Source organism: Miscanthus floridulus, chromosome 10 (genome assembly GCF_019320115.1).
Source record: "Miscanthus floridulus cultivar M001 chromosome 10, ASM1932011v1, whole genome shotgun sequence".
NCBI classification, from domain to species: Eukaryota; Viridiplantae; Streptophyta; class Magnoliopsida; order Poales; family Poaceae; genus Miscanthus; species Miscanthus floridulus.
Window position 1 is genome coordinate 45,102,354 of NC_089589.1, and position 141,757 is coordinate 45,244,110.

At 44.4% G+C, this 141,757-nt stretch overlaps 5 protein-coding genes and 1 long non-coding RNA gene across 6 annotated transcripts; 4 read left to right on the plus strand and 2 right to left on the minus strand.

Annotated features, from left to right (window-relative positions):
• The first annotated feature begins 8,891 nt into the window (after nt 1–8,891).
• Nucleotides 8,892–9,428, plus strand: LOC136488534 (vegetative cell wall protein gp1-like). Its single transcript, XM_066485439.1, has one exon. The coding sequence runs from the start codon at nt 8,892–8,894 to the stop codon at nt 9,426–9,428; it is 537 nt and encodes a 178-aa protein (XP_066341536.1).
• Nucleotides 9,429–43,388: 33,960 nt separating this feature from the next.
• Nucleotides 43,389–44,282, plus strand: LOC136485999 (uncharacterized). Its single transcript, XR_010766634.1, has 3 exons — nt 43,389–43,554; nt 43,694–43,742; nt 44,190–44,282. It is a non-coding gene; the product is annotated as an uncharacterized lncRNA (long non-coding RNA).
• Nucleotides 44,283–49,172: 4,890 nt separating this feature from the next.
• On the plus strand, nt 49,173–50,749 carry LOC136485623 (uncharacterized). The gene is made up of 2 exons (XM_066482469.1): nt 49,173–49,256; nt 49,386–50,749. Exons 1-2 carry the CDS (start codon nt 49,184–49,186, stop codon nt 50,651–50,653), a joined length of 1,341 nt encoding a protein of 446 aa, XP_066338566.1. The 5' UTR covers nt 49,173–49,183; the 3' UTR covers nt 50,654–50,749.
• Nucleotides 50,750–82,592: 31,843 nt separating this feature from the next.
• On the plus strand, nt 82,593–84,299 carry LOC136485150 (uncharacterized). The gene is made up of 2 exons (XM_066482092.1): nt 82,593–82,721; nt 82,851–84,299. Exons 1-2 carry the CDS (start codon nt 82,649–82,651, stop codon nt 84,116–84,118), a joined length of 1,341 nt encoding a protein of 446 aa, XP_066338189.1. The 5' UTR covers nt 82,593–82,648; the 3' UTR covers nt 84,119–84,299.
• A 14,236-nt stretch (nt 84,300–98,535) lies between these two features.
• Nucleotides 98,536–100,579, minus strand: LOC136490141 (uncharacterized). Its single transcript, XM_066486623.1, has 2 exons — nt 100,457–100,579; nt 98,536–100,353 (listed from the first exon to the last, which is right to left on the minus strand). Exon 2 carries the CDS (start codon nt 100,315–100,317, stop codon nt 98,635–98,637), a length of 1,683 nt encoding a protein of 560 aa, XP_066342720.1. The 5' UTR covers nt 100,318–100,353; nt 100,457–100,579; the 3' UTR covers nt 98,536–98,634.
• A 17,030-nt stretch (nt 100,580–117,609) lies between these two features.
• LOC136490142 (uncharacterized) lies at nt 117,610–119,695 on the minus strand. The gene is made up of 3 exons (XM_066486624.1): nt 119,557–119,695; nt 118,636–119,436; nt 117,610–118,509 (listed from the first exon to the last, which is right to left on the minus strand). The coding sequence occupies exons 2-3, from the start codon at nt 119,398–119,400 to the stop codon at nt 117,760–117,762; spliced, it is 1,515 nt and encodes a 504-aa protein (XP_066342721.1). The 5' UTR covers nt 119,401–119,436; nt 119,557–119,695; the 3' UTR covers nt 117,610–117,759.
• Nucleotides 119,696–141,757: the final 22,062 nt, after the last annotated feature.

Consider the following 141,757-nt stretch of genomic DNA (forward strand, 5'->3'; position numbering starts at 1 on the left):
CTCTCTCTCTCTCTCTCTCTCTCTCTCTCCTCACCGCCCCTTCCCTTCCCTACCTTCTCTTCGCCTCCTTCGTGCTGTGGATCTAGAGGAGGCTTGGCTAAAGGCGAGCCATGGCGGTGCGTCTCATGCCCGGCCAAGGGTGAGGTGTGGGAGGTGGGTTGGCAAAGGGCGAACTGCAGCGGCACAGATTAGGAGGTGGCTCGGCCAAGGACGTGACGAGGTAGGGCGCATGTGGCAGGGATCTAGAGATGGCCTATATATATTGAGGGCGAGTTAAGGCGCGGTGGTGTGGCACGTATCTGTAGAAGGCCCGGCCGAGGACTTGTCGAGGTGCGACAGTGAGGCGTGGCCTAGGGAGAGGTGACGGGTGGCACCCGTGCTGGTAGGTCAATCTTTTTTTCTATTTACAGAGGTGGACATTCACGCCTGCCTTTGTTATGTCTCCTTAGCAATGACCATTGTCTAGAGACGGGGTACCATAAACCTGCAACGGCCTCCTCTAAAAACCAATAATGTAGCAGACTAGCAGTGTTCACTACGCCAGATTTGCTCAGTACTGTCAGGGCCTCATGTAGTAGTGTTCACTAGGCCCCTTCTAAAAACCAATAATGTTGTAGTGTTCAATATGCTAGGTTTGCCAATTATAGTCATGACCTCATGTAGTAGTGTTCACTACACCAGATTTGCCCATCACTACTGGGGCTCAACCTAGTATCATTGTCGGTTCTAGACCAAACAATGATAAATGATAACAAATCATAAAATATATTGTTGGCATATCAAGAGTTTGTTAGTATATCAAGAGTTTTGGTCTCTTTATTTTCTACCTCTTTGTATCCCACCATGTACTCTCTATATAAACCCACATGAGATTAATGAAAATTGAGGGACCATGGACGCTCCAGGCCCGGAATTTCCGGCCTCTATTCACGGGGCGCTCACAACAGCGATGGGCTCTCATGCGGGCACTGGGCCTGCGGGCGCTGGCGCTAATTCTTCAGCTGCCGCTGGCCCATCTGCTCATACCGCCCCACTTCCACACGGTGCGGTACCCATCTTGCCCATGGTGAATGACCATGTCATGGTCACTTGCGGCAAGCAAGGTTTTCACCAACCCAGAAACATATTATAAATCTACAAGCAACAATGTTGTCTCCAATTCCGAGAACCTACTGTAGTGCTTTGGCAGATCCAAATTTGCGTGATGCTATGCAAGAAGAATTCACCACCCTTCAAGCCAACCACACTTAGGATCTTGTTCCTACCCCACATGGCACCAATATTGTTATAGGGAAGTGGGTTTACAGGCACAAGTTACATCTTGATGGTACGCTTGATCATTACAAAGCTCGTTGGGTACTTCGAGGCTTTACTCAGCATCCTGGTATTAATTCTGGTGCGACATTTAGTTTTGTTGTGAAGCTGAAAGGTCCTAATATAGCTAGAGGGGGTGAATAGCCTATTTAAAACTCTACAAAACCACTAGATCAATCGATTAGTATGACAAACGGCGTAATGCAATTTGCTCTAGCTCTACAAGGGTTGCAAGCCACATATCCCAACAATTCTAGTTGCTATGATCACTAGGCACACTGAAGAGCTAAGTCACTACTCACTAAGAGCTCTCAATAAGGCTACACTAAAGAGCTCCACTAGATGAAACTAAGCTACAAAGCAAGCTCTCAAAACTAGGTACACTAAAGAGCTTACTACAACTAGTTTACTAGAAAGTAATGGAGTGAGTAGGGTGATTATACCGCCGTGTCGAGGAATGAACCAATCACAAGATGAAGCCAAACAATCACCGGGAGAAATCCAAATACAAAGGAGACACAAGAATTTTCTCTCGAGGTTCACGTGCTTGCTGGCATGCTAGTCCCCGTTGTATCGACCAACACTTGGTGGTTCGACGTCTAAGAGGTGTTGCACGAACCTCATCCAACAAATGGACACTGCAAGAACCTACCCTCAAGTGAGGTAACTCAATGACACGAGCAATTTACTAGAGCTACCTTGCAGCTCTTCGCTGAGGAAGGTGCAAGACCCTTCACAATCACCGGAGCCAGCCACGAACAATCACCAACACACGCCGAAGCTCCTCCGCTGCTCCAAGCCGTCTAGGTGACCGCAACCACCAAGAGAAACAAGAAATCCACAGCCACAACAATCCCCAAGTGCCACTAGATGCAATCACTCAAGTAAATACACTTGGAATCACTCCCAATCTCACTATGATGATAAATCAATGATGGCGATGAGTGGGAGGTGTTTGCTTAGGCTCACAAGGATGTCAAGTATGTCAAAGTGCCAGGAGAGTAAGCCCCAAGCTGGCCAAACACTATTTATAGACCTCCTCAAACAAATAGAGCCGTTAGGATCAGAGGAGGGGGTTCTGTGTGCTGACCAGACACGCGTGCCAGCGTTCGGTCGCGCATCTGCCGCCACATGGCCCCCTGCGTTCAAGCGTAACCACCCGATCTCAACGGTCAAGTCCCGATTGCTCGCATCTTAAGTAATGACCGGACTCATAGTTAGAAACAATCGGACTCACCATAACGTGGCGTCCGATCGAGTATAGAGAGGTTCTAGAGCCATTTTTTACTAACCCGACGTGTCCAATCATCGTTGACATAATGCGCCTAGCATTTGGTCCTCACTGGCGCTCACACAACGCGCTGGCATCAGCGTGCGTCAGCCTTGAACTGACGCAGGCCCTGCGCATCCGATTTCACTCTGCTACCAGCGTTCGGTCGCAAAGGCCACGCCACTCCTTCTCTAGATCGCGTGACCAGACTCTGTCCCAGAGTCAGGTCGCAACGTCTGGTCTGACCTCGGCACTCTCGGCCAACTTCACACCATCGACTATAATTGACCAGATGCACAGGTCCACCTCGACTACAGCATCCGGTCAAGGACTTTCTCCTCCTTTTCTTTTTCTAAGTCCTCAACCTCTTCACCCTTGCTTCCAAGTTGCTAACCACAGTGTGTAGAACTTGTGTGCTCGTGTATTAGCATTTTTCAAAGCATTTTACAAGGGTCAAAGTTAGCACACTAGGTTCCTAAATGTATATGCAAGAATCATATCACCTAGTGGCACTCGATAAACCATTTAGCCAAAGATTTCCCCTCTTTATAGTACGGCTATCAATCTTAAATGTGATCATACTCTCTATAGTGTCTTGATCCGACATAGTGGTAGTAACATTATTCACAAATCTTATATATTCATCTTCTACTTTCATGAAACTAATATGAGACATGAGAGAGATGTAGATTTTATGAACAACATTATTGTCGTTTTGTCAAATGAAGAAATAACCAAAATAAACTTTGTAGATCTTGAGAAGTTATGCAACTTTGTAGTTGAAAAGTTTTCATTTGAATTCATTTCGGGCCTCAAAAATTGCTCTGAAAAAATAATTTGACGAGGGAAAAAAAATGCACATGGCAAAATACCTCTTTGCCGAGTGCCAAAAAAAGGCACTCGGCAAAGACGTATTTTGCCGAGTGCCAAGAAAATGGCACTCGGCAAAATGCCTCTTTGTCGAGTGCCAAAAAAAAGACACTCGGCAAAGACGTATTTTGCTGAGTGCCAAAAAATGGCACTCGGCAAAATACATCTTTGCCGAGTGCCAGAAAAAAGGCACTGGGCAAAGACGCATTTTGCCGAGTGCCGAAAAATGGCACTCGGCAAAATACATCTTTGCCGAGTGCAAAAAAAAACACTCGGCAAAGCCATCTTTACCGAGTGCCGAAAAAAACACTCGGCAAAGCCATCTTTGCCGAGTGCCCGATAAAATACACTCGGCAAAGCTTCCGGCACTCGACAAAGTGCCGGTTTCCGGTAGTGCAAGGGCGGCTTCTAGCTTGATGTGTGCCATCTCCATCCTCTCTATGTGCTCCTTTGCATCTAACTTTTCCTCATAAACATCCTTGATTCTCGATAAGACTTGGTTAACAGCCTCCTGGGCTAGTGCAGAACTGACCATCTCTGCTACCATTAGGACTGATCAAAGCAACCTGTAGAATCGGATGTCCTGCATGCAGAAAAAAGAAAGCAAAATAGTCCATACATATATGAGCCAGATTTTGTCCCTGTTCATCATCAGTTTAAAATCAATGATTAATCTTGTCAGGAGCAAGTGCAGAGAGGAAATCAAATCAAAACCTAGGGTGGCTGTCTTGTTGAACACTTGAACTAGGCGTAAGGTTCCAGAAAGTCGACACCACGGCAACATAGACTCAAGATAAGTTTGGGAATCTGTCCTGCCCAGCTGGCCAGTTGTGAACATGCATATAGAGTGGTGTGAATTTTGAGAGGGACATTGTGGAAATTTATCAGGAGTGATACGCACGCACAAGGACTTTGAGTAGAGACAAAAGCAGTTAAGTGATGTAGAGGAAAAGCAGTAGTGAGGTTGACGTATAAGATTCAAATCGCAGAGACCGCCAGAGTGAAGCTTGGAACGCGTCAAGTGTGAGCCGTCTAATCGACGGTGGACTAATAAAAGTAAAATATATAGATGATCTAGAGGGACACCGAAAGCAATGGGCCGATGATGATATATACTATATACTAGCTAGGGGAGGGCAATGGCGACTTTTCTCGCTTCAAGGCGATCATTATGAACCAGACGAGTCAAGTCCAGCTTCAAATTCCCCAAACTGCAGAAGCTAAGATGAGAGATTGCCAATTTGTTCCTCAAGTAGGACAAGTCGGTACCAGGAGAAGCGGCCGAACTACCCACCGGAGTTCTTCCATTTCGTCACACCTGCGAAAGACCTCCCACCGTGAGACGTTGGGATGGGCAACGTCCAGGAAGCAGCATCAGTCAACTCGATCATCCCCATGGGCACAACCAATGTCCAAATTTAAATTGCCTTTTTTCTTGTCAATATAAATTTGATCAAACAAAGTTTCTTATGCCGACGACCCGCTAAAATTTTGCAGTTGGCGAACGAATGTGTACATGGCCGTCATGGGCATGGACATGATGCCTCAGACTATGCAAGGCACCTCCTATACATCCGCAATATGATGATACAATGACTAGAAGAACAAGAAAATGTCACTAACATATGATTACCTCGAAATCCCGAATAAAATCAAACTCCTGTGATGAAAACTTACTTTTCTTCAGGCTTTTCTTGATGCAAAATCATTAAGGACGGTGTCGAGATCTATAGTGTACAAGACATTTCTCAATGCTGTATATAGCCAAGTCATCATTCAATCTTTCTTGTGACATAGTTGGCCTCATCCCTATCGCTCAATTATGTGTTGCAACTTGCAACAGGTCACTTAGTGTGAAAGCTAGGATTTCAACCTTGAGTACTCCCACATTAAAAAAAATCTAGACTGCTACTCAGATGCCGCCTGCCTGCCTACCTCTAGCCTCCTGGCCACCGCCTACCCCTGCCATCGACTGTCGTGCAGCTAGGGCTGCCACCACACAATTTTGGTCGGACTAGGGTTAGAGATTTAGGAATGGGAATTGTCTTGCACTCATGACTAGCTTCCTCACATGGTCAGGGACGGAGAGTCGGGGTCAGGCCGTCGAGGGCAAGGCGTGAGGGCGTTAGGGCCACGGCGAAAGGGGTGGATAGGCTTCACGGGCTGGGTAGGGTGACATGTGCAACACTCTCATTCACCTGTTGTATTCCCGAGTTCTTGGCCCCCACCACACTTCGCACAATGCAGCTAACCCACTATATTGAATGTAATCATAAATGCTATGTGCCACCATATAGACCAAAGAAATATGCATAAATCATGTTAAATATTTATTTTAATAGTTTATCAACCATGGAAAAATGATCACATAGCAAACTACATATCAATAACATTAACAATTTACTTTAAATTATATTAATACTCCATAAAAATAATTTATGTAAGTTTGTGTAAGCTGGTATGTTAGGTGGGTTTATATATTCAACTAAAACATTGTGACATATTAGTTCTAGTAGTTTAGCTTTAAACATTCTATAACTTTGTAAACAAGATTACTGCACAAATAATTCTTTTATATAGCAAATAAGTTCAACATCATGTGAGTCATGGTGGAGGCAGAAAAGATGGTTTACATCATTAGCTAACTAAGAGTATAGTCTACTAAGGCCAAGAATATTTTAATAACATACAAAAAGAAAATTTTGAATACAAGATATAATAAACACTAGAACTTCAATTTAACATATGGATGTTAATTAATATCACACCCCGTTTTAACAATAAACCAAATGCTAACTATTTTTGTGACCCGGACAATGCTTATTAATTAAGCAAGTAATATATATTAAAAATCCAATAGGTATACTGGAGCATGATGAACCTAAATAAAATATTTCAAGCTCAAAAAAAAGACTATTAGGAGCTTCAGATAAAAAAAATTAACTGAGAGATAGAGAAACTAAATTATTGAAAAGTCTAGAAGAACTTACAGAAAAATTAAGATACTCATCTTCTAAAGGTATTTTAAAACCTTCACATCAATACACACCAAATACATTTGACATGCGAGCAACACATAAAACAAAAACCTATCAAATGAATTTAGAAAAACATATTTTCTACCACTAAATTGATAACAATTTAAGGAAATCCTATAAAATTTTAAAAGAGCAATGAAATCATAAATTTTATTTAGTGTTTTCTATTCATATCCGAAAATTATAATTTCAGGGTTTGACGGTTAGAGCGATGGCTAAAATAGAGCAATGATTTAGCCAACCGTTGGAAGGATGCTTTTACCCTCAGACGCCTAAAATCAGTCTTTGGCTGCGATGTTTGAGAACTCTTGGAGATTCTTGCTATAAAACAAACGGAAATGTTGTGGGTAGGGCATCCGTTCGTCCGGACCCTTGCATTGGTGGGTCTCAATATGACCGTCCGAACGGCCCAACACTATCATTCGCATGGTCACACCCATCTCACGTTTTGCCTAAAAAAACAAAAATCTCCACTCTCACTTTCCTCTCGACCGCTGCATCGTGACCACGCCGCTGCGCTCGCACTGCCGCAGCGTCCTCCACCATGGCGCTCTACACCACGCCCGGCCAGCCACCATCCTTCCTCTTCACCGCGCCTGAGCGCCGCCACCCACCTTCCTCCCTCTCCACCGTGCTCACTGTCTCTCGCACATCTTCTGTTCTACATCACATTTGCACGGTCGCTTCTGTCCCTTTTCGGGGACAGCTCGTGCCAGGAGCAGCGACCAGTCGGCCTTCCTCCCTCTCCCCACCGCGCTCGGTCCGCTTCCTCCCTCGACAGCATCCAGCAATGTGGACGAGATTGGGCAGGGAAGTTTGCTCTGAAACAGCATGTTGCAAACAAATGTTTCAAATGTTTCAGGTGTTTCAGAGTTATGTTGCAAGTGTTTTATATTAATGTTGCAAAAGTTGATCGGGATGTTGCATATGTTGTAATGGTTATATACGTATGTTGCAAACGTCTGTTTCCAATGTTTCATCTATTTTTAGACGTATGTTGCAAGTGTTTTTATCTTGATGTTGCATATATTTCATGCATATGTTGTAAGTGTTTTATCTGGATGTTGTGTATGTTTGCGATGGTTTTCAAGTGTTTTCAGGTGTTTTGACACATGTTTTATGTTTGCAATGGTTTTCAAGTGTTTTCAGATGTTTTTGACATATGGAGTGTTTCATCTATCTTCAAACGTATATCACAAGTGTTGTATCTGGATGTTTCAAATGTAGATCGGGTCTTGCACAAGTTGCAATGTGACCCGCCTGCTGTAGCTGCTAGAGTGGGTGCGAGGGGATGGGCAGGGCACAGACGTCGCTTGGTGTGAAGCTGGGGCGCAGATGCCACGTGGGTAGGGCGGTATGCAGAGTGCATGCGCGGGAACGGCGGGCGTCCGTAAAACAAAGTCAGAAATAGCTAATTTTTGGAACTACAAAACAATTAAATAACTAACAAAGCCAGAAAACGAAAATGAAATCCCATGGATCTTGGGCTCTCGCATCCCACAAACGGACGCACAACCACATTGTTATTTATTCCAACCTCGATTCGGAGATTAGCACACTATCACATTATTTATTTTTGTCTTCTGTGTTGATCTTGAGGATCTGGCTTCTTCCGTCTACTTCGTCCTTCGTTACAGCGAGCAACATGATATGTCCTCATTGACAATTTGATCAGAATGGAGGCGTTTGTTAGGATCTGGCTGCAACAATTTGATCTTGCTACCTTTAAAATGGAGGCGTCACAATCAGCACAACCATCTTCTGTTCAGCTTGTTTCAGCTTATTCTCTCTCACAGAACACTATTGAATCAGCCAAAATCAACGAAATCAGTTCAGTTCTGGATCAGCCGAACTACCCAATTATTCTCATCAACAATATGCTCAGAATGGTGGCGTTTGTTAGGATCTGGCTGCAGCAATTTGACCTCGCTATCTCGAAACAGAGGCGTGAACTAGTCAGCACACTTGTTTCGCCACTTTGATTGTTGCACTACCAGAATGCCCAGGTTTGCCGTGTGTCTACGGCACACGGCGAGGCCTAAAAAAACTCAGCAAAGGCTTTACCGAGTGTTACACTCGGTAAACGGCACTCGGCGTACACAGTGACGGCAAAAGTTTATTTGCCAAGTGTTTTTTATCAGACCCTCGGCAAAGACATTGCCGAGTGCTGAAACCAACGCTCGGCAAAAAAAGTAACGTGACGGTCACAGCGTGTTTGCCGAGTGTCTAACGGGCTCGGCACTCGGCAAACATGCCCTTATTTGCCGAGTGCCCCGGCCCTGACACTCGGCAAATATGCCTATCTTTGCCGAGTGTCCAAGCCCTGACACTTGGCAGATATTTTTGTGAAAATAAAAAAAATGCTTGGCCCGAAGCGTCACCGCCGGCCGCCCACCGCCATGGCCGGCTGTCCTGCCCCGCCCACCACGGCCGTCGGAGTGCCGCGCCGCGCCGCCCGTCACCCGCGTGCCCCAGTCGACCCGCGCCGCCCCACCCGCCACGGCCGCCGGTGTGCGGCGCCGCCCGCGCTGCCCCGCCCGCCATGGCCGCCAGAGTGCCGCGCCGCCCCACCCGTCGCCCACGTGCCCCGGCCAACCCACGCTGCCCCGCCCGCCTCGGCCGCCGGAGTGTCGTGCCGCCCCGCCCGCCACGGCCGCTGGAGTGCCGCGCCGCCCGGCCGAGCCACGCCGCCATGCCTGCCACAGCCGCCGGAGTGCCATGCCGCCCCGCGCCACCTCGCCTGCCATGGCCGCCGGAGTGCCGCGCCGCCCCGCCCGTCGCCCGCGTGCCCTGGCCGACCCACGCCGCCCCGCCCGCCATGGCTGTCGGAATGGATAAGGAGAGAGGCGGGAGAGCAAAGGAATAAGAGGGGAGGGATCCCAGGAGAGGAGTTTGGGCCAATGGGAGAGCACCATTTTGGAGACACAGATCGCTGACGTGGTTAGGGGGTTTGCCGAGTGATAAGGGGCACTCGCAAACCTTTTTTTCATTTTCCTTCTTCTCCTTTTTTTCCATAACATGTTTTTCTAAATTTGTTCTGATGTACTTTGAAAATACCTTGTCAAATTCACTCAACAATATATATTTGATTTTTCTAGGAATATTATTCCATTATTTTATGCAGTTATAGCTCAAAATTTAATTTATATCAATTAAAATTCAATAATTGCACTTAATAAATTAAAATTATCAAACGGATCAAACAATTTACCAAACTTTCACATGTAACAATCTATGTTCTCTATTACCTATACAAAAAGTTTTGAAGTCAAACCCCGATTCGACCATCACTTTGACTCCAAATCTTACCGAATCCTTCTCAACGCTATAATTCTTCTTCAGAGATGCTTCAGTTTGTAAGCATCGTACGTGAAAAATTGTGCGAAACCTTCTCAATTTTTTACCACAGCCTCCACGTATGATATCATGAGATCTTACAAATCTCATGATTTTTAGACTTTGTTTGCTTTTTTAAGAATTTAAAAATCATTCGACACGTTTGTGGTCTTGTTTGTTGAACAAGATGTTCGATTTTTTTTTCATTTCCCGGGTAAGGACTCACACTGGACTCAATAACATGAATATCATTTTTCTACTCATTTTATTCTATTATTTGAATTACTTGTGGTTCAAATTTGACTTATACCAAAAATTTCATTGAAATGCAATAAATTAATTAAATATAGCAAACAGATCGAGAAATATACCAAATATTAACATGGAGTACCACATGTTGTATGTGGAGAGTAGAAAAAGTTTCAACGTCAGAAGAGACACTACGGGGTACAGTAGCTTTGCCGAGTGCCAGGGGCACTCGGCAAAGGCCAAAGACACTCGGCAAACGCTTTACCGAGTGTAACAGTCGGCATACAACACACGGCATTATTTTATCGGCAAACAATAGTTTGCCGAGTGTTATTTATCGCGCACTCGGCAAATAGTTTGCCGAGTGTCAATAAACACTCAGCAATAATAAACTCTCGGCACAAAAATGATAACGGGATGGCACGGTGATGGTGATTTTGCCGAGTGCACGACGGAAAAACACTCGGTAAAGTTTTTCCAGTTTGCCGAGTGTCCCGATTAAAACACTCAGCAAAGTTTGTAAACTTTGCCAAGTGTCATCTCCAAAACACTCGGTAAAGTGCTAAAGTTTACCGAGTGTCAAGGACAAAACACTCGGCAAAGTTTACACATTTTGCCGAGTGTCACGCCCAATACACTCGGCAAACAAGCGCGCAACGGGCAGATTTTATTGTCACTTTGCCGAGTGTCCATTTGAATACACTCGGCAAAGACAAAACACTCGGCCAAAATGGTTCCCAGAATAATAGAAATTGGTTTCTTCGTCGAGTGTTTTGGCTCGACACTCGGTAAAGCGTCTCTTTGCCGAGTGTTACACTCGGCAAAGCGACCAAAACCCCCCTTTTTTTACTAATCTGTCCCGTATAACGGACCCTTCTCAATTCACAACAAACCATCACAATTCACAATAAAGGTCACAAGCATAATTATATGTCACAGACATAATTGTATTTCACAGGCATAATAAACCATCATCACAATTTACGAACCATCATCACAATTCACAGTAAACCATCATCACAAGTCACAACTAAGTCACAATAAGCCACAAAGGTAAATGCAATCACTGCGAAGGCCCTTGGTACCACTGCGACAAATCCGGGTCTTGAGACTGATTATTTGACGCCACCGATTGATTCTGCACAAAAAAGAAGAGATTGCATGTGTAAGCTGCAGATATAAAAACTCACTGCAATCAGAAAGTATAAGTAGTGTCTTCAAAAAATACTTGCACGTAAGTATATATAGTACTAACTTGTATTTGTGCACGGCAAGCTAATGAGGAAGCTTCTAGTCTATTTGATTAAATTTTGGGAGAATTTATATTAAATTTTGTGTGTTGTGCTGCTGCCAGGAAATAACTATATATATTATTAAACTAATAAAGTGGGAGTACGTATAGAACTTAACAAACGGATTTGAGACTGTAGCAAGGCCTTGTTTAGTTGGGTGAAATTTGGGAATTTAACTACTGTAGCACTTTCGTTTTTATTTGGCAATTAGTATTCAATCATGGACTAATTAGGCTCAAAACATTCGTCTCGCGATTTCCAACCAAACTGTGCAATTAGTTTTTTTTCTTCTACATTTAATGCTCCATGCACGTATCATAAGATTCGATGTAATGGCTATTGTAGCACTCTTTGGGAAAACTTTTTGGAACTAAACAAGGCCTAAGGTGTTATATGCACCTAAGGACTAGCACACCAAGTTGTCACTATAGGCACTTTTTTATGCTTTTTTTATGTGTTTCTTCTTGTTATGAACCGTTGAGCCGTACTGTATGAGAGCACCAACATGCTAGCAGATCTTAAAAACAAATGTTGAGATCCAATATATTTTGTATTTTGTTTATGCAAGTTGAAGCCTTGTTTTTTTTTCAATTAAGCTGTATTTAAGTGACCAATAGGCACGCCCTGCTTGCTAGCTAGTGTTAAACAAGCTGATGGTATTTAGGTATAGATTAGAACATGGGTACATATATCCCGTAACTGTAAAAGTGCAAAATTTGACATGTTCTGTACACAGACAAGTCAGCAGGCGAGAGGTCTTAGTGGTTGATCTTGTAATCTGCATTCTGAGCAGGGTGTTCGGTTCTAGCTGTCTTAATCTAGTACTTTGGTTTTTGTTCGGTTCAGCGTCGACGTGTCAAGACAAGTGAAAAGCTGGTTGAAGGTCTTCTGGGAACAAACTAATCAAATGGAAGTGTATAGAGATGGGTGCTTTTTCTGTATTGCTTCTATGAGATAAGAGATGATAGTGTCTCACAGCCTGTTCAAATTGGGGCACTAGCCACTGCACTTGCTAATGACCCACCTGATCAGTTTATGGAGATGGACCAGACGGAGGTTCTCCACCTGCTAGAGTTCACAGATGCTCTCAAGGCAATGGTTGCTGAAACCATGGAGGTCCTACGTTCTAGCCAGCATCTCCAGCAAAGCAATGCCTCCCCCGAGCAGCAGCTGGTTAATCTGTCACTGAAGGGCTTGGGTTGAAAATTGGAAATTGCAAGTTTTGATTGCAATTTGAAGAGACATGTACTTATATAATTTGAAGAGGCATGTAGGTATATAATGTGTCAACTACAACAAGAAAGTCTAATGCACGCTCCTAATCTCTCTCTCTCTGAGGTCAGCACAGAGAAATTAGAGAGGGAGTTAGAGAGAGGTAGGGACTTAGAGAGAGAGAGAGAGAGAGAGAGAGAGAGAGAGAGAGAGAGTCAGAGAGAGGAAGCTGCGGCATCTCCTGCACACAAGCAAAGACTTGCTTTTGGCTGGCCGGCTCCACATCCACCTACGCAGTGGTAGCTTCCTTGCTCAGCAGCCATGCATGCTTCTATCCTATCATGTGTGTATACAGGCACTTCTACCACTAGTACTATGCCATCTAAAGTTCTCACATCTAAAGTTCTCTAAGTCAAAGTATTCAATCTGCAGTATAAGGTGTCAAGTGACTCACAGGAGTAGTGGGTGGCTGAGGTGGATGGAATAGCACCAGTGGCGGTGGCAAAGTTTGACCCATACTCGATGCAAAATTCTACATGTATTGGAACATTTGGTCCATCCTCAACCGATTTTCTTCCTCTATCCTCTGCATCGTCCGCCGTTGTTCTTCCTCCATGTTCTGCCGCTCGGCCGCCATCTTCGCCTCCATCTCCGCCATCCTCGCCTCCATCTCCTCCCGTTGCTTCATTTCTGCTTCCACCCAGGCCTATAACATTTCATCCCAATGTTACAATGCAAAGTTAAAGTACGTAACAATCAACGAATGATGAATAAATAAGAAATAACCTGGAGAGCCTCCATCTGGTACTGTGTAGCGGTTGGCCAAGGGCGTATGGCCGGGCTCACGCTCGTGCTTCTTGCTCGGATCTGGGAGAGAGTGGGAGTAGAGGCCGTGTCAATTGTACTGTTGCCAATCCAGTACCGGCCATGCTTCTTGCCTCCTCCCACCCTTATCACGATTTCTCCATCAAGATCCTGGGTGCTCGGATCGAACTGTGTCCCATGAACCTGCCTTACCATCATTGTGTACTCACTAACGCGGCTGTGGATGCTGGGATCGCTGTACGCCTCGGGCAGGTCCTCCGGGCTGAAGTCGATGTTTGCCGTCGCCTTGCCCTTTTTGGACAGAACCCATGCCTTGAACTGGGAGCAAGGCTGGCCATCATGTGACGACGACTGCGGCAAAAATGCAAAATTATTAGAAATTATGCAGAATTGAGTGTTAGAATAAAAAAATGAATTCGCGTACCCATTTTTCCCTGTATTCGTCGAGGCTCAGGCTTCCTTGATGGTGTGATGCCCGTGGCATCAGCAAACGCCGGTCTCAGCAAGCGGTGCGCGTCTCCACCCACCCGGGCTCCAACCACTTGTCCACCATGTATTCCCAGCACTGGGTATGCTGGGCGCACCAGTACGGAGGCACCTACGTGATCAAGTGTATGACATATGAAAAAATAAAATTAAACGTAATTAATCTCATAAAAAGTAAGTATTAATGTTCTATATGTACCTGCAAGAATTGTTCCCGGGTCAGGTTCATTGTTCTTGCCTCTTCTTTTTTAACCTTCATCCGTCTGTGTTGAGCATAGTAGTCGATGATGGCCTGGATGCACGCCTCGTAGTGCATGTCCTTCACGAGCTTCTTGGCGGCTTCTTCAGTGACGGAGGCCGCCTTGGCCTCGTACCCCTCCTGGCATCTATAGAAGTCCTGCATATAGACGCGATGTATACAGTCATTACTTCAAGAATGTCCAGTGAATGTGATGTATTGAGCAATGTAGTACGAGGAATACTTACCCACAGCTCGCCCTTCACCCACTCCACCTTGTTGGGGAATACCCAGCCATCACGATCAGCGGCGTCGAGGGCAGCGACATAGTGGTCCCACGTGTAGGCCGGTTGCATCTCTTCGCGGAACTGCACTAAGCCAGGGAAGTTTAGCCTGCACAAAAGGCCAAGGATGTCGTTGACCTTGCGGTTGTGATCACCCCCACTGACCTGAATCCAACCCCTGCCCAAGTGATTAAGATAAATTATTAGTTTTCATTGTAATTTTCAACATATCAAACGAAAAATTATTGAGAACATCTAAAGTTACTTACTTTTTCCTAGAGGGTCGAACCATCAGGCGTCTCTCAAGAGGTATCGGTCGCCTCGGGAGGGTCGAGGGACCTCGCAACCAGACCTCGGGACCCACTGCCTCCTCCTCCCCCTGCTCCTACTCCTCCTGTACCTCCTCCTCGTCACTAGAGGCGTGCACGGAAGGTACCTCCTCATCACCAGAGGCGTGTGCGGAAGGTACCTCCTCCTCGTCACCAGAGGCGTGCACGGAAGGTAGCTCCTCAGACGATGACGACGAGGGAGCTACAGGCGACGGGGGCCTCGCCCCTTTACCCTTCCCTTTACCCTTCTGCTTACCCTTCCCTCCACCCTTGCCTCGACCCCTCCCTGAAGCTGACCCTGAAGCTCCGCTCTTTCCGTAAAGCGCTGCGATCTTCCTCGTACCGCCCACCATTGTTCAATCACCTGCAATTAAAAAGAGTAAACCAATCAGCACAGATAAACAAAACATACTTAGAAAGTTATGACAAATAATAAATAAATTAGTATAGCTCATACATGTATTAGAAATAATCATCATGATCGGGACTAGCTGGATCATAAGTCTCATCATCACTATCACGCGTGTCGATATAATCATCATGATCGGGAATGTCGTCATCACTGTCATTGCCTAAATGTAATCGCTGAAGTAATTCTAAGTCCTTCACATTCTGAACCTCGTCTCCAGCGTCCTCGTCAGTAACCCTTTCATTTTCTACTTCCATTCCGATCGCTTCGGTTAAGTCTATCTCAAAACTCCCTTCGAGCCCATCTTCTTGGAAGAACTCTCCGTCATATGTGTTGGGGTCTATGTTGTAATCCTCATTGTTTGGTACAGGTAGTTTACCATGTGGCGATACCTTGTACACAACATCCCAACCCTTAAGACGGTCGTCGGTTTGGCACGGGTATGAGAGATAATAAATTTGCGTGGCCTATTGAGCCACAATATAGACATCGTCTCCTGGTAAGACGGATGATTGTTGAATTTCGACTAGCCCAAGATTAGGGGTCCGTCTCACTACTGATGGATCAAACCAATGGCATTTGAATATGACGGGATTAAGAGGTTTGCAACCATGAAACGTGAGTTCGTATATTTCTTCAAGTCTTCCATAGTACTCGACCCCATCAATGCCCGGCGTAAAAACTCCCCTATTTGTGGTTCGTTATATTATTCGCATGTATGAGCAACTTGTAATGTCAAACTAAGTACGAGCTAAATTGGACTGTACCTTCTGTTTGAACCAAGAAATGAAATCGGGCATTCCATTTCCCGCACCCTCTCTGACAAGGGTCTCAGCTTCCTGCGGGGTAGGCTCCCTTGATTCACGCCAGAATTGACGATGAAATTCCCTGTACCAACGAGAAACATGGGAGTTGGACAGAGAATAGTGACTACTTGAGAACAAGTTTGTTGAGAACTTACAGCATGTACGGCTCCACTTCGGATAGGTTGATCAACACATACAGCATGATAGTGCGCCACTCTTCATGTTTCAAGGTCTTGTTGGTCGCACCACTTGCACTTCCGAGTTGCCCTCGAAAAAGGCTAAGGCTCGATTCATCTTCGCCGGCATTGTAACGAGAGGGTGGATTATGCACGCTAGGAAGGTTGTCAGCATAGTATTTTGTTGTGAAGTTTGACACCTCCTCCAGAATGTATGCCTCTGCAATGGATGCTTCAATTTTGCATTTATTTTTACATTTAGTTTGAAGAACCTTTTGACATCTCTCAATTGAATAGCACCAACGGCCCTGCACAGGCCCCCCATTCGTGCTTCATACGGGAGGTGTAGAATCATATGCTGCATCAGATTGAAGAAGCCGGGTGGAAAAATCTTCTCCAACTTACAGAGCAACATAGGTGCCATTCTTTCCATTTATGCAACCACGGTACAAGATAACTCCTTGGCACAAAGCTAACGGAAGAAATTGCTCAACTCTTCTAGCACCTGCCAGACATGCTCAGGGACATAGCCTCGAACCATCACCGGAAGTAGGCGCTCAAGCCATATGTGGTAAGCATGACTCTTGAGCCCGTTGATTCGCATAGTAGCTAAGTTCACTCCCCTCTTCAGATTCGCTGCATACCCATCAGGAAACATTAATGTTTGGAACCATTCTAGTACCTCCCTCCTTTGGGCCCTCATCAGGATGAAATCAGCCTTAGGCTTTCTCCACGACTTGCCGGTTCTGGGAGGTGCCATGTTCAGCTTTGGTCTGTCGCATAACCTCGCTTGATCCACTCTAGCCTTAATGTTCTCCTTTGTCTTATCAGGAATGTCCATGATTGTACCAAAAATTGCCTCGGCGATGTTCTTTTCAGTGTGCATTACATCAATGTTATGTGGAAGAAGAAGATCATCAAAATAGGGGAGGTTCCACAAGCACGACTTCTGAGTCCAGGCATGTTGCTCGCCGTATCCCACAAAACCACCTTCTTGTTTATTGACCTCGAGAACATCTAACTGAGCATGAACCGTGGCTCTTGTCATCATCTGTGGTGCAGGGTCTTTAACTACGACACCTTTCATAAAGTTCTTGATGTCTAGTCTGAATGGATGGTCAGGAGGGAGAAATTGTCGATGTTTGTCGAATGAACAATACTTGCCACCCTTCATCAACCAAATGAACATCAAAGAAGCCTTGCATACCGGGCATGGGAACCTCCCGTGAACACACCAGCAGCAGAAAATCCCATATGCCGGCAAGTCATGCAGGGAGTACTGGTACCAAACATGCATCTTGAAGTTTGTCTTTGTAGCTTGATCGTATGTCCATACCCCTTCCTCCCAAGCACGAACCAAATCATCAATCAGAGGCTCCATGTACACACTCATATTATTCCCCGGGTGTTCTGGAATTATCAACGACAAGAATATGTTCTGTCGTTGAAAGAGGACGCCAGGGGGGAGATTGTGGGGGATAACAAACATGGGCCAATAGGTGTACGGGGCAGCCGCCATTCCGTAAGGATTGAACCCATCTGTTGCCAGCGCAACACGTACATTACGAGCCTCTAGAGCTTGCTCACGATGAATCTCATCAAACCTTGTCCAGGCTTCACCATCGGATGGGTGTACCATCTTCTCAGGATTGTATCGATGTCCGTTTTTGTGTCATGTCATCTGTTTTGCGGATTCCTCAGTCATGTAAAGCCGTTGGATCCTCGGTATGAAAGGAAGGTACCATAGGATCTTCACGGGGATTGCGAGCTGCCTCTTCTGACCATCACCAGAGTCTACCACTACTACAGAATGGACTTGTTGTCCCGGGCGGTAACAGCCTTTAGTCCCGGTTACCGCGCCGGGACAACGATCCCAGGACTAAAGGTGGAACCTTCAGTCCCGGGTCATCGAGCCGGGACTAAAAAGGGACCTTTAGTCCCGGTTGGTAACACCAACTAGGACTAAAGGCCCTCCAGCCGAGCAAACCTGGCGCACCCTTTAGTCCCGGTTGGTAACACCAACCGGGACTAACGGTTCACCCTTTAGTCCCGATTGGTAACCCCAACCGGGACTAAAGGTTCCTTTTCTTTTTCTTTTTTTTTTTGTTTAATTTGTTTTCAGTTTAGTTACGTGTGTTTGTTTAATATATAATATGTTTTTATGTACATATTCTACGCTGCTAATATAAATACACGCATGCGTATAATTACATCTAATTCTCATCTTGAGCATTATTATATTCGAATAAAGTATGAAACTATATATATTATAGATATATATATATATATATATGTATATATACAACACTTTCATAATCTTGTTCTCGAAAATAACGATATCAATAAACATTTAATTTACATCATTTATTCCTTAGGATCAAAGTAGAACTCGCCGTTGGGATTTAGCACTTTTTCTAGAAGATATCCTGCCATTGACTCTTGAACTGCTTTCAGATGGTCTTTTTGCATGACCCTTCGTTTCAACCATTCAGTCTTGCATTTGAAATAAAAGGAAAAGTATTAATACACATATATGTATATATATTCATTTAAAAATAAATAAAAATTGATATATACGTACTCTGAGGACATCTTCAGGAGTTCTTCTTATGTGCGCAGTGATAAATTCACAAACGTAGTATCCACACAAGTTATTACCTAGTTCCTGCCACAAACACCACTGTACGAGAAGAAGATTATTCTCATCATCTCACACGTAAATTGAAGTACGATATAGTAATTAAACACGTGGGGAAGTGTATATAGTACAACTTACTGGTATTTCAACTACATTAAGTGGTGCCTTGCAATCCTTGCGATGTTGCCGAATAAACTCTTTCCAAACCCTGTGCGACCAATAATGTACGATCGTTAATAAATTATGGCAAAGTCTATTCAATAATAGTTGTGCGCGAGAGATCGAAATTACCCCTGGATAATGTCTATCATATCTTGGTATAGTGCCCGTTCTTTTCTCAACGAGTCAAAGATTAGTAACCGACTTGAGTTTAACTCAATGATAATGAGTATCCAGTGAAAACTGCATTGGTTTATACACACACATACATGCATATAAGTTGTATTGATATTACATAAAATGTGTAGACTACATTATTATACACACACATACATGCCACCGATCAATGAAGCCAACACTGGTGTCTTGTATTCTTTGGAGCTCTGACATCTGGAATCTGTATATAAATATAAGTTACATGTGAGGATAATTATATACACGTACGCATGGAAGCGAGTTTATTAAATAAAAAGTAAGAATCACTTACAAACAAAAGGAGCTAATGATTGATTTGTCCAGAGCATCCATGTGGTATAGTTGATGCAATTCTTCGAAACTAATATGTAAGATGTCATCGCCACAGAAGTAATGATGGTCTCTAAATCTGACAAAGATCCACTGCTCACCCCTGCCACACGCCTACATGTACCACTTGTTGAGCAAGTACATTTGCATACCCAATTCATTCAGAGCCGCAGGGTTGTACAGACTTTTGCCATATTTATAAGTCTTCCAAGTTCTGGATTGGAGCTTTGCCCGTCAATTGATCCAAGGTTAAACCAGTATCTTGAAAAAAAGCATTAAGGGCTTGAACCGACACTTCTCCAGAGTTGTCTGGTCGATAGACTTCTATGTTGGAACCATATTGATTAGCAACAACAAGATTTTGCATTGGTTGCTTCTGTTGTCCAAGCTGTGGGACATCCTTCTCTGATGCTCTTTTCCTTTTCTTATCTGCATCATGTGACTTCACGAGGGAGCGGTCATAGTCTGATAGTGGCGAAGGCTTACGAAGTTCAATCATCTTTTTCTTGTGAGCATCGACCTTCTGCCTCAGCACCTCTCGTGGTAGGTAAAAGTACGGCTTCTCCTTAAGCTTCGCTTAACTCTTCTTTTTGGTATCTATAAAAAAATCTTTCACTTTTTTGTCTTCTTTAGCTGCTATTTGCTCATCAGTCTTTTCAGAAAGTATTTCTTGAGAAATAACTCTTTTTCTCGGGGTCTTCTTTGTCGCCGGGACCTTAGACGTCTTTGTAGTGCGTCGCTGTGGAGGGGGTGGGGGCGGTGTTGGAGACCGGCGTGGAGGCGATGTGGCCGGTGTTGGTGGAGACCGGTGTGGAGGCGTTGGAGATCGTTGTGGAGGTGGTGGGGCCGGTGTAGGAGTTGGAGATCGTTGTGGAGGCGATGGGGCCGGCGTAGGAGTTGGCGATCGCCGTGGGGATGAAGTCGTCTCGCCCCCCGCGACGCTGTGATGAGATGGGGAATGAATGATTAGGCTAGGCTAGGGGGAGACCCTGCTACAAAAACAAGTTGTGTGTCAATTATTTTTTAGGCCAATAGAAAATTAATGGAAAATAATATTTCATTCACTTTCATTCGTACCTAGGGTGAGGTAGGGGAAGCGGTGGTGCCCCAGGAATGATAATGAAGCGTTTGCGCCATTGAATAAATGTCTTCTCTGCTTCTCCTAGTGTCTTCTCCCCATCACCGCCTTCAATGTCAAGAGGAACATTGTTGTAACCTTTGAGCACTCTATCGACTAAGACGCTAGCATATCCAGGTTGAATAACTGACCCATGGATTCTTGGTGTCTTCGTTCGGTCTATTGGAGATACAACCCCAATAGCCACCATGATTGATGCATTATTACCATCTGGAATATACAGCTCACATGTTGTTAGAGGCTCGGTAATGTCATCAACAGGGAAGCGCAACCCAGCATCGTCTTGAATAACTGGCAGCTCTGTAGAAGCACAACTGCTTTTCATCTGACTAACGGGGCTAACGGTGACTCCCGGCGTTGATTGCGATTGCATTTGACTCATTGCTAGCTGCACTTGCCTCTTGATCTCCTCCTGCATTCTTGCCTCAAGAGATTTTTCTCGTTCACGTGATTCAAGCAATGCTTGTCGTGACTCATCAACAAATTGCTCCAATGCATGGATTCGTTCTGCCTCCTCATCCTTCTTTCTCTAGCAGCTTCTATAGGTATCCTTGTCTGCTGGGAATGCGTGTAGCCACGGAACCGCCCCACAGCCTCTTGTTCGACCACCGTGTTCGGGATTCTCTAGGGCATATGTCAATTCATCCTTCTCTCTGTTGGGCTTGAAAACACCACTATCAGCTTCTTCCCTAGCACGAGCTAGTCTCTGTGTTGCTCTCTCAATTTTTTGGCCAAAAATTAGCTTGCCAGTGTCTGGGTCTAGGCTTCCCCCATGAGCGTAGAACCAATTCTTCGTGCATTGAGGCCAGTTCTTCTCTATTGTTTCAGGTATGATTCCCTTGGTAGTAATCTCTGCTTCTAGGTTCTACCACTTGGGAATAGCACTCTTATAACCACCTGATCCCATGCGATGATGGTATTGCTTCTGTCGGGCATTCTGCCGATTCCTCATCACACGTTCCTCACTGTCTTGGGATGTCTTGTATTCTACGAAGGCATCCCAATGGGACTCCAACTTGACAAACGCCTTAGCATTGAAATTCGGCGTAGCATTCTTCAAGATAAACTTTTTATACAATGTCTTCTTCCAACTCTGGAACAATGTTGCCATCTTCTTCATTGTCCAATCCCTCACTAGCTCCTTCAAAGCATCATCTGCTTGTAATGTGAAATGCTGAGTGATATCTCTCCAAGCTAGGTTCTTGTCACGATCAGATACAAAACTAACATTAGGAGCGGATATCTTATGCTTCCATTCATGAGCACTAACTGGGATCCTATCCCTTACAACGAACCCACATTGATTGACATATGTCTGAGCATGTGGTCCCAATGGTTTGCCGGTGTCGGTGTCGAATTCTGATATTATGAAACGGCCCTCTAATGGCTTTTTTGGCCCTCGGACTTTCCTACTTTTGTCGGTGGTTGATGTAGATCTAGAGACCGGCTACATGAGTAGAAACACAACGATTAACAACAAATATACGTACGCATGCATCTATAAGAGATGATAGATAATCGAATATACCTCGCCAGTATTTTCTTGCGCGACAATTTGTTGATCTTCAACCACCGGCATATTCAGGATATCCTCATAATCAGCAAAGTACTGACTCGTGTCATCTACATCCACATTGGTGCCGGCATTGATAATATCCGCCATTATGTCATCACTCAAGTTATCATCCGGAGCAGCCATTTGTATCTTCAAGATAACACATAGATAGAATTACTATGGTACATAACATAAGTACATGTGATAACACATATAGAATTACTAAATCCAATTAAATATAATAACACATAATATTTCATCAACATGGAAATAAGTACATGTATATATATACACATAGAATGATACAATATATTTTCTCTCTCTCTCTCAATACATAGAAATAAGTGCATATGTCTACATCTCTAGATATGCATGTGATACACATAGAATGTCTCTCTAGATACAATTTTCTCTCTCTCTCTCTCAACACATGAAAATAAGTACATGTATATACATATAGAAATAATTAAGTACATATGTATACATATAGAATCTCTCTCTAGATATAATATATATAGAGAGATAGAATATATAATTACTAAATCCAATTAAATAAATCTAACATGAAATTAGATAAACTAGTAATAGATAATACATTTTACATATATCAAAAACTATAATAAAAAACTATCTAAAAAAACTATCTAAATAAAATACTAATTAAATTTTAATATATTTAAATCTAATATATCAAAAACTATCTAAAAATAACTAAAAAACTAACAATAAACTACATGTACTTATTTTAATCTAACATACAGCCGAGACTTTGTAAAAAAAATCTAAAAAACATGGCCGATCGAGAGCAGCAGATCATATCGAGTTCGACGGAGGCCGTACGGCGTGGGTGCGCGGGAAGCGTCGGCGACGGAGGGTGGGGTCGGGTGCGGCGGCGGAGACGGGATGCGGCGATGCGGGCCTGGAGAATGGCGCGGCCGGGTGGGGGTAGACGACGACGGCGGCGCGGCAGAGACGAGCTCGACGACGGCGGATGGCGCGGCCAGGCAGGGCTGAGCGACGGAGGCGAGATCGAAGATGAACAGAACAGACGTTCGATATATATAGCCCGCGACCCTTTAGTCCCGGCTGGTAACACCAGCCGGGACTAAAGGACATTTAGTCCTGGCTGGTAAGACCAACCGGGACTAAAGGGTCCTTTAGTCCCGGTTGGTCTTACCAGCCAGGACTAAATGTCCTTTAGTCCCGGCTGGTGTTACCAGCCGGGACTAAAGGTATTTTTTTGGCGGGCACCGAATTTGCCGCCCACCCTTTAGTCCTGGTTCTTGGTCTGAGCCGGGACTGAAGCCCTGAAAATTTTGCCAACCTGCCCGCGTAATTGGAAAGTTCTGGGATTTTGATTTTGTTTAATACTAGGTTAATCAATTAATTCCATAGCAACTTCAATACTTTGCAATATTTATTTTAAAAAATACTATTGATTAACTAATTATTTATTGTAAATAGGAAAATTTTGTAACGGTTTTTAATTTCTTTTATGAATATAGAATATAAATGTTACTAATACTAAGTATTTTGTTAATGCAAAAATATATTTGTAACTTAAAATTAATAAAACTAATATTATTCGATAGGAAATTTATTATCACATTATTGTAACGTCAATGTTTCAATTTTTTCTCGGTTTTTTACCAAAATTGACAGGAATTTTTTGTTGAACCTATAAAAATAGAGAAAATGTAGTATTTTTTATTCTACAACTTTTTCAAATGAAAAAATGGCCTATATAAGGATTGTATATATTGATGAGCTTAACAAACTCGGTATTCAAAACTTTTCAATTTTAGACAATCTAGGGTCCCGAAAATTAGTTTATAGGTGTCGAAATTTAAAAATCACAAATTTGAACCGTCCAAACTTTCTCAAATGGAAAGTTGACCAAAACAACAATTGTAGATCTTTTTGAGTTTAACAAACTTCGTATTCAAAACTTTTCAATTTGAAGTCATTTAGAGTTCATAATACTAGAGTCAAAGTGTTGTTTTTTTATTTGACCAAATTTGACTTGGTCAAACTTGCTCAAATGAGACACTAAATGACCTCAGATGAAAAAACTCTGAATACCAAGTTTGATCATCTCAGCAAGATCTACAATTATTACATAGCTTATTTTCCCATTTGAGAAATTTTTATCAAACACTAGTCACAACTTCTTGAATCTCATATATACTTTCTAAAACTATGTCACACACTTGTGAAATTTGAACTACATTTTGTTCAAACTTTCTCAAATGAAAAAATGGCCTATATAAAGATTGTATATATTGATGAGCTTAACAAACTCGGTATTCAAAACTTTTCAATTTGAGGCAATCTAGGGTCCCGAAAACTAGTTTGTAGGCGTTGAAATTTAAAAATCACAAATTTGAATCGTCCAAACTTTCTCAAATGGAAAGTTGACCAAAACAACAATTGTAGATCTTTTTGAGTTTAACAAACTTGGTATTCAAAACTTTTCAGTTTGAAGTCATTTAGAGTTCATAATACTAGAGTCAAAGTGTTGTTTTTTATTTTACCAAATTTGACTTGGTCAAACTTGCTCAAATGAGACACTAAATGACCTCAGATGAAAAAACTCTGAATACCAAGTTTGATCATCTCAGCAAGATCTACAATTGTTACATAGCTTATTTTCCTATTTGAGAAATTTTTATCAAACACTAGTCACAACTTCTTGAATCTCATATATACTTTCTAAAACTATGTCACACACTTGTGAAATTTGAACTACATTTTGTTCAAACTTTCTCAAATGAAAAAATGGCCTATATAAGGATTGTACATATTGATGAGCTTAACAAACTCGATATTCAAAACTTTTCAATTTGAGACAATCTAGGGTCCCGAAAACTAGTTTGTAGGCGTCGAAATTTAAAAATCACAAATTTGAACCGTCCAAACTTTCTCAAATGGAAAGTTGACCAAAACAACAATTGTAGATCTTTTTGAGTTTAACAAACTTGGTATTCAAAACTTTTCAGTTTGAAGTCATTTAGAGTTCATAATACTAGAGTCAAAGTGTTGTTTTTTATTTTACCAAATTTGACTTGGTCAAACTTGCTCAAATGAGACACTAAATGACTCAGATGAAAAAACTCTGAATACCAAGTTTGATCATCTCAGCAAGATCTACAATTGTTACATAGCTTATTTTCCCATTTGAGAAATTTTTATCAAACACTAGTCACAACTTCTTGAATCTCATATATACTTTCTAAAACTATGTCACACACTTGTGAAATTTGAACTACATTTTATTCAAGCTTTCTCAAATGAAAAAATGGCTTATATAAGGATTGTATATATTGATGAGCTTAACAAACTCGGTATTCAAAACTTTTCAATTTGAGACAATCTAGGGTCCCGAAAACTAGTTTGTAGGCGTCGAAATTTAAAAATCATAAATTTGAACCATCCAAACTTTCTCAAATGGAAAGTTGACCAAAACAACAATTGTAGATCTTTTTGAGTTTAACAAACTTGGTATTTAAAACTTTTCAGTTTGAAGTCATTTAGAGTTCATAATACTAGAGTCAAAGTGTTGTTTTTTTATTTGACCAAATTTGACTTGGTCAAACTTGCTCAAACGAGACACTAAATGACCTCAGATGAAAAAACTCTGAATACCAAGTTTGATCATCTCAGCAAGATCTACAATTGTTACATAGCTTATTTTCCCATTTGAGAAAATTTTATCAAACACTAGTCACAACTTCTTGAATCTCATATATACTTTCTAAAACTATGTCACACACTTGTGAAATTTGAACTATATTTTGTTCAAGCTTTCTCAAATGAAAAAATAGCCTATATAAGGATTGTATATATTGATGAGCTTAACAAACTCGGTATTCAAAACTTTTCAATTTGAGACAATCTAGGGTCCCGAAAACTAGTTTGTAGGCGTCGAAATTTAAAAATCACAAATTTGAACCGTCCAAACTTTCTCAAATGGAAAGTTGACCAAAACAACAATTGTAGATCTTTTTGAGTTTAACAAACTTGGTATTCAAAACTTTTCAGTTTGAAGTCATTTAGAGTTCATAATACTAGAGTCAAAGTGTTGTTTTTTTATTTGACCAAATTTGACTTGGTCAAACTTGCTCATTGCGAGTACATCTTCCCCGGTTCGGTTATGAGGCTTCTTCCGATGGTCTGGCTTACCTTTAAAATGCTTCCCTTTCTTTCTTACTTGGTGATTCAATGGAAGGAATCGACGATGGCCAAGGTACATGACCTTTCGACATCTTTTCAAATATATACTCTCAAGGTCATCAAAAAATGTGTGCATGCATTATATCCTTTGTTTGTCTGACCTGAAAGATTACTTAAAGCAGGCCAATCATTGATTGTTACGAACAACATTGCTCGTAGGTCAAAGTGTTCTTGTTTGTACTCATCCCAGACACGTACACCTGGTTTGTTCCATAAAACTAGAAGTTCTTCAACTAATGGCTTCAGATAGACATCAATATCGTTGCTAGGTTGCCTCAGACCTTGGATGAGGATTGACATCATAATGAACTTCCGCTTCATGCATAACCATGGAAGAAGGTTGTAGATACATAGAATAACTGGCCAAGTGCTATGACTAGTGCTCTGCTCTCCAAAAGGATTCATACCATCTGTACTTAAGGCGAACCTTAAGTTTCTAGCCTCATTTGCAAACTCTGGAAATTCCCTGTCTATCGCTCTCCACTGGGACCCATCAGCTGGGTGTCTCAGCATATTGTCTACCTTACGGTCTTCTTTATACCACCGCAACAACTTTGCATGGTCTTTATTTCTGAACAAACGTTTTAAGCGTGGTATTATAGGAGCATACCACATAACCTTGGCAGGGATTTTCTTTCTAGGACATTGTTCACCCTCAACGTCACTAGGATCATCGCGCCTGATCTTATACCGCGATGCTTTACATACTGGACATTCATCCAAATTCTCGTATTCATTGCCATGGTAGAGGATGCAGTCATTAGGACATGCATGTATTTTCTGGATTTTTAATCCCAATGGGCAGACAACCTTTTTTGCTTCGTACGTAGTGGTGGGCAATTCATTTGGCTTCAGAAGCATCTTCTTTATGAGGTTCAATAAATTCCCAAATGTCTTGTCGGATATACCATTCTTTGCCTTCCACTGTAGCAATTCCAGTGTTGTACCCAGGTTTTTTTGCCCCTCTTCGGCCGTCGGGTATAGCAACTTCCTATGATCCTCAAGCATGCGCTCGAACTTAACTTTCTCTTTTTCACTTTCCTATTCTCGTTGTGCATCACGAATGGCATCGCCAAGAGCATCACCGAGATCATCTTCTACTGCTACCTCTTCTTCATCTCCCCCATTGTAGTATCATCAAAGGCACCATACTGAGCAATAATGTCATCAATGTCTAAATCTTCTCCTTCACCTTCTTCCATCATGACCCCGCTTTCTCCATGCTTAGTCCAACATATATAGTTTGACATGAAACCTGACTTAAGCAAATGTGAATGAAGACTCATTGAGCTTGAATATTCCTTTAAATTCTTACATAGGGCACATGGACAGCACATGAAACCATCCCGCTTATTTGCCTCGGCCACACCTAAGAAATAGTGCAAGCCCTCAATAAAGTCTTGGGAGCGGCGATCGGCATTGTACCTCAAGCGCACCCAAATTCTGCACGTATGTAGCATAATCTTCCTCCCAGTACCAACCATCGCATCCATTGCCCTCCCACTGTAATTAAAGCCAAAAAATATTTAGTCAAAAATATTCAAGAAAAGCAGGTCAATTAGCCATACAGATAAAATGCGTAAGAAACTCACATCGCGATCCGGGCACTTGTAGAAAACACGACCCTTGTTGGGTCCCTGTCTCTTGACTCGGTACTCCATCACAATCTTCTGCTTACACTTGCCGCAGATAATGAGAGGGAGTTCTGGCCTCAGTCGTTTCGCAACCGAACGAGAGGCCGATGATCCGGTACCAGTTGTCATCTACTTTCTATACTTATTTTTGCAAACTAGTGTAAATTTCATATTTTCTAAAATGATATATTTAAACAAAACTAGTACGGATTTCACATGTTTCAATAAATAACCATCCGTACTAGTTGACCTTGCTTACGTGATCATCTCGGCCAGCATTTCTCCACCGGACGGCACCGTACTTGGCCAAGGAAGAGCTCCGATTCTACGAGAAAGGGAACACGGTCTTCCACGACCGTTGTTGCTCTCCCTCGTAGCATCAAAGTTCCTCCTTGACGTCCGTTACCGCTCGATAGAGAACATGTTGGCCGAGCTGAACACGGTCCGCAAGTTCAACTAGTACGGATTTTCTATAATTTTCTAACTATTTACTAAGTTTTTCATTTCATGGAAAATTTAATTCTAAAAAAGGCATGATTTCTAAGTAGTTCATTTCATGGAAAAAATAATTCTAAGTGACCTGCTCGATATCGGCGAGCTCGCGGACGTTTAGGTTGCCGAGGATAGTAACATTTGTAGATCTGAAGTTATCAAATATCCATTAAATTATAGCTCAAAAACATGTTTCAATAAATGACCATCCGTACTAGTTGACCTTGCTTATGTGATCAACTCGGCGAGCATTTCTCCACCGGACGGCACCGTACTTGGCCAAGGAAGAGCTCCGATTCTACGAGAAAGGGAACACGGTCTTCCACGACAGTTGCCGCTCTCCCTCATAGAATCAAAGCTCCTCCTTGACGTTCGTTACCGCTCGGCAGAGAACATGCTCGCCGACCTGAACACGGTCCGCAAGTTCAACTAGTACGAATTTTCTACAATTTTCTAACTATTTTCTAAGTTTTTCATTTCATGGAAAATTTAATTCTAAAAAATAAAAGGCATGATTTCTAAGTATTTCATTTCATGAAAAAAATAATTCTAAGTGACCTGCTCGACATCGGCGAGCTCGTGGGCGTTTAGGTTGCCGAGGATAGTAACATTTGTAGGTCCGAAGTTATCAAATATCCATCAAATTATAGCTCAAAAACATGTTTCAATAAATAACCATCCGTACTAGTTGACCTTGCTTACGTGATCATCTCGGCGAGTATTTCTCCACCGGGCGGCACCGTACTTACTAAGGAAGAGCTCCGATTCTACGAGAAAGGGAACACGGTCTTCTACAACCGTTGCCACTCTCCCTCGTAGAATCAAAGCTTCTCCTTGACGTCCGTTACCGCTCGGCAGAGAACATGCTTGCCGAGCTGAACACGGTCCGCAAGTTCAACTAGTACGGATTTTCTACAATTTTCTAACTATTTTCTAAGTTTTTCATTTCATGGAAAAATTAATTCTAAGATCATGTAAGCCACCGGGGACGAGGATGGCGCGTGCTCCAGCGAGGACGAGCGAGGCGTGGTTTTGATGAACTAATTTAACTTTTGTTTATCCAAACATATATGCAAATCATCATGTGATTTTGAGCTAAAAATGACATATAAAATCATAATAAAGTCCAACATATAAAGTTACACATGCATCTACATCGCAAAATGAGATAAGCTACTGATAAAACATAAGAGGATTAAGTTTGTTACCTCCAAAATCGAAGAGCAACACCAATGGAGGGGGAGAGAGCAAGAACAACAGCAAGCTGAAGAACAGAGGTAGTGAGTTTGAATGGAATGGCTCGGGCTCGGGGAGGAAGAAATGAGCTGGATTATAGGTCGGGATAATTAGTCCCGGTTAGGGGTCCAAACCGGGACTAAAGATTAATCTTTATTCCCAGGAAATTACCTAAACCGGGACTAAAAGCTTTAGTCCCGGTTGGTATTACGAACCGGGACTAAAGGTAAACCTTTAGTCCCGGGGGCAAAAAATGCCGAGGCTAATGCTAATTTGGGACATCGTTCTAAAGTCTGTTCTCTAGTAGTGTACCTCTAGGAACCTAGACGATTCGCACTTCACACAGTACTTTTCTTCTCCATACTATTTCCTAAATAAGATGCACCCCTTCGGACAAGCATGTATCTGCTCATATGGCATCTTAAGTGCACGAAGGAGTTTCTGTGCCTCATACATGCTCTTTGGCAAGATGTGACCATCCGAGAGCAGGCTGCCAACAACTGTGAGCATAACATCGAAGGCGTCTCGACTCAAGCTAAACTAGGACTTCACGGCCATTAGGCATGCAATGGCATCCAGTTCAGAAACCTTGGAATGCCCGTGAAGGGGTTGCTGTGCCGCAGACAACATGTCATAATACGCCTTTGCGGTAGCCTCTGGCTCCTCCCTACGTCCTTCGTCGAAGTGTGCTTCATGATAGTCATTTAACATGTCTCCTACCCCGGCATCCCCATCATATTCCACTATGCGTTGTCTCACGACCTCATCTCTCCCACGATCTGCTTCACCATGATAGATCCACCTAGTATAGTTGCCATAAATCCATTCTTACAAAGATGTTTACCCATGACCATCTTGGTTTGCCGACACGTGTTTGCACATTTGCTGCAGGGACACCAAGTGACACTAGCTCCTTTAACCCTTGCAAATGCCCGTTCCAAGAAAGCATCGGTCTTGTCAATCCATTCAGCGGTCAACGAAGTCTGACTAGAGCGGCCCGTGTACATCCACTCACGGTCATCCATCCTCTAGCATATCAGTGAGTAATATAAAAAATCACGTTGCATCTACATGTTTCTATACTATCTAATAGGTGAAGATAGGTCTTAATCCCACCCGATGATGTATAGATGGGGTTAGTTTCCATCTCTACTCCTATCCGAGACAGAATTTCGGCAGCACCTCCTCGCTGTTCACCAAATACACGTCCTGGAAGGGAGATTGTGTATCCAGAGAACAACAGGGAGATGCTGCCGAAACTCTATCACGGATCGGAGTAGAGCATGGACACTAACCGCATCTACACATCCTCGGGTTGTCCAAAAAACGTGGACAATTCGAAACAGATACGGTTATAGATATGCAAAGATCTGCATATTTCCAACCATATCTCTTTCGAACGGGAGACGTCTAGCTAGGTTACGTGATATACGAACATGATGCGGAAAGAAGGGTCTTTTATGCCTCACCTTGCTGTCCTGCAAAGTGACGAGTCGAGGACGTTGCAATAGCCTCTCCTACAATAAAAGGAGCATAATAGTGTCAAATCTAAATTTCGGCAGCACCTCCCCTGCACGGGGAGGTTTCCAAAACCTGCAACAAATAAAACGGCACGATGGCCGACAACCACATACACTCGGCAACAAACGGCACGATTACCGACAACCACATACACATCTTGTACCTTGCAAAACGACGGCAAGTTGGGGGGGGGGGGGGGGAGGGCAAGGCGGAACCAGGAGGCAGGGCGGGGCAGAGAGCGGCGGCAAAAACCTACAAGTTAAAGATAATAGAGAGCCAAATGCATCGGGTCAGTAAATGTATTAAAAGAATGCTGGATAAAAAATATCACGACAAGTGTCTGGTGGCAAGTGTAATGAGTGCATGAAGAGCTAAAGTTTGTGGTCAAAGAATGAAGTGTCTGGTGGTCGTCATATGCGACATATGTGGGTTTCGGTGCTGGGAGAGCTATTTTTGTCTTTTTGGTCTTATAAATTGAAAAAGTGTTATTCTTAATTTGATGTTATATCACTTCTAAAAGAGAAGCAGTACATCGTCCTAAAGTGCTAGGCACCTCAAACAGTGGGCGCTACATCCTACAATGCTCAGATCTCCGATAGCCATTGGTCCTATGAATTTAGAAATGTGAATATATTCCATGTAATCGTTTTCTTATGCTGCTGGGTGCCATATATAGTTTATATAAATGTTTGCTTATTTCCATCCAGATGGCTCTGAATGAACGTCTGAACAAATTTAAACAGCAGCAAGAGAGGTGCCAGAATATTCTATCTAGCATTTTTGCAAGCCAACCTTCTATTTCAACGCCAAAACTTGTTCCAGGGATTCAACCAGTCAATGCCCCATTGGCTCCTGTAAAACCACTGCATCCTATTAAATTCTCAAATGATACGGAAAGGCTACAGCACATCAATCACTACGGGGGAACGCAGATTTGCTGAGTGCCGCCAGCTTTGCCGAGTGCCAAAAATTGGGCACTCGGCGAAGCCACTCTTTGCCGAGTGCCGGACCGGGTGGCACTCGACAAAGTGTGGCTTTGCCGAGTGCCACAGAGTGCCCGACACTCGGCAAAGGGCGGCACTCAGCAAAAGCCCTCTTTGCCGAGTGCAACACTCGGCAAAGAGTGGCACTCGGCAAAAAAAATGGCACTTGACGGCCGAGCCCGTCCATGCCGTCAAATTAAAAAAAAAATCTTTGCCAAGTGCCGGCCCTGACACTCAGCAAAGAGGGCCTTTGCCGAGTGCCAAGGCCCTGCACTCGGTAAAGATCCCTTCTTTGCCGAGTGCTAGGGCCGGCACTTGGCAAAAAAAAATGGTTTTTTTGACCCACATTATTTAAAACTTCATGTTCAAATTTGGGACAATTTTGACTTTTTTTCTATATTTTGTTAGTTTTTTTTGTTTCGTTGAATTTTATGGAATATTTCAAATTTGAACTGCAGGTGCATGGAATAATCGAATTTGGTTGTTCAAAAAATGATATTCATGATATTTGGTGTATGTTGAGGCCGTATCCAGGAACTCACATGAAATTTCGAGCATCTTGTTGACGTAACATGATGAGGTACCTGCCGGAAAAGTGTATTTAAATTATATAAAATCCGAACGAAGTCCGAAAATGACGAAACTTGTCGGGGCGTCGTGTTATCGCATGTAGAGTCTATGGTAAAAAATTGAGAAGACTTCGAGCAAGTTGCAATGTCGAATGCCTAAAACCCAGACATCTCCACATGCTCGGCACCCGGCAGCGGCGCGCCCGGCCGCGCCCCGCCTGCCCGGCGCTGGCCCAAGGCAGTGGCCCCAGCGAGCCCGTCGCGGCCCTGGAGGAAGGAGGAAGAAGGTAGCAGGAAGAGGAAGGAGGAAGAAGAAGGAGGAAGAAAAAGTAAGAAGAAGGAAGAAGAAGGAAGAAAAAGGAGGAGGAAGAAGGAGAAGAAAAAGGAAGAAGGAGGAGGAAGAAGAAGGAGGAGGAGAAGGGGAGAGGGTGAGGAAGCCGAGGTGGAGGGGACGAACGTTCGTCCATGCCATTCGTCCACGTCGTCCACGCCGTTCGTCCACGCCGTCATCCCCGCCCTCGCCGGAGGAGAAGGTAAAGCCGCAGGGTTGTCGGCCATCGCGCCGTTTATGTCATTGACGGCCTTCGTGCCGGGTTTGTGGTTGTGTTGGCCATCGTGCCTCAAATGTGGACGTCGGCCATCGTGTCGACGATTTTTCTTGCAGGTTTTGGAAACCTCCCCGTGCAGGGGAGGTTCTGCCGAAATTTTCAACTTTTTGTGATGTTTTTCTTCTTTTGTAGAGCAGGACCTGTCAGAGGGGACCCGAAGCACCTCGGTGACCCTGATCGTCTTTGTCGGCGTTGCGGTCCTGCCCGCACAGCACCGACTCACCACTGCGCCGCTAGCATGTCTCCACCACCACCCTAGGTATAATTGAGCTCTCTTCCTTACCGTTGTAGTGCGTAGATCGGTGTAGCCCAGTTAGGCGTCTCCCATCTGAAACAAATACGGTTGGAGGTATGCGGATCTCTGCATATCTATGACCGTATCTATTTTGGATTGTCCACATTTTTTGGACAGCCCGTGGATGCGTATATGGGTTAGTTTCCATGTTCTGCTCGGATCCGAGACGGAGTTTCGGCACCACCTCACTGTTGTTCTCCGAATACACACTCTCCCGTCCAGGACGTGTATCGGGAGAACAATGGGGAGGTGCTACCGAAATTCTATCTCGGATCGGAGTAGAGCATGGAAACTAACCTCATCTACGCATCCACAGGTGGGATTAGGACCTATCCTCACCAATTAGATAGTAGGCACGCCGTGCAGATGCAACTGATGGTTATATTACTCCGTTATGTGTATATGCTAGAGGATGGATAACCGTGAGTGGATGTACATGGGACGCCCAAGTCAGGCTCAAATCACCTGTGAATGGATGGATAAGACCGAGAAATTCTTGGACCATGCATTTAAGGCAGCTAAGGGAGCGAGAGACACGTTCTTTCCCTGCAGCCAATGTGAAAACAAGAAAAGAAAAACAAGGGTAGTCATGGTGCAGCATCTTTGCAAGTATGGATTTATGCCAAACTATACCCGGTGGGTGTCCCATGGTGAAGCCTATCGTCCTAGAGAGGAGGCTATGAGACGACGCTTGGAGGCATTTGACGGTGATGGCGGGGTACCAGGATGGTTAGGTGACTATGAGGATGCGACGTTTGCTGAAAGGCCTACGAAGGACGAGTAGGAGGATGAGGAGGAGGAGCCAGAGCCAAGCGCTAAGGCATTCTTGGCCATGTTGGATTCAGCACAGAAGGTCCTACATGAGAAGACAACGGTTTCTCAACTGGATGCCATTGGCCGCCTACTGGGGTTGAAGTCCCAGCACAACATGACTCGAGACTACTTCGATGCTATGATGGCAATTATTGGGGGGCTGCTTCCGGAGGGTCATCATCTACCGAGCAGCTTGTACGAGTCAACGAGACTCCTTCAGGCACTGAAGATGCTGTATGAGCAGATACATTGTTGTCCGAAGGGGTGCGTCCTATTTAGGGAAGAACACAAGGATGCAAAGTACTGTCCAAAGTGTAAATCCTCTAGGTATGTGGAGGTAGACAAAGGTGATGGAAAGAAGGAGTAGAATGAGGACATCCCCATGAAAGTCCTAAGACACCTTCCAATCATACCGAGGCTCCAATGGCTATTCATGTCCGAGGAGTCCGCGAAACAGATGACATGGCACAAGAATGGCGTTCGATACAATCCTGACAAGATGGTACATCCAGCAGATGGTGAAGCATGGAAAAGCTTTAATGGCAACCATCGTGGCAAAGATGAAGAGGCCCATAATGTACGTGTTGCGCTGGCAACGGATGGGTTCAATCCTTATGGAATGATGTCGGCCCCATACACTTGTTGGCCCGTGTTCGCTATTCCCCTCAATCTCCCCCCCCCCCCCCGGGGCCCTACTTCAACGACAAAACATATTCTTGACGTTGATAATTCCTGGACACCCGGGAAACAAAATGGGTGTGTACATGCAGCCTGTTTATGATGAATTGATCAAGGCTTGGAATGAAGACGTATGGAATTACGACCGAGCTACAAAGAAGAACTTCAGAATGTATGTTTGGTACCAGTACTCCATGCATGACTTCCTGGCGTATGGGATATTCGCCGGCTGGTGTGTCCACGGGAAGTTTCCATGTCCGGTATGCAAGGCAGCTCTATAGTTCATTTGGTTGAAGAAGGGTGGGAAGTTCTCGTCGTTCGACAAGCATCGACAGTTCCTCCCTCTTGACCATGCATTCAGAGGAGACACCAAGAACTTCACGAAAGGTGTCACGGTGACCGACCATGCACCTCAGAAGATGACTAGTGCCCAGGTTCATGCTCAGATAGATGCTCTCGTGCTCCCAGCACAGAAAGATAATCCAAAGAAGGGTAAAAGAAAGAAAGTTAATCCAAACAAAGATCGCTTTGTGGGCTATGGTGTGGAACATATGTGGACTCATAAGTCGGGATTGGAGAGGCTTCCCTATTTTGATGACCTTCTCCTTCCACATAACATAGATGTAATGCACACTAAGAAGAATGTCGCCGAAGCACTTTGGGCAACACTCATGGACATTTCTAACAAGAGAAAGGACAACCCTAAGGCCAGAGTAGACATGGCAACACTATGCGACATACCAAAGCTATAGATGCTGCCTCCAAGAGACGGCAAACCATGGAAAAGGCCTAAGGCTGATTACATCTTGGAAAAGAAGCACAGGACGGAAGTGATACAATGGATGCAGACGTTAAGTTTCCCTGATGGGTTTGCAGCGAATCTGAGGAGGGGAGCGAACCCAGATACTAGCCGAGTCTTAGGGATGAAGAGTCATGACTTCCACATATGGATTGAGCGGCTTCTTCCATCGATGGTTCGAGGCTACGTCCCTGAACATGTCTGGAAGGTGCTGGCAGAGCTGAGCTTTTTCTTCCGCCAGCTTTGTGCCAAGGAGATATCTCTAAAAGTGGTTGAGGAGTTGGAAAAACGGCACTCGAGTTGCTCTGTAAGTTGGAGAAGATCTTTCCACCTGCCTTTTTCTTGTCGATGCAGCATTTGATTTTGCACCTCTTGAACGAGGTACGAATGGGGGGCCTGCAGAACCGTTGGTGCTTTCCAATCAAGAGATGTCTAAAGACTGTTCGCCAGAAATGTGGAAACAAAGGCAGGATTGAGGCTTCCATAGCAGAGGCATTCATTCGTGAGGAGGTGTCAAACTTCACAACATTGTACTATAGTGAGAAGCTTCCTAGCGTGCATAACCCACCCCCTCGTTACAACGAGGACGAAAATGAATCGACCCTCAGCCTATTCAAAGGGCAACGCGGGAGATCAAGTGGAGCGGCCAAAAAGAGGGTGACCAATGAAGAGTGGCGCAAGATCATGCTCTACGTGTTGACTAACCTTGATGAAGTCGACAAGTATCAGGGGTAAGTTCTCAACGAATTTGTTACATACTCCATAAATTTTCTACATCCAACAACCTTGTTGCTTGTCGGTGCAGGGAATTTTTTGATCAATACTGGCATCTTTCAAGGCCACCATCTGACCATGAATGAGAGACCCTTCTTCAACATGGTTCACCTAATTTCATTACATGGTTCCACAGAAAGGTACCTTCTGACCAACTTAGGTCGTTTCAATTTTGGCGTTCCTAGTTGCCTAATTTCATTTCTCTCCGGCTTGAGCTTGCAGTGCCAAAGTGATTTGTCTATAAGTGTCGAATTATGACAAGTGGCCAGAGGCTTTGACTATAAGGTCTCGTCATTTAATGCTTATGACATGAATGGATATCGCTTTCACACAACAAGCTACGAGAAGAGTCAGCCCAATCCAAGGACCACCAATACCGGAGTATTTACGCCCGAAGTAGTTACGCCCGGCGAGGAGCAGGAGGACTATTATGGCACAGTTGAAGAAATATACGAGCTCGAATTCCATGGTGAAAAAGCACCTAAGCCAGTCATATTCAAATGCCAGTGGTTTGATCCTACAGTATCGAAAAAGTCCCCTAAATTTGGGATAGTCGAAACTAGACAGGATTCCTTCTATCTAGGAGATGATGTCTATATTGTGGCTCAACAACCCAGGCAAGTTTATTATTGTCCATATGCTTGCAAAACCGACCCACGTCTTCAGGGTTGGTATATTGTGCGCAAGGTATCACCACATGGTAAATGTCCTCCCCTAAATGATGATGATTACAACTTGAACCCACCCACACATGACAGGGAGTTCTATCAACAAGACGAGGGGCTACCAGGGATGCTTGAGATAGACTTAACCAGAGAGATTGAAATGGAAGTAGACGAGGAATGGGTTGTTGATGAGGAAGTTGCAGATGAGGTGCATGATCCGAGAGACTTGAAAATGCTTGACGGACTTGTACTTGACAATGATAGCGATGAGGATGAGGCTGTTGATGATTTGGAGGCTCTTGATAGTGATGACGATACCTATCGTCCAGATAATCCCGATCATGAAGAATATTAGAAATACATGTAATACTATGTTATTTTGTAATTACATTTTCTTTATTTTGCATCCCTTGCTAAGTACTTCTTGTTTATCTGTACTAATATTGGTTTATTCTTTTTAATTGCAGGTGATGGGGCCCACTAGGAGGTGTTAGTCGACTTACACGAGACCGAGGGACACGCCACCGGCTAAGGACACGGAGGCAGAGACGTCAGAGAGGTAGAGGAGGTTGAGGGGTAGGCCCAGGCGGGAGCCGTCGACTAACCACGACCTTGGCTCCTCGCGCACTTCTAGGGATGACGACGTCCCTCTGCCCACGGTGGGCGAGGATGCGGGTCTGCAGATGTACGATGACGCCGCTCCGCACGCGTCTAAGGAGGGGGTTATGCACACATCCGAGGAGGGGGGAGGGGGTTCGACTTCCTCTTCAGCCTCGAAACCCTACTTGCGAGGTCCCAACCAGCTCTCGAAGAGACCGATTGCACCCGAACGCCGCCCACTGATTGCACCCGAGGGGGATAAGTAAGTAACTTCATATGTTCTTCATTTGATATGTTGAAAAATCATAATAAGAGCTAATGTCAATGGGATCACTTGTGCAGGAACTGGATGCTTGTGGAGGAGGGGGTCCCGGCTCGCAATGTCAATGGGATCCTAGGACTTCTATGCAGGGAACACTTCCCTGCCCTAGTGTGGACGTCAGAGGATGAGGACCCAGAGGTACCCTCGTTCGAGCACTACGCCCTCGTCGCCACCAAAACTTGGCGGATTGGGTGATTTCGGAGTTGTGGGTAAGCCTCAATTCATTGCATTCACCGGACATTCTTCAAATAAAATAATGGATACCTTGTGTCTTTATGCAGGACTTCTTCAGATGCCAGCCGGGCTAGGAGGCAAGGGCGTATAAGGTGGCTTACGCTTCCTGCAAAATGCGTGTCTTGGACTTGTATTACGAGGCCCGCCTCCAGGCGCACATTGACTACAACGCCACCTACCGTAAGAGAAGAATCAACAAAACACAGGCGAGGAGACAGACAGAGATTCTGACAAGGGAGTAGTACCTACAGGTAAATAGAAAACATCTCCTATTGATTTATTTTGAGATTAACTATGCCTAATTTGATCTTCTGATGGCTTGTAGGCGATTCCAAGCTGGTGCGCCACCCACCCCGATTGCTGGGCTGCTATAGTGGACAAATGGTTGGACGCGGACTGGCAGAAGGAGCACCAGGAGAAAAGCGACCAGCGAGCGCTGATGCCAGGTGCCCCTCACCATCAGGGCAGCGCCAGCCTCAGCAAGTATGCAAAGACATATGTAAGTCTGCACCATTTGTCTAATCTAGCCGCGCTCAATTCTACATGATTTCTAACCACATGTTGTTGTCTTTCTCGCAGTCGGCGGCGCACGGTGGCCAGCCAATTGGACAACTCACGGGCGTATGCTCTGGTCCACATGGGCCCGGCAAGGTCCAACATCGAGTACAACCCAGATGCGGGCCCAGAGGCGTACACCAACTCCAGCGTCCACACCCGCCTCACTTCTTACACGGAGGCAGCAAGGTCAGTCCATGGGCCAGCCTACGATCCGAGGACCGAGGAGCGCCTTGATCCTGAGATCGTGATGCGGGTGGGGGAAGGCAAGAAGCATGGGCGGTTCTAGCTTGGCGACGGCGTCCTCAACACGGGCTCTACTCCTCCTCTGAACCGCCTCCGAGCAGCGAGCACGAGCTCTAGCGTGCCCATAAGCCAACGGCCGACAACTGTGGCGGCACTCCAGGTAAGTATTCCAGTTAGTGATCAAGTTAGTGATTGAACTGCTTTATAAGGTAATCTCCAAAAAATCCAACTTGATGCAGTTTCTGCAATTGTACCAATTTTCTGACTCATATACTTACAACTGATCTAGCATTGGAAAGTGGTCACCTATTAATTGCAAATCACACTGGTGTTGGACAAAGGATGATTCTTACATAGGTTCAGCTGCTACTTACGATGTTATGGTATTAACTGGGAATGTTGAGCAGTATTGTAACATGATATTAATATTCCTTTAAATTAAATGGAATTAATATACTAGTGGAGTCATCAGACATGAGTAGTCTTGCTGCAACATCAGTTCTAGCATTATTTTGGATAATTGGCACGATTAGAAACTTCCCAGTCCAGGAAGGAAATACAGAATATTTTCTTCGAACCTTCTTCCTGGGATATATATATGTTATAGCGATAGTGGATGAATTAATGTAGCTTCTTTTGTGCTTGCAGACAAGGCAATCATTTACAGCAAAGCAAGTAAACGAAGCTACCTATGTTGATATTCATGGCAACAAGGCTGTATTTGACAGCTTAAGGAATAATCCCAAAGTTTTATTTGATGGGACTCGTTTCTCTTACAAGGTAAATGCATTCGATGTCATTTTGTTAGCAAGTTTCATTGAATTAGCACATTCATGAATGAAATTGTTTCATGAATATTACTTTGATGCATAAAATCTTTCGATTTCAATGAAACGCATGTCTCCTACGTTTTCAAAAAAAAAAAAACTTTCGATTTCACTGCTCAATCTCTAGATCTAAACACACAAGGAATATTGTTGATACAGGATAAGAACTAGAATATACAGTTGCAGACTAGCTAGCAGTCTTCCAGATACGCATCATTTCGACTTGACCTTGCCATCAGTTAAAAAGAAGCACAACACGCTTTATTGCCGACAGTACAGAAGCACAACACGCTTTATTGCCGGATTAACTTAAGAATCAAGCTACAACACTAAGCATACACCAACGTAAAAAGAAAAGAAACAAGGACTATTGAGGAATGACCACCTAAATTTCATCTGAAAAGAAAATTAGTAGATTGATGGGTAAAATTCTGCAACAAACTAAAAATCAGGAAGATCTATTTGCAGGCAATTGGAAAAACCTACTACATTCGTAGATTGATGTTTAAATTCAGAATAAAGCAAACAAATATGATTAGAACACATTCGAATCTAAGCAGTCCACTACAGAACATTCAGAGCAAAGCAAACAGACTGCAGGCGCAGATCCAGTAAAGAACATGGGTGTGCACATGTATGCATGATAATCTTTGGACAGAATCGAAGTTAGCAGGCATAATACATGTGCGCACAGCAGGAAGGGAAGAGAAGGGGTTGGCACACCTGGTTGTGCTCCTCACCGGAGAAGTGCGGCGACGTGGCGGGAACGGCGTCGGTGCGTCGCGGTGGCGGTGGCCTGGCGAGGTCGTCCGACGGCTTCGCAATCGCGGGCGGGGCGGGTGGCGCCGGGGGCGGGGCGGGGCACCGAGGGCGGGCGGCGCTGGGGGCGGGACGCGCCGGGCGCGGGCGGCGCCGTGGGCGGGGCGGGGCGCCGAGGGCGGGCGGCGCTGGGGGCGGGAAGCGCCGGGGCGGGCGGCGCCGGGGGCGGGGCAGCGATGCCGCGCGGGTGGCAGGGCGCGGTGGGGCGGGGAGGCGGCGGGGTGCTGTGGGGCTGGGGTTGGCGGCGTGCGGTTGTGTGCGCTGCGCGAGGGTGAGGGCCGGGGGCGCTAACCGGTGGGTTTTTTTTGAAGGAGTATGCCAAGTGCCAAGATCTGGGGCACTCGGCGTTATTTTTTAAAATGTTTCATTACGGCCCGATACTGTGCAGTGGGCCCGATCGACAGATTTGCCGAGTGTCCCCTATATGACACTCGGCAACTGTTCTTTTCGCCGAGTGTCAGGTACAAAACACTCAGCAAAATAAATCAATATTTCATGCTCCACCATCCTCCTTCATAGCGTGTTCTACTAAATTTGTTACAATGTAATTTAAAAATACCTTGTCAAATTCACTCAACAATGCATATTTGATTTTTCTACGAATATTAATCCATTATTTCATGCAGTTATAGCTCAAATTCAATATATATCAATTAAAATTCTATAATTGTTGTTAATAAATTAAAATTATCAAACGAATCTAAAAAATTACCAAAATTTGACGTGAACCAATCTATGTTGTCTATTACCTATACAAAAAGTTTTGAAGTCAAACCCCGATTCGACCATCACTTTGACTACAAATCTTATCGAATCCTTCTAAACGCTACGATTCTTATACAGAGATGCTTCTGTTTGTAAAGGTCATACGTGACAAATTGTGCGAAACCTTCTCAAATTTTTTTCATAGTCTCCACATATGATATCAGGAGATCTTGACAAATCTCGTCATTTTCAGACTTCGTTTGCTTTTTTTAGAATTTAAAAACCATTCGGCCACACGTTTGTGGACATGTTTCCTGAATAAAATGTTCGAAAATTCTTTTCATTTACCGAGTAAGGCCCCAAAATGGACTCAATAACATGAATATGATTTCTCCACTCAATTTATTCCATTATTTGTATCACTTGCAGTTCAAATTTGACTTAAACCAAAAAATTCCTCTAAATGCAATAAATTACTTAAATATAGCAAACTGAAGGAGAAATATATCAAATTTTAACATGTAGTACCACGTGTTGTATGTGGACAGTAGAAAAAGTTTGGAGGGCAGGAGAGAAAAAAAATTATTATTTTGCCGAGTGCCACTAAAAAACACTCGGCAACAACATTACTTTGCCGAGTGTAAACAAAAAACACTCGGCAAAATTATTAATTTGCCGAGTGTCAAGAAAAAACACACGGCATACTTTGTCTTTGCCGAGTGTCTCTAATGGACACTCGGCAAAGTTCTAACGGCAGGGCGGCGCACCCAACGACCGTCAGATGGCCGCCGCACGCCCAGCGCACGTGACCCATTTTGCCGAGTGCTCGTGGTTGCCGAGAGTTTTTTTTGTATTTTGCCGAGTGTTTTCTATTAGGCACTCGGCAAAGTTTGCTTTTGCCGAGTGCTATGTGTTTGCTGAGTGTTTCACTAAATACACTCGGTAAAGTGGACGTTTGCCGGGTGCCCGATGGAATGCACTCGGCAAACTCTCAGGTACTCGGCAATTCTTCTGTTTCCGGTAGTGAGAAAAAAAAACTTATTTATTTGCCGAGTGCAAAAAAACACTCGGCAAACTTATTTTTTTGCCGAGTGCAAAAAAAACATTCGACAAACTTATTTCTTTGCCGAGTGCCACTAACGGACACTCGGCAAACTCGTAACGGTCGGCACACTAACTGACGGATGTCCACGTGGCGGTTTGTTGCCGAGTGTCTCTGTTTTGCCGAGTGTTTTTTCCTAGTTTGCCGAGTGTTTTTTTCAGCACTCGGCAATGAGTTTGTTTGCCTAGTGCCATTATTTTGCCGAGTGTGTTTTTTACAGCACTCGACAAAGAGCTTGTTTGTCGAGTGCCCGATAGAATGCACTCGGTAAATCTGTTGTTTCCGGTAGTGTTGCCAGTTCAGAATGGTATATGTTACCTTACCTTCCTGTTAACTCTCAGCATAGCTCACGAGAGTTTTGTGACAGTTGTTGATTCCAGTGGACGGCACTTCCAAGAAGCAGTCGAATCTGTTTCTTTTGCGTGCACATTCGGTGTGGCTGCTATCGACTGTCGGAGCTCACTATAAGTAGCTAGGGGAGCATGGCGCCTTTTCTCGCCTCAACCTGATACATAAAAAAACAGACGAGTCCAGCTTCAGTTACCTCAAAACTACAGAGGCTGAGACGAGATGGAGAACTTGTTCTAGACTTCTAGTACCAGCAGGCGACGCGGCCGAGCTACACCGGAGCTCTTCGCCTCTTCCAATTCATCGTCTGGGACGTTGGGACGGGCAACGGCCTGGCCGCAGCATAGGTCAGTCAAAACTCGTCCCCATTGCGTCATGAGCAGTGTCCATTTTTAATTGGCCTCTCTTCTTGTCAACAAGATTGATGAACCAAAAAAGTTTATCGTCACTCGATCTGACTCTGACGGACCCGATAAAATCTTGTAGCTGGCGAAGCTGTACGCTCAGGCCTGCTCCCTGCTGCGCCCCAATCACGGTATCCTCGCCGTATGATGCAATGCAACACCAAGCGACACATATCAACACTACATTGGATGATATGTGGTACAAACGCCATATATATTATATATATAGCGGGTCCTCCAACGTGGTGTTGATATATATGTTGCTATGGTTTTGCTGTTCCACCATACGGCGAGCCCAATGCGAGAGATCCAGCCATTACCAGGCTGAGACGAGATCGGGAGTTTGTTCTTCCATTTCGTCGCCTCCAACTCTCAAGGACTCCCACCGGCCGGGACATGGTCTGAGACGTTGGGATTGGCAACGGCCAGGCCACAGCATCGGTCAACTCGATCCATCACCATGGGCACGAACAGTGTCCAATTTTTAATTGCCTTTTTTCTTGTCAATAAGTTAATTTGATCAAACGAAATTTGTTATCCTGACTCTTACAGACCGGCCGGCCGCTAAAATTGTGCAGTTGACTCTTACATGATGAGCCCGCAGCACCTCTACGCGAAGCACCTCCCCGACGTCCGCTAGCTACGTCCACAACCCGTTGCCGGACCCTGTCCCCTTGGAGATCCACACCGCTGTTGCGCCACCGGCGGCCTCCGCTGGCCTCGTCACTGTCGCTCAAGTCTTCCACTGCCTAGATCTCTTGCACTCCTACGCTCAGGCCCGCTCTCTACTGTGCACACACAGCCTAAGTTTTCCAAGGAATAGAACGGAATTACTTAGTGACTAATGTGATTGAGCATAAAGTATTGACCGATGATTAGTCTTTAGATCAAGAATGATCTATTAGACTTTTTTTTTTGAAAAGGATCAGAAGGGGCTGGGCTCCTACTGGCTAATATACTAACACTACTGGAAACTCGGTTTTTTCTGTGTGTGCGAAAACACACAGGAAAATACGAATCCCGTCAGAAAAATATTTTTGTGACAGTGTATCCTCAGAAAAATACCCACAGAAATATGATGACAGAAAAATTCAATTGTTCTGTGGGTTCGCCGTCAGAAACAATTTTTCTGTGGGTGTTACACGCACAGAAAAATTGCATTAGCCCAGATTAATTTTAAATTTGTGTGCGTTAATCCTCACAGAAAAAAGGAAAAGCCCGACAGAAAAATGATTTTTCTGTGGGTGTTACACGCACAGAAAAATTGCATTAGGCAGATTAAATTTAAATGTTGTGTCGGTCTCGGTTAACGCACAGAAAAATAAAAGAACCACCGACAGAAAAAACCCTTAACCATGCAGCAAATATGGACTGTCCATACTGTAATTTCATCACAACATAATAGATAGCATACATATAAAGATCCAAATGTTCAGCACATTCATTAATGGCATCCGGGCTACATATAGACGATGTTCAAATGGTCCGGCATCAATACATTCAAAAGCATTACCATCTCATCTCAACAGTTTAAGTCTCAGTCAAGATGAGTAAAGTACAAGCATGCATCATTGAGTCATATTATAGCTAAAACTAAAACTAAAACTAAAACTAAAACTAAAGCTAAAACTAAAGCTAACACAACCATCACATTATCGATGCATGATCGCCATTGTTGTCGGAATCTTGATTGTTGTCAAGGTTTGCAGCATGAAGATCCCCGTTGGTGTGCCTGCAACATTGAACCAGTATAAGCAATCAATAGTCAGGATAAGTTAAATGGCCTGCTTGTGATAATACTTACAGCATGAGCACCCATTGGTGGAAATCCAGCTGACTTAGGGATGGATCCAATAAGCAGACCATTGGTAGGTGGAGGTGCTCTTGCTCCATTGGTAGGAGCAGCACAAGAGTGATCAGTAAAGAGTGTCTTGATGTCAGGGTTTGGTCTGGGGTTCTTGCAGAGCTGATGTTGCCAGTTCAGACTGAAAGGCATTAGAAAGAAAGAAATAAAGCCCAGTTAGCCTCACCTTTTACATGCACGAAATGTGCTTCTGGAAGCACTGTTAGACTTGTAGGCATAACAAGTAGAGAAATCCCAATTGTTGCATGTATGGATACGACCTTACAATAAGGGAAAAAAGGATGGTATCTGCTATAACATAAGCATCTAAAGCTAGAGCTGCTATAAAGTGATAAAATTTCTTTGCACATTGTCGATAAAAGCTGATTACTTGGGATAAACAGGTAGAGATGTCCAAATCACATGAAAACAATCCCAAAAGAACCATATCAAGAAGATTCTGTAGTGCTGGACAACCAGGAGCAATAAAATTCCAACAAGTCAAATGAACAAAGGAAGCAATGACTACATTTAACTGTCACCTTATCCATCCATAAATACTAAGGGAAGTCAAAGAAACACATCATTTGGCATCAGAATAACCAAAAAGAAGATAAAGAACAAAAATAGTGAACCTACACAAGTAGCAGTTAGGTGATTGAACTATTTGATTTATATCAGTTGTGCACATAAAAATAGTAAACCGACAACAAATTCAGCAAAAAAACAACCTTGACAACAACAAGGGACCAAGAGTAGCGTAGTGATGAGTCGGTCACCTATCAAGGGCCTCAGGTACTTCTGCTTGCGGATCTCAAAGATCTTCATGGAGTAGCGGTTGTCCTCTAGCTTGGTGAAGCCGCTGAGGTACCTCTCCACCTCGTCCCACTCGCCGCCCTGCACGAGGTCCTCGAAGTGCTTCATGTTGAAGTAGAAGCCCGACTCTTGCTCCAGCCTACACGGGCAACCGCAAAAAGCATCAGAAATCCCAGCTCACCCAGCAAAGCAAGAGGCTCCAAAAACCCTATTCATGATCATGGCGAGTACTCACTTGTGCACCGTCTCCTTGAACTTCTCCTCATTGGTTTGTTCCCTAACAAAAAAAAATACATATTAATTGAAACAGAAAAAGCGTTTACAATGAAACAGAAAGATCACAATTTTGATCAACTGTTGTGCACGGCTAGCTCTGTGGTGTGTTCCCTAACAAAAAAAATACATATTAATTGAAAGAAAGAAATAAATAATTTCATTGAAGTAGTAATAAATCCCCTAGAGGGAGTTTTGTTACTTCAATTAGTCCCATGTTTTTCGAATAGATCTTTTAGTAGTTGAGAGGTTTGCCCAAACACGGTACATAAGACATACCCAATAAATCTTACAAGTAACTCAGATATGATATGTCAACTAAAACTATTGTTTCCATTTTGTAGAATTTTAACATTAAAATGGATCTATGAAAAGGTCGTGTTTCCTAACAATGGATCCAATTCTCAATCAAGAATTTAGAAACAGCATTAAGGCCTTGTTTGGATGTAGTTGGATTCGCACCAATCCACACATATGTTGGGGTGGATTGGAGTAGAAGTTTAACTAAATTTCCTCCTAATCTATCTCAACACATGTGGATTGAGATGAATCCAACAGCATCCAAACAAGGCGTAAGGGGTTATTTTCTTCAGGCTTGGGGACTAGCGGCCTACTATAAGATGCTCTCAACATGTCCCATTCCACTCGAGTCGGTGTTTTTTATTTGTTTTCATTTCATTTCATTTTATGCAAGACGATTTCTTCTTCAGCTGGCCTGCCCATTAACATTTTTATGGCTTTGGTCCACACTACTCGATCTACTTTTAAAACATCCAGATGCAACATACAAAAGAAGACTGAAGCCAGCCGCTTCCCACGCGCACCCCATGTGCAACACTCGATCTACTTTTGAAACATGCAAATGCAACATACAAAAGAAGACTAATGAAACACTTGAAACAAGCGTCTGAAACACTTGTGAAAACGTCTGAAAACACTTGAAAATCATTGCAAATATATGCAACATCTAGATGAAACACTTGCAAACATACGTATGAAACACCTGAAAATACTAGACACATATGCTTGCAACATGCATGTATATGCAACATCCAGATCTACTTTTGCAACATCCAGAAAAAACACTTGCAACATACATCTATAACAGATGAAATATTTGGAACATACGTGTATAGCTATTATAACATGCGCAACATCCTAATATACTTTTGCATCATGGATATACAACACTTCAACATACCTCTGAAACATCCAAAATATTTGAAACATACTCTTGCAACATGTGCTTTCAACGTAACATCTATTTGCTACTTGGACGAATGGAGGCTCGTCGACGTGGAGCTCGACGCCGGCGTGGAGCTCGCCGCTCCGGTGGAGAAAGGCCGCGGTAGGCCGCTCCGGTGGAGAAGGCGGACCACGCACTAGAGAAAGCCGCGAGGCGGAGTGGGGCGCTCGCTGGAGAAGGCCGCAGCGGGTCGCTTCGGTGGACGAGGTAGGGTGCGGTAGCGTTGATGACGCAGAGGGCAGGTGGGGCAGGAAGCTTGGATGGGAGGGGATCTATTGCGTCCTGGATTACGATGTGCCCGCACGGGCATGAGTGGACGCCGTGACGAGAGGCGGAGGGGCGCATGGTGCGGTGAACACAGCGACGGGTGGACTAGGGAAGTTATCAGTCACAGAGATGGGGAGTAGGAGAGCAGGCCGGTTGCCGGTTGGGTCTGGTCTGCTATGCGGGCCTTGGAAGACAGCGTCCGACCAAGCATTTCCGATTCATTAAAGCCACGTATGTTTCTCTCCTTATTATTTTAGCTTGTCTATTTCTCATCAATGGAATTCATATGAAGCCAAAACAAAAGAACCTTCTGAATAACGACCCAAGAAATGTTTATAACGAACTCAAATACAAATAATTTATCAACGTGCATGGTAATAACTATTGATAAACATATGAATAAACATTTCATAGTAAAAAAAGTGGCAAAATAAGTTTTTTTTATGGGAAAGTTTAATGAAGTTATTAGTTGTAAAGGACTCGAAACAACAAAGGAGAGAAGTACATCAAATTTTGAATTTCTAAGTGTGGTACACATGCCCACGTGAAGGGTTAGGAACGACGGTCGCCGACTCGCCAGGTGGCGCGACTGCGGCGGAGCCTCCTCTCTCGACCTGTGACCAAGACCTACGAGCCGCGACAGAGCATCTGGTGTGGTACGTACGTGACCGTATCCCGCCTTGTTTCTCTTCGGTTTCCCGTCCATAAGACTAGTTTACGATTCGCTTTTTAATTTTATATATATATATATAGAGAGAGGGTAAGGCTATTCTACAACTGGCCATAGAATAACTTATTCTATAACCACCTTGATTTACAATAATGTTTGTACCAATTTACGATAATATAAATATGCATTTACGATACTCGTGTTACTACAACTCACGGTGATATTTACCGTAATGTTATAATAAATCACTTAGTAAATAGTTACTATAATCTCGCAAATTAGAATAGTATATATATATATATATATATATATATATATATATATATATATATATATATATATATATATATATATATATATATATATATATATATATATATATATATATATGAGAGAAGAGTCTTGTTTTTAGTTGATCGAGTTCATCGCTATCGTTTGCCATCGTCGGTACAGAGATATGCCTTTATCGGATCAAGAAACCCCGGGGTGCAGCTCCCGGACGGCTTTGGATCCCGTCACCGACACCGCCGGTGAGTCCAGTTCTCCTCTCCTCTACTCTACACCCACAACATGTCCCGTAGTCAGCGCCTCCGGCTCCGGGTCAGGGGTGATTGTTTCTCAGAAGCGTCACGCCCGCAGCCCGCTCGCTCTTCTTGCAGGCGAAGCGCTCGACGAAAAGCGGCAAAGGACGACGGCAAGCATCAACAACACAGCGGCTGTGGCGGTGCCGTGGGCGTTCATTCTGGCGGACATTCTGGGCGTCGTACTCCGCTTCCTGCCCTGCCTCGCCGACCGCTCTGCCGTGCGGTCCGTGTGCCGGCACTGGCGTGCCGCCGCGCAGGGGCACAGCCTGCCGCCACCGCTACCGCTCCTCGTGCTCCCCAGGCTCAGGTTCTTCAGCTTTTCCACCCAGGGGGCAGTCGTCGCTATGCGCCGCGTGTGGATGCCTGAGGAGGTGGCCACCGGCCATGTCGGCTGCGTGGGATCTTCGGAAGGATGGCTTCTTGTGGCGAGACCCTGCGAAGATGCCACCGGCTGCGAGCGCTTCCTGTTGAACGCGCTCTCTCATAATGTCGTCCGTCTGCCCCGTCTGCATGCTCCCTACTGCACCACCTCTGGTGAGCACCCCTGGACTGCCAACGATGACCCCACGCTGTATTCAAGGTCACTCGACCACGTTGTGCTATCTGCTCCGCCTGGCTCGGCGACCAAGTGCATAGTGGCTGGCTTCTCCTACCGCAGGCCTGTGCCTGGGCTCTCAGATTGGCGCGGCTTGCCTGGGATTACGCTGTGGCAGCCAGGGATGAAGACCTGGTACGTCTACCAATCTCGCTGGGTTGCCTGGTTGAGTGACCTTGTGTTCCACCAGGGGAAACTCTACATGCTCCGCAGGTCCTGGCACACCATCCAATCACCATTGCTCTTGGCTTTTACACTCGGGGAAGATGAACATGGGGTCAATGTCTCTGGCCTTGAGCATCGAGTGACTATGCCGCCGTTCCCCCGTCCCGGCCCTGCGAACTGGGCAGCGAGGTGCAACTTGGTGCAATGGCGTGGCCGGCTGGTGGTGATAATAAGATATGTGGATTCTTACATATCGTTCTCCCATACTGAGAAGGTTGATGTGTTTGCATTGGACCTCAGCATAGACCCTTGTGGTGTCACTGAGATCCGCAGCTTCGATGGCGATTGTGTCTTTGTCGATCTATGCCGCTGCACTTCCTTTCCTGCCGGCTCGTATGAGGGTGTCCAAGGTGACTCTATCTACTTTATCGATAAGTACAAGAAGGACGACCTGCCTAGTTATGTGACAACTGTGTACAACATGAGAGATGGTACAGTGAAGCCCTTCACTGCTGAGTTATTGTCGGGTAACCCAGCAGAGGACAAGCTCGCGAGCCCAGTGTGGATGTTCCCTCCCGAATGAACTGCAGATTAAGTCTGATATATCTTACCTGGTGCTGTCACTTATTTAAATTTGCAGGATTCTCTGTTAATTACAATATGTCTCTTATATTTTAGAACCCCATTTAATTTTAGGGCACTTGTGTTTCTTTGAGTTCCTGTCGATATGATTTGGAGTCTTGCATAAATTTGTTGATAGTCATGGACTTTCTATATGCAACAATTGATGTCTTGCATCTGTGACCTGATGGCACTATTTTATTTTCTACACGCTGTTTCTCTGAGACTGGAATATATATTCTGTTGTTGTTTGACTGAACGAATGTGAGTTGCGGCGCTCTGCTATTGTTAGTAGCATGTGGCTCTTTGAACGTGTGCTGAATGTAATTTACTCTGAAAATAATCAAATAAAATATCGTAAGTAAATTGCCACAGCTGTTTCTTGTTTAAAAAACATAAGAGTGACATTGCCATGATCTCGTTTCTGTGGATTAGCAGTATTGCAGTAATCAGATAAAAGGCCATAAGTCAATTTTGTTCTTTATGGATTCAATTGGAGGTATCATCTCATCTGGTTCTTCTGGTTTAGTATTGTAGTTTAAAATCAGGGGATGATTTTCCTATCGCTGAATAATAATAATGTTTCTAGTGAGTTCAAGAAATTAAGATTAGTTTGTATTGTCTCCCAATTCAATTTGGCAAAACCCACACAAAAGGCAACCAGACAGTCTGGTGCTTGGACGCCGGACGACGCCATAGGTTGGAGCAGGACACAATTTCCTATTTGCTTTGGGTCGGTTTTTGGTGATGCATTTGGACTCCACCCTATGAATATAAATATCGGACTGAGCAATCCAATCGACATTTTTTTTTATCTTTTTGTCTTTAATTTTTATTCTCCCTTTGCCCTTGTCTCCTCCAAACCTAATCTGCTGCTCTGCAAGCTTCTAGATGGAGTTTCATGTGTTCTAGGTTGCCTTGCTGACCCTAGAGCAACCCTAAGTGTGTCTCCCCGATATGTCCTCCTCGCATATGCTCAAGTGTTTTAACAAAGGGTAGATCTAACAAAACTAAACGAATTTCCAAATGAATGACACTTTTCGGAATTTTAACGGTTTGGCTGACACTAAGAAGTTTAAGTTTATGTCAGATTAAATAACTATTGAAAAAAGTCTAGATTTTATTGTCTTATTGAAAACAAGCAAGAGGGAATGCTCAGAAACTTTTCTTAAATTTTTTTGTGATGGGAAAGAATTTCTGTGGCATTATAAACCTCCCCAAGGGTGATCTCATGGTATGCTTCTAGGCATCAACCTATAGACTTTTGACGCTAGTGAGATAGGAGAAGGGGGGTTCTTTATAAAATTCAAGATTCTCAATAGAGAGACAGATTTCAAATGTTTATCAGTTTCAGTTTATGGTGCCACACAACAATAATTAAAAGAGGTCTTCTTATCGGAGTTGTCTCTCTTATGTGCGAAAGGAACCTTACCTGTTGTTATAGGTGGTGATTTTAATATCATAAGAGGACGAGTTGAATTTGTAACATGTCCTTAATGAGAGATCAGCCAATCTTCTCAGAGGAGGAACTTAAATGGTACCAACGAGCAAAAGTAAAGAACATGCTAGAGGGAGATGCAAATACAAAATATTTTCATTTAGTGGAAAATTGGAAGCATAGGAAAAACTCATATTTTCCATCTGGAACAAGAGGAAGCTATAGTGTGTGGTGATGTGGAACTAAAAAAGTATATCACCAAATACTGTAAAAATCTCTTTAGTCAGCTAGACATCACTCCATTATCAATGGACGAATCGAGAAGATAAGATATTCCTTAAGTTTCAGAAAAAGGAAAATGAGGGACACAAAACTTTCCCAAAACAAAAATTAAAGAGGCAATATTTGACATAAAAAATAATACTGGCCTAGGACCCGATGGGTTCCTGCTAGACTCTTATCAAACTTTCTGGAATGTAATTAAAAGTGGCTTGATAGCTTTGTTTGAGTATTTCCATGTTCGGCACGATTATTCTTCTTTCAAGGTCAGAAGAGAAAAAAAAAACCTATTTATTTGCCGAGTGCCTAAAAACACTCGGCAAACTTATTTTTTTGTCAAGTGCAAACTTATTTTCTTTCAAGGTCAGCGAGGTGCAACTTGGTGCAATGGCGTGGCCGGCTGGTGGTGGAAATAAGATATGTGGATTCTTACATATCGTTCTTCCATAATGAGAAGGTTGATGTGTTTGCATTGGACCTCAGCATAGACCCTTGTGGTGTCACTGAGATCCGCAGCTTCGATGGCGATTGTGTCTTTGTCGATCTATGCCGCTGCACTTCCTTTCCTGCCGGCTCGTATGAGGGTGTCCAAGGTGACTCTATCTACTTTATCGATAAGTATAAGAAGGACGACCAGCCTAGTTATGTGACAACTGTGTACAACTTGAGAGATGGTACAGTGAAGCCCTTCACTGCTGAGTTATTGTCAGGTAACCCAGCAGAGGACAAGCTCGCGAGCCCAGTGTGGATGTTGCCTCCCGAATGAACTGCAGATTAAGTCTGATATATCTTACCTGGTGCTGTCACTTATTTAAATTTGCAGGATTCGCAGTTAATTACAATATGTCTCATATATTTTAGAGCCATTTTCGGGCACTTGTGTTTCTTTGAGTTTCTGTCGATATATATGATTGGATTCTTGCATAAATTATGTCATGGACTTTCTGTATACAATCATTGAAGTCTTTGCATCTATGATCTGATGGCAGTCTTTTATTTTCTACTCGTTGTTTCTCTGAACCTGGAATATGTTGATGTTGTTTTACTGGACCAATGTGAGTTGTGGGGCTCTGCTATTGTTAGTGGCATGTGGCTCTTTGAAAGTCTGGTGAATGTAATTTGCTCTAAAAATAATCAAATAAAATATCGAAAGTAAATTGCCGCAGTTTTTTTTTCTAAAAAAAAGCATAAGCGTGACACCATGATCTTCTGTGAATTAGCAGTAACAATAATAATCAGATAAAAGGCCATAGGTCAATTTTGTTCTTTATGAATTCAATTGGAGGCATCATCTCATTTGGTTCTTCTAGTTGAGTACTGTAGTTTATATCATGGGATTACTTTTCCTATTCGCTGAATAATTCTTCTATCGAGTTCCAGAAATTAAGCTAAAAAGCAAACGCGAGTTTCAGTCCGCACACCCCACCCGCCCGCACACCTCTCTCTCTCTCTCTCTCTCTCTCTCTCTCTCTCCGGTGAGCACGTCACCGGCAACCTCCTCCCCGCACCGGCCATGGCGGATGCGGTGGTGGTGGCGGTGGATCCGCGCTAGGTAGGCCTCCTCCTTCTCTCTCCTCTCTCCTCCTCCTCTTGATCTCTAAGCTAGGGTTTTGGCGAGCTCTCCCTATCGTCTTCCCCAACTTGTGCGGGTATAGAATGGGCCGGCCGGAGGGGAAAAGGGCGGCCATGGTGGTGGTGGCGGCAGGGGGGGGGGGGGAGGAGATGAAGGTGGCACCGCAGGCAAGGTACACGGCTGCGGAGCTCAGGCGAAATGGTGCGTGCTAGCGTCTGACCAGGTTGCGTCCAGCACCTTACCGACCACCAAAAATTGATCGCGCGAATTATTATATGTGGACCCAAAACTGCATGTTGGGCCGAAAAAATGGTGCGGTTGAGGGAAACACAGAATATCATGCATGCAAGTGAAATGATTTTGCTGATCATCCATGTGCAAATTGTTTGAAAGATAAAAAAAAAAGTTGTAACTTCTAAACCGAGTTTTAGAATTAAATTCCAATTGTGCCGTTATGTTTCTTACAGTAAATTCTTCAAAATAAGATCTCACTTGGGTATATTTAGAAAAAATATCAAATAACATTTTTCTCATAAAGATAGATACTTTTTATTGAGCAGATATAATGTTCTAGTTCTTAAGACAAATGTTCTAAAACAAAAATGATATATTGCAGGAACATAACAAAATATATTATATAAAGATAAATTTTCTTTTATTGAATCTCACTCAAAGACAATCTAGAATATCTCACTTATAAAATGTGAACATAACAAAATACATTATAGAACATCACATGTATACTACCGAACATCAAATATATACCCCAAGAACATGATAAAATACATCATGTTTACCACGTGAATATTACAAAATACATCATAGACCATCACATGTATAATACATGAACACTATAAAATATATAATAAACAATCACGTGTGTTGGGTTCATAAACTCGGGGTCCCTCATAGACCGGCTTCCCAACCAAAGCTCGGCCCAGCAGACAACGTTGAGAATGACACGCAACTCCTGGGCCGACCCAAATACCTAAACGACAGGCCAGAAGGGCGATCCAATCTCCGACCGGAAGGCCTGGCTGAGGAGGAACGGCGCCCGCTTCCGACTCTGGCCCGCCTCTCCGACCAGAAGATCTCACTATGGAGGAACAACGCTCGCTTCCGACTCCAGCCCGCCTCCGGACGGCCTCTCCGACCGGAAGGCCTGGCCAAACACCACTTCCGACTCCGACCCACGTCTCCGACCGGGAATGCGCCGAACCCCTACTTACAGCCCTTCTCCGACTGGCGCAATCAAAGCCGACTAGGACCAACTGACCGGGGATGCCCGCTCGGTGAGGACCAGGAAACGGACGGAGAAAGTAAGGCAGGGCACTCAAGTCAACTGCAATACAAAGGACCGTACCCTGTACATCTATAGGACAGTACCAACAGGGCATGTCAGAAGGGTACCCTGCAACCTTTCTAGCATATCAGAACCCAAGCAGTGTTGTGGGCGCCGATATTTTCCCTACAGTGTTGTGGGCGCCATCAACTCCCATACCGGACAAACACGGTAAGGCTCCCCCCATATGCCTCAGGGCATCAACAGTGTTGTGGGCGCTGGCATTTACCATACCAGGCGAATATGGTAAAACCTCCCACATGCACCTGACATTAACAGTCTTATGGGCGCCTACAATCAACTTGTACCCGACGGCGTGGGCAACAAGACTTAGCATACGTACGTACTCCCTCTCTCACTTGTAAGGCCATCCCCTTCATCTATAAAAGGGGATGCATTCTCTCCCAAAAAGGGCGATCGATCAGTTCACTCACACACTACAACAGAATCACTAGGTTCAAACCTCGAGCATACGCTCGAACACTTAGCACATAGAGGAGCTCCCGTCACTCTCGACCCTTTAGACCGGAGTCCGACCGGACTTCTTGCACCCCCCATCTTTCTCCCTTCCGTTTGTAACCCCACAGCAAACTTCGAGCACCTGGACTCAAGAATAAAGTCACCGACCGACTCAAACTGGACGTAGGGCACGTTGCCTAAACCAGTATAAACCCTGTGTCATTGAGTGCTAGGCCACATCCGATCACAACGTACGGCAAAACTACAAATATTTTCGTGTTGGTCACTTTCTGCACCGACAACGTGTATACTAATGAACATCACAAATGCATCATAAATAAAACATCACATTATACTACGTGAACATCATACAATACAACCGAGAACATCACAAGTATACTACTAAACATCGCATGTATGCTACATGAACATTAAATGTAGGAAATAAAAAATAAAAATAAAGTATTAAACTAAATAATTATAATAAAATAGCAAAGAAGAAAAATACAATAAAAACATGGATAACAAATGCTAAATATACAAAAAATAATAACTTAAATAAGGAAAGGAAAAAAATTAAAGAAAATGACATGTATAATGCGCGAACATAACAAGTAACATATGAATAAAAAACTTATAAAAAACTAAAACATGAAAATGATTTTACCATAAAAACTAGAGTAAATGAAAAATACAAAATGAAACACATAAAAATCTTTAAAACAAAAAAGAGAAAGCAAAAGTAAATAGAAGAAAAGAAAGAAAACTAAAAACATGAAAATAAAAATGAAACAAAGAAACATAATTAACTAGAGTAAAATATTAATAAAATAAAAATGAAATTTAAATAAAATCAAAAGACGAATAAAAGACCATAGAAAAGAAAAAAGGAAAAGAAACAAGAACAAGCATGGAACATATAAATAAAATCTAGAAATATAAATAAAGTAAAGATTAGAAAATATAAAGAATAATAAAAACCCATAGAAAAAAGGAACATATGGTAATAAGAAAGTATAATAAAAAAGAAAGAAATGTGATACATTTATGTACCTGGGCTCATCATATTGTTCGTCCATACCATGCAGGGCGGAACCGCGTTGCGCGAATGGTGGGCCGTGGGTCGTTCTTTTACGCGACGGTTGATGATGGAAGGTGCACGCGGCCAGGCATGGGATGTTTGTGGTCGGCACGTGACTTGGGTCCGACTGGTCGCACCCTATATATGGGCATGTAGCCCGTGGCACGACGGCCCGGCACGAAGCCCGCATTTTTGGCCTAGCACGAGCACGGCCCGGCCCCGCACACAGGGCGGTGCCTGGGCCACACCCTAGGCACGCGGGCTAGCCTGGCACGGCCCGCAATATGGTGAGAGGCCCAATGGTGGCCCGGTGACCAATCTAGCCTGCTAAGAGCCCACCACCCTTTTGCTAAAAAAAACCCACTAGGCAACCAGCTCCTTCCCCTTAACCCTAATTCCTTTCCTAAATCCACCGTGCCTCTCCCAGTGCCGCACGCCCGCACTTGTGAGCCGAGCATCATAGCGATGCGCTCCCGGCCCCTCTCACTCGACGACGACGCACTCGGCTCCTACCCACTCCTGGTCGCACTGCACTCCTCCCCACTCTCATCGCACCGCGCAGGCCTGTCGCCAGCAGTCGCCCTCCTCCTCTACACCCCCTGCGCAGCACCTGGCTTCGAGCATGCCAGCGGCTGGCCTCGAGTAGCGCGACCGCATCCATGCCCCCTTCACCGGCGGCTGGTCTCATCCTTCACCGGCGGTGGATCTTGTCAGCTTGTCATCATCACTGCGACTGAAGATTGACGAAACGAATGACCTGGCAGTATGAGCAACCCTCTTCGGAAAGGAGGAGCTCTGTACAGCTTGTTGCACTTCTTCCTCTTCTTGGAATCGCTGCCTGCACCGGCGCAGAGTGTGGGCGCACTCCTGTGAGGCACGCTTGAGCTTGCTCTGCCAGCGCAGCAGTGGCGCGCTGCTGATGTTCCACTTGTGGGATGTCTCAAGGGCGGCTTCTAGCTTGATGTGCGCCATCTCCATCCTCTCTATGTGCTCCTTTGCATCTGACTTCTCCGCATAACCCTCCTTGATTCTTGATAAGACTTCGTTAACAGCCTCCTGGGCCAGTGCAGAACTGACCATCTCTGCTGCCATTAATATTGATCAGAGCAACCTGTAGAATCGGTTGTCCTGCATGCACAAAAAGAAAGCAAAATATTGCATACATATATGAGTCAGATTGTCCCTGTTCATCAGTCTAAAATCTACGATTGATCCTGTAAACTACAAGTGCGGAGAGGAAATCAAAACCTGGCGTGGTTGAACACTTGCACTAGTTGTAGGGTCTCAGAAAGTCGACACCACTGCAACTCAGACACAAGAGTTGGGGAATCTATCCTGCCCAAACCGGCCAGTTGTGACCATACATATTGAGAGGTACTTCATTCGTGAGAGGGACATTGTGGAAAAATTATCAAGAGTGATACGCACGCAGGAGGACTTTGAATAGAGGGAAAAGAAAATTATGTGATGTAGAGGGCAAAGTAGCAGTGAGGTTGATGTATGGGTCACATCGTGAAGACCGCAAGAGTGACTGAAGATGGTTGATGTACTGTACAGAACAAATCGCGGAGATGGTTGATGTACTGTACAGACATCTCCACATGTGATCAGTCTGGGTTTCAGGCATCCGACGTCGCAACTCGCTCGAAACCTTCTCAATTTTTTACCACAGCCTACACATGCGATAACATGACATCTCGCCAAGTTTCGTGATTTTCGGACTTCGTATGGATTTTATATAATTTTAAAACACTTTTCCGGCAAGTCGGTCGTCATGTTACGCGAACAAGATGCGCGAAATTTAATGCGAGTTCGTGGATAGGGACTCAACATGCACCAATTAACATGAATAACATTTTTCGAAACGCTACATTGCAATATTCCATGCACCTGCAGTTCAAATTTGACATATTCGAAAAAAATCAAAGAATCAAAATAAATTAAGGAAATATACAAAACAAAATCAAAATTGGCCTAAATTTTAAAATTGAGTTCAAAACAATGTATTGTAGCACCACAAAAAAACTGGGCTAAAAAAACCAAAAAAAATTGCCGAGGGCCTGGCCCGTGGCCCTCGGCAAAGAATTTAAAAAAAAAATAAAAAATCTTTGCCGAGGGCCCTGGATCTGGGCCCTCGGCAAAGGACCGAAACCTAAATCGGGCCGCAGCCCAAATTCCCGATCGAAATCTTGTGAAAAAAAAATCCCGATCAACCATCTCCCTCCCCACGCGCCCGCTCGCGGCCGGCCCCCGCGCGTCCACCACCGCCGCCGCACACCCTGCCGCCGCGTGCCCGCTGCTGCGCGCGCCCGCTGCCCCGAGCCCGGCCGCCCCGCGCCTCCACCACCGCCGCCGCTAGCCCTGCCGCCGCGCGCCCGGCAGCCCCGCGCACCCCACAGCCGCGCGTGCACCCCGGTCGCCCCGCGCCTCCACCACCGCCGCCGCGTGCCCGCTACCGCGCGCCCGCCGCCGCGCGCCTGGCCACCCCGCGCACCCCACCGCCCCGCGCTCGGCCGCCCAGTGCGCCCCACCGCCCCACCACGCCCATTGGCGGCCGAGGTCGCGCCCTGCCTCCGTTCCCGTCTCCGACGAGCAAGGGGAGGTCGACCGCCCCGGCCGGCCCTCCGGTGGCTCCCCCTCACCGGCCTTCCCGCCCCGACCCCAGCCCCCAGGCCGCCCCCGTCGCGGCTGCTGTTAGAGGGGAGGAGGCAGAGGGTGAAGTTGGAGGAAGAAGAGAAGGAGAAGAGGAGAAGGAGGAAGGGGAAGAAAAGGAGAAGAAGAGGAGAAGGAGGAAGGGGAAGAGAAGGAGAAGAAGGGGAAAAGGAGAGAAGAAAGGGAAGAGGGGGAGAGGAGTACTCCAACGCCGCTCGACCTTGCCGGAGAAGAAAGTGACCCCCGCACCGCGACGCCCGACTCCACCGCAACCCTAGGTAAAACTCTCGTTGTCGGCCTTCGTGCCGTATGTGGTTGTGTGGGCCTTCGTGCCATAAGTTGATATGAGGGCCTTCGTGCCATTGTGGTTGTCGGCCTTCGTGCCGTTGTGAATGTCGTCCATCGTGTTGTTTTTTTGCAGGTTTTGGAAACCTCCCCGTGCAGGGGAGGTGCTGCCGAAATTTTGAACAAAAAATAACCTATTGTCTTTTTAGGCAGGAGAAGAGTACGTCGGAGGGGACCCGGAGGTCCCCGATTGTCTTCGTCGATGTCGCGGTTCTGCCTGCACTGCGTCGCCTCGCCACTACGTCGATTCGCCACTACCCCGCTAGCCTTACTTCACCGACACCCTAGGTATAAATAACCTCTTTTTGTGCATGTCTGTCGTAGCCCGCGCGTAACCCAGTTAGGCGTCTCCCGTCCGAAAGAGATACGGTCGTAGGTATGCGGATCTTTGCGTATCTGCGACGATATCTGTTTCGAATTGTCCACGTTTTTTGGACAGCCCGTGGATGCATAGATGGGTTAGTTTCCATGGTCCACTTCGGTCCGAGAAGGAGTTTCGGCAACACCTCCCTGTTGTTCTCCGGATACACACTCTCCCTTGCAAGACGTGTATCGAGAGAACAGCGGGGAGGTGCTGTCGAAATTCTGTCTCGAAGAGGAGCGGAGCATGGAAACTGACCTCATCTATGCATCCACGGGTGGGATTAGGACCTATCCTCACCTATTAGACAGTAGGAACACCGCGTAGATGCAATTGATGGTCACAATACTCTATGCTGTAAATGTTAAAGGATGCAGGACCGTCAGTGGATGTACACGGGCTGGAGAAGTGGGAGTGACTACGACTATGAATGGGTGAAGGGGACAGATGGTTTCTTGAAACATGCATTTGGCCCAGGAGCAGGAGGACATTCTCTAGTTTGGTGTCCCTGCAGCAAATGTGACAATAGGAGAAAAGTAGACGAGAAGACCATGGGTAGACATCTTGTGTTCAATGGTTATATGCCTAGCTACCAGCAGTGGATCTACCATGGTGAAGCAGATCGTATAAGAGCGGAGGTGGTGAGACCACGCCTCGAGGCTTTTGATGATGATGCCGGGGTAGCAGACATGCTAGATGACGCCCACCAAGCTCACTTCGCTGAACGACGTGAGAAGGAGGAGATGGAGGAATCCGCAAAGGACTTCTACAAAATGTTGGACTCGGCACAGAAACCCCTTCACGAGCGTACATTGATTTCTCAGCTAGATGCGATTGGACACGTAATGGGGTTGAAGGCCGAGTTAAACCTGAGTCGAGAAGGCTTCGATAAGATGTTGGCCGTGTTTGGCACCATGCTACCGCAGAAACACACTTTGCCGATGAACTTGTACGAGGCAGAGAAACTCCTTCGTATGCTTAAGATGCCGTATGACAAGATACATGTTTGTCCGAAGGGGTGCGTCCTATTTAGGAAAGAACACAAGGATGCAAATTACTGTCCAAAGTGTAAATCCTCCAGGTACCTGGAGGTAGACTCTGGTGATGGTCAGAAGAAGCAGCTTCCGATCCCCGCGAGAGTGCTACGTCACCTTCCTTTCCTACCAAGGATCCAACAGCTATTCATGACTGAGGAATCCGCGAAACAGATGACATGGCACAAAGATGGCAAATGGTACAATCCTGGGAAGATGGTACGTCCGTCTGATGCTGAAGCATGGACGTATTTCAATAACAAACATCGTGACAAAGCAGCTGAGGCCCGTAATGTACGTGTCGCGCTGGCAACAGATGGGTTCAATCCTTATGGAATGATGGCTGCCCCATACACATGCTGGCCCGTTTTTGTTATCCCCCTCAATCTCCCTCCCGGCATCTCCTTTCAACGGCATAACGTATTCTTGTCGTTGATAATTCCTGGACACCCGGGGAGTAATATGGGTGTGTTCATGGAGCCTGTGATTGATGAATTGATCCACGCTTGGGAGAAGGGGGTATGGACATACGATCGAGCTACAAAGACAAGCTTCAAAATGCATGTTTGGTACCACTACTCCCTGCATGACTTCCTGGCATATGGGTTATTCGCCACCTGGTGTGTTCATGGGAAGTTCCCATGCCCAGTATGCAAGGAAGCCGTGAGGTTCATTTGGTTGAAGAAGGGTGGCAAGTATTCGTCGTTCGACCAGCATCGTCAGTTCCTCCCTCTAAACCATGAATTTAGAGAAGACATCAAGAGCTTTATGAAAGGTGTCAAAGTGACAGACCCTAAACCACACTTGAGGACTAGTGCCGAGGTTCGTGTTCAGATAGATGCTCTCGTGCCCAATGAAGAAGGTGGTTTTGTGGGATATGGTGAGGAACATATGTGGACTCATAAATCCGGCTTGACGAGGCTCCCCTATTTCGATGACCTTCTTCTACCACATAACATTGATGTAATGCACACTGAAAAGAATATCACCGAGGTACTTTAGGGAACTCTCATGGACACTAACAAGTCTAAGGACAACGTTAAGGCTAGAGTGGACCTAGCGACGTTGTGCGATAGACCGAATCAAGCGATGCAGCCCTCTAGTGGCCGAAACAAGAACTGGAAAAGGCCTAAGGTCAATTTTGTCTTGCAAATCGATCAAAGGAGGGAGGTACTAAAATGGATGCAGATGTTAATGTTTCCAGATGGATATGCAGCGAATCTTAGCAGGGGAGTGAACTTAGGCACTCTGCGAGTCAACGGGATGAAGAGTCATGACTACCACATATGGATTGAGCGGCTTCTTCCGGCGATGGTCCGAGGCTATGTCCCTGAGCATGTCTGGCAAGTGCTGGCAGAGTTGAGCTTTTTCTTCCGCCAGCTTTGTGCCAAGGAGATATCTTGGACCGTCGCTCAGGACTTGGAAAAAGCGGCACCTGTGTTGCTTTGTAAGCTGGAGAAGATCTTTCCACCCGGCTTCTTCTTGCCGATGCAACATCTGATTGTGCACCTCCCGTCCGAGGCACGTTTAGGGGGGCCCGTGCAGGCCCGTTGGTGCTATCCAATCGAGAGATGTCTAAAGACTCTTCACAAAAAATGTACAAATAAAGCCAGAATTGAGGCTTCCATTGCAGAGGCATGCCTTTAGGAGGAGGTGGCAAACTTCACAACGCTATACTACAAGTCAAACCTTCCTAGCAATCATAATCCACCCCCTCGTTACAATACTGGCGAAAATGAATCGACCCTGAGCCTTTTCTAAGGCCAACTCGGCAGCGCAAGTGGATCAACCCCAAAGCTATTGGGAAATGAAGAGTGGCGTAGTATCATCCTATATGTGTTGAATAACCTTACCGAGGTGCAGCCGTTCATCAAGTAAGTTCTCAACGAACTTATTTCAATATGCCGTCACTATTCTGCATCCAACCCCATTGATTCTCATTTGGACAGGGAATTTGTTTGTGAATTCTAGCATCAATCAAGGGATCCTACCTCGCATGAACAAGACACCCTTGTTTCGCGGGGTGCGGGAGCGAGGAGGCCTGATTTCATGTCTTGGTTCAAACAAAAGGTAATGTCCAATTTAGCTCGTACGTTCGATCGTCCAAGGTGATCGTACGTTTGATTAATATAACGATCTATCATGATTCACCTTGCAGGCCCAGACCGATTCGTCCATGAGCGACGAGTTGAAACAGGTTGCAAACGGCTATGATGTTCGGGTGAAGTCATTTACCGGCTATGACGTGAACGGATATCGCTTCCACACAACAAGTTAAGAGCAGATTCGGCCCAAACGAAAAACCACAAATAGCGAAGTTTGTACGCCCGGCACTGATGGCCTCGACTATCATGGTAGAGTTGAGGAAATCTATAAACTCTCATTTCATGGAGACGAACCTCTTAAACCTATCATGTTCAAATGCCACTGGTTTAATCCTCGATCAACGAGACGAACCCCTCATCTTGGGCTAGTGGAGATTCGAGAAGATTCCATCTATCCTGGCAAAGATGTCTACATTGTCGTTCAACAGGCCGTGCAGGTGTATTATACTCGATACGCCAACCAAGACAAAGAGGATCTTAAGGGTTGGGCTATTGTGCACCAGGTATCTCCACATGGTAAACTACCTGCCCCAAATGATGATGATTACAACTTCAACGCAAACACATATGATGGACAGTTCTATCAAGAAGATGGGCTACCAGGCACGTTTGAGATAGTCTTACCCGAAGCAATCGAAATGGAAGTAGACAACGAAACAGTTGATGACGAGGTCGATGGAGATGTGGTGGTAAATGCCAAGGACATAGCAATGCTTGAGCGATTACTTCTAGGCAATGACGATGATGACAACATAGAACCTTCGGATAGTGTTGCCCATTTGGACAATTTTGACAGTGATGATGAGACCTATGATCCCAATCATGAAGATTATTCCTAATACATGTAATACTATGGTTTTTTAATTTGTGTTTTGTTTATATATTTTGAATCTATTTCTAATATATGTACTAATTAGTCTTGTTCATTCTTTGTGATTGCAGGTGATTGGACAAAGATGGCGAGCAGACGTCCACGCCGTGACACGCCCTCGGTTTACGGGAGAGACCGCCCTCTCCTTCGAGGTGAGGGGTCGTCGTCCGGGGTAGCGTCCGCAGGAGGTGACGAGAGGAGGACCAGGGGCAGCCGTCACAGGAGGCAACGGTCTCCTCCCTCGACACGTGACGAGGTGCTGGAGGAGGAGCACGTGACGGCCACGGCCTCGTCCTCATCGGAGGACGAGAGGGGTCAGCAGATGGGCGAGGGAGGCGAGGCACTCGAGGGCGAGGGAGAGGGTACCGCTACCTGGACTCTCTACGAGTGAGGTCCCGCGAGCCTCCCTCCGGTTCCGCTTCCTCACAACCACCCAGTGATTCGGCCTATGGCAAAGATGTAAGTAACTATGGATGTTATCACAACTACTTCATAAGATATGTTGGAAATCTTAAGAGAAACTGATAAATTTTCTTAATCACTTGTGCAGGGCCTGGTTGGTTTTGTCGGGTACTCCAGCATGCACCCCCGCGAGCATCCTTGGTGTTTTGTGCAGGAAATGGTACCCCGGCATTATGCAACTGTCCAAAGAGCCGGTGGTGCGGGAGCCGGCCTCTAGCTGGGACATGTACGCGCTGGTCACGGATGACACTTACCGCAACAAGCAGGAGCGAGTATTGGCGGAGTTTTGGGTAAGTCTCTCTCGCACAACATTGCTTAATACATCGCATTATAAGAGATTGGGCCTTCTATGACAATTTTCTGGATTATGACGGACCTTCTATGACAACAGCATATTGTCAGAGAAGGGGTACTGTGACAAAAAAAAGCCTACAATTGTCACAATCAGAGTGTCAGAATTACTGATTGTGACAATTTTTAGGATTCGGTCATAATTATAGGCTTTTTCTTGTCACAATACCCCTTCTCTGACAATATGCTATTGTCATAGAAGGTCCGTCATAATCCAAAAAATTGTCATAGAAGGCTCAATCTCTTGTAGTGAATTCATTGGTTAAATCTTTTATTGAAATAATGAATGGATACATCGGTTTTATATGCAGAAATATTTCAAGGCCGAAGAAGGACTTGAGGCCCAGGCGGATCGGGCAGCTGCCGTAGCTTGTAGGAAGTACGTCACCGAGATGCACCACCATGGGCGCGTCCAGGCCCACATAGACTACTACAGGTCGATACTTAGGCAGTCCCTCCCCAAGCCTCAAGCAAGACGGATTACACTGACCTGGGACCAGTACCTTGAGGTAGGCGAATAATATTCATAATGATTCGTTTTGATATTAAGTAGGTTCAATTTCATCTTCTGATATGTCAAATACTCGATGACTTGTAGGTGATTCCCTGGTGGTGCCGATCGTATCCCGAGTGCTGGGCCATGATCGTGGACAAGTGGTTATCACAGGACTTTGTTGACACGCACGAGAGGCAGCGGGAACAGCGTCTGATGAGGCAAGGTCCAACTCACCATCAAGGCAGCCATAGCCTCCCCGGATACAAACAAGCATACGTAAGTGATTTCTTTCATTTATTTTGACGCTCAATTCTGCTTGATTTCTCACCATCTTCCCATCTTTCTCGTAGGAGGCTGCGCACCCGGGCGAGGAGGTCTCGGAGTTCTCTGCGTGGGCTATGTCCCACATGGGCAGGGCGTCGTCCTCTGTCTCCTTCGACCTGGCTGCCCCGCCCCAGGCGTACTCCAACCCGAACGTGTACACTAAAGTCCAAGAGTACACGTCAACGGTAAGGGAGATCTATGGGGAAGATTACAATATGTGCACTGAGCCCATTGATGCAGAGGTGATCATGAGGCTCGGAGGAGGCAAGAAGCACGGGCGGCTATGGATTGCAGACGGTGCCATCGACTCCACCACTGTTCCCTCACTCGACGCTATCCGAGCATGGAGCACGAGCTCCAGCCAGCCCATACGTCCACGGCCTTCTCCAGCACTACAGCAGGTCCAAGCACTCCAGGTAATTCCTGCTTTACTTGTCGTACGTAGATATTTACACACCTAAATTAGATTTGCATTACTGATACATTGGAGTGAAATATTGCAGGCCGAGCTGCAAGAAACAAGAAGGCAAAGTCAAGAGCAGAACGTGGAGTTGACCGCACAGCTGCAGGCCCAGAAGGTCGCGTTCGAGGCCGCGCAGAAGCAGATGGCGGAGATGATGGTGATCATGCAAAGTCTTGGGCAAGCATCGGGTGTACCTGTGCAGTTTTCAGCTCCTCCACCTCCTACTCCTGCAGCTACTCCTGTAAGTATGAAAGTTCACTTTTCGCTTGTGCTTTGCATGTATGTCGGCCTTCGTGCCGTTGTGGATGTCGGCATTCGTGCCGTTGTGGATGTCGGCGTTCGTGCCGTCGTTTCTTGCAGGTTTTGGAAACCTCCCCGTGCAGGGGAGGTGCTGCCGAAATTTTCAATTGAGTCTAATCTTTTTGTATTCCTAGATTACTAGATGCAATCTCTAAGTTCCAAAACTGTTTTCCCGGATTACTCACACATGCAATCTCTGCTTCTTTGTGCAGCTTCCGTCCGCGGGTTCCAATCAACCCGTTAGTGCGTCACCGGGTGATCCTGCTTTTCCTTCACCATCGTCTCATAGGCTAGCTTGATGAGGACTCGTGCTAGGTGATGTGGTTGGACTTTAGCGTGATTTGTGATTTATGGTTGTGACTTGTGCTTGGATTTCATTAACTTGTCGTAATAAACATGTGAATGATGATGAACATGTGACTTGTCGTTGTAATATATTGTGATTTGTGGTTCACAATTATGGTTGTGATATATTGTGAGAAAATGGGTTCTGTGTGATATATATATGTATATATATGAAATGCTTGTGTCGATGGAATGCAAAAAACAAAACAAAAATTTAAATTTCTGTCTCTTTGCCGAGGGCAATGACCAAGGCCCTCAGCAAAGAAGGGTCCTTTGCCGAGGGCCCTAGCAATAGCCCTTGGCAAAGATTTTTTTTTAAAATCCTGAAAATTTCTTTGCCGAGGGCCAGGGAGCAGGCCCTCGGCAAAGGTTTTTTAAAAAAAATTCAAAAAAAACTATTTCTTTGCCGAGGGCCGGCCCTCAGTAAACAATTTTTTAAAAAAACATTTGCCGAGGGCCCTTGCAATAGCCCTCGGCAAAGGTTTTTTTGGGAAAAATCCTAAAAATTTCTTTGCCGAGGGCTAGGGAGGAGGCCCTCGGCAAAAAAAATTCAAAAAAAAAACATTTCTTTACCGAGGGTCGGCCCTCGGCAAAGAAACCGCCAACGGCGCCAGCGCGTGACCCTTGCCGAGGGGTCTTTGCTGAGGGCAGCCCATGCGAGTCCAGTAGTGCATGGCCGTCACGGGCACGGACATGATGCCTCAGACTATGCAAGGCACCTCCTATACGTCTGCAATATGATGATACAGTTAATAGAAGAACAAGAAAATGTCACTAACATATGATTACCTCGAAATCCCGAATAAAACCAAACTCATGTGATGAAAAGTTACTTTTCTTCAGGCTTTTGTTGATGCAAAATCATTAAGGACGGTGTCGAGATCTATAGTGTCCAAGACATTTCTCAATGCTGCATATAGCCAAGTCATCATTCAATCTTTCTTGTGATGACATAGTTGGCCTCATCCCTATCACTCAATTATATGTTGCAACTTGCAATAGGTCACTTAGTGTCAGAGCCAGGATTTCAACCTTGAGTACTCCCACATTAAAAAAAATCTAGACTGCTACTCCGATGCCGCCTGCCTGCCTACCTCTAGCCTCCTGGCCACCGCCTACCCCTGCCATCGACTGTCATGCAACCAGGGCTGCCACCACACAATTTTGGTCGGACTAGGGTTAGAGATTTAGGAATGGGAAATGCCTTGCACTCATGACTAGCTTCCTCACATGGTCAGGGACGGAGAGTCGGGGTCAGGCTGTCAAGGGCAAGGCGTGAGGGCGTTAGGGCCACGGCGGAAGGGGTGGATAGGCTTCACAGGCCGGGTAGGGTGACATGTGCAACACTCTCATTCACCGGTTGTATTCCCGAGTTCTTGGGCCCCACCACACTTCGCACACTGCAGCTAACCCACTATATTGAATGTAATCATAAATGCTATGTGCCACCATATAGACCAAAGAAATATGCATAAATCATAATAAATATTTATTTTAATAGTTTATCAACCATGGAAAAATGATCACATAGCAAACTACATATCAATAACATTAACAATTTACTTTAAATTATATTAATACTCCATAAAAATAATTTATGTAAGTTTGTGTAAGCTGGCATGTTAGGTGGGTTTATATATTTCAACTAAAACATTGTGACATATTAGTTCTAGTAGTTTAGCTTTAAACATTCTATAACTTTGTAAACAAGATTACTGCACAAATAATTCTTTTATATAGCAAATAAGTTCAACATCATGTGAGTCTGGAGGAAGAAAAGATGGTTTACATCATTAGCTAACTAAGAGTATAGTCTACTAAGGCCAAGAATATTTTTAATAACATAAAAAAAGAAAATTTTGAATACTAGATATAATAAACACTAGAACTTCAATTTAACATATGGATGTTAATTAATATCACGCCCCATTTTAACAATAAACCAAATGCTAACTATTTTTGTGACCCGGACATCATTCATACATATAGCGGCTTCATCGGTGTATAATTGAACAATGCTTATTAATTAAGCAAGTAATATATATTAAAAATCCAATAGGTATACTGGAGCATGACGAACCTAAATAAAACATTTCAAGCTCATAAGAAGACTATTAGGAGCTTCAGATAAAAAAAATAACTGAGAGATAGAGAAACTAAATAATTGAAAAGTCTAGAAGAACTTACAGAAAAATTAAGATACTCATCTTCTAAAGGTATTTTAAAACCTTCACATCAATACACACCAAATACATTTGACATGCAAGCAACACATAAAACAAAAACCTATCAAATCAATTTAGAAAAACATATTTTCTACCACTAAATTGATAACAATTTAAGGAAATCCTATAAAATTTTAAAAGAGCAATGAAAATCATAAATTTTATTTAGTGTTTTCTATTCATATCCGAAAATTATAATTTTAGGGTTTGACAGTTAGAGCGATGGCTAAAATAGAGCAATGATTTAGCCTACCGTTGGAAGGATGCTTTTCCCCTCATACGCCTAAAATTAGGTTTTGGCTGCGATGTTTGAGAACTCTTGGAGATTCTTGCTATAAAACAAACGGAAATGTTGTGGGTAGGGCATCCGTTCGTCCGGACCCTTGCATTGGTGGGCCTCGATGCCCGCCGAACGGTCCAACACTATCATTCGCACGGTCACACCCATCTTACGTTTTGCCTAAAAAACAAAAATCTCCACTCTCACTTTCGTCTCGACCGTTGCATCACGACCGTGCCGCTGCGCTCGCACTGGCACGGCGTCCTCCACCGTGGCGCTCTACACCACGCCCGACCATCCACCATAATTCCTCTTCACCACGCCTGAGCGCCGCCACCCACCTTCCTCCCTCTCCAACGTGCTCACTGTCTCTCGCACATCTTCTGTTCTACATCACATTCACTCGGTCACTTCTGTCCCTTTCCGGCCACAGCTCGTGCCAGGAGCGGCGACCAGTAGGCCTTCCCCCTCTCTCCACTGCGCTCGGTCCGCTTCCTCCCTCGACAACATCCAGCAATGCGGACGAGATTGGGTAGGGAAGTTTGCTCTGAAAGAGCATGTTGCAAACGAATGTTTCAAGTGTTTCAGGTGTTTCAGAGTTATGTTGCAAATGTTTTATATTAATATTGCAAAAGTAGATCGGGATGTTACATATGTTGCAATGGTTATACACGTATGTTGCAAACGTCTGTTTCCAATGTTTCATCTATTTTTTCGACGTATATTGCAAGTGTGTTTATCTTGATGTTGCATATGTTTTATGCATATATTGCAAGTGTTTTGTCTGAATGTTGTGTATGTTTGCAATGGTTTTCAAGTGTTTTCAAGTGTTTTTGACACATGTTTTATGTTTACAATGGTTTTCAAGTGTTTTCAGGTGTTTTTGACACATGTTTTTGAGTGTTTCATCTATCTTCAAACGTATATTGCAAGTGTTGTATCTGGATGTTTCAAATGTAGATCTGGTCTTGCACAAGTTGCAATATGACCCGCCTGCTGTAGCTGCTAGAGTGGGTGCGAGGGGACAAGAGGGGCACATGCACCGTTTAGTGTGAAGCTAGGGCGTAGATGCCACGTGGGTAGGGCGGTACGCTGAGTGCCGCGCCGCCCCGCCCACCACGACCACCAGAATGGATAAGGAGAGAGAGAGGGGAGAGGGAAGGAATAAGAAGGGAGGGATCCAGGGAGAGGAGTTTGGGCCAATGGGAGAGCTCCAATTTGGAGACACGGATTGCTGACGTGGTTAGGGGGTTTGTCGAGTGTCCCAGGTCTGACACTCGACAAACCGCAGATTTGCCGAGTGCCAGATAAGGGGCACTTGGTAAACGTATTTTTTCCATTTTCCTTCTTCTCCTTTTCCATAACGTGTCTTTCTAAATTTGTTCCGATGTACTTTGAAAATACCTTGTCAAATTCACTCAACAATATATAATTGATTTTTCTAGGAATATTATTCTATTATTTTATGCGGTTATAGCTCAAATTTAATTTATATCAATTAAAATTCTATAATTGAACTTAATAAATTAAAATTATCAAACGGATCCAAAAAAAATTTACCAAAATTTCACATGTAACAATCTATGTTCTCTATTGCCTATACAAAAAGTTTTGAAGTCAAACCCCAATTCGACTGTCACTTTGACTCCAAATCTTACTGAATCCTTCTCAATGCTACGATTCTTCTTCGGAGATGCTTCGGTTTATAAGCATCGTACGTGAAAAATTATGCGAAACCTTCTCAATTTTTTACCACAGCCTCCACGTATGATATCATGAGATCTTGACAAATCTCATGATTTTCAGACTCGTTTGCTTTTTTTAGAATTTAAAAACCATTCGGCCACACGTTCGTGGTCGTGTATTCTAAACAAGATGTTCGGAATTTTTTTTCATTTCTCGGGTAAGGCCTCACACTGGACTCAATAACATGAATATTATTTTCTACTCATTTTATTCTATTATTTGAATCACTTGCGGTTCAAATTTGACATATATCAAAAAATTTCTTGAAATGCAATAAATTAATTAAATATAGCGAACAGATCCAGAAATGTACCAAATCTTAACATGGAGTATCACATGTTGTATGTGGAGAGTAGAAAAAGTTTCAAGGTCAGAAGAGAAAAAAACTTATTTATTTGCCGAGTACCAAAAAAACACTAGCCAAACTTATTTCTTTGTCGAGTGCAAAAAAAAAGCACTCGACAAACTTATTTCTTTGTCGAGTGCCACTAACGGACACTCGGCAAACTCCTAACGGCCGACACACTAACCGACGGATGTCCACGTGGCGGTTTGTTGCCGAGTGTCCCTGTTTTGCCGAGTGTTTTTTCCTAATTTGCCGAGTGTGTTTTTTCAGCACTCGGTAAAGAGTTTGTTTGTCGAGTGCCATTATTTCGCTGAGTGTGTTTTTTACAGCACTCGGCAAAGAGCTTATTTGCCGAGTACCCGATAGAATGCACTCGGCAAATCTGCTGTTTCCGGTAGTGTTGCCGGTTCAGAATGGTATATGTTACCTTACCTTCCTGTTAACTCTCAGCATATCTCACGAGAGTTTTTGTGACAGTTGTTGATTCCAGTGGACGGCACTTCCAAGAAGCAGTCCAATCTGTTTCTTTTGCGTGCACATTCGGTATGGCTGCTATCGCCTGTCGGTGCTCACTATAAGTAGCTAGGGGAGGGCATGGCGCCTTTTCTCGCCTCAACCTGATACATAAAAAACCAGACGAGTCCAGCTTCAGTTACCTCAAAACTACAGAGGCTGAGACGAGATGGAGAACTTGTTCTAGACTTCTAGTACCAGCGGCCGAGCTACACCGGAGCTCTTCGCCTCTTCCAATTCATCGTCTGGGACGTTGGGACGGGCAACGGCCTGGCCGCAGCATAGGTCAGTCAAAACTCGCCCCATTGCGTCACGGGCAGTGTCCATTTTTAATTGGCCTCTCTTCTTGTCAACAAGTTTGATGAACCAAAAATTTTTATCGTCACTCGATCTGACTCTGACGGACCCGATAAAATCTTGTAGCTGGCGAAGCTGTACGCTCAGGCCTGCTCCCTGCTGCGCCCCAATCACGGTATGCTCGCCGCATGATGCAATGCAACACCAAGCGACACATATATCAGCACTACATTGGATGATATGTGGTACAAACGCCATATATATTATATATATAGCGGGTCGTTCAACGTGGTGTTGATATATATGTTGCTATGGTTTTGCTGTTCCACCGTACGGCGAGCCCTTTTAGAAATTTAGGCATTTTCATTATCAGTTTAATCCAAAAATATAACATCAGCAGGTTTGTGACAGCATATATGTGCATGCGTATATTTCTTATGAACGCTACAACATGCATAGATGATATACTGATTGATATAGTAAGAATACAAAATACAGTAATCACATAGATTAGACTGTACCCAGCAGAGGGTCCCATGCCGAGGGTATCGGAGGCTCCATTCGCACTAGTCGACATAGTGCGTTGCTCGAAGTCGCGGACCACAGTCAATGCAGGAAGATATTCGCAGTGCAGTCCCACGAACGGATCACCAGGAAGAAGACGCCTTGAAGTTCCAGGGAGAGGACGGATCCAAGAGCGATCTCCAGGAAGAAGATAAACGAGCAGTCGCGGATCGCTCCCCAAAAACCTAATCGCCGCTCACCCCATGCAGGATTCTCAGGCGGACGAGGGTTCCGGAGGCACCTGCTCTCCCGCTCCTCCGTGCGCGCAGAGGTCCGGGACGGGGAAGTCAGAAGGTTGCTGATCTGTGGTTCTCTCGGGAGTGGTTGCGGAAGATGGGGTCTGGACTGACGTCGCTCGCCGCCCGCCTGCCTTGTCACGCCAGGCCACGCCACACCCACGGCCTCGGCCCGGCCCGACCGGTGGTGGTGGCGGTGGCGCGCGCGCATGTGGCACGTCTTTATCCTTTTCTCAGCTTCTCAATTTAGATGAATAATTTCCAACCATATAAGCTGAGTCAGCGTTCAGTCAAAATCACGTATGGTATTAATCCATACAACACTTAATGTTACGCACCATAGAGTTTTATTTAATTATTAAATATTATATGGGCCAAGCCCATATTATATCCAACAATCCCCACCAAACTCTAGGGTTTGTAACAAAGTAGTCTTAGAACCACATTTCTTTTATATACCAGTGTTTCGATGGAGACTGTTAAGTTGAACATCCATCTAGAACAATAGTTTCACTCAGTCACAACTGAACAATGGACTAAGCCTTGAATTGACAGTTTTATGTGAGGTGAATGTCACTAAAGTCCTTAGCTGATACTGGACAGCAAAAGACATCCCCTCTATTTGAAGCATATAAGTCATACTTCAGTGCCTTTTATGAGTATTTAGAGATCACCCAAATCTCATAGACTGTGACCAACAGTCTGACTCATATAGGTGTGTTCCTCAAAAGATGTTCTGTAGGACAACATCTTTGCTTTGACAAGCCACTTGGAACACATTAAGGCAAAAGCCAGCCTGCCTTACAGAAAGGAAAGATATGCATCAGAAATGAGTCTTATTAAGGATCTTTCCTCATAATTTACTACTAGCTTGTTTCACCGTCCTACTTCACGGGATCTCCGATCACATAGAACAGGTTACCACTATAGTAAATTTCAAGTGGGTCTCAAACCCATCTCTCTCGATGCGCTTTCTATCACATTGCGTGACAGACCCTTAGTGAACTGATCTGCCAGATTGTTAGACATGTGGACATAGTCCAACGCTATTACTCCAGAGTTTCTCAATTTTTTGATAGATTTTAGTCGTCTCTTAACATGTCTTGTGGACTTCATGTTATCCTTAGAACTGTTAACATTTGTAATCACAGTCTGGTTATCGCAGTTCATAGAAATAGCCGGTATAGGTTTTTCAACAACCGGTAAATCCATAAGGAGATCATGAAGCCACTCAGCCTCAGATCCAGCAGTGTCTAATGCTGTGAGTTCTGCTTCTATTGTAGACTTCGTTAAGATAGTCTGCTTGCAAGACTTCTAGGAAACAGCGCCACCTCTAAGCGAAAACACATATCCACTTGTGGCATAAAGCTCATCAGCATCAGAAATCCAGTTGGCATCACAGTAGCCTTCTAGCACTTTAGGATGTCCGGTATAACAAATACCATAGCTCATGGTCCCTTTTAGGTAGCGCATTACTCTCTCAAGAGCACGCCAGTGATCATCTCTCGGGTTTGACACAAACCGGCTCAGCTTGCATACTGCAAATGAGATGTCTGGCCTTGTTGCACTAGCAAGATACATGAGCGAACCAATGATCTGGGAATATCTCAACTGATCCCTTGCTATTCTTCGATTTTTCCTCAATAGTACACTAGGGTCATAAGGTGTAGGAGCAGGTGCACAGTCACTGAACCCAAAGTGACTCAGCACCTTTCCCACATAGTGGGTTTGTAACAGAGTTACCCCACCATCACCTTCTCTTAGAAGCTTGATATTAAGAATAACATCAGCCTCTCCCAAATCTTTCATCTCAAAATTATTAGTTAAAATCCCTTCACCTCTTCGATCACTTTGAGGCTGGATCCAAAGATCAGTATGTCATCAACATATAAACACAAAATGACTCCTTCACCCCCACTATACCGATAGTACACACATTTGTCAGCTTCATTCACAATAAAGCCAGCAGATGTTAAAGTTCTGTCGAACTTCTCATGCTATTGCTTAGGAGCTTGTTTTAGGCCGTATAATGACTTTAATAATTTACACACTTTGCCTTCTTGACCATTTGCCACAAACTCATCCGGTTGATCCATATAGATCTCCTCCTCCAACTCTCCGTTTAGGAAAGCTGTCTTAACGTCCATTTGATGAACGATAAGACCATAAGAGGCTGCCAGGGAAAGCAAAACTCGAATTGTGGTCAATCGGGCAACCGGTGAATAAGTATCAAAGAAATCCTCACCTTCCTTTTGAGTATAACCCTTGGCCACAAGACTTGCCTTGTACCTCTCAATAGTACCATTAGGCCTAAGCTTTTTCTTGAACACCCATTTGCACCCTATAGGCTTGCACCCATAGGGACGATCAATAATTTCCCAAGTTCCATTGGACATAACAGAATCCATCTCACTCCATACTACTTCCTTCCATAAGTCAGCATCAAGAGAGGAATATGCCTCTTCAATGGTCGTTGGTGTGTCATCCACAAGGTACACAATATAGTCATCACCAAAAGACTTTGTAGTCCTCTGTCTCTTGCTTTTCCTGGTGACCCTAGTGTCATCCTCCTCAGGATTTTGCACATAGGTTTCCTCAATTTGTTCTATCAGAGTAAAATTTTCATGCTCATAGAGAATTATAAATTCATGACTAGTTGTGCTAGATGCATTTTTCATGGGAAACTCATTCTCAAAAAATGTAGCGTCTCTAGATTCCATGATTGTATCAACAGTCATCTCAGGAACATTAGAGTTTATAATTAAAAATCTATAACCCACGCCGTGAATAGCATAACCAAGAAAAACACCATCAACAGTCTTTGGTCCAAGCTTTTGCTTTTTGTTTATTGGCACATTCACCTTTGCCAAACAACCTCAAGTTCACAGGTAAGAGAGATTTAATCTCTTCTTCTCACATTCCTCGAATGGTGTAATTTCTTTGTTCTTTGTGGGCACTCTATTCAGGACATGACAAGCTGTCAAAATAGCCTCACTCCACCATTCCTTAGATAGTCCCGCAGTCTCCAACATGGCATTAACCAAATCAGTTAGAATGCGGTTCTTTCTCTCTGCAATTCCATTGGACTGTGGTGAGTATGGTGGCGTCCTCTCATGAATAATTCCATGCACCGTGCAAAACTCAAAAAATCATTTGAGAAATATTCTCCCCCGCGATCGGACCACAAACGCTTGATTTTCTTCTCAAGTTGATTTTCTACCTCAGCTTTATAGACTTTAAAATAATGCAACGCTTCATCTTTAGTTTTTAATAAATACACGTAGCAAAATCTAGTGCAATCATCTATAAATGTCATGAAGTATCGTCTACCGCCTTTAGTCAATTCGCCATTCATTTCGCATAAATCAGAATGAACGAGTTCTAATGGTGCCAAGTTCCTCGCCTCAGCAGCCTTGTGAGGCTTGTGCGGTTGCTTTGATTGCACACACACCTGGCACTTAGAATCTTTGACTAAGTTAAATTTCGGGATTAAATTCAGATTTGCAAGCCGCGTGAGACATCCAAAATTAATGTGACAAAGTCGTGAATGCCATATATTTGACTCATCCGAAACAATAACATTGTTCACTACTTTATTACACACATCATCAAGCAAAGATAAGCGGAACAAGCCTCCGCAATCATAACCTTTTCCGACAAATGTTTCATGTCTCGACACAACACATTTATTGGACTCAAGCACAATTTTAAAGCCGTCGCGACACATTTGAGAAGCGCTAATAAGATTCTTCTTGATGGAGGGAACATGCTGCACGTTCTTTAATAGCACTGTCTTTCCCGAAGTAAACTTCAGAACGACCGTACCAGCACCAAGAACACGCACATGCGAACCATTTCCCATCAGCAAGGCTCCACTCCTGCCGGCCTGATAGGAAATAAACAAAGAAACATCAGTACACACATAAATATTAGCACCACTATCCATCCACCACTCAGGTGAAAGACAAACTGAAAGAACAAAGAGTAAAGAATTGCCATACCCAGATGTTCCTCCTCCAGTCTCGCTAATGACCACGTTTGCTGATTTCTTTTCTTGCTTATATTTGTGGTCTGGGCACGTACTTGCCCAATGCTCATCACTCCCGCAAACAAAGCAATCCTCCACCTTTCTTGTTGTTTTTCTTTTTAAATTGTGCAGTCTGCTTAGGCTTTGCATTGTTGTTCTCTTGCATGTTCTTCTTCTTTTTATTACGAGATAGCAAATGAGTTTTTCTTCTGCACCATATTGGCAGCGGAAGACTCAACTCCTTTTCCACGGTTGTCTTTTGCTCTCGCCCTCTCCTCAACATCAAGAGATCCAATAAGCTCAGCCACGCTAAACTCTTGTCTCTTGTGTTATAGAGAAGTAGCAAAATCCCTCCAAGAAGGTGGCAGCTTAGCGATTATACCTGCCGGCCACAAACTTATCGGGCAACAAACATAAGAAATGTTCTAGTTCCTTTGCCAGCGCCTGTATCTCATGAGCCTGTTCGACCACAGAACGGTTTTCAACCATTTTGTAGTCATACAGCTGCTCCATAAGATACAGCTCACTATGACCATCAGAAACCCCAAACTTTGCCTCAAGAGCATCCCATAATTCTTTGCCTGATGTGCAAGATATGTAGTTTTTCTCATACTTGGGATGAAGTGCACTAATCACGGCGTCTCAAAATAGGTTATCGGCAACCAAGAACTTTCGTTCCTCCTCAGGAGTAAACTGCTCAGGCTTCCCCTGTGCGGCATGATAGCAGTTCATCGCAGTCAACCACAATACCATCTTTGCACACCATATCATAAAATTCTTGCCATCAAAATTACTCGGCGTCAAAGCGGCAGCAAATCCACTGACAGAAAATTGCCTATAATTAGGTTTTTGGATTGTTAGAAATTTAGGCATTTTTATTATCAGTTTAATCTAGAAATATAATATCAGCAGGTTTGTGACAGCATATATGTGTATGTGTATATTTCTTATGAACGCTACAACATGCATAGATGATAAACTGATTGATACAGTAAGAATATAAAATACAGTAATCACAGAGATTAGACTGTACCCAGCGGAGGGTCCCATGCCGAGGGCATCGGAGGCTCCATTCGCACTAGTCGACATAGTGCGTTGCTCGAAGTCGCGGACCATAGTCGATGCAGGAAGATGTTCGCAGTGCAGTCCCACGAATGGATCACCAGTAAGAAGACGCCTTGAAGTTCCAGGGAGAGGACGGATCCAAGAGCGATCTCCAAGAAGAAGATAAATGAGCAGTCGCGGATTGCTCCCTAAAAAATTAATCACCGCTCACCCCGTGTAGGATTCTCAGGCGGACGAGGGTTCCGGAGGCACCTGCTCTCCCGCTCCTCCGTGCGCGCAGAGGTCCGGGACAGGGAAGTCAGAAGGCTGCTGATCTGTGGTTCTCTCGGGATTGGTTGCGGAAGATGGGGTCTGGACTGACGGAAGAAAGAGAAGACGAAGGCAGCGGAGCATCCCAGGAGACGGGAAGCGGAAGCGGAAGGGACGGTAACTGACGCAGTCAGTTCGCCTCCACAATCTAGGAGCGAAACTCCCGTGATAATGTGGATTTAAGTGGTAAAAGACTGGTCATGCCTGCCCGCGCGCCGCCTGCCACGGCCTGGCCGGCGGCGGCGGCGCGCGCGCGTGTGGCGCGCCTTTATCCTTTTCTCAGCTTCACAATTTAGATAAATAATTTCCAACCATATAAGCTGAGTCAGCGTTCAGTCAAAATCCCGTATGGTATTAAACCATACAACACTTAATGTTACGCACCATAGAGATTTATTTAATTATTAAATATTATATGGGCCAAACCCATGTTATATCCAACAAGCCCCATGCGAGAGATCCAGCCATTACCAGGCTGAGACGAGATCGGGAGTTTGTTCTTCCATTTCGTCGCCTCCAACTCTCAAGGACTCCCACCGGACGGGACATGGTCTGAGACGTTGGGATTGGCAACGGCCAGGCCACAGCATCGGTCAACTCGATCCATCACCGTGGCCACGAACAGTGTCCAATTTTTAATTGCCTTTTTTCTTGTTAATAAGTTAATTTGATCAAACAAAATTTGTTATCCTGACTCTTACAGACCGGCCGGCCGCTAAAATTTTGCAGTTGACTCTTACATGATGAGCCCGCAGCACCTCTACGCGAAGCACCTCCCCGACGTCCGCTAGCTACGTCCACAACCCGTTGCCGGACCCTGTCCCCGTGGAGATCCACACCGCTGTTGCGCCACTGCCGGCCTCCGCTGGCCTCGTCACTGTCGCTCAAGTCTTCCACTGCCTAGATCTCTTGCACTTCTACGCTCAGGCCCGCTCTCTACAGTGCACACACAGCCTAAGTTTTCCTAGGAATAGACCGGAATTACTTAGTGACTAATGTCATTGAGCATAAAGTATTGACCGATGATTAGTCTTTAGATCAATAGAGAATGATCTATTAGACTTTTTTTTTTAAAAGGATCAGAAGGGGCTGGGCTCCTACTGGCTAACACAAGTGGAGAAATGAGATCTAGTCCCGGTAGGGAACTAGCTCTACTCCTGGTTTTCCAACCGGGATTAGCAATCCGGGAGTAAAGGTTGGGACCTTTAGTCCCGGGCACATAACCGAGACTAAAGGTTCATCCACAGGAGAAAAAATAAACGAAATACTAGGGAGACCTCTCTTGCGGTGTATGAGATTCGAACTTATGACCTCTCTCCTCGCGCATAAACTCCTTACCAACTCAGCTGTACACCACATGTGACAGAGTCCTGGACACTCTCCTTTTGAATTGACCCATGGGGTACCTTTAGCCCCGGGTGAAAGACCTTTAATCCGGGTTGGTGATACCAACTGGGACTAAAAGGTCACCCTTTAGTCCTAGTTGGTGTTACCAACCGGGACTAAAGGTTGAAGGACCTTTAGTCCGGGTTGGTAATACCAACCGGGACTAAAAGGTTGACATTTAGTTCCGGTTTTAGGCTCCAACCGGGACTAAAGGTGGCATGCTGCGAAAGCCTGCTAGGACAGGAGCCTTTAGTCCCGGTTGGTAGCTCCAACCGGGACTAATTCTCCATCTACTCCCAGACGCAAAAAATATCGAGACTAAAGCCTAAAATCAAAGTAGATGAAAGGTCATTTCTCTACTAGTGTAATATACTAGAGAACAATAACAAAGAAAAAGCGTTTACAATGAAACAGAAAGATCACAATTTTGATCAACTGTTGTGCACGGCTAGCTCTGTGCTGTGTTCCCTAACAAAAAAAATACATATTAATTGAAAGAAATAAATAATTTCATTGAAGTAGTAATAAATCCCCTAGAGGGAGTTTTGTTACTTCAATTAGTCTGATGTTTTTCGAATAGATCTTTTAGTAGTTGAGAGGTTTGCCCAAACACGGTACATAAGACATACCCAATAAATCTTACAAGTAACTCAGATATGAGATGTCAACTAAAACTATTGTTTCCATTTTGTAGAATTTTAACATTAAAATGGATCTATGGAAAAGGTCGTGTTCCTAACAATGGATCCAATTCTCAATCAAGAATTTAGAAACAACGTTAAGGCCTTGTTTGGATATAGTTGGATTCGCACCAATCCACACATATGTTGGGGTGGATTGGAGTAGAAGTTGAACTAAATTTTCTCCTAATCTATCTCACCACATGTGGATTGAGAAGAATCCAACAGCATCAAAACAAGGCGTAAGGGGTTATTTTCTTCAGGCTTGGGGACTAGCGGCCTACTATAAGATGCTCTCAACATGTCCCATTCCACTCGAGTCGGTGTTTTTTATTTGTTTTCATTTCATTTTATGCAAGACGATTTCTTCTTCAGCTGGCCTGCCCATTAACATTTTTATGGCTTTCGTCCACACTACTCGATCTACTTTTAAAACATCCAGATGCAACATACAAAAGAAGACTGAAGCCAGCCGCTTCCCACGCGCACCTCATGTGCAACACTCGATCTACTTTTGAAACATGCAAATACAACATACAAAAGAAGACTGATGAAACACTTGAAACAAACGTCTGAAACACTTGTGAAAACGTCTGAAAACACTTGAAAACCATTGTAAATATATGCAATATCTAGATGAAACACCTGCAAACATACGTATAAAACACCTGAAAATACTAGACACATATGCTTGCAACATGCATGTATATGCAACATCCAGATCTACTTTTGCAACATCCAGAAAAAACACTTGCAACATACATCTAGAATATATGAAATATTTGGAACATACGTGTATAGCCATTATAACATGTGCAACATCCTAATATACTTTTGCATCATGGATATACAACACTTGTAACATACCTCTGAAACATCCAAAATATTTGAAACATACTCTTGCAACATGTGCTTTCAACGTAACATCTATTTGCTACTTGGACGAATGGAGGCTCATCGACGCGGAGCTCGACGCCGGCGTGGAGCTCGCCGCTCCGGTGGAGAAAGGCCGCGGTAGGTCGCTCCGGTGGAGAAGGCGGACCACGCGCTAGAGAAAGCCGCGAGGCGGAGTGGGGCGCTTGCTGGAGAAGGCCGCAGCGGGTCGCTTCAGTGGATGAGGTAGGGTGCGGCAGCGATGATGACGCAGAGGGCAGGTGGGGCAGGAAGCTTGGATGGGAGGGGATCCATGGCGTCCTGGATTACGATGTGCCCGCACGGGCATGAGTGGACGCCGTGACGAGAGGCGGAGGTGCCCACAGTGCGGTGAACACAGTGACGGGTGGACTAGGGAAGTTATCAGTCACAGAGATGGGGAGTAGGAGAGCAGGCCGGTTGCCGGTTCGGCCCGGTCCGCTGTGCGGGCCTTGGAAGACAGCATCCGACCATCCAGACACCGTATACGAAGCATTTCCGATTCATTAAAGCCACGTATGTTTCTCTCCTTATTATTTTAGCTTGTCTACTTCTCATCAATGGAATTCATATGAAGCCAAAACAAAAGAACCTTCTCAATAAGGACCCAAGAAATGTTTATAACGAAGTCAAATACAAATAATTTATCAACGTGCATGGTAATAACTATTGATAAACACATGAATAAACATTTCATAGTAAAAAAAGTGGCAAAATAAGTTTTTTTATGGGAAAGTTTAATGAAGTTATTAGTTGTAAAGGACTCGAAACAACAAAGGAGAGAAGTACATCAAATTTTGAATTTTCTTAAGTGTGGTACACAAGCACACGCGAAGGGTTAGGAACGACGGTCGCCGACTCGCCAGGTGGCGCGACTGCGGCGGCGCCTCCCTCTCTCGACCTGTGGCCGCGGCGCCTGACCAAGACCTACAAGCCGCGACAGAGCATCTGGTGTGGTACGTACGTGACCGTATCCCGAGAGAGAGAGAGAGAGACAGAGAGAGAGAGAGAGAGAGAGAGAGAGAGAGAAGAGTCTTGTTTTTAGTTGATCGAGTTCATCGCTATCGTTTGCCATCGTCGGTACAGAGATATGCCTTTATCGGATCAAGAAACCCCGGGGCGCAGCTCCCGGACGGCGATGGATCCCGTCACCGACACCGCCGGTGAGTCCAGTTCTCCTCTCCTGTACTCTACACCCACAACATGTCCCGTAGTCAGCGCCTCCGGCTCCGGGTCAGGGGTGATTGTTTCTCAGAAGCGTCACGCCCGCAGCCCGCTCGCTCTTCTTGCAGGCGAAGCGCTCGACGAAAAGCGGCAAAGGACGACGGCAAGCATCAACAACACAGCGGCTGTGGCGGTGCCGTGGGCGTTCATTCTGGCGGACATTCTGGGCGTCGTACTCCGCTTCCTGCCCTGCCTCGCCGACCGCTCTGCCGTGCGATCCGTGTGCCGGCACTGGCGTGCCGCCGCGCAGGGGCACAGCCTGCCGCCGCCGCTACCGCTCCTCGTGCTCCCCAGGCTCAGGTTCTTCAGCTTTTCCACCCAGGGGGCAGTCGTCGCTATGCGCCGCGTGTGGATGCCTGAGGAGGTGGCCACCGGCCATGTCGGCTGCGTGGGATCTTCCGAAGGATGGCTTCTTGTGGCGAGACCCTGCGAAGATGCCGCCGGCTGCGAGCGCTTCCTTGTGAACGCGTTCTCTCATAATGTCGTCCGTCTGCCCCGTCTGCATGCTCCCTACTGCACCACCTCTGGTGAGCACCCCTGGACTGCCAACGATGACCCCAAGCTGTATTCAAGGTCACTCGACCACGTTGTGCTATCTGCTCCGCCTGGCTCGGCGACCAAGTGCATAGTGGCTGGCTTCTCCTACCGCACGCCTGTGCCCGGGCTCTCAGATTGGCGCGGCTTGCCTGGGATTACGCTGTGGCAGCCAGAGATGAAGACCTGGTACGTCTACCAATCTCGCTGGGTTAACTGGTTGAGTGACCTTGTGTTCCACCAGGGGAAACTCTACATGCTCCGCAGGTTCTGGCACACCTTCCAATCACCATTGCTCTTCGCTTTTACACTCGGGGAAGATGAACATGGGGTCAATGTCTCTGGCCTTGAGCATCGAGTGAATATGCCGCCGTTCCCCCGTCCCGGCCCTGCGCACTGGGCAACGAGGTGCAACTTGGTGCAATGGCGTGGCCGGCTGGTGGTGATAATAAGATATGTGGATTCTTACATATCGTTCTCCCATACTGAGAAGGTTGATGTGTTTGCCTTGGACCTCAGCATAGACCCTTGTGGTGTCACTGAGATTCGCAGCTTCGATGGCGATTGTGTCTTTGTCGATCTATGCCGCTGCACTTCCTTTCCTGCCGGCTCGTATGAGGGTGTCCAAGGTGACTCTATCTACTTTATCGATAAGTATAAGAAGGACGACCAACCTAGTTATGTGACAACTGTGTACAACATGAGAGATGGTACAGTGAAGCCCTTCACTGCTGAGTTATTGTCGGGTAACCCAGCAGAGGACAAGCTCGCGAGCCCAGTGTGGATGTTCCCTCCCGAATGAACTGCAGATTAAGTCTGATATATCTTACCTGGTGCTGTCACTTATTTAAATTTGCAGGATTCTCTGTTAATTACAATATGTCTCTTATATTTTAGAACCCCATTTAATTTTAGGGCACTTGTGTTTCTTTGAGTTCCTGTCGATATGATTTGGAGTCTTGCATAAATTTGTTGATAGTCATGGACTTTCTATATGCAACAATTGATGTCTTGCACCAGTGACCTGATGGCACTATTTTATTTTCTACACGCTGTTTCCCTGAGACTGGAATATATATTCTGATGTTGTTTGACTGGACGAATGTGAGTTGCGGCGCTCTGCTATTGTTAGTAGCATGTGGCTCTTTGAACGTGTGCTGAATGTAATTTACTCTGAAAATAATCAAATAAAATATCGTAAGTAAATTGCCACAGCTGTTTCTTGTTAAAAAAACATAAGAGTGACATTGCCATGATCTCGTTTCTGTGGATTAGCAGTATTGCAGTAATCAGATAAAAGGCCATAAGTCAATTTTGTTCTTTATGGATTCAATTGGAGGTATCATCTCATCTGGTTCTTCTGGTTTAGTATTGTAGTTTAGAATCATGGGATGATTTTCCTATCGCTGAATAATAATAATGTTTCTAGTGAGTTCCAGAAATTAAGATTATTTTGTATTATCTCCCAATTCAATTTGGCAAAACTCACACAAAAGGCAACCAGACAGTCTGGTGCGTGGACGCCGGACGACGCCATAGGTCTGAGCATGACACAATTTCCTATTTTCTTTGGGTCGGTTTTTGGTGATGCATTTGGACTCCACCCTATAAATATAAATATCGGACTGAGCAATCCAATCGACATTTTTTTATCTTTTTGTCTTTACTTTTTATTCTCCCTTTGCCCTTGTCTCCTCCAAACCTAATCTGCTGCTCTGCAAGCTTCTAGATGGAGTTTCATGTGTTCTAGGTTGTCTTGCCGACCCTAGAGCAACCCTAAGTGTGTCTCCCCGATATGTCCTCCTTGCATATGCTCAAGTGTTTTAACAAAGGGTAGATCTAACAAAACTAAATGAATTTCCAAATGAATGATACTTTTTGGAATTTTAAGGGTTTGGCTGACACTAAGAAGTTTAAGTTTATGTCAGATTAAATAACTATTGAAAAAAGTCTAGATTTTATTGTCTTATTGAAAACAAGCAAGAGGGAATGCTCAGAAACTTTTCTTAAATTTTTTTGTGATGGGAAAGAATTTCTGTGGCATTATAAACCTCCCCAAGGGTGATCTCATGGTATGTTTCTAGGCATCAACCTATAGACTTTTGACGTTAGTGAGATAGGAGAAGGGGGGTTCTTTATAAAATTCAAGATTCTCAATATAGAGACAGATTTCAAATGTTTATCAGTTTCAGTTTACGGTGCCACACAACAATAATTAAAAGAGGTCTTCTTATTGGAGTTGTCTCTCTTATGTGCGAAAGGAACCTTACCTGTTGTTATAGGTGGTGATTTTAATATCATAAGAGGACGAGTTGAATTTGTAACATGTCCTTAATGAGAGATCAGCCAATCTTCTCGGAGGAGGAACTTAAATGGTACCAATGAGCAAAAGTAAAGAACATGCTAGAGGGAGATGCAAATACAAAATATTTTCATTTAGTGGCAAATTGGAAACATAGGAAAAACTCATATTTTCCATCTGGAACAAGAGGAAGCTATAGTGTGTGGTGATGCGGAACTAAAAAAGTATATCACCAAATACTGTAAAAATCTCTTTAGTCAGCTAGACATCACTCCATTATCATTGGACGAATCAAGAAGAGAAGATATTCCTCAAGTTTCAGAAAAGGAAAATGAGGGACACAGAACTTTCCCAAAACAAAAATTAAAGAGGCAATATTTGAAATAAAAAATAATACTGCCCTAGGACCCGATGGGTTCCTGCTAGACTCTTATCAAACTTTCTGGAATGTAATTAAAAGTGGCTTGATAGCTTTGTTTGAGTATTTCCATGTTCGGCACGATTATTCTTCTCTCAACATCTAGTGAAGCGAAATAAATACAACAGTATAGGCCAATCGGACTGTTAAATGTAAGTTTCAAAATCTTTACCAAGGCAGCCACCAACAGAATTACGAAGTTCACACAAAAAATGGTTTGACCTGCACAAACAGCTTTCCTCCCTGGCTGTTTTTATCGCGTGATGAGACTCAAATTTTAAAAAATAGAAAACCCTTCAAAAAAGGAAAATGAGGGAGCCACAGTTCTACATGGAACAATCCATGAATTGCATAAAAAGAAATTTAATGTTTTGTTTTTGAAAAGTTGACTTGGTAAAGGCATATGATAAGGTGAAATGAGACTTTTTGCAACAAGCTCTTAGAATGAAAGAGTTTTCTCCAATTTGGTGCAATTGGGTACAAGGTTTTGTACAAGGAGGGAATCCTAGTATAAAAGTGAAATGTCAGCTAAGACCGTATTTCAAAACTAAAAAAGGGCTTAGACAAGGTAATTCATTATCCCTATACTATTTAATATAGTGGTGGACATGTTAGCAATCACTATTGCGAGAGCCAAAGAGGATGATCAGATAAAAGAGATAGTGCCTCATTTCATATAGAAGATGGTTTATCACTTTTGCAATATGTAGATGACAAATATTTTTATGCACCATGATATTGAACAAACAAATATGAAGTTGCACCTTTGACTTTTGAACAATTGTCGGGTCTAAAAATAAACTTTCATAAGAGTGAGATTTTCTACTTTGGGCAAGGAAAACAATGTGAAGCTTAATACTCACAACTCTTTGGAAAGTAGGATCCTATCGCTTTCGATATCTGGGAATACATATGCGTTTTAGAAAATTAAATAATAAAGACTAGAAGATTACTGAAGAAAGAATTGAGAAAAGACTTTGTAGTTGGAAGTGTAAGTTTCTATCAGTCTGTGGGCGGCTTGTGCTAATCAATTCAGTGGTCCAGTTTTCCTATGTATATGTTCTCTTTCTTCGAGGTACCTCGAGGGTCTTTCAAGAAATTAAATATTATGGATCAAGATTTTTCTAGGAAATCATGAGCACAAGAAAAAATATAGACCTGTAAAATGGGGTTTAGGATACCAACCTAGGGAATAGGAGGGTTGGAAATTCAAAATTCAAATTTACACAATAAGTCCCTCCTCAACAAATGGTTATACAAACTTTGTAATGTAGATGAAATGTGGCAGAAATTATTACGAAATTAGTACATAAATAATAAAGCACTTTCCCAAGTTAAAAGGAAAGCTAGGGATTCTCATTTTTGGATGGATTTTATGGCAGTTAAGGATCAATTTTTGGATTTAGTGAGGTTCAACTTAATGCACGATTCTCAAATCTGGTTCTGGCAAGATACCTAGTTAGTGAACCAACCTTTAAGCTACAAATTCCTGAACTTGTCAACATAGTTCGCAAAAAACATGCTACAGTAGACAAAGTATTCAACACAGTTCCCCTTAATATCTCTTTTAGGAGGGCACTTATTGGGAATAAATTGCTAGAATGGAATAATCTAATTATAACTATTACGAATGTAAACTTACAAGCAACGAAGGATACCATTGTATTGGACCTTATGTAAAAGTCGTAGTTATATAGTTAGGTCGATATACAAATTCTTAACTACTAATGGCATCATGATAACACAAGAAATTTGACGAGTAAATCTGCCCCTTAATGTTAAGATATTTTTTTATTGCTAAAAGAGGTGTAATACTAACTAAGACGACCAAGGTAAAAGAAATTGACAAGGATGAAAATATTGCTGCTTCTGTAGTAATTACGAGAGTATTCAACACAGTCACCTTGACTGGCGAAGGCATGTCCACAGTCACCGTGTGCGACTCCGGTTTGAGGTGTCTCTCTCGTATGCATTCGTAGTGACGACCGTAAACAATACTACAGCCATGATTTTTAGGGGTGGCTGAAAAACCATTTCTAGCAACGGTTTTGCCCGCCACCCCTATCGAACCAGTTGCTAGAAATGGCCGATTTGTAGGAGCAGCTGGCGAACTGCTTCTACAAATCTAGGGGCAGTTTGTTTCCAGAAATTCTTGAATCCGAGCAAAAAAAAAAAAAATTCTTAATTCAGGGAGGCCCTCACCGGTCAGCCACCTGCACAAGTCGCAAGTCGCGCCTGGCGGGATTCAAACCTGCAACCTCTCTCTCGCGCGTATGCTCCTCTACCACTACACCTCACACTCACTTATGTCTATAATTGATTTTCTTTCCCCACATATTATCTAAAACCAAGTTTAAATTAATTGCTTGAGGCCCTAAATGAATTCAAATGAAAACGTTGTCAATTATAAAGTTGTTTAACTTTTCAAGATCTACAACTTTCATTTTGGTAGTTCCTTCATCCGAGGTCGTTTACAAAATTTGAATTTCAAATTTAAGAAATTCAAACGTAGTTTTCCTTGATAAGATGATTTCAAATCAAAAATTTGTCAACTACAAAGTTGTATAACTTTTCGAGATCTACAAGTTTCATTTTGGTTGTTTCTCCATTCGAGGTCGTTTGAAAAATTCAAATTTTAAATTTGAGAAATTCAAACGTAGTTTTCCTTGACAAAATGATCTCAAATGACAAAGTTGTCAACTACAAAGTTTTATAACTTTTTAAGATCTACAACTTTCATTTTGGTTGTTTCTCCATTCGAGGTCATTTAGAAAATTTAAATTTCAAATTTGAGAAATTCAAACGTAGTTTTTCTTGACAAGATGATCTCAAATGAAAAAGTTGTTAACTTCTATAACTTTTGAGATCTACAACTTTCATTTTTGTCATATTTTCATGTGACTTTGTTTGAACAATTCAAAATTTGAATTTTTAAAAAATGACTACTTCAAACAACATTTTGAACTAGTAAATAATTTCAGCTGAAAAAGCCGTCAGCAAAAAAAAGTTGTAGAATTCATCAAGATCTACAAATTTTATTTAGATCATTTGTTCATCCAACAAAGTGGTAGTACACATTCTTCACAAATTTACATAAGTCTCTTATAGTTTATGAAACTATACGAGTGATACATAAATTTATCAATAATTTAACCATCACTTGCTTGGATGAAGAAATGACCAAAATAAAAGTTGTAAATCTTGATGAGCTCTACAACTTTGTTGTTGATGACTTTTTCATTTGAAATCATTTACTCCTTCAAAATGTTAATTCAAGTTGTCATTTTTTTCAAATTCAAATTTTGAATTGATAAAACAAAGTCACATGAAAAAATGACCAAAATAATAGCGGTAACAACACAATAAATTGATAGAGCATAATTTTAGAAAATTTTAGGAAAAATAATCAAATTTAAAGTTAGTACGAGGGAGAAAGACTAGTTATAAGTTTTAGCCAGAGATTAAAAAGAGAAATCAGCGTTCTTCAATAATTTAAAAATTGAATTTCCAACGACCTTTTGAAACAGTAAATGATTTCAAATGAAAAAGTTACAAACTACAAAGTTCTATAACTTTTCGAGATCTACAACTTTTATTTTGATTATTTCTCCAATCGAGGTCGTACGAACAAATTCAAATTTTATTACTTAATTTTTACTATTTAGCGTGTATCTGTAGGGCCAGCTCTATATTTATAGGGGCGGCACAAATAGGACCATTGTGAGGGGCGGCTATTAACACCAGTCGCCCCTACATTGTCAACCATTTGTAGGGACAACTCAATATTTAGCCGCTCATAAAAAAAAGAGGCGTTGCTATAAATTATTTTTGTAGCAGTGAAATAAACCGTTTCTGATATAAAATAGGGACGTCTTTATAATTCATTTTTTATACCAGTGGTTACCGGTGATGGGAGCCTGTGGGATGGTTGGCTCCTGCAACCTCTCCCCGCTTGTGAGCCCTCCGCTCCTCGGCTCCCCGCTTCTGCAAACCGCACCGTTGCTGAGCCCTCCGCTCCCTGGCTCCCCGCTTCTACAAACCGCACCGTTGCTGTCTTGCTGAGCCCTCCGCTCCCTCGCTCGCTCGCTCCCGATCCGCCACCATCCCTGAGCCTCACACTCGCCGACTCAATCTCACTCGACGCCCGCGCCTCTACCCGCGTCGTCGCATCCGCTCGCCCGCCGCGATCGCGTCCGCCGCGACCCGCCCACCTGACGCGCGCCCTTGTCCGCTTGCCCACTCCAGATCGTGTCCGCCCACCGACCCGCCAAACGCGCTCGTCCGCTCGCCTACCCACGTCTCCCAATCACGTGCCCGACGCTTGGCTGCGGATCGTGTCTGCACGCCCACCCAACGCGTGCGCGACGACGCGTCGTCATGCGTCTGCATCACGACCGGGATGAAGCTGGTGGCTGCGGCAGCCGTAAGAACTACTTATTAAATGCTGGTGCTTACCGTGATCAAATATGTCTCTGTAGACGTGTATAAAAATTCATGATTCCGGTGCAACACACGCACATTTATCTGGTAGAATATATGTATACGTAATAAATTTGTAAAAAAAACAAAAAAACAGTAGTAGGAAACCGGAAAGGGCAAGCGTTGCTGCGCGTACCTGCATGCAGGGCCGAGCACAAGCACGTGCGGCCGGTTCAGTCGAACAGGGCCCCCAAATAGGAGGGGCCCACCAACCAATCAGGTACAGTATAGGTATAGATGTACATGTACTGTATAGGCCTGTAGTTGTATAGTAGGCCCAATCGATGGCATATGGCAGGCAGCGGGCGGCCAGGCCCAAGGCCCCAAGCCCCCAAGCGGCAAGCGGCATGCCCTGCCCCTCTGGCCCTCTCGCTGTCTCGCATCGCAGGCACAGGTACCGCGACGGTACAGCACTGCAGGCCACATCATCAATTCATCAGTTCATCACGCCAGCCGCCAGGCGCCGCATCGGCGTCCAGGACGCATCCGCAGACCAAAGGGCGCCGCGCCGGCTAGGCAAGACGCCAGGACGGCAGGACTCCATCGCACTTCGCGCACATCGCAGTCTCGCAGATCCCGTCTCGTCCGTGATCGGTGATCCGTCAGTCCGTCTCGTGTCTCGCGCCTCGCGGCAGATCGGTATACTAATATGATTTCTGATGCAATTAATTTTCAATATTTTAATCAACATTGATGGATAATGACTAATATAATATTGATCCATCTAGGTGTTTAGTTATATTTGTTCTTGTTCTGGATTATCTACAGCCTGTTCGTTTGGCTGTGGCTTGTCGTAAACGATCGTAAATTTTTAGCCGGAACAGTATTTTCCTCTCACACAAACCAGCCAGCAGTACTTCTTCACGAACCAGCAACGATACGAACCAGCCAACCGAACATGCTGCTAGTGTTTCGATACAATACTGAGCCTCATTTTAGAGTTTGGTACAGGGCCTCGATTTTTGCCGGCTCGGCCCTGCCTGCATGCGGCCGCCTTGCAACTGCCTACTGGCCACACGCGACTAGCACGGCCTTTGCAGGCCCACGTGCGGTGATGCGCGCTGCTGGCCACACGATAGGACTCGGCCAGAGTTTAGGCTCATTCATCCACGCTATCACGGAGGTCGGAACGTACTATCGCACCAACGCCGGGGACTCGTCCGCCGCCGTCTCGAATTGACGAACAACGAAGTCGACCTACACAGGCGCCTAGGCTGTTGTCAGTTTCGCAGCACGTGCGCGAGTGCGCCACTAAAGGCGTGTTTGGTACCCTTCCCAGCCCAGCCAGGCTAGCTCCAGGCAGCCAAGCTGCATTTGCTCAGGTCAGATGCATGCAACAAGGGTTGTTTGGTTGCATGCATCTGTGGAACCAAGCTAGACTGAGACAGTGTTTGGTTGCATGCATGTGTTTGCAGATTTAAAAAGCTCATGCATGGATCATTGTTTGGTTGGCTGCATACAACAAGTTGTAGTCACCTCTTGCATGTAGTGGTAACACTAGTAGAGAAATGACCTTTCATCTACTTCGATTTTGGACTTTAGTCTCGATATTTTTTGCGCTCGGAAGTAGAGGGAGAATTAGTCCCGGCTGAAGCTACCAACCGGGACTAAAGGCTCCTGTCCTGGTAGGCTTTCGTAGCATGCCACCTTTAGTCCCGGTTGGAGCCTAAAATCGGAACTAAAGGTCAACCTTTTAGTCTCGGTTGGTGTTACCAACCCGGACTAAAGGTCCTTCAACCTTTAGTCCCGGTTGGTAACACCAACCGGAACTAAAGGGTGACCTTTTAGTCCCGATTGGTATCACTAACCTGGATTAAAGGTCTTTCACCCAGGACTAAAGGTACTCCATGGGTCAATTCAAAAGGAGAGTGTCCAGGACTCTGTCACATGTGGTGTACAGCTGAGTTGATAAGGAGTTTATGCACGAGGAGAGATGTCCTGAGTTCGAATCTCATACACCGCAAGAGAGGTCTCCCTAGTATTTCGTTTATTTTTTCTCCTATGGGTGAACCTTTAGTCCCGGTTATATGCCCAGGACTAAAGGTCCCAACCTTTACTCCCGAATTGCTAATCCCGGTTGAGAAACCGGGAGTAGAGCTAGTTCCCAACCGGGACTAGATCTCATTTCTCCACTAGTGTAACATTACCACCCACTAGTTAATATCAGATATTACATCAATTTTCAAATGAAAAAACCTACTAGCAAGGCAATAACTACTGCTATTACAAGTATAAATGAAATATGGCACAAGCGAAAGTTGTCATTTCCATCATTTTCTAGTAGAGGTGCACTGACAGGTTGGAGGAGAGGTGGATTTTCAGGTTGATCACCATAGAAAGCTATCAAAGCTTTATTTCTTGTTTTGTATTTTTTGTAGCAGTTTCCCTTGAAACCATCTACTTGAGCATGTGCTTCGGCCCAGCTGGAGTAGACCCCAGGCTCCTTCCCAACATGAACAACATACCAAGCCATAGCTGTACATGTTCTCAGATCAATTAAAAAAACATCACATGCAATGGACATGTGCTCAGATTAATCAAAATAACATCATAGGCAATGGGCATGTGCTCAGATCAATCAAAAAACATCACAGGCAATGAACATGTGCTCAGATCAATCCAAAAATATCACAGGCAATTGACATGTGCTCAGTTCAGTCATAAAGCATCATAGGCAATGGACATGTGCTCAGATATAAGAAAACAAACATCACAGGCAATAAGGCAAGTGCTCAGAATGAAATTGTACAAATCACAGGCACAGGCTGGTGCCTATATCAAGTTCAGAACCACAAGGTTCACATCATTGGCAATGGACTCATGGTCAGATTGCCACCACTAGGTTGATCTAGGTTGTAGGTGCAGGGTTATCTAAGACACTAACTATATGTTAGTGTTAGTAAGTAAGCTATGCAGGATCAGATCAACTGCACAAAAGAGAAGGTCAACCCACTACACATCCACCAGCTGTAGTTAGGTATGCACAAAAGAGGCCACCACTGCACAGGGACAGGCACTGCATCAGAAGACCACCATGATAATGCAGGCACTGCACAAAAGGATCAACCCCAAGCTGTGAAGCCTTCACATGTAGTAGTGCTTGGCCAAGTAGGTCCTTAGCCACAGCACACGGTGGGAGTCAGACATCTTGACAAAAGCTGAACCCAAGGCCTTGTTGTCCAGCAGATGGCCATAAGCACACATCAGTGCTTCTTCAGTGAAGCCTGATACAAACATAACAGCACCATACCGCTCAGGGTGGGAATCCTCAACCTTGGTCGACCTAATAGCATCAGCAACATCCTTCACTGCCTCTGCCATGCCAGTGAACAGAACAACATCCTCTTCTGCCAGCATGGATCTCTTCCTCTTGTTACCAACTCCTCCCTCACTGTTGGTAGCCTCAGGAGTCACAGTCTTGCCACTGTTCAGGATCTCAGTAGCTCTCAGCACAGTCAGATGGTGTGCCAAGTGGCTCATTGGACCCATAGCCCACTTGCCTGTTGCGGTGTTGCCTGACCATTGCCAAAGATGACCATCATCTGCTTGTAGTGATGTATGGGCTTGTTGAGCAGTAGAGCATCATTGGGGTGGTCCTGCATAATGAACTGTCCCTTGTTAGCCATAATGATAAAATGTTTCAAAGAGTCATCTAACAAATCAAGTTGTAGTATCACAGGTTCTTGCTCACCTTGGTATGACCATTGTAGTGTTCCTCCTCAAGAACAATCATGCAGTTGTCCTCATCCCAATGAGCTCCACTAAGGTCCCTCAGCTTGGACAGTTTCACCCACCTCTGCCTCCACTTCCTCAGGTGGTTGTACACCTGGGTACCACTAACTTCATGACCACAGAACTCTTGCAGGGCCTTTGCCACCTTGTTCAGGTGCACTTCTTTGAAGCCCTTATCAGTCCTCACTCCAGTGGTAATGAGCTGGCATATCCAGCATCTACTAAGAAGAATTTGCCTAAAACAAATGTGGAGTTCAATTAGATTCATCATTTTGCAGTTACATTTGCTTCTTATTATCACAGTTGATTTAATTACCTGGTGGAACCCTCAACCCATCCTCTCTCTGTAATGCATCACCAAGAATTTAAGGACAAATGCTCAGAATGACAATGTCATCATCATGGACTTGGACAAAAGCTCAGAAAAAAGATTCATCATATACTAGAACATGCTAAAAATAAGACTTTCATCATCACAGACTAGGGCAATAGCTCAGGAAAAAGGTATCATCATAGACTAAGGCAATAGCTCAGGACAAAAGGAATCATCACAGACTTGGACAATAGCTCAGACAAAATGGCAACTTCATATACTTGCTCATAATCTCACAAAGTAGGACATGCATCCGAATCCAAGAACGCAGGACTCACTATCGTACGGTACAGATTAGGGGGGAGGCGAGAGGGGGAGTAGATATACAAAATACCCACATCAACAAGCAGCAGCACCAGCAAGAGCCCAACCCAGCAGGTGAGGGAGCTTAGATCTGCAAGCACACAAGCAAAGAAAAGAGGATTAGCATACATAAAATATGATTTTTACTTGAAAAAAACAAGAAAAAAAATGAGACCTAAGAACAAGGATCCATACCGCAATAACAGCCAAGAAATCAGATCTGGTGTGCCTGCAGCGAGATCAACAAACAATGGTGACCTAAGGTTTCAAATCGCACAGAAAAAATAGAGAAAGAGAAGGGGAAAAACTCACTTGCTTCGAGAGGACTCAAATCCACGGCACCTGCAACTAAATCGAGAGAGAGGGTAGGCATTAGGAGGCCACGAATCCATCAAGAACACCGGGGGGAGGAGGAAGAGGAGGTGGAGCTTACCGGCGGCGCAGACGGGGAGCGACAAGAAGAAGAGAGGGAGGCGGCGGGAGGGAAGATATATAGGCGGTGAATGGCGGGAACGGGAGAGGTAACCCTAGGATCTTCGCGCCATCTCCCCGCGCACGGAATCGCCAGGCGCGCGAGCTCGCGGGAGCACGGAGCGAGCCAGGCTGAAGAAAAACGGATGATTTGGGCGTTCCTCGCGAGCCAGGCCAGGAGGGGGCTTTTGCACGAGCGGAGCCTGGCTCGGGAGGGTGGCCAGGGAACCAAACATGAGCTGGCTACATCCCGCGAGCCTGGTTTGCCCTTATGCGGGCAACCAAACACACCCTAACACGCAGAGCCGCGTGCCGGCCCGTCGAGGTAAGATTCAATCGCCACTCTTTCAACTTCTTTGTATTGTAGAAAAATCATGTCTATTTGATTGCTAACATTATCAAGTCATTCATAATATAGTGAGATCAGGAATTCACCGGATTGTATATAAAAAATTTATAATGGTATTCCCTTAGGTAAAACCCGAGGTCCGCCACTGATGGCTTCATCGGATCAAGAAACCCAGGGGCGGAGCTCTCGGATGGAGATGGATCCCGTCGCCGACACCGCCGGTGAGTCCGTAGTCACAGCCTCAGGGGACGACCGCAGCCCTCTTGCGGTTCTTGCAGGCGAGGCGCTCGACAAAAAGCGGCAGAGGACGACAAGCATCGACGACGCGGCCGCGTCGCTGTGGGTGTTCATTCTGGCGGACATACTAGGCGTCGTGCTCCGCTTCCCGCACTCCCTCGCCGATCGCGCCTCCGTGCGGTCCGTGTGTCGGCACTGGCGTGACGCCACGCACGGGCACAGCCTGCCGCCGCCGCTACCACTTCTCGTGCTCCCCAGGTTCAGGTTCTTCAGCTTTTCCACCCATGGGGCAATTGTCGCCATGCGCCGCGCGTGGATGCCTGAGGAGGTGGCCACCGGCCATGTCGGTTGTGTGGGATCTTCCGAAGGGTGGCTTCTCGTGGCGAGGCCCTGCGAAGATGCCGCCGTCCGCGAGCGCTTCCTGGTGAATGCGTTCTCCCACGAGGTCGTCTGTGTACCCCGCCTGCGTGCTCCCTACTGTGCACCACCTCCGGTGAGCTCCCCTGGACTGCCAACGATGACCCCGACCCCATGTATTCAAGGTCACTCGACCATGTCGTGCTATCTGCTCCGCCTGGCTCGGCGACCAAGTTCATAGTGGCAGGCTTCTCGTACCGTAGGGCTGTGCCCGGGCTCTCAGACTGGCGTGGCTTGCCTGGGATTACGCTGTGGCAGCCTGGGATGAAGACATGGTACGTCTACCAATCTCGCTGGGTTGACTGGTTGAGTGACCTTGTGTTCCACCAGGGGAACTGTACATGCTCCACAGGTCTGGTACGCCGACCAATCGCCATGCCTCTTCGCTTTGACGCTCGGGGAAGATGAACATGGGGTCGATGCGGTGGGGGGGGGGGGGGGGGGGGGGGGGGGGGGGGGGCGGGGGGGGCTTGCATGTTGGGTGTTGGGCCGAAAAATTGGTGCGGTTGAGGGAAACACAGAGTATCATGCATGCAAGTGAAATGATTTTGCTGATCATCCATGTGCAAATTGTTTGAAAGTTAAAAAAAGTAGTAACTTCTAAACTGAGTTTTAAAATTAAATTCCAATTGCGCCATTATGCTTCTTACAGTAAATTCTTCAGAACAAGATCTCACTTGGGTATATTTAGAAAAAATATCAAATAACATTTTTCTCATAAAGATAGAATACTTTTTTATTGAGCAGATATAATGTTCTAGTTCTTAAGACAAATGTTCTAAAAGAAAAATGATATATTGCAAGAACATAACAAAATATATTATATAAAGATAATTTTTTCTTTTATTGAATCTCACTCAAAGACAATCTAGAACATCTCACTTATAAAATGTGAACATAACAAAATACATTATAGAACATCACATGTATACTACCGAACATCAATTATATACCCCAAGAACATGATAAAATACATCATGTTTTTCGTCGCTTACAGCGCGCCCTTCTAGATCGGACTAGGGTTATGACGCGGTGGGGCGCTGGCGGCTGCGGTAAACCTTGTGTCTTGGGCCCCAGCCCCCACCGTCCTTTTATGGCGCTGCGCGACGGGGGCCCATCGGCCAGTAGAAAGGCTGAGCGCCCCCGACTTTGTTTCTGATTTTTTGCACTTCTGCCTTTCAGTTTCAGACCTGAAGATTTATCGAACAAACCTGCTGTAGAATCGGTTGTCCTGTATGCAGAGAAAGAAAGAAAAATATTCCATACATTTATGAGCCAGATTGTCCCTGTTCATCAGTTTAAAATCTATGATCGATCTTGTAAAGTGCAAGTGTGGAGACGAAATCAAAACCTGGCGTTGTTGAACACTTGAACTAGCTGTAGTGTCACAGAAAGTCGTACCAGCACTATGGCACTTTTTTTTTAGGGTAAGCACTATGACACTTGACAGTCTAAAACCATGACAGCACACACAAAAGGTTGGGGAATCTAGCCTGCTGAGCCAGGCAGTTGTGAATTGTGATCATACATATAGAGAGGTAGTATATTTGTGAGAGGGACAGCGCAGAAATTTGTCAAGAGTGATAGGGACGCAGGAGGACTTTTGTGTAGAGTGGTAGATGGCAAAATTAAACACTGAGGTCGACATAGAGCGCATATACCAGCTAAGTGATGCAGAGGGCAAAGCAGCAGTGAGGTTGATGTCTGGATCACATCGCTGAGACCACCAGAGTGAGTGAAGATTACTTAGTAGAAGACAGATAGGATTGGCCCGGGTGTCGGCAGCATGTCCCATCGTGTAGAACTTACTATCTCTGCTGCCATTTGGATCGATCAAAGCAACATGTCATAGTCATCCTGTAGAAACTGTATGCTCGATCGGGAAAGAAAAAGAAACATACTCAATGCATATGTGTGTCTCAGATTATCCCTTTTCGTCTGTTTATATTTAAAATCTATAATCCATCTTGTAAACTGTAAGTGTAAAGAGGTTAGAACCTGGTGAAGTTGAACTATTAAGGGTCACAGCAGGTCGTACTGAAAGTTGATACGCAGATACAGAGTTACAGACACAATGAGCAAAACTTTAAACATGCATAGAAAAACATATGGAATAACTATTAGAAAACTAATTTCAGAGAGAGATTACAGGTTATTTATATCGATTTGAATTGTCCATCACCATGAACATCCTCTAGTAGAACATACATTCCCCGGAAGGCACATACTAGGTACCATCAAGTACGTAAGGTAATGAACGTGCTAGAAGACCTGATTTTCCTCGCTGAAGATGTGTGCCAATCTAGCAAAGACAACGATTTGATTGGACAATCATGGACACAGGATGTAGTTCTCGAGGAAAATGGTAGCAGCAATGGCGGCTTTTCGTTTTCAACCCAGTTCACGAATGAGGCCTGCACGTGGGCAGGCGCATGCAGAATCCAAGAGCTCATGAACTCATTGGTCTCACTTATCCATGGGTGCTTGACCTTCTTGGACCGACTTTGTTTCTGATTTTTCGCACCTCTGCCTTTCAGTTTCAGACCTGAAGGTATGGGCGGCCATGAGGTCTTCTCGGCCTGAAGGTATGCGCTTCCATGCTTGGACTTCCACAGCATCTGATACAAGCCAGCTGCCACATTCCTGCCAAGACAATCTTCCGCCTTTGGTACCATGATCTCACCTAGCTGGTCAAAGGAAATGTTTGCATAAAAGCCACGTGACTTTACCTCCCTGTTGATCATCTCTGTCGCTGAACCACCAACTGCAGGCAACATATCTTCAGAAGAGGCATGAGGCCATAAGTGCCCCCCAAGTTTTAGGAATGGAGATTCTCTCGTGGGGCATGTTTCGCCATTGGCCACTGCACTCTGTCTGTTGTCCCCAGCTAACAGTGCGACGTGGCCCAGCAAATGCACTTGGGTAACTGGTTCTAAGTACACATCACATGGTAATGATTCTGATGATGAGCTTTTCCTACTAGCATCATATCTCTGCTCGTAGTGACGATCTTGTTGCTGACGACAAACCAGGGTGGGTTGAAACAATTTCCAACGGATGGTGTGAAGATTGTCCCAGTATTCCTTACGACCAAACACAGAATAAGCCGCGTCTTGCATCCAGCAAAAGTCATGTGTTGGTAGCTGGGTGAGCTTTGTCTTCACAGTCTCGGCTGTTGAGCCCAAGTGAGGTGTAAATAGCTGCAGGCATCTGACTGCAACCCCAACTATGTTGATACTCTCAGAAAGCCGTAAACTGAGGGAAAGAAAGAAATTATTCTCTGGCGCGTTGCCATCTTCAAGTAGGAATATTAGAATACCCTCCATTCCATGCTCGGGTGGACTAAACGGATGTAGAAGGAATGAGAGATGCTGACCCCCGTGAACAGAGCAATATTTTGTTCCCTTGCCAGAGAGAAGTTGCCTTATCATAGGGTCGAAGAACATGTGTTGGTATGGTGTGCCACCGAGCTCCACATATCTTAGGAACTCGTTCGCACCGTCTGCATACCGCTCGAAACGGCGGACGGTAGATCCTGTCAGCTCATCGTCGTCGCCGCGACAGAAGAAGGACAAGACGAACGACCTAGCAGTGTGAGCGAGTAGCTTGGGAAAGGCAAATCTCCTTACCCAATATTGCCTCTCCTCATCTTCTTCCATGCGCTGCTTGCACCTTCGCAGGGTGTGGTCACACTCCTGTGCAGCGCGCTTGAGCTTGCTCTGCCAGCGCAGCAATGGCGCGCTGGTGACGTTCCACTTGTTGGAGGTCTCAAGTGCGGCCTCCAGCTTGATGTGAGCCATCTCCATGCTTTCCATGTGCTCCTTTCCATCTGACCTGTGCCCATACATCTCCTTCATTTTTGATAAGGCTTGGCTAACCGCCTCCTGGGCCACTGCAGAACTGACCACCTGTGCTGCCATTAGTATTGATCAAAGCAACCTGTAGAATCGAGTGTCCTGCATGCTCAATCGGAAAGAAAGCAAAATACTATCAATATATATAGGAGTCAGAATGTGCATTAAGATTCATCAGTTTTGCAAGTGCAGAGGAAATCAAAACCTGGTGAGGTTGAACTAGTTGTAGGGTTGCTAGCTTCTTAATGTAACGATATGTAGTAGTCCTATTTATTTGAGAAAAAAGGTTGCAGGGTTGTGACCAGTACCCACAAGAGTGTGTGAATTTATCCAGCCCAGCCAGTTGTATGACCATACAAAATACATATCAAGAGGTAAATTATTTGAGAACGGCATCGTGGAAATTTGTCAAGACTCAAGAGTCATATGCACACAGGAAGACTTTGAAGACTTTGAGTAGAGGGCAAAGCACTGAGGTCGACATTTGTATCACATTTCGGAGACCGCCAGAATTAATTGATATATAGACACCACATAGGAAAGCGTCAGGCATGGACCAGAATTATTCATCGCGTAGGACCAACCAGTGTCAAAGTCGACGGTGACTAAACGTAGAAATTTTGGGTGCAAAGCTCGGAGCAAAAAGCAGAACCTGAAGCCGACGGCAAGCCCGCAGCTGCATACCAGTGTCATGGGCGACAAGCAGGGCCGAGGCCACAATTTGGGCATAGGGAGGGTCTGTAAGCCGACAACAATCATATTTAACCAAATACATGCACAGAAAGACTATAAATAACAATTAAATAAATATTTGTGTTATGATATATACATAATGAAGGAAGCTAAAAAGTTTAACAAAAAAACATAAATATTACGAAGAAAAGGGGAACAAAATTAATTAATTTGCCTTAGATCTCTAGCCTTCATCCAATTGATCTAATTCTTAGACCAGAAAAAGGATCATAATAATTAATAATAATAGAAACAAAGAAAATCAGAAATATAATAAAAAGAGTAATCCTAAATAATACTTATGCCATTGAAGATTAATTTGGAGTGAGATCAAACAAGTAAAACACTAATTACATTAACTAACTAGGTTATTGGAGGATGTACGCTAGGGACTAACTAGAACGATGGATAGGCAATACTAAAAAGAATAAAAGATTTGGGGAAAAATGTTAGGACACTAATCCGACACTAAATTGTATATATTGCTATGAGAGAATAACTAATCCATCAATTCATACTCTCGCATGGGTTAGAATCTTGTAAGACATAGTCATTATTTTTTTTGAACTGAAACTGTGGGGAGAAAAAACAGATGATTTTATTGAAAACAGAAATAAAACAAAGGGTATTGACAAGGTAGCCAAAAAGGGAAACAATCCCACAAAGACACAAAGAAAAGAAAAAGAAACATAACAGAAGAAAAATATTAGATTTCATTTAATACCGAACTATTAAAAATTATTTATACTAAATTGTGTATTTTCTCATTATTCTATTTCTAATACAATAGACATAATAAATACTTCATAGTATATTGTTTGCAAAACAGAATAGCTTTAACAATGGTGTAGCTATGTAATTTGTATGCAAATTTACATAGGTTATTTTCATAATAAGATAGGTAGTTTAAATGAATATTTGGGGTCACTCAGATTTTTTTTACAATACCAGATGTGGGGATTTGAGTCCGTCTACTGCGTAAGCATGTGTTTTATGCAGTTTCAACACATGATTTCATGATTTTTTTAAAAAAATAGGATGAAGATCCAACGGCCTCCAGCCTTCTTCTACCTCTAGCCTCCGGCCTTCTTCTATCTCCAGACGCACTGCACAACTCGCTCCCGCCGCTGTCGGCCAGCCCGCCCTTGGCCGCGGCTATGTTGGCACAAATCACAAGCAACAACAAATCGCAAATCACAGATCACAACAAACAATTTTTTTTCTATGAATGGACAAGGACAAATCACGGCTGTGTCAGCACAAATCACAAGCAACAAATCACGGTGGCGTGGGCGTGGGCATAGCTGTGGCGCTGGCATGGGAGCAGCGGCGGTGCGGGCACGGCACGGCGAGGCCGCAGCGGCGCGGGCACGGGCGGCACGGGCGCAGCGGCGGCGCTGGCCCGGGAGCAGCGGCGACGCGGGCACGGCGCGACGAGGCCGCAGTGGTGGCGCGGGCACAGATCGGACGAAGGCGCGCGGGAGCTCTAGAAGATCAGACGGCTTCAAAATCGTGTGTTGGATTGATCCAAAACACATGGGTGTGCACCATTCTGTGCAGTCCCTCGAGCCCCGAGCTAAGGGCAAGCTTGGTCCTCACTATGCCGGCCCGTTCCAAGTGTTGGAGCGCATCTGCACCATCGTTTATCGCCTTCCGCTTCCATAGGGCGCCCGTCTGCATGATGTCTTCCACGTGGGTTTGCTGAAACCGCACAAGGGAGATCCTCCGACTGCACCTGCTCCTCTACCGCCTACGCTCGATGGTCACCTTCTTCAAGCTCCTGAGCGTGCCATCCGTGCCCAACTCCGGCGGGGCGTTTGGCATTTTCTTATTCAGTGGCGCGGCATGACCGAGAATGATGCTACCTGGGAGCCGCTCCAAGCATTCCAAGACCTCTACCCGGATTTCTAGCTCGAGGACGAGTTGTTTCTCCAGACGGGGAGAGATGTTATGACCGGCGTCCAGTACACACGCCGGCGTACTGGTGGCTAGAGACCAGCGCAAAGAGGGGCGCCTGGCCAGAGGCCGGCGCATAGAAGGCGCCTAGATTAGATGGGTTATTAGTAGGGATGAAAACGGATCGGATACGGACGGATATCACTGATATTACATTTGTTTTTATATTTCTGTCCGGATTCGGATTCGAATACGGATAGTGTCAACCATGTCGGATAGGATATAATTTAATATCGACATCATAAATACGCGATTTGAGTATTCGGATACGGATACGGTGTCGGATGTTGAATACCCGGACTCGGATATGGACAGATCTGAACCCCTCTAAACGGATTCGGTCTCGAATACGGTCGGAAAATATCCGTACCATTTTCACCCCTAGTTATTAGCCCAGTTACCTTTATTTGCTATTTTCCTCAATTAGGATATTTATTTCTTAAAATAGGATTTATAGAGAGGTTATATATATCTGTTAACACTTATTGGAGAAGGCAAGGAAGGCAACCATTATTTGCCTGGCCTCAAGGGCCAAGGGCTACGTGCGTGACTCCTTGCTGCCTTCACTCATGCACAGCCCCTAGGGCAGCAGCAGCAAGCAACTGCCGCCTCTTCCTCTCGTCGCCATGGCACCATGCCGTCGCCGAGAGATCAAACCTCGCCCTCCCCTCTTCCATCCCTACAACCTCCGCAGCAACTCCGGTAGGACTTTGGGTCCTATCAGCAAACCCATCCAGTTTCATAAAAAAAAAAATGTTTGGGTACCCAAACCATCAGTTGTTGGTTCTCTGGCATAACTCTCGCTCTTATATTCTCCAAAATCCAAAATTAACGAAAACAAATAAACCGGACTGAAAGTTCGGTTAGAACTGAATGTCTACCTGCAAAATAGTTATTACTCCCTCTGTTCTGAATTGTAAACTTTTCTAAATATTTAGACATAATGTATATCTAAGTATCTAGCAAAAACTACGTACCTAGAAAAGGCTCAACAACTTATAATTTGGAATGAGAAGGAAGTACATTTTATAGGTCAACCCTATATAATCTTATGTTTGCAACACAGACAATAGTTGAACTTTATTTACATCAAGGTAGTACAAGCAAGTGGAAATCGTTCAGGGATTGAACGTGCTGGACAACTTGAGCTTCCAAGCCAAATATCTGTGATCTTGCAAAGACGATAGCATGATTGGACAATCACGGGTGCAGCCATTAGTTTTCAATAATAACGGTGGTGCTGATTGCTTTTCATTCTGAATCCAGTAGTCGATGACTGAGCCCTGCAATTGGGCAGGCGCATGCGCAATCCATGAGACAATGAACTCATTGTTACCACTTGTCCATCCCTGAACCGGAACCTTCTTGTCCCTCCGTTGCTTACGACATTTTCCAACTTTGTCTATCCTAGTGGTTGCTCTGCATGAGGTCTTCTCGACCCGAAAGTATGCGCTGCCATGCTTGGATTTCCACAGCATCTGATACAAGGTAGCTGCCACATTCCTGCGAAGGCAATCTACTGCTTTTGGCCTCGTGATCTCACCCAGCTGTTCGAAGGAAATGTTTGGATACATGCCATGTTGTTTGGCTTCATCGTTGATTATCTCTAATCACTACCGGAGACTGTGTAGTTACCGAGTGCCCCGACAATTACCGAGTGTCAAAAGTCGGGGCACTCGGAAAACAGTACTTACCGAGTGCCAACACTCAGAAAACATAAACACCCGGTAGTCGACCGCTTTACCGAGTCAGCACACTCGGTAACTTCAGACACTCGGTAAAACTACAAGTTTACCGAAGGGGCGCACTCGGTAAAAACAGCCACTCGGTATTGAGGTGCCACGTCACCTAAGATAGCAACCGTGCGCCAAACGGCGTCACGACATGACATGTTTACCGAGTGTTATGAGCATACACTCGGCAAACATCACGGTAACAACAACTCCGCCCATCAAGCGCTCATAGCAAATAAAAAAGACCGAAAATGTTTACCAAGTGTCACACTCGGTAGAAGTATTTGCACTCGGTAATAATAAAGTTTTACCAAGTGTAAGTGCACAATACTCGGTAAACACTATCTTTTACCGAGTGTATTGGCGCAACACTCGGTAAAATTCAACCAAATTTCTTGTTTTTCCCTTCATTCTTTTTCCTCTATCCACATATGATATTTAGTACTCCATTCCAAAATATGGTGTTTATTTCGATTTATTTACTATATTTCACAAAATTTTCATTCTTTATGAAAATTAGGTACATATCGTGTAAATTTAATTGTAATAATTAAAATCGAACTCGATAAATCACGAGATTGGAAGAATTAACATTGAAGCATACATCTATGTTATAGAAAAATTTTCATAACGTTTCGGAAGTATTTTTACATTCGTCGCTGCCGAACCGGTACATCTCCCAAAGAGACGCTAAACATTCACAATGACGAGTAGGATTTCTATTAAGAGTGAAATTCAACATTATGATTTGAACTTGGAATTTTTTAGATAGTAAATAGATGACATGAAATAGTTCATGTGAAAGTTTGGTGAATTTTAGGATTAAATTGGCATTTTTTCTTTTTTGTTTTGCATGAAATAATGGATACTTTTACCGAGTGTGACCTCAAACACTCGGTAAAGGTTAGCCACGGCCCACCTGTCTGCCACAGTGGGCTGCCATGCTTCTGTTTACCGAGTGCCGTAGATCTGGGCACTCGGTAAACATGTACCAGGCCCACATGTCATTGGGCTGCGGTGCTTCTGTTTACCGAGTGCCGTAGATCTGGGCACTCGGTAAACATGTACCAGGCCCACATGTCATTGGGCTGCGGTGCTTCTGTTTACCGAGTGCCGTAGATCTGGGCACTCGGTAAACATGTACCAGGCCCACATGTCATTGGGCTGCGGTGCTTCTGTTTACCGAGTGCCGTAGATCTGGGCACTCGGTAAACATGTACCAGGCCCACATGTCATTGGGCTGCGGTGCTTGAGTTTACCGAGTGCCGTACATCTAGGCACTCGGTAAACAGAAGCATTCAACACTTAGCTGTTTCTCCCTCAAATCATGCACAAACACACACACACACCGCACACGCCCGCGCATCCCCGCCGCACCGCCGCCGTCCCCCGTGCCGGCGCCTCCCCGCCTTCGCCGGCGCCTCCCCGCCGTCCCCCGCACTTGCGCCCACGCCTCCCCGCGCCCGCGCGCTCCACGCCGTCGCCGGCGCCTCCCCACCGCTGCGGCCGCCTCCTCCCCTCCACGCCGTCGCCAGCGCCTCCCCGCTATCGCCGGCGCCTCCCCACCGCCGCGGCCGCCTCCTCCCCTCCACCACCGCCGCCACCGGGCGGTCCCCCACAGCCGCCGCCACCGAGGGAGGGCGGTCACCCGCCACCACCGCGGGACTACCGCCGCCGCGGCCGCCTCCTCCCCTCCACCACCGCCGCCACCGGGCGGTCCTCCACCGCCGCCGCCACCGGTAAATGCCCTAAGCCACTGGAACTTCATGCATACACTCTTTCATGAGTTTGGTTGTGATAATACATGAAGTTTCATGTAGCATCATTGTTTGTTCAGCTCAAATATTAAAATGAGTTGATGACTTTCATGTTTAGAGTTGATGACTTTAGTTGTGCAAGATGAGAAAATGACTAGACGTGAGTAAGGATGAGCGTTCTCTATATTGTTAGCCCTATGTTTCTATAAAGATTTAGATTCTTGTGGTATGGCTCGTGGATTGTATATGGATGGTTGTGGTTTGGAAATTTTAGCAAGCACAATTTCTTTATGTTATATGTTATACTTATGTTTTAATTTTACAATATCACGTCTAAGTCAAGATAAGAAAATAAAGTAGTCTCTCATACTGAAATTTCTAACAAAACAATGGCCATATATATTGTTGTTTTCCTTGATTCAAACTTTATGCCTTTTTGCTTTAATTAAAAAGAGTTTTATTTTGGTAGTGAGCTTGTTGAAATTATTGGTAAATGACGAATGTGAGAACAACGTATAGTTAGGATTGCAGTATTTTAGTCATCCTCATGTTGCTGCATATGTATATGTGTTGTGATAATAATTTTCATAAGCATACATGTTTATATATTGGTTGCCTTTCTGTCCAAAATATATGGAAATTATCCAATCTTTTGTTAATTTTTTTCCACATGATCCAGTCCAAGTTTCTCATGCTATCAACAAGTATGTACCTATCTCATCAACATGTATTCCACTTGCTAAATATATCACTCTTGTTGTGCAAAATCTTTGAACAATCTATTCATTAGTAACTAGGGCTTGTCATCGGTGATTTGTTTGTGGTAGTGTCATGCCATGTGACCTATAGTGCTGCGATAGAACCTAGCGCCCCTTTGTGTGCTAGCCACATGGTTGTGCTGCTAGGCGCGCGCTGGTGCTCGGGTATATGGTTGAGACACGCTACAAAACCTGCTGATGCTCTACCTCAATCTTCGATAAATCTTGCTAGTGATGTTTGTGGCTACAAAAAAATTGGTTCCATGTATTCCTCCATCTACAAGTGACATAGCGGCCTTTCAACCTTAGGTAAAATCTCATCATCCAATCTAGCAAACATCTTCTATGTGAATCGACCAAGAACATGAATGTCTCTTTATCATCTCATATGGTTTTTCTCTAGCACTACTACTCTATTGCTCTAAACTGCAATATTGTCTATATGTTAGGATGGATGACCGTCAGTGGATGTACACGAGCTATCAGAAGAGGGGTCAATACACAAATGAATGGATTGAGAAGGCCAATGATTTCATGATGAAGGCATTTGCAAATGGACGGCGACATGCCTGGTGTCCCTATAGGAAGTGTAAGAACAAGGCAATGAAAACATATGAGGAGATGACTAAAGATCTTGTCAACAATGGATTTGTAGAGAACTATACCCGGTGGACCATGCATGGTGAACGCCATCGTGCGAGAGAAGAGGTCGTGAGACAACGGATCGAGGAGTTTGATTCTAAAGCCAGGGTGGCAGAAATGTTAAATGACCATGACATGGCTTTCGATGAAGGAAGTGCAGAGCAGGAGCCAGAGCAAACTGCAAAGGCGTTTTACGCCATGTTGGATGCGGCACAACAACCCCTTCACAGGCACACCAATGTTTCTAAACTGGATGCCATTGCACGTCTAATGGCTATGAAGTCCCAGTTTAGCTGGAGTAGAGAATCCTTCGATCAACTGTTGACAGTAGTTGGCACCCTACTTTCGGATGATCACGTTCTGCCAAAGAACACGTATGAGTCAAATAAAATCCTTCGTGCACTCAAGATGTCGTACGAGCAGATACATGCTTGTCCCAACGGATGCATCTTATTCAGGGGAGAACATGCTGACGATAAGTACTGTCCGAAGTGTAAGGCATCTAGGTACATTGAGTTAGAATCTGGTGATGGTCGGAAGACGCAAACAAAAGTCGGCGCAAAGATCCTAAGGTACCTTCCTTTCATACCGAGGATCCAACGGCTTTTCATGAGCGAGGAATCCGCAAAACAGATGACGTGGCACAAAACTGGACGCTGATACACTGACAAGATGATACATCCGTCCGATGGTGAATCATGGAAAAGCTTCGATCGGAAGCATACCGACAAAGCTGACGAGGCTCGTAATGTACGCATTGCACTGGCAACTGATGGGTTCAATCCTTATGGAATGGGTTCTTCACCATACACATGTTGGCCCGTATTCGTCATCCCTCTCAACCTCCCACCTAGCGTCGCCTTTCAACGACAAAATATTTTCTTGTCACTTATAATTCCAGGACACCCGGGGGCTAATATGAGTGTGTACATGGAGCCTTTGATAGACGATTTGGTCCGTGCATGGGACAAAGGGGTAGTGACATACGACCGATTCACAAAGACAAACTTCAGAATGCATATTTGGTACCATTATTCCATGCATGACTTCCTGGCTTATGGGTTATTTTGTGGCTGGTGTGTTCACACGAAGATGCCATGCCCGATATGCAAGTCAGCTGTGGAGTTCTTTCGATTGGAGAAGGGGGCAAGTTTTCTTCGTTTGACAAACATCAACAATTCCTCCCTCTTGACCACCCATTCAGGAGAGACAAGAAGAACTTTCGAAAAGGTGTCACAGTGGAAGACTCTGCACCGGAAATGATGACAGGTGCCCAGGTTCTTGAGATGTTAGATGGTCTTATGGTCGACAATGAAAAGGGGGGCTTCATGGGATACGGAAAAGAGCATGCTTGGACACACAAGTCGTGCTTGTGGAAGCTTCCTTACTTTAAGGACCTCCTTCTTCCACATAACATTGATGTAATGCACACTGAAAAGAATTTCGCCGAGGCGGTCCTTCACACAATCATGGACTGGGAAAAGTCAAAGGACAATGTCAAGGCTAGATTGGATCAAGCAACGCTGTGTGATAGACCAAAGCTAAACATGTTGCCTCCCTTATGCAGGAAGTCATGGAAGAAGCCTAAGGCCGACTTCGTCCTAACGAGGGCCCAAAAGAAAGAAGTTCTTCAATGGTTCCAATCGTTGATGTTCCCTGACGGGTATGCAGCGAATTGGAGGAGGGGTGTGAACTTAAGTACCATGCGAATCACAGGGCTCAAGAGTCATGATTACCACAGATGGATTGAGCGCCTTCTTCCGGTGATGGTTCGTGGCTATTTCCCTGATCACATCTGGCGAGTGATGGCAGAGTTGAGCATGTTCTTCCGCAAGCTATGTGCTAAGGAGATATCTCGGACCGAGATTGAAGAAATGGAAAGAATGGCCCCGGTGTTGCTCTGCAAGTTGGAGAAGATCTTTCCCCCCGGCTTCTTCAATCCGATGCAACATTTGCTCTTGCACCTACCATATGAGGCAAAAATGGGGGGCCCTGTGCATGCCCGTTGGTGCTATCCAATTGAGCGATGCCTAAAGGTTCTTAGAACAAAATGCAAAAATAAATGCAAAATTGAAGCTTCCTGTGCAGAGGCATCCATTGTGGAGGAGGTGTCATACTTCACAACAAGATACTATGCCGACAACCTTCCTAACGTGCATAATCCACCCCCTCGTTACAATGCTGCCGACAATCAGTCGACCCTCAGCCTTTTCCGAGGGCAACTCGGAAGTGCAAGTGAACCTACCTTGAAGATGTTGAGCCTAGAAGAGTGGCGCTCTATCCAGCTGTATGTGTTGCGGAACCTTGAAGAGGTTGGCCCGTACATTGCGTAAGTTTTACATAAACTTGTTTCTTTTCTTGTCAATATTTCGCATGCACCCATCCAACCCTCTTGTTAATGGCCGTTACAGCAAATTTGTTCTCCTCTACCATCGTCCATCACGGAGGGAACCCACCGAAGCGGAAGTTGAAACCCTTCTAAGACATGGCGCGGGAGAACAAAATCCCACTTTTATTTGTTGGTTCAAGGAGGAGGTACTGTTCAATTTCATTTGTTGTTTGTACTTAACTCTCAACTCGACAAATATATAACGAATCATCCTACTTGAACTAGCAGGCCAAAACTGACGTGTCTATGAGTGCCGAGTTGAGGCAAGTTGCCAATGGATTCTCTATGTACGATGTCAATGGATATCGCTTTCACACAACTCGGCACGAGCAGAGTCGGGCGAATCGAAGAACCACAAATACCGGTGTTTTCACGCCAGGCACAGATGGGTTGGACTACTATGGAATAATTGAAGAAATATACAAACTCAAGTTTCCTGGTTGTGTACCTCTTCGTCCTGTCATATTCAAATGCCATTGGTTTGATCCCAAAGAAGTGATAAAGACCCCTGAGCTTGGGTTAGTCGAAGTTCTAAAGTCATCCGTCTTGCTAGGAGACGATGTGTACATTGTGGCCCAATAGGCCATGCAAGTTTATTATCACTCATACCCGTGCCAAACCAAAGACCGTCTTAAGGCGTATGATGTTGTGTACAAGGTATCGCCACATGGTAAAGTACCCATCCCAAACGATGATGATTATAACATCGATGCAAACACATATGACGGAGAGTTCTTTCAAGAAGAAGGATTAGAAGGGAGTTTTGAGATTGTCTTAGATGTAGATCTCGCAATGGAAGTAGACAATGATACGATCATTGTTGACGGGGATGATGGAGAGGAGGTTCACAACGCGAAGGACTTGTTATTACTTGAGCAACACCATTCAGGCAGTGTCGCTAGTGATGAGACTTTGAGAGACGATCATAATTACGTCGACAATAGCGATGATGAGATTTTTGGCCCACCTATCGATGATCTTGATGATTATTTCTAGTACATGTAAGATCTGTAGTACTTATGGCAATTTTATACATGTATGATACATTTACTTATTTTGCATCTCTTTTATACATGTATGATACATTTACTTATTTTGCATCTCTTTTATACATGTATGATACATTTACTTTTGTATATGCGTACTGATAGTTTATTCCTTTTGTTGCAGGTGATTGATGGTGGGCGGTGGAATCAGGAAGAATAGGTCGGTTATGACCTTACTGGCTGGTGGCAAGGGGTCCAGCCAGGGTGGAGGAGGAGGGCATGCACAGACTGAGGGTGGAGGGCGTGCCCAAGGAGGAGGAGGAGGACGACGACGAGGGCGTGCCCAGGGAGGTGGAGCCCAAGGTGGAGGTGGAGCCCAGGGTGGAGGAGGAGCCCAGGGTGGAGGAGGACGGCGACGACGAGGGTGTCGAGAGCCGACACCTCCTCCACAGGACGATGACGATGAGTTCGTAGCGGCCACGGAGGAGGATGAGGAGGAGGAGGAGACCAGGGAGGAGATAGCGGAGGCGGTGGAGGAGGCACGGAGGGAGGATGAGGCCGAGTGGGCTGAGCACGAGGAGGATGCCAACTTGCTGGCAGAGGAAAATGGGGTGCCTACGGTTTGGCTGCGAGGGTCGTCGCGCCTCCCAGACTTACCCATACAGAGACGGCTAGTGATTCGACCCTCCGGAACTAAGTAAGTAATTTTTGCATGTTAACACTACTTCACAGGTTTTTAAGTTATAACAGAAACTAATATTCAATCTCAATAACTTTGTGCAGGGATTGGGAAATGGTGATCCCAGGGAGTCACTCTCGCCGAGTAAACGGGATCCTGGGTCTTCTGTGCAGGGCAAACTACCCCGGGATGGTGAGGATCGATGGTGTTGTGCAGCCCGCCATGAAGTGGTCCCACTGGCATGCCGCCAGCGATCAGACTGATCGAGCTGGCAGGTGTTATAACAGCAAGGCCGACCGGGTGATGAAAGAGCTGTGGGTACGTGTTCATCGCACTATGCTGATAATAACATCACATTAATTGTATATTACTGACTGTATTTGCTTGTAGGATTACTACACCTTGGCGGAGGGAGTACGTAGGGAGGACGCGGATGACGTGGTGAACAGAGTCTGTGTTCACCGAGTGCAGGACCTCTTCTACGAGACAAAGCTCCTGTGCAGAAGAATTTACCATGCCCGCAGAGGACACAGAGTCACTAGAGCGTAGGCAGTGCACCTGCCCCTGACTAAGAAGCAATACTTGACGGTAAACATGAGATTACATCATCTGCGATTAATTGCACTGAAATTGATTTATGATTTGTCATGTGCTCGTGTACGTGCAGGTGCCTCCTGCTTGGTGTGCGGGGATGGACAACTGCTGGGAGGCCATTGTGGACAAGTGGTTGAGTGAGGAGTACGAGCAATATCACGCCGTACGCTCACGTTGCCGTGCGATGATGCAGGGTTCCTCGCACAAACAAGGCCCCACTACCCTCAAGGAATATGCAGCCAGATATGTACGCGGATTTCATTTCGTTGTTGCTATGCTAACTTCTGAATGCATAATATCTTATTGTTGTGCTTCTTCCTGCAGACGCGGTTCCACCCCGGCCAGGAGTGCGCCTCGTTCAAAGCATATGCCTTGGCACACAAGGGCAAGGCAAAGGACCCCGACCTCGTCTACAACCCGGAGGACCCGCCCGAGGCATACAGCAACCCGAGCGTGCACAGGCGCCTCAGCGAGTACATGGCGATGGCGAGAGAGATCCATGGGTTAGAATTTGATCCGAGCACCGCTGACCTCGAGGGTGACATCGTCATGAGGTTGGGACCAGGTAAGCCACACGGGCGGTACTATATGGGCAACAGCACCATAGACACGGCCAACACTCAGACACTCGCCCAGATTAGAGCCCAAAGCACGAGTTCGAGTTCGGCCATACGCCCACGCTCACAGCCCCAGGTGGTAGCACTCCAGGTTAGTTCTGTTGCATTCGTTGTCCATTCATTTTCTACTCGTTCTTTATTTGCATTCTAACTATGTGATAAATAATTGTAGGCCCAGATTGAAGCCCTACAGGAGTCACAGCAGGCCTCACAGAGCCAGCTTCAGGCCCTCGAGCTGTCGCACCAGGCCGAGTTGGCACAGGAGAGGGCGCGAGTGCAGGCCCAGCTTGAGGCCTTCCAGCAGGCGCACAAGGACTGGTACGAGTACATGGCCCGTTTTTCTCAGAGCATGGGCCAGCCTCCACCGCCTCCGCCACCGCCGATGATACCGTTGGTGCCTCCACCTCCGCGCGACGGCACTCCTGTGAGTCACTTAGATGCACTCTTCACTTTCGTGTCATATAGAGCTACCTTCGACTTATACCTTAGTTTGACCTACCATAGCTTAGACCTTAGAATTTGCTTTGATCCAGATAACTCACATGTGCAATCTCATTCTAGGGACCTTCTACAGCTGGATCGAACAACGATATGCAGGGTGATCAAGACCTGGACTTGACTCCGTTTCTCCACAGGCCTCCGACCATGTGACAGGCCATCCGACCTTGTTTGATAGGTTTGTATGTTGAACTGTGGACTTGGTTGAACTTTGTGGACTTTGGACATATGTTGATGGTGTTTGTGGACTTTGCATGGTGCTTGTCGACATATGTTGGTTATTGTGAGTGGATGTGATATTTGTGGACATATATGTGATATATATTGCCTATCTGTCATGTTATTATAATTTCCTGTTATTTTGTTGCTTATTGTGACTGGATATGCATTGAAACAAACAAAAAAAATTCTGTGGACATATTTTACCGAGTGTAGCACTCGGTAAAACAGAGATTCTGTCAGTTTTACCGAGTGTAGCACTCGGTAAAACAGCGAACAGAACCAAATTGGTTCTGATTCTGTGAATTTTGCCGAGTGTGCCATTTTTTACCGAGTGCCGCGTCCCCACTCGGAAATATTTGACTACTTTTTACCGAGTGGGAACACTCGGTAAACATTATTCCTGAAGTTTATTTGCGGAATTGTTTTAATCACGAAAATGGTTTTTCTTTTACCGAGTGTTAGGAGCTACACTCGGTAAACATTATTCAAAAAATTTATTTGCGGAATTGTTTTAATCACGAAATGCTAATTTATTTACTGAGTGCTGCTAGTGACACTCGGTAAACGTCGCCGTTAACGGTCAGTTTGGAGGCTGACGACCGTCAAGTCATAATTGTTTACCGAGTGTCGTTGTAGCACTCGGTAACGCTCTGCTCCGAGTGCGCCGATATTAGACACTCGGTAAAATAACTTCACCGAGTCGTTGTTTGCCGAGTCCACTTTACCGAGTGTGGCACTCGGTAAAGAATTTGCCGAGTGTGTAGCACTATTTGCCGAGTGTTACTCACACTCGGTAAATACACAGTATCCCGTAGTGAATGCTGACCCACCGACAGCAGGTGGCAAATCTTCAGAAGAGGCATGAGGCCAGAAGTGTGCTCCAAGTTTCAGATATGGAAAGTCTCTCGTGTGGCTTTTTTGGTTTTCACCATCGACAATTGTCCTCTGCCTGTTGTTGCCAGCTGACAGTGCGACCTGTCCTACCAGAAACACTTGGATAATAGGTTCCAAGTATATATCACTTGGTAATGATTCTGAAGAGGGGCTCTGAACGTGAGGATGGTCTTGTTGTTGGCAACAAAATAGGTTTGGTCGAAACCATTTGGAACACATGGTGTGAAGATTGTTCCGTTGTTCATCATAGCCATAAACGACTGTATAACCATCGAACACCCAGCACAAGTCTTGCATTGGTACCTGGGTTAGCTTTGTCTTCACAATCTCGGCCGTTGAGTTCAAGTACGGTATGAAACGCTGCAAGCATCTGATTGCAACCCCAACTACGTCAGTACTCTCAGAGAGCCGTAAGCTGAGGGCAAGAATGAAATTATTCTCCGGGGCATTGCCATCTTCAAGTATGAATATTAGGCTACCCTCCATCCCATTGTTGGGTGGACTAAAGGGCTGCAGAATAAGTGAGAGATGTTGGCCCCCATGAACAAAGCAATACTTTGCTCCTTTGCCAGCGAGAAGATGGCGTATAAGAGGCACGGAGAATATGTATGTGCATGGTGTGCCACCAAGCTCGATGTACCTCAAGAACTCGCTCGCACCATCAGCAAACCGCTTAAATCGCCGGACGGCGGTGGATCCTCTTAGCTCTTCATCGTTACCGCTGCTAAACATTGACGAAACAAATGACATGGCAGTATGAGCAACCCTTTTAGGAAAGGAGCTCTGTAGCCCTTGTTTCACTTCTTCCTCTTCTTGCAATCGCTGCCTGCACCGACGCAAAGTGCGGTCGCACTCCTGTGTGGCACGCTTAAGCTTGCTCTGCCAGCGCAGCAGTGGCGCGCTGCTGATGTTCCACTTGTGGGATGTCTCAAGGGCGGCTTCTAGCTTGATGTGCGCCATCTCCATCCTCTCTATGTGCTCCTTTGCATCTGACTTCTCCGCATAACTCTATTCTTGATAAGACTTCGTTAACAGCCTCCTGGGCCAGTGCAGAACTGACCATCTCTGCTGCCATTAAGATTGATCAGAGCAACCTGTAGAATCGGTTGTCCTGCATGCACAAAAAGAAAGCAAAATATTGCATACATATATGAGTCAGATTGTCCCTGTTCATCAGTCTAAAATCTACGATTGATCCTGTAAACTGCAAGTACGGAGAGGAAATCAAAACCTGGCCGGTTTGGTTGAACACTTGCACTAGCTGTAGGGTCTCAGAAAGTCGACACCACAGGAACTCAGACACGAGTTGGGGAATCTATCCTGTCCAAACCGGCCGGTTGTGACCATACATATTGAGAGGTACTTCATTCGTGAGAGGGACATTGTGGAAAAATTATCAAGAGTGACACGCACGCAGGAGGACTTTGAATAGAGGGAAAAGACAATTATGTGATGTAGAGGGCAAAGTAGCAGTGAGGTTGATGTATGGGTCACATCGTGAAGACCGCAAGAGTGACTGAAGATGGTTGATGTACAGTACAGAACAAATCGCGGAGAACGCCAGAGTGGACTGATATACATAGACACGCCCATGGACGCGTCGGGTGTGGGCAGCATCTCCCATTGTGCGCTAGAATCCAATACACATGACCAAGCAATCTTGTCGACGGTGGACTAATAAACGTAGAATATAAGTATGTACATGTATGGTGTTGTTACCCAAAAAATATACTTCGGCTATGATATTGGCAATATCACTATTACATGAGTCATATAACGCCTGTGCTATAGTTGCCACTACTACAGAAAATGTCTTCAGAGACCGCTACGATGCCCCTATAGAGGTGGTTGGCCCAGCCGCCTATGCTCTTTTGTTTCTATAAATGAACGATTTGTAGAGGTGGTTGTCGAGCCGCCTTTAAAAATCGATTTGTATAGGCGCCTGCACTTCAAGCCATGTGTACAAATCGTTGTGCAGAAATCGCAAGTTTAGGCCAAGAAATAACATTTTTTTTTCAATCTCGGGAGACCTGACAGCCACACACACTGCGCGCCGTCGCAAGTCACGCAACTATTCGTGCGAAAAACGTGCACGACCGCACGCCTCTCGCGTTTGTCCCCTAACCACTCCATCTATAACACACTTATATCTATTTGGGATATTTGTCCTCCTCGTTTTATCTTCATCCTAAACGAATTCAAATAAAAAAGTTGGCAACTACGAAGTTTTATAACTTTTCGAGACTACAACTTTAGTTTTAGGCTTTTTCTCCATCCGAGGTCATTTGAAATATTTGAATTTCAAATGTAGATTTTCCATGCATAGATGGTCTCAAACAAAAAAGTTGTCAACTTCAAAGTAGCATCACTTTTCGAGATATACAACTTTTGTATTGGTCATTTCTCCATCTGAGGTTGTTTGAAAAATTCAAATTTCAAATGTGAGAAATTTAAACGTAGATTTTCCATGCATAGATGAGTTCAAATGAAAACGCCGTCGACTACAAAGTTTTATAGTTTTTCGGGATCTACAACTTTGGTTTTCATCGTTTCTCCATCCAAGGACATTTCAAAATTTTGAATTTCAAATATGAGAAATCCAAACGTTATTTTCCATGCATAGATGATTTCAAAAAAAAATTGTCAACTATAAAGTTGCATAACTTTTATTTTTGTTGTTTCTCCATCTGAGGTAGTTTGAAAAAAAAACAAAATTTATTATGCAGCTCCTATTTTTAGAGGTGGCTGAAATCGATTTCTAAAGACGGCGGCTGAAAATAGAGCCACCTCTATAAATCGATTTCTAGAGGCGGCTTGCACCACCACCACTTCATGATCGAGAATGACCGAAGCAAAAAGAATTCACCAACATTGACAAGCAGTCATTACTGTGACAACGACAAATCTGAACATTGCCATTTCATTATCTCTACAAATAGCTAGTACATTTTTCAAGAAACCCCTATGTAGTCTTATATTAGCGAAACACACCAACGGCTCAACTATATTTTGTTCATCAAGGTAGTTGAAGCACAAGGAAGAGAAAGTCCTTCAGCCACTGAACGTCCTGTGTGACTTGATTGTCCTTACCAAAGATCTGTGATCTTGTAGCGACAGCAACATGATTGGACAGTCACGGAAGCAGGAATTTGTTTTCAATAACACCGGTAGTGGCAATCGTCTTTCTTTTTGAATCCAGTCCACCACTGAGTCCTTCAACTGGGTAGACGCATGTCTAATCCACGAGCATATGAACTCATTGTTCACACTTGCCCATCCCTGGACCTTCTTGCCTGGCCATCGGTTAGGTTGTTTTCTTTGTCGGACTTTTTGAGTGGTTCCTCTCCATGAGGTCTTCTCAACCTGAATGTATGAGCCGCCATGCTTGGACTTCCATAGAATCTGATATGAGGTAGCTGCCACATCCCTGCGAAGGCAATCTACTGCCTTTGGTATCATAATGTCGGTCAACTGTTCAAATGAAATTTTTGCATACATGTCACGTTGCGCAGCCACCCCATTGATGATTTCTGTTGCCGAACTGTCGATTCCAGGTGACAAATCTTCAAATGAGGCATGGGGCCAGAAACGCGCTCCAAGTTTTAGATATGGGCAGTCCCCTATGGGGTTTGTTTCGCTTTCTCCATCGACGACTGCCCTCTGCCTGTTGTTCCCAACAGACAGTGTGACATGGCCCAGCAAATACACTTGGATAACTGGTTCCAAGCGTATATCACATGGCAATGATTTTGATGATGAGCTTGTAGCATTGTAGCGCTGGGTGTAGTCATGATCTTGTTGCTGGCAACAAAGTGGGTTCGGTCAAAACCATTTAGAATAGATGGTGTGAAGATTGCTCAGGTGTTCATCACCGCATCCTAAACCAGAATAAGCATCAGACACCCAGCACAAGTCTTGTGTTGGTACCTGTGTGAGCTTTGTCTTCACAGTCTCGGCTGTTGAGCTTAAGTAAGGTGTGAACAGGTGCAGGCATCTAATTGCAACCCCAACTACATCTGTGCTCTCAGAGAGCCGTAAGCTGAGGGCAAGAAGGAAATTATTCTCTGAAGCATTTGTGTCTTCAAGTAATAATGTTAGGCAACCCTCCATCCCATGCTCTGGTGGGCTAAACGGCTGTAAAACAAATGAAAGATGTTGACCCCTGCTAACAAAGCAATGCTTTGTTCCTTTGCCGGCGAGAAGATGGCGTATAAGAGGGTCGAAAAACATGTATCTGCGTGGTGTGCCACCAAGCTCCACGTACCCCAAGAATTCAAACCTCTCAAATCGCAGGACGGCGGTGGATCTTGTAAGCTTGTCATCATCACTGCGACTGAAGATTGACGGAACCAATGACCTGGCAGTATGAGCAACCCTCTTCGGAAAGGAGGAGCTCTGTACAGCTTGTTGCACTTCTTCCTCTTCTTGGAATCGCTGCCTGCACCGGCGCAGAGTGTGGTCGCACTCCTGTGAGGCACGCTTGAGCTTGCTCTGCCAGCGCAGCAGTGGCGCGCTGCTGATGTTCCACTTGTGGGATGTCTCAAGGGCGGCTTCTAGCTTGATGTGCGCCATCTCCATCCTCTCTATGTGCTCCTTTGCATCTGACTTCTCCGCATAACCCTCCTTGATTCTTGATAAGACTTCGTTAACAGCCTCCTGGGCCAGTGCAGAACTGACCATCTCCGCTGCCATTAAGATTGATCAGAGGAACCTGTAGAATCGGTTGTCCTGCATGCACAAAAAGAAAGCAAAATATTGCATACATATATGAGTCAGATTGTCCCTGTTCATCAGTCTAAAATCTACGATTGATCCTGTAAACTGCAAGTGCGGAGAGGAAATCAAAACCTGGCGTGGTTGAACACTTGCACTAGCTGTAGGGTCTCAGAAAGTCGACACCACAGCAACTCAGACACAAGAGTTGGGAATCTATCCTGCCCAAACCGGCCAGTTGTGACCATACATATTGAGAGGTACTTCATTCGTGAGAGGGACACTGTGGAAAAATTATCAAGAGTGATACGCACGCAGGAGGACTTTGAATAGAGGGAAAAGACAATTATGTGATGTATGGGTCACTGGTAGAGAACCGAGCTTTACTCCCGGTGGGGAACCCCCTCTAGTCCCAGTTCCCCACCCGGGAGCAAGCATCCGGGACTAAAGGGGGTCCTTTAGTCCCGGGTCAGAAACCGGGACTAAAGAAGGACCTTTAGTCCCAGTGGGTAACATCAACCGGGACTAAAGGTGCCTCCTGACATGCCACGATGGCCGGCACCTTTAGTCCCGGTTGGTAATACGAACCGGGACTAAAGGTTTTTTTCTTTTTTCTTTTCTTTTCATTTTTTTTGTTTTCTTTTCAAAATAGGTTTTCGAAGTCGTATATATATTTACATGCATGCATGCATATGTGTATTTTACATTATATTATTTCATGTGCATATATTACAAAAGATTGCATTACAGTTGTTGTGACATAACAAGTTTCCTCTCATCCTCTAGCTTGGCTTCAATGGCAGTGTTGGGTCGAAGTAGAACTCGCCCTTGGAATCGATGACCTGCTCATTAAAAAATCCGGCTATAGACTCTTGAATTGCTTTGATTTGGTCTTGCCATATGACCTTTTCCTCCAACCATCGAGTCTACAGGTTTGAATTAAAGGAAAATAAATTAATATATGTACATATATATATATATATAAAGACATAGTAACACAATCAATAATAATAATTAAATGAATATATAGTGTATTTTTAACGTACTTTGAGTCTCTCTGTAGGAGTTCTTTGGGACAGCACCTTGATAAACTTGCAAACATAGTAACCACAGTAGTTGTTCCCCTGTTCCTACCTCAGACACCACTTTACGAGAAAAAGATTTGTCATCCAATCTGGTGATCCGGTGAAAGCTATATGTTTAATTAATAAAGATGATGCGATTCAGGGGACTTACTTTCAAAGGGATTATATTCAGTGGCGCTTTGCATTTTTCCATGTGTTGCTTCTCAATAAAGGTTTCCCAAACACTGCCCAATAAAAAATTTGCCACGTCATCAGATATAGTTAATCATCATGTTTGTGTGTATATATAGTTGCTAGAGATCCCAAAATTACCTCTGGATAATATCTATCATATCTTGGTAGTCTTGTTGTGGTTTTCTCATCGAGTCATAGATTATCAAGTGACTTTTCACCAGATCGATGTCCATCAATATCCAGTGATTGCTGCATGTGTTTATAGGATATAACGCATAACACTCATTAATTAACTAGAATCAACATATGAGCCATTAAGGATGATCGACATGATTAACACTCACTTGAAGTTATAGGGAAAGAGTATATCCTTCTTGTGGCGTTGGTTCACTAAGAAGTTCATGAGGTTACTCTCTGACTCATTCTTCCAATTAGTCTTTGGAGTAATTGGGTCTTTGAATACTATATGGGGATCAACAAAACCAATTTTATTGCAGCCTTCCTTTCTGAGCTCTGTCATTGTAAATCTGCATATATATAGTACTTGTTAGGATAATTTATATGCATATACACACATATGATGAGTTTAATAATAGATCGAAAGAATTATTACTTACAGGCAATAGCAACTAATGATAACTTTGTCCAGAGAGGTCAGGTGGCATAGTTGATGAAATTCTGCAAAGTCAACATACATAACATCATCGCCACGGAACCAATGTTCGTCTCTAATTCTGACACCAACGCAGAAGTCTCCACTGGTAGACGCCTGCATGTACCACTTGTTTAGCAGGTACATTCGCGTCCCCAGATCAGATAAGGCTTGAGGGTTGTATAGACTCTGGCCTAGTACAAATTTTTTCTTCCAAATATCAACCTCCGCCGCACTCTCAATGTTTCCATCACCAAACATCTGGTAAAGGTCGAGACCAGTCTCATCAAGAAATTCACCAAGGTGATCCAAATTGACATCCGGAGGTATGTTTGCCTGATGCATTAATCCTAAATTCGAACCATATTCATTACCAACAACTAGCGGGGGGATTGATTGGTGCGCTTGTTGTCCGAGTTGGGCAACTCCTTTCCCTGCCCACTTCTTTTTCTATGCCGCCTCAATTGACTTGGTGAGAGTGCGGTCATAGTCCGATAACATTAATTTGGATGGCTTACGAGATTCCCGCTGTTGTTGCTGGTAAGAAGTCACCTTTTTCTTAGAATATCTGGAGCTACGAAGAAGTACGGTTTCTCCGGGTTTCTCCTTGCTTCTTGATTCATTTTAAGTTTGTCATAGAATCTAGACATGTCTTTTTTATATGCATCAGTTCCTTCTTCCTTCTCTTCAGATATTATTTTGGGAATAGCCCTTGGTTTCACGGTGGCTTTCTTTGCAGGCGGGGACTGGTTCTTCGTTTGAGGGGCTGGCCTCTTGCTAGGCTTCTTGGTAGGCGGGGGCAGGCGAGGCGTTGGAGACCTCCTTGGAGGTGTTGGCAGCGGCGTTGGAGACCTCCTTGGAGGTGGCGGCTGCGGCGTTGGAGACCTCCTAGGAGATGGTGTGGATGCAGCCTCGTCTTCCAACACAATGTCATCGTACAGAGCACTATGATGATCTGGCGATTGAACAATTGGATTTAGGTTGGGGGAGGATCTGCTACAAAAAAAGGAATGACATATTATTATGAGCAGATTGTTAATTATTTAAGCCAATACAAATTAATGATGTAGTGTTTTCATCCGCACGTACCTATGGTGAGGTAGTTCAGGAGGAGGTGGAGCCGACATCCCTGGAATGATGATGTAGCGCTTGCGCCATAGAATGAATGTCTTCTCCGTTTCTCCTGGAGTCTTCTCGCCATCACCTCCAGGAATGTCAAGAGGCAAATCACTAAAACCTTTTTCAGCTTTATCTACCGAGATGGTAGCATATTGTTGACACAAAATGTGACGCACTGTGCCTCACACACAGCAAGCCGAAAAGCGTAGCTTCAATCGGGTTCCCAGGTGCTTCGTTATCCGGAAGCGTGCCAGTCAGTTTGACCTGAAAACTAACAAGGGATAAAACAATTAAATGTCAAACCGGAACATGTCGGGTAATACCAGACAGTTCCACATATACGGCCCTGAAGCCACTTACAACGACATACAGCTATAGAGAGCTGTCTGCCAATGAGTTCATAAACCGTTCAGCTAATCGTAAGATGAATACACGTTGAGACCTGATTGCCGAATACACGTGCATGGGAAGACATGTTTGAACAAGTGAAATTAATTATGAGTTAATGCGTAACCAAGCTCGGCAGTTCAGCCGAATTGGGGTCCATGAAGAAGGAACGTGCAAATAAAAACGATTAAACTAATCTAAAACCTGCGTCTGCCGCACGACACCTGGTTTTGTTAAAGCTTAAACATGATTAACATGCATGAACCCGCAACATGTGACAACCTAGATTAAAATAATTCGGCCATTATGAGCACGCTATCTAGTTGCAAAGGTATTATGAAAAAGCAATGATCGTTGAAACACGAATAAAACCACAAGAGAGAAGGCCGAACAATATCAATCTAGATTGGGCAGAAGTGTGTTACAAATATATATATATAAAATATTCCGTAACATGCAACACTGGATAACTTAATGAATCTATTTAGATTTTGCCATATCTAAAAGAGCCGATAACTATCTTGCTTTTACTGAGCATATTGAGCAAACGCCTGCCGCACGGTATCTACTCATAAACAAAGCATAAGCAAAGACTTCTTGATTGTCAAACAAAGATCCGCCGCACGACCATTGAAAACAAACAAGACTACTTGCATCATGTCTAAATCCACCGCATGATACTAAACATGATAACAAGGTTGTCGGAACTTACGGAGGTCGACGGATCGATGACTCCTCTTGAAGAACTCGACGACACAACAAAAGGACTCGAAAGTTGGCACGGGGCCGGTTGTATTGATTTGGTTGTGAACCCTTATTACAATGGTCGAGGGTCAATATTTATACCCTAGACAAAACACGAGTCCTGGAGGACTACGATTTACAAAGGAACCTAAAAATAAACTTGGAAACTCACGATTCCTTACCCTAAACTCTTAGAGTCCTTTACTATTACAACTTTTACCTCTTCGATCGGCCTTGCCTACCATCTTCTGTTTTTCCCGAACGGAATTACCGCCTTCTGGAGTAACCGACCGCAATGCATTTAGCCGACCGCTTGCCTCGTTTGCCGAATACCTTTCTTCCCGCACGTGGGTCTACCTGTCATCTTCCAGAATCGACCAAAATCCAGTGTTAACACATGCCCCCTCAATTTCGGGATAAAAGTTGTTTTATTCTGAAATTGACCACAAGCTCTTTCATTCTCCTAGGTCATCTCCGTTCAATACCGCAGCCGCTGCCCAAAAATTCAAGCTTTCAGCGCAACCTCGGACCTTCTTCAAATCTTTAATGGTGACCCAGGATGAAATCCCAGAGGTAAACTTTACTTATATTCGGCAACTTTCATTTTATCCTCCCGTTCCTCTTTTGATTTACTCCCCTTTGATTTTAATCATTTTCTGAAGGAATACAAGAACCAGATTTTGATCCCCTATGCTGCCAACCCCGACTCCTATTTCTTTGGCCCAGTGGGAAATCCTGACCCTTCTGAAATTATTGAGAAGGAAACCCAAAGAATTCCTTTCAAGTCTGGGATTACCTCGCCAAATCGATGGCCAAACACGTTCAAGAATTGGCCATTTCCCCCAATCACCGGATGGCATAACTGGTACAGGAGAATGCTGGAGAAAAGCAGCAGCCACTGAGAAAGTTAGGACATCAGTCATTGTCTGGAGTTATCTTTAACAGAGACACCCAGGAATGACTCTCTTCTGATAGCAGCTTCTCATTTTTGGTCTGACGCTATCAATGCCTTTATCTTTGGTCATGGTATTATGACCATCACTCTAGCCGACGTATTCATGATGACTGGCTTGAATGTGTCATTGCCAGTATATCCCTACAAATACAAAAGCAAAAGTAACCAAAGAGCCGTCAGCTCTAGATGTGGATGGGTCAGACATATTCAGAACTACACGAATGCATCTGGCGCCGTTTCTGACAAAGAGTTGAAAGCCTTCATGAATATGTGGTTATGCAGATTCATCTTCTGTGGAAAATCCAATGAACCAACCCTGAATCACATGGTAATGGCTGAAGACTTAGCTGCAGGCACTCAGATCCCACTAGGCAAATATCTCTTAGGGTCTGCTTATTATATGATGCATCAGATCACCCTTCAGATGCGCCAAGGTGGAGAAATTTCTTGTGTGAATGGTCCCTGGTGGCTAATTCAAATGTGGCTCCAACTATATATGCATCAGATAACCCCTGTGAGCCTCTTCAACCTAAGTTTCCGCTCAGTTAACTATGCTGAAGGCAGCACAGCAAAGGTTAAGGCTTGTCAGACTTACGGGGAAGCAGCAGCATCTATAAGCATTGATATAGACATTGGTCATTTCTTCAAGCTATTTTTCAAAGGATTCGGCAATGTGCTCTAGTTTCCTTACAGAGAAAATGAAGATCTGACTTTGCCCTGCAAGTTTAGCTATGAAATTGGTTGTTCAGGCCAAGAATCCACGGAGATCTTCAACTCCTTTATCAAACCTTGCACTCTGCCAGCTGAATTTCATCATGGGAGATTAGTACAATCAACCTATGAATTCTATTACCCAAACATGGTGGCCAGACAATTAGGATGCGGCCAACTGCCTCCAAAATTCCTCTTCTCAACAATCATAAAGTCAAGGGAAATAATAACAGAAGGAATGGAAGCCAAGAAGGTCTTTGAATTAGGATGGGAATTGCCAATATACGAACCATCTCCATTTGGGCTAATAGATGTTGCTCATCCCTTCTTTGTTTCTTGGTGGCAAGAATGGCATGCTCATATCTTCAATATATCAGTTCATTCTTTATGCAAAAATTTGCAACCCGATTTTGCTTGACAGTGAGGTAATTTCATTATGCCCATCATTTCTCGTTCTTGAATCCACTTCTTACTTTAACATCTGGTCATGCACAGGATCTTGAGCCTACTCCCCCAGCCAAAGCAATCCAGTACTATTCGGCTGGTCCCAAGCCCGCTCTGGGGTTTGATGCTCCAGACTTGAAGGAATTCATGAAAACTCCTGTAACTTTGGATTCAGCACCTTTAAAGGCATTCATGAAAACTTCTGCTACTTTAGCTGCTGCATCTTCAAGAGGAAAAAGCAAAAGGAAAACACCTGAAAGTTTCCTCTTACTCAAGAAACCAAGGACCAAGAAAGCCAGATTACCTCCTAAGGCATGAACCTTTTATTTTCTTTATCAAGTTAACAACCTTACTTAGCAGTAAACTTGACCATCTCTACATTCACTTCTTCCATTGCAGCCACAAGTCGAAATTCCAACACTGGGTAATACTTCAGCGCCTGCAGAACCAACCCCTGAAGTTTCTACTAAAGATGAAGAAACTCATGATAGCGAAATTTCAGAGACTCATGAAGCTGAAGGTTCAAGGGCTTATAAACCTGATGAGACTATAGGTAACATTGTTCAACCAATTCTCTTTTCCTTTCCTTCAATAACATCTATTCTCTTATGCTCATTATCATTTACTTCACTGAAAACAGATGAAATCTTAGATAAACTGGCAAGGGAAACCTCTCCTGATCAAGCTCCAAACCTGTCCCCTCTGAATCTTCAGCCAAGTTCCCCAGCAAGCCATGGTATAACCCATCCTGTTGATCAACCAGCTCAGCAGGTAATCCTTTGTTTTAACATATATTTTTAGCAAAATTACCCAATCGGCTAACACCTTCTTTCTTTTCTTTTCTTTAGAAGAACATCACTAAACCGACCACCAGCTACTCCTTCTCTATTGAGGACTACGTCATTGAGAAAGGTGAAGAGATCACTTCCCACCAAACCTTATCACTGGAAAATCAGGCTCGGCTAAAAGAAGTGATCATTCTGCTGAACAAGGATACCATCAGTCTGGTTCAGGATGCAGACTAGATAAAAGACCTCCTTGAACTCATTGATCAAGATATCCCATCTGCTCTCAAAGCTCCCCTAGAATCTGCAGCCCATCTTCACGACCATTTTGCTATGGTGAGAAGAGCAACCAAAAATATATCTTCGAGGACCGCTCTGCAGAAGGATAGATCTCTGAAAAAGTTGGAGATTAAAGATCTTCACTCTCATATCCAAACTACGAGAAATTCCTTGGCAACCTTGGAGCCTGAACTGAAAGCCATGGAGGATGAAAAAAGCAGACTAGAAGCTCAACTAGCCGAACTGAATGCCAAAATTCAGTCTCACAGGGCCCATATAACTAACTTGCCGAAGAACATAGAAGCAGCTTCACTAAAGATAGCTTCGACCATCAAAGAAGATCAACAGATCAAAACTAAACTATCCAGCATCCAGCGTTCTGAAGATGAAGATCAAAAAGTGCTAGATAATGTTAGCCGAATCAGGACTGAGGCTATAGAGGCAATTAATCATCTTCTGAACCAGTAGACATTGGATTTGTAATAAACTTAAGTGTGACATCTTCTTTCCCTCGATTAACCAGCTTTATGTTTACTTATTTTTATTCATTCAAAAGCAATCGGCCCCTTTCCCTTAAATTACTCGATTGGAATGTAGCCAATTGTCTCCATTCTTCCGATAGCCGAACGAGTCCAATTCAAACATTGTGAGGGTATAACCGAACAACGTTGGCTCCAACAAACCAAGGAGATATTCAAGCGACGTTCGACTTAACCCATGCCTGGCCCAGCCCAGTAACGGCCCAGCCAAAAGGGAGAAAACCTACTCCGCCGTTCGGGATTCTCGCCCCACAACCCCGTGGAATTCGCCACGATCCCTCGCTTCGGCTTATAAATAGACTTTTCCGTTGGCCTTCATCACTATCTTCGCCTCAGCGTTCTCACATCCGTCTCTTCCACTTCCTTCATCCGATTCACTCCAGAAGGAAACCCTAACTTCCATCAACGCAAATGACGAACAGTGGCAACCGTGGCAAGCGTCCTGCTGACGGAGAGGCTGAAGGAAGCAGGGCATCTCGCTGCCGGCGTCGTGGGTATGATTCGGCTTTTTGCCCCCTTTTCAATTTCCTTGTTCATCTCTTAATTTCGATTTCTTCTTCCTCATTCATCAGGATAAGGGTCATCAGCTCCAGCCAATACCATCTCCTTCCTCCAGTGACGGCAGCTCAACCGGGAACTCCATCATCCGGCTCCTCCGGGTCTTCCAGCTCTTCAAGCTCTTACCACTCCAATCCTTGGGGTTCGGCAGAGCCAGCAGATGCACACCATCCATACTCTCACGAGGAAGCGCTCAAGTTTCGCCAGGAGAGGGACGAAGCCCGGGAGGAGCTAGGCGACGTCTCCAAGAAGTTCGGCATCGATCAAGCCGAATGGGAGGACCAGCGGAAGCAATTCTGCGACGCCATCACCGGTTTGATATCCTCATTTAGTTTTATCATCCTGGCTTCCTTTGCTTGCCGATTCATTTCTTCTTTTCTGTCCAGCTCTTTCTGCGGAGAATGACCGCTTGAAGGCGGCGGCGAACAAGATCGCCGACAAGGTGAATGCCCAGGGGGAGACATCCGAAGCACGCCTTGATGCTGTGGACGGCCGCATTGATCAGGCCGTCATCCAAGGTGTGCACCTCGGCGCTTCTCTTGGGCTGGCGGCAATGAACTCCCAAACCAACGAGGACTACTCCTCCCAGCCAGTCGGCTTCGTTGGAGGACGCCCAGATGAGATCGACGACATTGATGAACGTCTGGAGGCCTACGATGATCATGCCGCTGCCCTTGCTGAAATCACAAACCCCCAGTCCATCCTCAACAAGTTATTTGAGGAGTAGTTTGTATTAGGATGAACTTTTATAAATAATCTCGTCCTTTGGAATAATATTTACTTCTTTGAATCTTTCCACTTGCGACTGTCAGAAAAATGCTGAAAACAACTCAGTTTTGGATAAACATTCTTGTGCTAGAGGCGATGCAAACTGCATCGGCTATTTTGTGCTAAAGGCGATATGAACGATATCGGCTATTCTCAATCTTGTATCTGATTTTTAAGCCAAAGGCGATTTTCTCTTTGTCGGTTTTTCTGATTTACATTCATGAACCAACCTCAACACTGGGGTAGTATTTCTTAAGAAATCTTCCATTAATAGCTCTGGTAAACTCTTCTCCAAATAAAGTCTTTAATATGTATGCATTGCCAGGTACACATTCTACAATTCGGAAAGGACCTTCCCAATTTGGAGACCATTTGCCGAACGCTCTATCCTTTGTTCCAACTGGCAATATAGTTTTCCAAACCAAATCTCCTTTTGCGAATTGCTTCAGCTTAACCCTTTTGTTATAATACCTGGCAACGCGCATTTTATTTTTCTCAATATTTTCCAATGCCTTGAGACGAATCAAATGTAAATCTTCCAATTCATCCATCATCAGATTCTTATAATCTTCTTTTGCCAATTCTTTCTGTAACACAACTCGCCTTGAATCTAACCTTAACTCCCATGGTAGTACAGCATGATGCCCATAAACCAGTTCATAGGGAGACGTTTGAGTGGATCCATGACAAGCCATTCGGTAAGCCCACAGTGCTTCATTAAGAACCAAGTGCCATTTCTTTGGTTTTTCATCAATCTTCTTCTGGATAATTTTAATCATAATCTTATTTGATACTTCTGCCTGACCATTAGCTTGTGCATAATAAGGAGAAGAATTATACAACTTAATCCCCATACTTTTGGCAAAGTCACAAAATTCTGAAGAAGTAAATTGAGTTCCTTGATCAGTTGTTATAGTCTGAGAAATCCCAAATCTGTGAACTATATGTTCCTTAACAAAACTGATCATATTCTCTGACGTTACCTTCTTCAAAGGGATAGCCTCAACCCACTTGGTGAAATAATCCGTGGCCAAGAGTACAAATTTGTGTCCCTTACTAGAAGGAGGATTAATCTGACCAATTAAATCTATACCCCATCCTCTGAGCGGCCAAGGCTTAATTATAGGATTCATAGCAGATGCTGGAACTTTTTGAATATTGCCGAATTTCTGACAATTGTGACACCCTTTGTAATATTCAAAACAATCTTCCAACATAGTTGGCCAAAAATAATCAGTTCTTCTAATTATCCACTTCATCCGATAAGCTGACTGATGTGCACCACACAATCCTTCGTGAACCTCATACATCACTTTCTTGGCCTCTTCTTGACTTAAACATTTGAGCAATATTCCATCGATGGACTTGTAATATAACTGATCATCAAGAAACACAAATTTGAGAGCTTTGTACCTGAGTTTTCGGGAAACCTTTTGAGATGGATCTTTCAGATAATTGGTAACTTCGTATCTCCAATCACCATCTACTTGATCAGTATTTAAAACATCTTCTTCCATAGCAAAAACTTCCCGACTCTCTCGATATCCAGAAGCAGCTTGAGCTAACTTATTTGCTTCTTCATTGCACTCTCTAGGGATATGATGCAAGGTCACTTCCAGAAAATTCTTCAAAAGTTCTCTACACTCCTCATAATATTCTCTTAACACATTGTTCTTGCATTCATACTGACCATTCAGTTGATTAATCACCAACTCAGAATCCCCAAAGATTTCAACAGCATCGGCCTTTACTTCTATAAGAAGCCGAAGCCCTCTAAGCAATGCTTCATACTCTGCCTGGTTATTAGTAACATGAAAGTCAATAGGAACCGCATACTCAAAAGTCTTTCCTTGTGGGGAAATCAAGAGAATACCAGCACCACCACCTTTGTTACAAGATGATCCATCAAAGAACAAGGCCCAAGGCACAATGCTTATCACCTCAACAGAAAGATCCCGATGTTGGGTAATAAAATCGGCAATAATTTGACCCTTTACCGCCTTAGCCGATTCGTATCTTAAATTAAATTCTGACAATGCTAAAATCCATTTGCCAATTCTTCCATTCAAAATCGGCATTGATAACATATGTTTGATTACATCAAAACTAGAAACCACCACGCATTCGGAATTCAACAAATAGTGCCGTGATTTGGTACATGAGTAATATACACACAAGCAAAGTTTTTCTGTAGCCGAATACCTTGTTTCTGGGTCTAGTAGTTTTCGGCTAAGATAAGCTATGACTCTTTCTTTTCCTTCAAACTCTTGCATAAGGGCCGATCCAATCGTTAGGCCATCAGCCGCCACATACAACTTAAAAGGCTTGTCAAGTTGTGGAGGTACCAGCACAGGTGGTGCTTTCATATATTGTTTAATCTCATCAAAAGCCTTTTGTTGTATGTCACCCCATATAAATTTTTGATCTTTCTTGAGTTTTAATAAAGGGGAAAAGGGTAAAACTCTTTCTGATAGATTGGATATGAATCTTCTTACAAAGTTAACTTTGCCTAACAATGATTGCAATTCTGTGAGATTAGTTGGCGGCACAACTTTGTCTATTGCTTCCATGCTCTTTTTCCCAACTTCAATTCCTCCTTTATGAACTAAAAATCCCAAAAACTCACCAGCCGAAACTCCAAAGGCACATTTGTTTGGATTCATCTTCAAGCCATGCTTTCTTGTGCACTCCAGAGTCTTTCTTAAATCGGCTAAATGTCTTTCATGATTTCTAGACTTGACTACTACATCATCAATGTAGATTTCTACAATCTTGCCGATCAGCTCGTGAAAAATATAATTCATAGCTCTTTGATAAGTTGCACCGGCATTCTTTAACCCAAATGTCATGACTATCCACTCGAACAAACCAATATGACCAGGACATCTGAAAGCTGTTTTCGAAATATCTTCTATTGCCATAAAAATTTGGTTATAGCCAGCATTACCATCCATAAAACTAATGACCTCATAACCTGCTGCTGCATCTACCAGCAAATCGGCAACTGGCATTGGGTAACCATCCATGGGAGTAGCCTTATTAAGATCTCTAAAATCTATGCAAACTCTCATTTTTCCATTTTTCTTGTATACCGGTACTATATTTGAGATCCACTCTGCATACTTGCATGGCCGAATGAAGTTTGCTTCTATTAACCTTTCAACCTCCTTCTTCACATCGGCCAATACTTCCTCTTTGTATATCTTCCTTGGAGGTTGTTTATAAGGACGAAATCCGGGTTTAATGGGTAATCGATGCTCAACAATGGAACGATCCAATCCAGGCATTTCTGTGTAATCCCAAGCAAAACAGTCTTTAAACTCTTTCAACAAATCTATTAACTTTGATTTATATTCTGGGTCTAACTTTGCACTAATATACATCGGCCTTGGCTTAGAACCATCACCAACATTAATTTCTTCCAATTTATCAGCCGACATAAAACCACGTCCCAACTTTCCTTTGTTGCCATCGACGGGATTTCCCATTAAAAATTGCTATGAGAGCCGACTGCTTGGATCGGCTGTTGGCCCTCACTGAAAACATTTACAGGACCTTCTTTCCATACTTTTCCAGAGAAACAATCGACGCCCTCATATTCCCAATAGGTAGATTCTGTGGCAGCAACACTTACCGAATTATCAGCATGTACAACTTCAACATCATCTCCAATCCATTGAATGAGAATTTGATGCATAGTTGAAGGAATGCAGCAATTAGCATGGATCCAATCTCTGCCCAAGAGTAGACTATATGCCCCCTTGCCATCAATGACAAAAAAGGTAGTAATCAGAGTTTTTGACCCAATAGTCAGCTCGACATGGACAACACCTCGGGTATCGGAAGGATTGCCAGCAAAGTCCCTAAGCACCATGTCAGTTTTCAACAATTCTTCATTATTCATCCCAAGTTTCCTGAAGGTAGTATAAGGCATGATATTGATAGAAGCCCCTCCATCGACAAACATCTTAGTTAAAGGCTTGCCATTGACATATCCCTTTAAATAGAGTGGTCTCAAGTGACGATTCTTGATTGGTTTATCAAAAACAGCCTGCTGTGTTAATACAAGCTGAGCCATCAAATCCTGACATTCACTTTCATCAAAATCAGAGTACACCTCTTCTTGGACATCTTGGGTTTCGGGAGCTATAAATTCTAATGGGAGGAAGAAAGCCATACAAGCATTAGCCGAAGGATCACATCCATCAGGCTTCTTCTTTGGACGCCATATTTGTTTTGTTTCGGTAACTTCCAGTTCTAACTCCCTATTCCTCAACCGTTGCACTCTTCTTTTCTGACTTTTCCTCAGACCTGGAGGACACCACTGTCCTTTTTGCCATACATATTTATAGAAGTCAGCTTCTTCATCATGCACTCTATCATGAATCCAACCTGAACCTGCAACTCTTTTCCTTTGCTGACTCTCAAAGCCACCTATTTTTAAACGCCGATCATCCTCAGGAACCTTTGTTCCAAGTCTTTCATAGACGGGACGGCGGTTGACTCGAGATTGCCTATACTCGGAGTACTGAGCACTACACTCCGGACAATTATGACAATTATTTCTTGCAGGCAACCTCAAACCTTCATTCCAACAATGCCTAAAGAACAAACAACCCCAATGAGACTGCTCCTGTTCTGTCATGTATTCTTCTTGCTCCCTTCGGTATACTTCTTCCTTATACCTCCGGCGTTCTTCCATAAACCATTGCTTCTTACAGTATTCCTTCTCTTGTTCCCTCTGCCACTTGTTTAGCAAAATACGTGATGTAACTCTGGGTTCGGAAGTTTGACTTTTCTCGGTTCGGCTATTCTGAAACCGAACTCGTTGCTGCAGCTCTCTACTGGTGACTTGCCGATCCGGGTCAACAGCACCATTCTCCTTTGCCCTATCAGAAGTCAATACCTTCACCTTGCCTTTACCCTTGAGATCATTGGCAGAGACCATATTCACAGAGAAAGAAATCATATTTTGTGGAAAAGGCTGATCATCAATTTTCATCTTACCATCAAACCTCAAATATCCCTCTTGGATAGCTTTCTAGATTCGTATTCTGAACACTCGGCAATCATTAATAGAATGAGAATTAGTGTTATGAAAACCACAATACTTTTTGTCTTTCACTCCTTCAGGACGTAGCATAGGATGTCCTTCTGGCAGCTTGATGCGCCCTTCCTTTATCAACAATGCAAAAAGTCTATCTGCCTTAGTAACATCAAAATCATAGGTCCCCTTTTGTTGTTTCAACCAGCGTTGACTAACTTGAGTGGGTTCCTTTGCCCAATTTAACTCAGCTGCAGCTATCTCATCTTCATCAATATACTCAGTCGCTTCATCCAGAAAGCCTTGATACACCTCATTAGTGGCATTGTTCTTCTGAAAGCGATTATCTCTCCTGAATCCTTGGGCTTGATTACTCATAGCTGCTAAACGCTGTGTAAGTTGGCCAAGATCATCAAACTCTAAACCGAACAATTTCTCCCTGATATTCGGCAACATTCCTGCTATGGCTATTCCAGGTAGTTGATCATCTGGTAAATTTAGAGAATAACACATATTCTTAGTCTCCCTAAATCTGCGAAGATACTCCAATGGTGTCTCATTTGTTCTCATCCTCAGACTCATGAGATCAACCAACTTCTTCTCATTGGTACCCGTATAGAAATATGAATGAAACTTCTACTCTAGTTCTGCCCACGTACCAATGGAATGAGCTGGTAGAGACGTGAACCATGTGAAAGCTGGTCCTGTAAGAGACAAAGGAAAATATCGAATCCTCTAAGCTTCATCTGAAGCAGCTTCTCCAAGTTGCATTAGGTACCGACTGACGTGCTCTATGGTACTAGTATCATCTTGACCAGAAAACTTAGTCAAATCTGTTGGAGGCTTCACCCTTGGAGGCAATGCCACTCTGTTGTACCATTCTGGATAAGGAGACTTGTATGAATAGTATTGATTCTTTGGCTTCAAGCCGAACTGATTTTGCATCATATCAGCCATCCTGTGCATCAAGACATCAATGCCTGGATCCTGATTTCCTTGTACTTGCACTCCAGAAGGCAATCCTGAAACACTTCTATACCCTGGATTTGGCACAGCATTGATAGCACTGTAATCAGTAAATTCTTGATACCCATCTCCATACATATTCTTCTGCAATCTGTTTGATGCTGGAGAAACTCTATAAGCTGAAGGTGGCACTTCTCCTGTGGTACCAAATGTCACCTGGCCATAGGTGGGATGTGATTGCTTTTCAGTGTGAGTCAATCCACCTATATTTGAAGGTGACGCTACTTCTTTTCCAACAGGCTTCTCTTGATGCTTTGGAACATTGAAAAGCGTCGGCCCACTGAGTGGTCCAACATTTTCTTCGAAGTATTTATCAACCATTGGGCCAAAAGTACTGATCATGATTGCCCGAAAGGTATTCAGAAAAGCTGTGTGATGGTTTGTCATGGTTTCTCCCATAGCTTTATAAACCAGGGCTGCCATCTTCTGAGCATCCTCCTCTTCAGTGTAATCAGTTTGATGCGGAAGAAGAACCCTTGGCATTGATTGCTTTTGAAATACTTTATTGCTCTTGTTTTTGGAAAAAGACATCAAGCATTTCCGTTGGTATTGCTCACATGCTTGTAGCACTAAATCCTTGTAATTATCTGGCAATTCTGCCATGCTTACATCCAGAACATGATCATTGTTGATCTCAGATGTCATCTTGAACTAGCAGATTGTCCCACCGGGCGTGCCAAAAAGTGTGTTGACACAAAATGTGACGCACTGTGCCTCACACACAGCAAGCCGAAAAGCGTAGCTTCAATCGGGTTCTCGGGTGCTTCGTTATCCGGAAGCGTGCCAGTCAGTTTGACCTGAAAACTAACAAGGGATAAAACAATTAAATGTCAAACCGGAACATGTCGGGTAATACCAGACAGTTCCACATATACGGCCCTGAAGCCACTTACAACGACATACAGCTATAGAGAGCTGTCTGCCAATGAGTTCATAAACCGTTCAGCTAATCGTAAGATGAATACACGTTGAGACCTGATTGCCGAATACACGTGCATGGGAAGACATGTTTGAATAAGTGAAATTAATTATGAGTTAATGCATAACCAAGCTCGGCAGTTCAGCCGAATTGGGGTCCATGAAGAAGGAACGTGCAAATAAAAACGATTAAACTAATCTAAAACCTGCGTCTGCCGCACGACACCTGGTTTTGTTAAAGCTTAAACATGATTAACATGCATGAACCCGCAACATGTGACAACCTAGATTAAAATAATTCGGCCATTATGAGCACGCTATCTAGTTGCAAAGGTATTATGAAAAAGCAATGATCGTTGAAACACGAATAAAACCACAAGAGAGAGAAGGCCGAACAATATCAATCTAGATTGGGCAGAAGTGTGTTACAAATATATATATATATATATATATATATAAAATATTCCGTAACATGCAACACTAGATAACTTAATGAATCTATTTAGATTTTGCCATATCTAAAAGAGCCGATAACTATCTTGCTTTTACTGAGCATATTGAGCAAACGCCTGCCGCACGGTATCTACTCATAAACAAAGCATAAGCAAAGACTTCTTGATTGTCAAACAAAGATCCGCCGCACGACCATTGAAAACAAACAAGACTACTTGCATCATGTCTAAATCCACCGCATGATACTAAACATGATAACAAGGTTGTCGGAACTTACGGAGGTCGATGGATCGATGACTCCTCTCGAAGAACTCGACGACACGACAAAAGGACTCGAAAGTTGGCATGGGGCCGGTTGTATTGATTTGGTTGTGAACCCTTATTACAATGGTCGAGGGTCAATATTTATACCCTAGACAAAACACGAGTCCTGGAGGACTACGATTTACAAAGGAACCTAAAAATAAACTTGGAAACTCACGATTCCTTACCCTAAACTCTTAGAGTCCTTTACTATTACAACTTTCACCTCTTCGATCGGCCTTGCCTGCCATCTTCTGTTTTTCCCGAACGGAATTACCGCCTTCTGGAGTAACCGACCGCAATGCATTTAGCCGACCGCTTGCCTCGTTTGCCGAATACCTTTCTTCCCGCACGTGGGTCTACCTGTCATCTTCCAGAATCGACCAAAATCCAGTGTTAACACATATCCTTCTTGGATTATATTCCCATGAATCCTTGGTGTCTTGGTTCGGTCGATAGGATTAACAAGACCGATAGCCACCTTGATTGTGGAATTCTCCTTCGGAATGTGTAGCTCACACGTTGTACAAGGTTCAGTGACGTCATCCACAGGGAAGCGCAGTCCTGTGTCCCCTTGATTTGGTATCTCCGTGGAAGCGCAACTGCTTTTCAACTAAACAGATTGGCTAATGTTGATTCCTGGCTCTGATGCCTGCTTGCTTGCACTCACTGCTATTTGCACTTGCCTTCTGATTTCCTCCTGCATTCTTGCTTCAAGGTTTTTTTCCCGCTCCTGTGCTTCACGCACCGCTTCCTCCAACCTCTGGAGCCGCTGTGCCTCTTCTTCCTTCTTTCTCTGGCGACTTCTGTAGGAAGGACTGTCCTAAGGGAATCCATGCTCCCACGAGACACTTCCTTTGCCTCTAGTTCGGCCACCATGTTCAATAGTCCTGATGGCGTATGTCAGCTCATCCTTCTCTCTGTTGGGCCTGAACGCACCACTAGCAGTAGCTCTCTAAGCATAAAACAATCTTTCTGCTGCTTCTTGCAGTCTTGCGCCATAAACGCACTTCCCTGTCTCCTGGTCTAGTGTCCCCCCATGAGCAAAAACCAATTCTTTGCACGTTCTCCCCACTCGAGTGATTCTGGTCTGATACCCTTGGCAAGAAGGTCTGCTTCCATTTTGTTCCACTTCTTAATGGCAGTCAGGTAGCCACCTGATCCCAAGGTATGGTGGTATGTCTTCTATTGGGCATTACATTGGTTCTTTATCACCCGACTCACACCCTCTTCCGAAGTCTTGTACTGTACAAACTCATCCCAATAGGGCCTCTGCTTTAAGATCGGGCCTGGGACAGTAAAATCTGGTGCTATGTTCTTCTTCACATACGTCGTGTATAGGTGTTTCTTCCAAGTCTGAAACTGGGTGGCCATCTTCTTCATTGCCCAATCCCTAACTCGCTCCTTCAATTCATCACCATCTATTATATCATCATAACCATCTGTTTGGAGCGTGAAATGTACCAAGACATCTTTCCAAATTAACGCCTTGTCACGATCGGAGACAAAACTGATATGAGGAGCATTGGTCTTCTTCTTCCATTCATGGGTACTAATCGGGAGCCGGTCCCGTACAAGGTAACCACAGTGGTGCACAAATTTCATTTTATTCGGCCCCCCGGTTCTCCTGTATCCACATTGAACTCCGAGATGATGAAGCGGCCCTCCAATGGCTTTTTGGGACCTTGAACATTTTTACTCTTCGTTGTAGTTGTTGATGTCGATCCAGAGGGCTACAAAACATAAACATTATTTTTAATATCATGAGCACACATAAGACATATGATAATATATATAGCTAATAATAAAAAATATATACTTAGCCAATATGTTGTTGCTCATTTTGTTCAAGAGCTAAGTACTAACTCCCGTCATCTGCATCCTCTTGCACGTTATTTTTAGCACCATCATCGCCGGCAACTTGACTGCCAGTGTTGATCAAATTCATCATCAACTCCTCCTCATCCATGTTTCTCGGGTCGGCTATCTAGCTTCAAAAAACAAAACCAATATATAGTACGTCAAATCTTTGCTTACATGCGTAAAATCTACGAACAATATGCATTATTAAATCTTGCCCCTCGGTCACGGACGCAATTTGCCATACTAGGGCGAACTACGTCGATACTAGGGCAAATTAGGGCTATACATAAACGGCCGAGGGCAAATTGCGTCGGTGACTAAGGCGAACCACGTCGGTGACATCAACAGCGCGGTTCGCCCTGGTGTGATTGTTTAGCATTAACGATAACGATAATATGAATGTTGATCAACTAGGCCACGAGAAAGGGCGGTGTGACAAGAGTGGCAGTGCTCCACTCCACCGTATATATGTTTGTACACATGGGTGAACGAGGGCGGCGGTGCTCCGCCGTATACATAGAAACGCATGGGCGAACGAGGGCGGCGGTGCTCCGCGACGTATATATACATGCATATGAATACAAATGACGTATATATATGTGTCGGCGCGGTGGCCGGTGTGCTGACGACGACGATGTGAGGCGGGCCGGCGTGCTAACGACGACGACGACGTGAGGCGGGCCGGGGCGGTGTCGGTGCGTGATGTTGTGATCCTATGTACCATGTGAACCATGTAGTCATTCATCATATGAGAAAATTCCATGTTGATAATGTAAGTATAAGTCATTATGAAATGTAAGTATATGTGTCTTATTGCTAATATAACCATTACTATTTCCGAAATGATAAGAATTTATTTTCTTCTTCTACAGGCGATCTCTGATGCTATGATATAAAGTTTGAAGATAGTCTTCCCGAAAAAAATATGTAATGCTCATATTACTTTAGCAACATTAATATATTATATCGGTATATTCAAAGTTCACAAATGAAGAAACGTTGAAGTTTTCCTTCATTTGTCTGTAGCCATGCATGCAAGTCCAACCAAAACTGCTTACATCATCACATGTGATATTTTTTATAAACTAAAAAATGCTTAGTTTACAAACTGGGTATCCAAATTGAGTTCCTATTTGACCATTATATATCCTACAACAAATCCTTCAAAAAAAAAGACCCTACATGAATATATTTGGATAAAATTTCATTAACAAACATTGATCTATGAAGATAGAAAAAATTCTTCATTTGTCTGTAGATTCATGAATGTACAAAGAGATCGACGAACATATCACCTCGAGCTCGGCAGTGGAGGCCTTGGGTGCGGTGGAGGGCCACGGGCGCGGTGGAGGGCCTCGGGCGCGGAGGAGGGCGCGGTGGAGGGCCACGGGCGCGCGTGGAGGAGGGGCACGGGCGCGCGCGGTGGAGGCCGCACGAGGAAGAAGAGGGCGGCGCCGATGTCACGGAAGGCGAACGGACGCGGCGCGAGGAAGAAGAGGGTGGCGGTGTTCGACGAGGAAGAAGACGAGCGGATCGATCTACGCCAGGCGCTGGAGGTTATATATCAGAGAGAATTACTCCCGGTGCCAGCCACCAACCGGGAGTAAAAACCCTTTACTCCCGGTGCGTGTTACCAACCGGGAGTAAAGGTACCTTTACTCCCGGTGCGTGTTACCAACCGGGAGTAAAGGTATACCTTTACTCCCGGTTGGTAACACGCACCGGGAGTAAAGGGTTTTTTTTGGCGGGCCACGAAACTGCAGCCCACCTTTACTCCCGGGTGGGCTTCCCACTCGGGAGTAAAGGTGGCCTGCAGTTTCGTTTCCCGCCTGTTTTAAGCAATAGTCTTATTAAATAAAATAGAAATGCAATAGTTTTTGTTAAATACATAGTAAATTATAAAAGGCATCAAATTATTTTGTTAAAAATATGAATTTTCTTTTTGTTTATTGCACATAGGAAAAATCTATAACCTAACTTTTTTTATTTTTTGTTAGAATTATAAAACATAATGTAACTAATATTTATTATTTCGTTAGTGCAAAAATATAGTGTTTAATTAAAATGATTAAAACTATTGGTTTTGGACAGGAAATTTGTTTTCACATCATTTTAACGTTAATATTTAATTTTTCATCACTCAGTATCCTAATTTACCTTTTTGAGAGAGAAATCCCACCAAATCAAACATTGATTTAATTTGAAATATGACATAATAAACATCTGAATTCACAATTATTACATAATATCTCAAACACACACTATATTAAATCACTATATCATCAAGTGGGCACAGCAGTGAACTTCTTCTTTACGTATGTCCCTTGGTTATGATCGCTTCGTAACCATGGAGTGTCCTCATCATTTACCAAGATGCTAGGGTCTTTGTTCACTTTGAAGGGCGGAATTCGGTCATCCTTTTCATATTCTTCTGACATGTCCGACTTGTCCTCAATTCCCACGATGACTCTTTTCCCTGAAAGAACTATATGGCGCTTTGGCTCTTTGGTTGAGTCATTATCGTTTTTCCCTCTTTTTGGTTTGGTAGACATATCATTGACATAGAACACCTGATTCACATCCTTGGCAAGGACGAATGGTTCGTCTTTGTACCCAATATTACTAAGGTCTACTGTTGTCATTCCATACTCGTTGTCTACTGTTACCCCGCCTCCGGTCACCTTGACCCATTGGCACTTGAACAATGGGATCTTCAAAGTAGGTGCATATTCTAGTTCCCATATTTCATCTATGCATCCATAATATGTCTGCTTATTCCCATTCGGGTCTGTGGCATCTATGCGGACACCACTGTTTTGGTTGGTACTCCTTTTATCTTGGGCTACTGTGTAGAATATGTTCCCATTTATCTCGTACCCTTTGTATGTGACGATATGCCTTGATGGTTGCATAGCCAATAAATACAGTTGCTCATGGATGCTCTCATCACCTTGACATTTTTTTCGCAACCAACCGCCGAAAGTTTCCATGTGCTTATGCATAATCCAAGCTTCAGTCTTCCCGGGAAACTCGGATCGTAAGAGATCCTTGTGTGTCTCAATATACGGATCTACCAAAGAGGAGTTCTGTAGAACTGTGTAGTGCGCTTTATTGAAATAATCATCATCCGTACCAATATATGTTTTCCTCCCTAGTGTCCCCTTTCCGCTTAGTCTCCCCTCATGTCTCGATTCAGGAACACCAATCGAGTCAAGGTCGGGAATAAAGTCAACACAGAACTCAATGACCTCTTCTGTTCCATAGCCCTTGGCGATGCTTCCTTCTAGGCGAGCACGGTTGTGAACATATTTCTTCAGGACTCCCATGAATCTCTCTAAGGGGAACATGTTGTGTAGGAACACAGGACCGAGAGTGAAAATCTCCTTGACTAGGTGAACTAGGAGGTGTGTCATAATATCAAAGAAGGAAGGAGGGAACACCAACTCAAAGCTGACGAGACATTGAACCACATTATTCTGTAGTTTAGCTAGATCAGTTGGATCAATTGCCTTCTGAGAAATTGCATGGG

What these genes read in the sequence shown, in the direction of transcription:
- LOC136488534 (XM_066485439.1), top strand. Translation starts at nt 8,892, where the DNA reads ATGGCCGGCTGTCCTGCCCCGCCCACCACGGCCGTCGGAGTGCCGCGC.
- LOC136485623 (XM_066482469.1), top strand. Translation starts at nt 49,184, where the DNA reads ATGCCTTTATCGGATCAAGAAACCCCGGGGTGCAGCTCCCGGACGGCT. An exon ending in TCCCGTCACCGACACCGCCG is followed by an intron (nt 49,257 to 49,385) that starts GTGAGTCCAGTT and finishes CTCTTCTTGCAG; the next exon opens with GCGAAGCGCTCGACGAAAAG.
- LOC136485150 (XM_066482092.1), top strand. Translation starts at nt 82,649, where the DNA reads ATGCCTTTATCGGATCAAGAAACCCCGGGGCGCAGCTCCCGGACGGCG. An exon ending in TCCCGTCACCGACACCGCCG is followed by an intron (nt 82,722 to 82,850) that starts GTGAGTCCAGTT and finishes CTCTTCTTGCAG; the next exon opens with GCGAAGCGCTCGACGAAAAG.
- LOC136490141 (XM_066486623.1), bottom strand. Translation starts at nt 100,317, where the DNA reads ATGGCAGCACAGGTGGTCAGTTCTGCAGTGGCCCAGGAGGCGGTTAGC.
- LOC136490142 (XM_066486624.1), bottom strand. Translation starts at nt 119,400, where the DNA reads ATGGCAGCGGAGATGGTCAGTTCTGCACTGGCCCAGGAGGCTGTTAAC. An exon ending in TGAAGACAAAGCTCACACAG is followed by an intron (nt 118,510 to 118,635) that starts GTACCAACACAA and finishes CTTTGTTGCCAG; the next exon opens with CAACAAGATCATGACTACAC.